Genomic DNA, 121,896 nt, shown 5'->3' with positions numbered 1-121,896 from the left:
TATCTACACAGAAAATTAGGTTGATTTAACTACATTGGTTCAATGTGTGGAAAAATCCACAGCCCTCAGCTGCATTGTTATGGTGACCTAAGCCCCTATGTAGACAGCACTAGGTCCACAGAATTCTTCCATCAACTTAGCTATCCCCTCGCACTGAAGTGCATTATCTACACAGGTGGTGCTCAAACTTTGAGTTGCTGCTACCCACTCTTACCAGTAACTGAATCTGTCTGCACCCCCCCTCTCATTACTACACAGCCAAGGCTTCCTCAGCAGCAGAGCTTGGGCTGAAGGCACAGGAGGGATAGAACTGCGGATGGGGGAGGAGTGAAGCTGATGTTAGAGGCAGAGATGGTGGAACTGGCCCTGGATGCTGAACAGGGTTGGACACACAGCTGGTCTGAGGGCAGTGTGTCTGGAAGCATGGTGTCCCTCCCTGCCCCGCATCATGGATGGCCCCGTCTCTGCACCTCCCCTATGTTCCTCTATGCTCCCTTATCAGGGGGCGTGCCCCAGGGTTTGATAAACATTGATCCACACCAAGAAAACCCCACCTACAGGCATAGGTAGTGTCTACATCAAAGCACTACAGAGGTGTAGCTGTGCTGCTGTAGCATTTTAAGTGTAGACATACCTTTGGTAAAACAGAACGGCTTCTGGCATAAAAGTAGTAGGGATTGTCCTGCTGCAGCCCTCTGGCTCTTGAGGTAGGGGGACCTTGTTGCTGCATTCGCTGTTGCCATCCCGTCTAGAAGGGGAAGGCATCCTCTATTGCTGCATGAGAACACAGCCACAGTATGAGGAGGAGACTGTGCCGTCAGTGTGCTTATGGCCTCAGACTGCTTTACTCTGGCCCTGCTACCCCATTTCTTGCATTCCTCAAATTGCCCTCTGCTCCTGCTGGGGGGAGGGAGAGAAGCAGTGTCAGCACACTTTTCTCTTCTCCACTGTCACACTAACCTGCTCTCTAGAATAGTTTATGAAATATAATCTAACTAAGGGGATGTAGTGGAAGGTTGGTTATGACTCCCTCCCATAACCAGGAAATGGTGTACTGAAGTATTTTAAAGGCAAAATAGCAGTTAATATCCATGGATGTGCTTTTATCTAATTTTTAAGGAAAAGGAACTGGCTGCTGTAAGTCAGACTGTACCCAGTTCTGTGTGACCACTATTACTGACAAGCCAAAGTGAAAGGGCTGCACTGAGCAATTAGGGAAGTCTCTACACCTAGAAGTTTCTCACACCTACCACATAGGCCTGTGTATTTAGAATGCCTCTATGTTTTCTACATCAAGTATACTGCCCTTCAAATCATTCTGAGAAGAGTTAGGGGGAAGAGGAGGCGAGAAGAGGAAGATTTTGCTTTATCTTGATTTCATACTTAAAAATTAGGAGCAACTATAGGAGTCAGTGAAGATACTGGTGAAAAGGAGATCAAATCCAAGCCCTCTTCTCCATATCAGTTTATCTAGGGAAACAGTATACGCTATCACTGCCTCTGTCTCTGTGGTGGGTCAACAAATCCACTGCGGAAGCAGCTCACAGCATATTTAAAAGTCTTGTCATGAATAAGATGCAATCAATCTTGGAAGCTTTTCATAACATGAATTTACTAGAGTGTTCCATCAGTCTTAACAGTTTGCTTTTTTTCAATCTTTTCCCAACACCTACACTAACTGACAACAACACAACAAAGGCTCTAATAAAGTGAAGGAGTATACTGATTGTAACCCACAGCAAAATACATGTTGTCTTGCCAAATGAAAAGTATTAATATGAAGTTGACTCAATGACACTGCTGCATAGTCCTAATAAAGTTCACTACATTTCAAAGACTTTTTTTTCCTCTTTATTTAAACACAGATACATTTACAGCATGCAGGTAAGTTAAAACTAGATGGCGTCTTCCCCAAACCAATTATGTTTTAATGCATCTTCATGTACTGAAATTAAGTCACTGTGTTCCACAGGTAGACTTGTCATCTCATGTCAAATTTAGAGTTACACACAGTAGTGAGTCAGTATTTAAGTTATGCAAATAATTTAGTTGATCACCATGAATAAATATTATTCCTTTATTTAACTCAGTTCCTACTCTAAACCATTTTTTAAAAATATGATCCAGAGGAACATAAAAATAAAAACCACTCAGACTGCAAATTGAAACAGCAATTCATTTAACATTCTATTACAGATTTAATTTACAAAACAGTAACTGTCCTGTCCAGATGACCTACCATAACTGAATCAAAAAACAAAATAGCAATTTCTTTGAAAATTGTAAGTTGCAATTCTTGGTAAACTTCATAAAAGCTTAAAATAAAAAAGCTTAGATATAAAAAAAGTGATGTACATTTTGAGCTACATGCTAGTTACAGTTTATTTTACTGCTTATTACACAGCAATGTTCAGCACCAATACCCGTGATACATTACTTACAGGAATGAAACTACCATCTACATGAGAAAAAAAATCCTGCTTCATCTGAGAATATTTCCAAGGAAGCCAGTTTTTAGCTAGTGTAAAGTAAAATATGCAGAGATTTGAAAATGTGCAGTTAATATTGAGAGAGAATGGACAAGACTGTTTCCAAAAGAGGACTCCATTTAAAACCATCTATCATAACTGCTACTTCACTGTCCTCTTTCCTTGATATGCTGCCTTTATCATGCTTCAGAAGAATTTGTGCGATTAGGACTCAGAGAAACACTCCAAAGAGCAAAAATAGGTCTCAAAGGTTGAAAACTCCAAAACAGTGAGGATTTCTGACTGATGCAAAAATAGGTTTAAAAATCTAACCTATTACAAAAGTCAAGCTGCAGTAGTTAGTAAGGAAACAGAAAAAAGTAACTTGAATTAAGGTTTAAGATTTGACTATGCTCCATCATAGCATGAATATTTTACTTTTTATACGAAGTTTTTAAAAGTGATTTACCATTGAGGTCCTTATGGAGCTTTTACGTTTCCACAACAACTGATGAATAGCCACAAAAAGGTCAGGCCACTAATAAAGATAACATTAGCTGATTTGGGAAAAAAAACAATTATTTGAACTTTTTCATATTACGAAGTTCTTTCCATCTCAACGATCTGGTAACAGTTCTATCTTTTGAGAAGGACTGTTAAAAAATGTAGTGGCTAAAACCCAGGAATAAATTACACAAATGATGGAATTACAACATTAAAAGCCTGATCCTAACCTCAGTGGGAGTTATGGGTGCTAAAAACTTTTGAGAATCAGCTCAAAACCCAAAGTTTATTTGTTGTTAGCCAATCCTACACAACTATATTGCAAAGAGAAAGAAAAAAAAACTACTGTGGAGTAGACATTTAAATATTTCTAGAAGTAAACAGATTACAATACAATTCAGTGTAGCATAGATTTTACACATATCTCTGGGATTTCTGGCTGCATCAGCTATGAAAAATGTTTCTTTGCCTCCATTATTAGTGGATTAATTCATTATCCAATGTTTCAACTGACTTTCTCAAATTGAAAGCTTAAATTTCATCTCAAGAATTCCAGTATGTATACATTATTGGAAACATAAGAATTGAATTCTAAATTACTCTAGCTCATTTCAGTGTACACTAAATTCGTGAAAAATATCCATTTGTCCAACTCTGGTGATAGTGAACAGACTCATCAGAATGAAGCAGAATGTTTTCATTCCATCAGGATATGCTATGCGTAGAATCAAGAACAGGACAGACGAAATATTCTATTGCCAAGCTTTTTCCCCATGTAAACTTAAGTTTACTCTTGTTACTTTTACAGTATTTAACTAAAAATAATATTTAATCAGATAACAGTTAAACAGCCTTGTTCAAACTGAAATCTTTAGTTCTGTGGTTTCAAGATTTAAGTGCCTGATGGCAGCTGTCATAAGCACACTTCAGTATTTCCACACTGTACAAATAATATTAGTCCTGGCTACATAGAACATCACTTCAGGAGAACTTCAACGTACAGTGCTGTTCTAACTCAGAGTGGGACTAGTAGTGTTATTTAAAGTGGTAAATATTGAAAAAAAATTCAACGTTGTTCCACATTCCCTAAGACAATAAAATGTACACAAATTAAACTAGGAAATTTAAACTAAGATTTTCTTAACATACATTCAACTTGGCACAGTGCAGACTAAATTTAAGACATGAAAGACAAACTAATGGACAGAGCTACACTTGAAGTAACATGTCATTTTTCAAGACGCCAAAATTGCACTCTAGTTTTGTTGGGAAATCAGCAGAATTTGTAGGAGGGGAGAGCGCTGTACAGGCCAGGTACAATTTATACATTTTCAAAAAATAATCCTATAATCCTCAGTGGGAGAGATTATTGTCATGGAATGACACTCTCTGCATGATATCCAATCATCTTCATATTTCATTTACTTTTCAGCAACTATAAAGAAAAAGACAGTTAAACTGATATGCAAACATATGCCAAAGACATGAAATATAATCAGTTGTTTACACTAATTAAGAACAAGGTGCTTAGTGCTCCTTTCAATATAATACCTATTTCAACCTTTATCAAATTGACGGTCTGAAGTTTGCTTTATACCTCACAATGTGAAAATGAACAACAGGCAAGGTTGTTTTAAATACCTTGATGTCTACAAATTTACAGGAAGGTAAGTAGCTTGCAGTAATTATGATCGTTTTATGCAGCCAATTCCCTGGAAGGCAGGAAAAAAAGACTTTTCTATAATGTCTTTTCTTTTCTATTGCCAGAAGCTGGGAATGGGCGACAGGGGATGGATCACTTGATTACCTGTTCTGTTCATTCCCTCTGGGATACCTGGCATTGGCCACTGTTGGAAGACAGGATACTGGGCTAGATGGACCTTTGGTCTGACTCAGTATGGCCGATCTTTTGTTAACACAAGCACATTATATGCCAATACTTTCCATGATCATTGCTCATGTATCCAGCATCAAGTTGACAGCTACTTAGAACTGATATTTTGGCAGTTTTCAGCACATAAGATTTTCACAGAGGTGGGTGGGTGCAGCACCTGATATAGATGCTCTTCAAACTGTATCTTTTCAGCTGTTTTAGAAAGAAGAGGGTGTTTGGAATGAGCCATCCTTGCCCACTAGTCATCCCCAAAAGGCTGGGTTGTACGGGTAGTAGACTAATTACTAAGTTTCAAGAGAGAAATATCCATATTAACCCTGGCAGAAAAGGTTAAATAATATACCTATATTTCTAATCTCCCACACTCTCTGCCATTCACCAGTTCAGAACAAAATACCATTGTTGGGTGGCTGGAAAGTGGGGAGGTAGAGAGGGAACAGGTGATAAGGTTTTTGACATGATCTGCGGACTAAGGAGCAAATTATGAGTTTCGGAGAACACAACTCCATTTGCCCATTACAGAGTAAAAAACATTACTAGTGTAAGTTAAATGTGCAAAGCATAAATACCAGGGGTCATTACCATGCCTTTGATGGACACATGGGCACTTACTACCAACATCAATGGGTAAAAATTCATTTCTGACTAGCCCAGATGACTATCCCTCTTTTCCTCCCCTCCCCCAGGGGAGTACTGCAATAACCTAATGCAGAAGTAATTTTCATAGCACAGACAACAAAAATTTAAGGCTTCAAAAGTTATGTCACTTATCTCCCTTAGCTGGCTAATCTGCTATACTTAAGAACTTAGTCTATCAGCTAACAGTATCCCTGCTTGAATTTCCCAATGCCAACTAGTATACAGCTACAAAGAGTGAAAGTTCTTTTTCAAGTGAGATGTGAGCTCAACAGGCAATGAGAGTAAGAGAAAGTCAATATACAAATTCTATCAATGGGAGAAAACTATGATCTGAGTATTTATAAAACACCCAGTCACCACTGTTTCTAAGTGCTAATCACCTGTCAGCATCAGTTAGCTGTCTGATACTTAGGAGACTTGGATTTAAAAATCTTGTGCTTCACACTCCTATTCCCTGGCTCCTCTCTAATCCCCCCCAAAAAAGCATGACCCCAGTAGCCTTCAACAACTTTTAAATCAGCGTAAAGGAAACGTTAGAAAATATGTTAATAGTAATTAGGAAAGAATGAACTGAGATAAAAGCTAAATTCTGAGTCCTTAAGGAGAGAATTATTACATATACAGGATCTGAGGACCTGCAGGGCTCTACGTGTGCACTGTGCTTCAGTCTAAGATGCAGACAGTTTCAATACAGACAACTAATTGTGCAGCAGATGCTCAGACAGATGGAATACTCAAAACAGGGCCGATGTTTTACAGTGAGCAGAGGGGAGCGACCAACTGCCATGAATCTATTAGTGTGAAAATATGCTTTAAAGCCCCAGATCAGCACTGGTACTTAAGTATGTGAAAGGTCCCATTGATCTCAATGAAGTATTCATTTGCTGTAATATATACTCATGCTTTTTTTTTTTCTTACATCACATACTAATCTAAGTTGCTGAAAATCTGATCACTGAAGCACTTTGTATAGTACTTTAAAAAAGTAACACTGAGAACAGCAAGAGTTTTTTAAAATCTACATTAGATGTTTTATGTAGTACGGTTGTGGCAAACTGGTCTTTGTGTTACAGCTTTTGCATTTTGTTCAATTAGACGTACGATTCCTAAACCCAGAACTGCCCCTTTACTACACAACTGGGTTTTGGTTGTATAAAAGGAGGCAACAGTAGGGGCTGCATATTTCAGCACAGCCCCTCTAATTGCAAGATATAGCCACAGAATATTCAAGTGGTTTGTTCACACAGTTGGATGGATTACAAACACAAACTATGAAATATAGTATCTTAAGAAGACACTAAAAAACAGCCCCTATAAAGAGAAACTTACACTTTATCCTGCCGTCCTCCACCTCCACGCAGTGTGACTGGCTGGCTGTTTTGAGTAAATGCACCTCCTCCACGAATTGCACTTGGATGAGTTGGAGAAGCTGCTGGATGCTGGCCAGGACGGATAGGCTTAGCTACACGAAATAAAATATGTGTATTAGAAATCATACATCAAGCAATTCTAATCATTTGACCTTTTATTCTTCAAATTTATTAATATTTTGTTTTATGACTCCTTGAGAAATGCATATTCTTACTATTTGCATCATGCTTTCTAAAATGAGAAAAACATTTTAAAAATAACTAGGGAAGTGATGTTTTGGGAATTATAATAATGAGATTGTTACTCAGGCAATGTATCATATAATTGGTTGTATGAAACAGATCAAGGTTAAATTTATAACCATGCACTCTGCATCTTAAGGCCCAACCAGGCTGATTCTGCCTTATCAAGAAAACAAGTTACTGAAATTTCTGCTGTTGATATGAGTCTTGAGTTACGCAGTTGCAGAAGCTGCACCCTATCCAAAGGTGGAGGTGCCAACTTTTTGCTAATGGCTAAGGTGTACCACATCAGGCATTCAGCATTTGCTGTCACATCCTCCCTTCAAACAGCTGAATCAAAAGATCTGTCAGTGTGATCACTATATAAAGCAACTGGGTTCATGGTGGTCATGCATTCTCTTACATCCTGACTAGGTATCTTCTTAGCTGACAGCATCAGCTCCAGAAGTTTTGGAGCCAAGATAAGTTTTGTCTTATCTTGACAAACAGCTGCTACTCCCTGACAAAACTGAAGCTACGGCCCACATCAAGATAAAGATTCTCTCTCTCTTTAGAAATCCCCCAGGGAGAATATGGAAGATCAGGGACAGGAGCACAGCCATCACTCTCCAGCAACTCAGAATGGGAAGGGGCCTTTCCTCCCTCATCCTTCCCCAACTTATAGCAAAAATCATAAAATAGGCCTGGGACATGTCTCACTTCCCTCTTAGGGATCGGAAGTTGGAGCAATTTCTCCTGCCTACCTGACCTCAGCAGTAGGAAGAGAGGGTACAGCTCTAAAACTGGGATTCTGGAAGCAAAAGAAGCTCTGTGCTTGTGTTATAGTTAAAGTTGGTATGCTCAGAGAAATCTGCATGCTCAATTTTGTAAATCTGGACCTCCTCCCTTCCTGGTCCAGCTAGCTTTTGGCCTTTCATAGAAAGTCAATCTCTCCTAACAGGTCAGCCCAGGGCCATTTCCTAGCATATCAGAGGCCTCTCCCTATGCTCTGTGATAAAGGTAGAAAGAGACCCTCAAGGCTTCAGTGAAGACTGGATTAAGGTTAGTGGATGAGATGATGCTCCACTATTGACCAGTGGGGAGCGTTAGCTCACTGCACTGGCCCCACCCCAGCAGCACAAGGAAAATTTTCCAGATTCCTCCTACTTTGAGCAACAAATCTTTAAATCCATTTTCAATATAGACTGATGGTTTACTGAAGTGCAGATTAGCAAGTTTCTACTGTGTTTTCAGGTTTAAATAAGCAAATACTCTTGATGTTATTTACTCTGCCAATGAAATCTGAGGTTGAAAGTTGTTACTGTATAACACAAGAAAAATGGATAATGCTTTTAGACCACTCTCAGGTTAGCTAGATCGGATATCAGAATTGTTTACAGTGACTTCCCACAGACAATAGAAGAATTTGTGTAAAGTGAACTCCTGTTTAATAACTGGTATTTTGGATTAATGCAAGTTACAAAAGTTGTCTAGTGACTCATCATTTTTTGAATACATAACTTGCTTTCTGAGCATATTATTTCCGCACATCCCAGCCAATTTCTGTGAATGCAAGACATTTCAGAGAGATTAACTCTTTTAATCACTTTCTGTTCCCAGCATTAGAATGGCCATACCAGGTCAGACCAATAGTTCATCTAGCCTAGTACCCTGGCTTTTGACAGTGGCAGATGCTGATGCTTCAGAGGGAATGAACAGAACGGTGATTATTGAGCGATCCATCTTCTGTCATACAGTCACAGCATCTTGCAGTCAGAGACTCAGGGTACATCTACATTACCCGCCAGATCGGCGGGTAGTGATCAATCTACCGGAGATCGATTTATCGCATCTAGTGTAGATGTGATAAAAATCAATCCCCGATCGCTCTAACATTGACTCTGGAACTCCACCACAGTGAGAGGAGGAAGCCGAGCCGACAGGGAAGCGGCAGCGGTCAATTCGCAGCCATCCTCACGGCCAGGTAAAATCGACCTAAGATATGCTGACTTCAGCTACACTATTCGCATAGCTGAAGTTGCGTATCTTAGGTTGACCCCCCGCTCCTTCCCTCAAGTGTAGACCTAGCCTTAACGACATCCCTGACCCTATCCTCCGCGAACTTACCTATTCTTTTTTGAATCCAGTTATAGTTTCACAAAAACATTACTTGGCAATGAATTCCACAGGTCGACATCCTCTTTTTAGGGATGACACCATCTTACTCTTTATGTTGTGTAACAGATCATGGTAGGTGATAGCTGCTCAGGTACTAAGGTAATGGCCACAGCATTAAATCCTTGAGTTAACAATAATATTTTGATTTGCAAGCACCTTCAATATTTGAGTGCGCAGAGGAGCGGCTTTACAGATAATTACTGTGCATAGGAACTTGTATCTATCCTACTGTTTATAAATTAATAAAATGTATGTTCTATTCCATGTTCTTATACTGGTCTCATCACCACAGTATCCAAGTGCCTTAGGGTACGGCTACCTTTGGAATTTCAAAGCACTGCCCCGGCAGTGCTGCGGGAGTGCTGTCGCAGCAGCGCTTTGAAGTGTGAGTGTAGTCAGAGCAGCAGCGCTGGGAGAGAGCTCTCCCAGCGCTGCATGTAAACCACATCCCTTACGGGTGTAGCGTGCAGCGCTGGGAGCCGTGCTCCCAGCGCTGCTGCCCTCATTACACTGACGCTTTACAGCGCTGTATCTTGCAGCGCTCGGGGGGTGTTTTTTCACACCCCAGTTGCAGCGCCGTAAAGTGTGAGTGTAGCCAAGGCCTTAGAGTCTTGCATTAAGAGATTTGAGAAACATTAGTCACATGTGGTTTTGTTCTCATCTCCTCGAGAGGGGAAATTTTGTGAGCGATTGAGTGTTTTGAAATTGGGCTTTTTTGTTTAAGTACATATTGCTTTGTACGGATATTAGAGAAGGCAAAGTTGAAGGAATGGACATTGCATTTGGAATGGAAGGTGATGAGGATTGTTGTGATCCTTACGTTTTAAGTTCAAAACATTGAATTACGGAAGTCTTAGACCTTGTGTTTTCTCTTTGGATTTTCCAGTTTTATAAAGAAATGATAGTCAAGTTTTGATGAGATCCTTCTATTCAAAATATTTAATTAATCAAATCAATTACCAAAAAAGAACTGAGAAAACTGATTACTGCTTTAGCAAAGGCATTACTAATTTGCTTATGAAATTGAGTACACTTACATTTCTTGTCCTTCCCTTGTTTTGATGGCAAGATAACAATTGGCTATCACAAGAGTACAGCAAAGATTTGAAGAGCAAATTATAGAATTTTTTGGTTTATGTTCAAACTTAGTTTTGTTTTCAAAGGTGACAGAACATTCTCCTTCAGGGTAGTTAGCGTTCCATGCAGGTGAGGTTTTATATGGTGTGAAAGCCCAACCACCAAAGAAAAATCAGGTCAAAGCAGCAATGACTTACAAAGATTTGCATGTATTGTACACTGAAATTAACTATAGCAGTTTTCGTACTAAGTGACAAATCCTGCCTTTTTTCACATGTGCAACTCTCACTGACATTACTAGGAGCTGCAGGCATGTATGCAGGACAGAATTTGACCTTAAGTTAGTTCTTTTAAATTTATTTTTTTATATAGATATAGATATATAGATAGATAGAGAGAGAGAGAGAGAATAGAATAGAAAGTTAAGCAAAACAAAACATGTTTGTAAACTGCAGCATCTTCTTTACTAACCAATCTGTGCAGAGTGCCCTCTTCGGGCCATGTTCTTGGATCTCACGGCTTCCTTAATACGGTCTACCTCTTGCTGATATCGTTTGCGATCACGAGATGCATTCTCTTTGGCTTCCCTAAGTGCAGACTCCAAAGCTTTAACTCTCTCAGCTGTAGCTCTAAGTCGTTTCTCAAGTTTAGGAAGCTCACAGCGAAGATCTGCATTATCACGTACCAGCTGAGAATAAGCAAAATATCTTAATTTTTCTCTGAAAAACTAATAATTAAACTGTAGCAAGATGAAAGAAACCATAATAGACGGGACAATACTTACTTTGTTGAACGTTTAAACTGAATAAACTACTGTATATACTTGATCATAAGCCGGTTCATTTATAAGCTGACCCCCCAAGATGGATAAGTAAAAATGGAAAAATTTTATGACGCATTCATAAGCCGACCCTATAATTCAGGGGTCAGCAAACTGACTCCCAGGCCATCAGGATAAACCAATGGGGGGGCCCAGATGGTTTGTTTACCTCGAGCGTCCGCAGGCATGGAGGTAAACCTAAGTAAACAAAAAGTGTCCTGGCGCACAAGCTGATTATCCTGACAGGCTGGGACAGCAACTGGTGGGGAAATTTTTTTTTTTGGGTGGTGGGGGGGAAGAAACTGGGGGTCAGGGGAGAACCCCTGTGACCACCCCCCACATAACTCCACCCCAGCCCGGGACCCCCACACTCTCCTCATCCCATCCCTTCCCACCTGGGAAGGGCCAGGCGAGGATGTCTCTGGCCTGGCTGGTGCTGCTTCCGCAGGCTGGGCAGCGCGGCCACAGCCTGCTCTGTGCAGTGTGGCCGGGCTGGGCCAGGCAGCATGGCTCTAGGGGGCGGGGCCAAGCGGCACGGCTGCAGCTGCTTCCCAAGCTAGGGGAGAGCACCACAGCCAGAAGCAGAGAAACTCTGGCCCTGCCTCTTCCCTTCTGGTTCTGCTGGCTGGAATGCCTCTCCTGGCTCCCTCTGTTGGGGGGAGGGTCTGTGTCCTACCTCTCCCTCACTATACCCGCTCATAAGCCGACCCCCTTCTCTGGTGCGTCCCTTTTTTACTAAAAAAATTCAGCTTATGAACAAGTATATGTGGTAATTAAAACAACAGATACGAGCAGTAAAATTTCCTTTTAAGTATTAAGAGTCAACAGAACTATACCACTTATATAAATATAGACAGACAATACACACCACCATTTAAGTCTAAATTACTGTAAAAACCTTCATAGAATACATTAGTCTATGTATTTAATATTAAAAATTGAAGTTAAAATTTCAGACAAGCAAGCTTCTCTTAAGAGTATGAACAACTATTCCAGGATACAAATATGTAAAATACATCTTGAACAAGGAACAGTTTTTGAAGTTCTGAAGTTAAATTCATTTAGTCTTAAGTTTTACTATACCTGTTTGTGGACTTTTGTGAGCTGTTCAAGATTATTCTCAAGAAAGGAAATTTTCTGTTTTTGCGCAGCACTGCCTCCCGTATCATCTGAGTCAATTTCTGCACTCTATGGTAACAGGAAATAGTGATATATGGGTGTTCAGCTTTCTAATAAAACCAGAACCAAAGGAACTACATTACATTAAATTAGTCAGGCTCACTTACTTACTTCCACATTTAAATAGAGACAAGTCTTGCTATCATGTCATGTTACCTTTTTAACTCTGGTAGCCAGATCTTGAACAAACAGCTTCCGCAGGTTGTGTAGTGTTTGAAGTTCTTTTGCCTAAAAAAACAAATAAGCATTTTACAGCTTAGAATTCTTAGCAGGAACAAAAAAGTTACAAACATTTATTTTAAGTACACATTGTAATTAACTTACCACAGTCTCTTCCAAACCCTTCAAATCTTGTCTTGCTTGTTCTCGTCTGTCTTGCATAACCCTAACAATCAAAGAGAATATATACACACTAGTACAGCTAAACAGTTATACTTGTGTAAAATACAAATCTTATAAATAATACTTTATGTTCCAAATAGAAAGGAGATTAAGTCCTTAATTATGTAAAGTGCAAAACCACCTTACAATCAGTCACAAATGGCAGAGCATTCAAGAGCCCATGACTAGAAGAGCAGGGATATTGTGAGAAAAATTGTATACAATTAGCGTTAAAGGGGATTTCAATAAGTCAGTTCAGACAGCTGAGTTATAGAACACCCTAAAACAGCCATATTAACATACCAGAGGTTGAAAACTTCTGATTATAGGTCCAGAGCCATTGCCTCGAAAGATCTACTGCTCCTACAAATATTTCTAGTGTTGACTGGTCAAGGAGATAATCGATAGCATATGGGGGTGCACAGGGGGAGTTATTCAATTTGAAAAAAACTTTTCATGTTGTTATACTGATTTCTTCCTTTATATATGAGCAGTTCAGATTTCCAATTTCCAAAAAATACAACAGCTTAATGACACCAATCACATTATAGACTCTCTCTCGACATCCTATTTCAGATTCCTTCCTGGGAAATAAGCATCGACTTCATTGTTAAGGCCTCTTGTTTCAGCTTCTTTCAAATTATGAGGCAATTAGAGAGATCAGGCAGGATACTTGGGAAAGGACCCAGGAACTTTATGATGATCAAAAACACAGTGAAGGGTGAAAAGTAGGGAACCAGCACTGGGTTTACGGAGAAAGGAAACAAAACTTTGCAAGTTTTTTTCTGTCTTTACAACAACAACTTCCTTCCACCCAGTATCACCAAAAGTCTGAAGTCTAAACTGATTAGGCTATTCTACCACTTCTAATGTTGCAATAGGACATGTTCATGAGCTCCAGCTGCATTTCAGATCTCATCTGGAGAGAGTCACAGCAAATTTATAAATATGTTTTTGAGTTTGAGACTAAAGATGTTTTACACTGTTAGTATTCAGCATTGTCTTTGGTTTGACAAGGCCATGCACATTTATGGTACTGTACTGTATAAAGTTAAAAATGAAATATGTTGGCCTACACTTTAAAATCATTTAATTGTGATAAACACTTCATGCCATCCAAAACTCCAATTATAATATGATTCAATTATGCATACTGTATGAGGAACCGCTAGATTAAAGAGATTAATGCTTGATATAATTTGGTTCCAAGTTGCTTTAGGGGTGTGGACATAAAGCAAAGAGTTAGAATGAAGTGACTTTATGGGCCAAAAAATTGTAACCTACCAGGATATAAAACAAAGCTGCATTTTCCAATGGTGTAAGGGTATCTGTTTAAAAATCTTTGACAACTGATAATATTAGATCTTAGACGTGCTTTGGCTGCCATCACTCAAAAAGGGATTTTGTTTTGGTACTGATCATTGACTGACCAGCAGCTCCCAGACCAATGTAACCAAGTTCATGACTAATCTTCAGGTTTTAGGTATGCAAAATTAAAATCTCCTACAAGTTTTCAGGCATGAATAAAAATTTCAGGATCTGTCTTTATGGAGAACTAGAATACAACATGGTAAAATATGACACCAGTAAATGTAAATGACACAGTTCAATAAGGCAGTCAATAAAACAATGCATTCCGCTCTCTGGTAATCCTTCCAAATACATGCTCGCCAATTTTCTGTAAACTAGAGTATGTTTTGTGTCCCAATCCTCACACAAATCAATAAATTTTTGGACAAAGTCCTTAAAAAGATATCCATGAGAGCTCCTCTGACTAGATGCATTTAGAGAAATTTCTTTTTACATTTATACATCCAATTTTGAGACATCATAACCAATTCCCTTAAACAGTTTATTTAAGTTCCTGAAGAAGTCTATAGGAGATTCAATCTTGCATGTACTGGGCAAACCACTACCCATTTTAAATTTGGCATGTGTGTAATCCAAAATGGTTCTCCCATAAAGAAATGGCATTACAGCCAACTAAACGGTAGCATGTTTAATTTTTTATTTTTTTGGGGGGCGGGGGAAGTGCCTCAGAATCAGGTCACACTTTCAGACTTTGATTTTTAAAAAGGGGAGGGAGAGAATGGTGAGATGAGAGGAAGAAAAACTATTAAAGATGAGTGAACAATCCTACAAGTAGTAGCCTGTTTCCACTTCAGAACAGTAATGGAATTCTTAAATCATAATAAAATTTCAAGTAACTGTGCTGCCATGGACTATTTTGAAGTGAAGTGGCACAAAACTAATATAACATTCTAATACTGGAGGAATTAACATGACTATGGATAGTGTGGCTGAGCAGTTCTGGAGGCTTTAAATAATATGTAAGGTTAAGATTCTGCCATAGATATTTTTCAGTAAAAGAATTCATGGAAGCCCGCAACCTTGGGAGGCAGAGAGGGAGAAAGAGAACTGCTGGGGCTTGCAGCTGCTTCAGCCCCACAGGGGCTGACCGCTGCTGCTGACCCAACCAAAGCCACTGCTCTGGTGTCTCCCCACCAGCCAGTTGTTCCACCGGCCCCGGGGCTGGATGGTGGCCAGCTGTTCCGTTGACCCCCGGGTGGCCACCAGTCAGCTGTTCCAGCAGCCATTGCTCCGGCAGCCCGGATTTGACAGCTGCTCCCACCCTGCCTCAGAAGTAGTCTCAGAGGTCCCCAGAAAGCCACAGAACTCGTGACCTCTGCTAAGGATATGATTCTGTCACAATGTGCTAAGTAATGAACATCTCTCCCAAACCACTTCAGCTTACCAGTATTTACAATTTTAAGATCCCTAGACACACATTTTCTTGCCTGAAGTATGATTATTACTTACGTAAGTTCATGCAGTTTTCTGCTTTTCTCCTGATCTGTAGCTCTTAGTTTCTCATGCTCAACTCTAAGACGTTCTTGCTCAAGCATCATCTTCTGGTTTTGGCTGGACACAGAAAGTTAGGATTAATATACAAATATAGAGAAACATGATGATACTCCGACGATGCTCCAGGTCTTCATCATTATATGCCATTCTTAACAAAACTAAGCTGAGATAGGATGTTCTCTGCTCCCTTTATTAAAGGATTAAATTTATAATGCAGTCTGAACATTAATTAGAAATCTTAGCAACTAACCCTTATGAAGGTCTGATTATCTGATAAATGATCAACAAATGAAATGATCATCTGTCAGATGAATGAAATCTTTATCAAAGAATCATGCTCACATTAAACATGTTTACAATGTTGGAAAGAAGGTTTTTTCACTATACCAACAGATGCCTAGTATATTATCTTTATTTTATCCACACTAAAGCTAGGATTTCCAAATGCTAAATTCATTGTTTTTTCATTACTCATCACTTGTAGAAACCCTGAAAATCAGCACTAACAAACTAGTGTTAAAAAAAAAAAGGGGGGGGATGACATTCTTTCCTTTGTTTTGAGCACAGTACCTCAGGTGACAACAAAAGAGTTATCCTACTCACTACTATGAAGAATGCTTAAAGACTTAACCGAAGAACTAATTAAATTAGAATAATCAAATATTACCCAGAAATTAATATCCTAAGGAATTGAGTAATCTGCCAGGTATATAGTTAAAATAATAATTACCTCAGTAGTCTAAAAACTTAGGTAAAAATCAATAAAATATTTTAACAGCACAACTCTTACTCTTGGAGTTCAGTAATAAGCTTCTCCTTTGCATCAACCTCATCTCTTAGGCTACTAAGTTGCTTCTGATGTGTCTCACGGTGGCTTTGAATCTGCTGCTCAACAGCTTGCTATAGGAAAAAAGAATATTTGTTTTACTATTTAATATATGAAGTTTTATATAAAACTATTAAGGAACAGCAAAATACATTAACTTGCCTTGACTTCATTTGCAGTTTCGACCTTATTTAAGTGCTCCTTCTCCATTTCATGGACTTTTTCTAATGAGAAAATAAAGTTTTCACTTACAGAGCCTAGTCAATCATAGGAACAACTGTCAGATTTATATTTACACTCTTTCATTTTAAACCTTGAATTAGTTTTTTATATTCAGACAGATTAAGGTGCAGTCTTATATCTGTATCTTAACCCTGTTCTGAATAGTTTTTAGACAAGTGTGTCCAAATATATTATCTCTAACTACTTTGTAATTTAGATATTTTAGAACACACTATATAGCACTAAACTGCTATCTTAATAGGATAAACACTAACCACATATCTTCTCTGATGCCAGTTATGCATAGCCACATTAATGGTTACATACTTAAATATAAAGAAAAATTCAGACCCTGTGCCCGAAGCTGGACTAGTTCTTCATTAAGGGAATCCACAGATTCTTCCAGTTGCCTCCTTTTCTGTTCCACATTCTGAAGATACTCTGTCAGTGACTTGATCTTGGCTTCATGCTTTCAGAATGAAAACAACATTAATCTAAATTTAAACTAGGCATATGAAAATGAAGTTCCATGCAAGACTTAAAATATTAAAAAATTAAAAGGCAAAAAAAAAACTAATTTGAAAACCAAATGCATACAAATATTCTTTTTCTAGAAAAAGGAATTCTTAACCCAATTCAGGATCAAGACCCGCATAGTATGCCTTGTACACACCATCATAATACTTCAAAAACCTCTTCTCACAGGTAAATACATTGATAGAATGAGAGAAAGGCAGGCTATAGATTTTTATCTTTGTACATCAGGGGGATAAAAAATTGATTTTTTTGGAAAACAAATTTTTTTTTAAATTTAAATATTTTATTTACATAATAAGTTTCATTTTTAAAATAAATCTGTTTATAATGAAATCTGAATCTAATGAAAGATTTGTTAAGATCTAAAATTATAATTTATTAAAATATTAAAACAAAAAAAATATGCTGAATCCATTAATATCAAAAACTTTGAGTTAAAGGCCGCTTTTCTCTATAAAGAAAGTCAGGGGGAAATATCTAGCTTTTGAGGTCAAACTTTATAAATATGGCATAATACATCGTATACTGTTTAAGGGTTTGATCCTTTGAGGGACCCAGGGGCTGTGCTACTTGGTGCAAGAGACTGGCAAAATCATCGTAGGCCCTGAAGTCTGGCCTCACTTCAGGAGACATCATCATGCATCTCATTAGGATCATCCACTCCTGTTTTATAGCTTCTCTCCAAGTGATCTCAAATTATAAATATTTAAGATTCCACTTTCCATTGAAACTTACTCTCCAGCTCATGGACAAACACTGATCTGCCTAATAACTACCAGCCCATGCTTCCTGATGGTTCTGGACACTTCAAGTAAACGACTTGTGGCATGTGTACACAGAGAGTTACAAACAGAAATCCATTACTCCTAATTGCCTCCCTCAGTCTCCAAACAAATACAATACTGCAATGCAAAAGGCATGTGGGTTACACAAGCAACAATCCTGGATTGTTATTAGTTCTTGTTTTTCTGGGGGCAGTGATGGCAGAGTTACATAATAAGGGAGAAGTAGTGTACACAACCCAAAGGGAGCAACACTGGTGTCAAAGCAATGAAAAATGCTCCTCAGAATGCAATGACTTTGAAGATGATGAGGTGGACATGTTTGAAACAATTTGGATCAACTGATTGGTCAACTTATTGCACCATTCTTAAGCACTGCCTAGCATGTTTTACTATGCTAGAGAATAATAAATTTGACAGTAATCTAAGTTGAGTTTTGGATGGCTTGATTACTTATGAATTTCAAAATGTGTGTTCAAACTATAGTTGATATGTTAGTTTGGTGTGGGAATAGTTATAAATCACATTTTACTGTAACTGCTGAACTTCTGAGACTATTTTTTATTGTGAACATGATCAAACATCCTAGGTGCAGATTTCCTGTTTAACAGTAAAGTTTTATTAGGCATTCATGAATTATAACATTTTAAATTTTTTTTCTCCAAGCTGTTTGGTATGTTGCTAGAAATAAAGATTTAAATAGATTTAGATAATACTTATGATTTATTATTTCCCTATAAAGTTGGGTTTACAATAAGTTATACTATTTAAACAGTGGTACAAACAGCTGCAGCAGGATGAATCAATTTACGAATCTCAGTGCACTGTTAAAGCAGTTCACTGAGTAATACTCAGCATGAGTGGCACTTTTATTTTTTTTTAAACCATTTTGTTTCAGGGTCCAGCTTAGACAAAGAGTTGTGAACATCCATCTGCAATGTCTACAGCTTCAGAGTCATCTGCTGGTATCACCAGCAGTGCTGCAACTAACAGACACCAGATAGTAAAGCACCTGCTTAAAAAAGAAAAAAAAAAGAAAAAGAAAAAGAAAAAGAAAAAAGGGGTGGGGAAGGGCTCTCTTTGTCATATAGTAATATCATGGAAGAATTTATAATCTGGATCAGCAAATTCGAACAAGACTCCATAGATGAAAAGGATGCATGGTTTATTTATGCATCAAGTTTGTTCTGAACAAGACAAAAGGAGCGAACATTTTATTGACATGGTACAATCAATATGACCAGGCTATACTCAACTCAGCAGAGCAGACATTGCTGGAAGGTTGCTGGATACAGTGAATGAGAAGGAAAATGAACAGTGAAAAAAAAACATTGACAGAAATTTTTTAATTGCAGTCTTCATGGTTTAGCCATGCACACACTGATCCAGTAATATGTGCTGTGTAACACAAGATGTGGTTGTCTATCTTACCAAAACAATTGGTGCAATCAGTAAATGCCCATATATCAGAATACTTAAAGAAAAAAAACACACACAATAAAAGCTGTAACAAACTGGACAAAAATTCCAGTGTCAAATGCATAACTTTGTCAGAGGCAATGCTGTAAATGAAGCAAAGATGAGAAGAAATCTAGAAGATAATGAAGTGAATCTGAAACTTATAACATGGGGGCCATGCTCATCTGTTGCATCTTTTAGCCAAATATGTAAATACAACTGCAGGAGTAAAGGAAAATGTTGACATAGCAAAATACTTCCGTAACAAACACTTTGCTTCAACTTCACTGAAGAGAATAAGACGATCCAAACTAATTCTCCTCCAAGATGTAGGATTGGAATTTAGTGGATGACTGTTCTGTGCTATTTATTAAGAACTAGCCTATTTTGATGACAATTTGTGAGGAAAATTGTGACAAAACAAATGAAACTATCTAAGCCAAAGTATGGATTTAATATATTTCCAGGTTTTGGACAAACTGCAGAAAGATTGCTGCTGTAATGCTGATGCTGTTGAAATTTGGAAGTGTACTTCAAGAGAAGCTGAAGAAAGAAATGCCCAATAACAAAGTTAAATTGCAGGCAGTAAGGAAATGGATGGATCAAGCACTTACTACATCTCATTTTCTTGTCAATATTCTCAATATTCTCAACCCAAAGTACCAGGGCAGATACCTACGTGCTGGAGAAGATGCTGCTGTAACACGAGCACCAACCAATCATGGCAAACCTATTAAATTTCAGGAGTGGAGGTGAACCACTCAAAACAGTACATGTTTGCTGATGATGTTTTAAAGAAAGTCATACCAATGAACTGATGGACATGTGTAGAAACAGACATTGTTGAAATGCTAACCCAGCTTTTGACAGCACTAGCTGCTTCTGCAGGCACAGAAGGAATATTTTCTTCATTTAGACTAATTCAAAGTTAATAAATTGATTGGGAGTTGAAAAAGCAGTCTATGACTAAAAATGAGGAGGGAGGGGATGATATTTACTGTTTTAAAAGTCTGTAGGACAGCCTATATAACTTAGGAGACTGGTGTCTCATTTTCAAGAGACTTAGGTGAGTAGGAACTTCAACTCCATTCACTTTTACTAAGGCATATTTGAAAAAACTTTCCCCAGCAGACCTGAAACAGTTTAATTCACTGACTCTTGTTAATACCTCTGTTTCTTTAATAAATCACTTAGTTGTAAATGTGAAACATGTTTTGATAAGTTTATGTATCCAAAACATTTAAGGTTATTTTGTTTAATAAAAATAAATGTTATATGTGGTTATGTGTGTTTGTTTAAATACCAGTTACCATCCTAATGCAGCTTTACACACATCAGCAAAGAGTTAATTATCCAGTAAATTAATATTTCAGTCACCATTTTCTAACATACTTCAAATGTATAATTAATAAGAATCTGAAAATATTAAGCTATATAGTTGCTTAAATAAATGTATATAGTTATAGTGCAGCTTCCCTAGGTGTCAAAAAGATGTACCAAATCTAGTGTGATGGCTCTATTTAGCTGTAAATCAACATGTTTTAATGGTTAGATCAACCAATGAGAATGCACCTTTCCACAGAAAATAACTGAAGTATAAATGCAAAAGTTGATTCAAAATGATGATTTAAAATTGCCCTGATTTAAATCAATCCACCCTGTTGCACTTGAGGATTTATCTATCCAGAAATGGAAAGCTGCTTGCACTATAAGATGGAGATAAAGTCATACCAGTCACACAGAGAAAAGAATTAGGGAAACAGCCAGATTATTACAAATGGACAGCTAATTTGAAAAGGGGAGCGAAAAAAAGAGCAGTTCTACTGTGATAACCTCCTCATACTGTGTCTACACTCTGATGCCTTGCCTTCCCTCCTTTCAATTGGTGTTTAAACTGGCTGTCTCCTCAGAGCACTTCAGAAAAAGTGACTGCTTTTGCAAGCTTTGAGAAATTATTTGTATGCAACACTTCTCCAACAGCAAAAAGAAAGTCAACAAGTCACAAAAAAGTTAAGATTAACCCAGTATAAGAATGTTGTTTCAGTGTTAAATATAAAATCATGGAAATGGACATTTAAGTCTAGGGACCTATATTGGGGTTTTAAGACATATGAAACCACTCAACTGTGCTCTTATGCTTGACAGGAAGCATTAAGTCCCCTTGGTGTCTATAGTTCTCAGTGCACTTTGTATCGGGAATGAAAAAATGTTTTAAGATCTTATACACTTTAATGTATTGCTTATATTAAAAACAGGTTGATGAATACAACATTAAAACAGTTTGAAGAAACAGATGTCTGACTTTTCTTGTTCTGCAAAAAGAAGTTCAGATCAAAACCTCTGAATTACTATTTTCAAAATCTGACCTGAAAAAGACTTCTGGTGTAAGCTTGAAAGCTTGTCTCTCACCAATAGAAGCTGGCTCAATAAAAAGATATTACTGCATCCACCTTGTCTATTTTCAAAATTGTATGCTATAAATTAAGTGAGAGTAACCTAGCTCCTGACCAGTAACTAGATAAACATAAGAATCATGTTTCAAAAGTGACTTGAATTACCAAAGCTAGAGTAATGCAACATTTACCTGTGAGATAAGAAGCTGACAAGCTGCCAGCTCCTTTTCATTTTCTTCTATTTTTTTATTGCTTTCAGTTTGAGTGCTTTCTAACTGCTTGCAGCGTTTTACCATTGTTTTCACTTCTGATTTCATTTTGCTAATGTATAGTCTTGCAACTGTGAATTCTTCATCTATCATGCCAGTTCCTTCAGGTTGCTGAAAGAAATACAGAATTTGAAAGGTTTAAGTGATCAAAAAAATAATTAACATTCATATTAAATATGGGATGCGGCAGCTCAAAGTGCAATCAGAAAAAAGAAGTACCCAGTCTCTAGTACACAGTCATGGCACTGCTATTCTATTTAGACTATGTTTATGGTAGCCACAGGTACTACTATTTTTCATTTTCACACACAACTTTACCCCAGCTGCTTCCCACTAGAAAGGCTAGTATAAGTCATACTTACTTTTTTCCCCCAATCAAGAAATTCTGATTTGTGTTTGCTAAGCTGTAGGTCACTGCAAGTGTTTACAGGTCAGTGACAAACTCTTCAAAATAATTTAGTTTTTTAGTCTATTTGGGATTTTTCTAAGTGAACATGTAAGCGTTTGAAAAGAAACTGTCTGAAGTGGAAAATGAAGTCGTCTTACACCCACAGGGAAAGTATAGGCAGCTGTAGTATCTTCTATATATGGCTTATTAGTTAACTCAATTACTCTGGAAGGAACAGCTATTCTAGAAGTAAAAGCAACCATTCCCGGTCAGTGCTCAGTCTCTCCTAGAGCAGGTACCATCAACTGTGCCAATTACATCTGGTGATTTAGCCATGTGGACTGAAGTGACTTAAGCTGAGGAATGTTTGCACTGTATTTGCATAGTTAGACTAAACCGCTCTCAGACTTTGTACGCTATGCCTTATTATAAATAAGTCAGCTATAAACACTGTATTAGCGGTAAAAGGCAAATACTAGCACTTGGGTACTCTTTATCCTCTCTCAGAATCTTACAGGAAGACATGTACATGGTTACAGGTGTCATAAATTACCCGATTTATTAAATCTTTATAACACTGAAAAGACCTAAACATGAATGAATGTATGTATCATTTTACATTTGTGACAGTTCCTCTTTACCTTTGCGTCATTATTTCCTACTGCAATTCCTATTTCTGCAAGATCTTTTAATAAGGAGGCCATCATCTCTGTTGCCCGTTTTTTCTGGTGGTTGGTCATTTCTTTAAGTTTCTGAAGCTCTGCATCTATACTGGCTAAAATTACCTAGAACAGGGATGAAAGTGTAAAATTAGATTTTATCAGTTTCAATCTTTACATGGGAATATTTTTCTTCTTGTTTTTCATCCAGCAACCTCAAAATTAATTTTCTATTTTTTATTTAGACATTAGAAAATCTTGTCCCTCCATTAAAGTGCCCCAATCTGGTAACTACATTATGTTTTAAAAGGGTTAAAAACCTGCAAGCACTGTAGAGTAGCATAATATGCAAAACAAAAAGTTTCAACAATGAATAGTATTTCGCCAAAACTCCTGGAGTTCTTTTCTGAAAGACACAAAGCCCTTCAGCACACAATACATAATCCTGCAACTCTGCCAATGATTCTGCCAACACCCTAGAAGAGCATTTATGGTTACATTTACCAATGTGTGACAGCACAGGGGTTTCTCGTAAAGACATTAAAAAGTGACCCATCCGTATCTGCTTTCTCTCATAGTAAGACATACATTCATCACTATGTATGTTTTGCTAGTAGGACAATTTAGATGTTTATCTGCTGTCCTCTGCACAGAAGCAGATTACATCAATTTCAGTTCATTCCTGCCTAGAGCTTTCTGAACAGATGTAGCTGTGAGAGACGTTTCAAAGTTGTCTTTTTTGCAGTGCCATTAATTCTAGAGCAGACATTCACAATAAAGGTCTGACAATTTACACAGACTGACGATAGGCCCATCCACGTGCAACCAACAGCTAACTCTAAATCCAGGGTTAGACTTAAATTGAAGAAGCCACTTTATGCCAATACCAGCTGCCAAACAGAACATACTTCGTTGTTCTCCAACGTTAATTTTGACAAAGTCATCCGAAGCACATTTAGGTTCAGCATCAGAAACCTGTACCAAAATACTGCTTTTTCTATAGATGGAGGTAGACAGATACTGGATAAATGACCCTAAGAGAACAGAAGGTTGTTCTAGTTTCCTTAGTCTGAGTGACTCCATTTTTTCCATTCTCACAAACGTTTGCTGCCAGGTTCTTTACCTTCTGCTGAGTATCAATACAAAGGCTTGATGAATGCAGCCATACATGCCTGCAAGGATCAATGATAAATACTTATCACTATCACCTCAATCACCACATATAACAGACAAAGATATCAATGCATTATCAAGGGAACCTTGCACCTGACGCGTGGTCATGTCCACACTGTAGCATGTTAGTTTGTGAATTCTTTAAACAAAGGTGGAACTTCTCCAGTTTGCTGATATTTTAGCAGGAAAGACAGTCTGAACGAATGTTGCCAACATTGCTCGCTCTTATCTTGCATCCAAAGGCATCTTGGTATTCTGAATCATGGCTAGGGAACACTGTACCATAGGCACAGTGGGAAGAACAGCCTATAATGTCCTAAATCCAAATGGTACTTTCTACAGTTGAGTGTTCTGCCATATTTTACCAACTGATACAGAGTTCAGTGTAAGGGCCCTTTCTGTTGGAAGTATCTCTGTTCTTGGTACTGTAATACCAAAGCTCTTGGGCTTTCCTGGACAGTCTCCATCTCAAATCGGATGGCTATAGCTACCATTACAACAAAAAACAGAAAGCTGGATCATCCCGAGGGAAACTGGCAGTTCTTGCCCTTCTGAACAGTAAAGAAATTTCCAACATTCCTGTTCCTTAGCAGCATTCACTTCATCCCATACAAACATCAGTTTGCTGTAATAACTAGCAGCATAGTGGCTGCACTGGCAGCAACATCTACTGTTTACAAAGAGGCCAACAATGTGATCAAGACAATGGCGTTTATGGTTCCAAGACTCAGTGCATGGGTACCAAAGCCAATGTACCCAGGTATTCCAGGATGTAGAGGACACTGACCATTACAGCTGCTAGGCCAGTGCTTCAGTGTAAAGATCAGGAACACCGTCAAAAGGTATCAGGCCTATCCTGAAGTGACCAGAAATTTTTGGTTTCTGAAGTTAAGAGCAGAGTATGGTACAAACCAAGCATGGTCTACTCTCAAAGATCAAGATGGACAGTGGTGACATCTTACTCAATAAAGCAGATTCAAGCACCTGAGGAATCAAAGCCTTGACAGAGCAGCAGAAGTAGTGCATGGGATCCAGCTAGGTGTTTTACAATGATGAGAATGACACGAGCACCTGCCTTATTGGATTTATGGCACCAATACAAAGTCTCAAATCACAAAGCCTCAAATCACTTTTAAATCTTAAGACTGGTTTTTGAAAAGGACTTGGCTAAAGAACTGTACGAAACCAGAGGAACTTTCAGGTGTGTTCACTGGATCATAGCTACTACTGTTTACATATCCCACAGTCAATCATGGGTGTTTCTGAAGAATGTCACCTGTGAATCATACCATTCTATGACAGACAAGTTAAAATTGCACTCTACACACACTTAAAAGGTTCTGGCAAAAACTATTTAAAAAAAAGGTGGAGGAGGAAGCTACACAGAGGAGACTATTTACTACTTCTAGTAAAAATGTGAGGCCTATCCTTGTTGCTAAAGAACGATTTACTAAGATTAGAACAAAGCTTGGAATGCAAATAGTACACTTGTATTAAGGCAAGTTTCAGAAGCCCAATAAAGTTCCAGTGAAGTTGAGATTAATAAACTCATCATCAACTGCACATGTTGAGACTCTCTGGACCTCAAAGTAGTACCATGAAACCCCCCATATTAACCACTGTCATATGATTATGATATGTTTTGTACAATGCATGCTGGTGAGGTCTCATTTTATATCCTGTTGGATTGTATGTACTTCATTGTATGTGAAGTTATGAATTATTGCCATATGTGTTACTGAAATATGTTGGGAGACATCCATAGCTGGCCTTTCAGTAGGAACAAAAGGAGCAACTATCACTGGCCAGACAGATGCTGCTGGCCAATCAAGAAAAATCCACTCTCTCTCAGAGGCTTCTCAGTGAGGACAGCCTAATTCTCACAGCAAGGATCATTCCAGCAGCTGAAAGAAAGTATAAAAGAGGGACAGTGATGTCATCACTTGGCCTCTCTTCCCTCATCTCAAAACCTGGAAGGTCATCTGAAAGACAAAGACTTTCCAGCCTGGGACCAATCTCCCCAGCTCAAAGGGCATCCAGCCTGTGTACTGAGAACTGTGAGCTGAATGCACGCTCTCTTAGGGTGACAGACTGATTCAAATCCTGCTTAGTCTGTTAAAGTTAAAAATAAATACACACTCTAAATTCTGTTTCTTATGTAATCAATTTTGATCTATATACCTGCTACTTATAATCAGTTAAAAATCTCTGTAATTAATAAATCTGTTTTTATATTTTACCTGAACAGTGTGTTTTTGATTGAAGTCCTTGGGGAATCTGAGCTCAGATTACAAAGGCTGGTGCATGTCCACTTTCCTTTGACAAAGTGGCGAACTAATTAATGAGCTTGCACTGTCCAAGTGAGTCTTGAGCAATGTAAGACTGTAAATTTCCAGGGTGCAAGGCTAGAGTGATTTGCTGGTGGCTCTCTCTTATGATTCATGAGTGGCTCGGGGAGCATTCATGTAATTTAGCTGGGTGTGAGACTCCACATGCTGATGGCTGAGTGATCACAGCATCTCTTTTGATCACAGGAGTTTTGCTGCTTGTCATGGGCATAGCTTTTTGAGAGAGAGTCCAGGCTGGAGAGTCAAGGGGCAACAGCAGTCCCACAGTTCCAGGTTGTACCCCACGTATTCCCCAAGGGAGGCCTGAAACCAATTATCCCAATTTTGGCACACACATGCCCAGAAGAGACAAGCCTGTCACTGACAAAGGGACACCAGTTGTCAAAACCCTGTTTAAACAAAATGTATACCCGAAAAAAAAATTTCACTGGGGTATATGCAGCAATGTCCTGACATCTCACACCGAGTTAAGAAAAACTAGTGATCAGAGGATCCCACGCCTAAGAAACTTTTTTGTTAACTATAATCAGAAACTAAGTCTCTAAATACAGACTGAAATTAGCAGATTCCCAGGCAAGAGGGATGCCACAGGCCTGCTGCTGAGCCCAAAAGTTTAGGATAACTACTGGAACTCCCAAGCTGGAGTCCTGGAGTTGGGTTCTTTGGAGAAGTGAGAATTTAAAAATATTTTTGTGCTGGTTCTAGATTGATCATTTATACAGTCTTCGTACTACTCAAGTTTGATAAAATCCATCTAAAAAAAGATGGAGAAGCACTTTCTTCTAAAATTGTTCCAGTGTCAAATCCTAATTTACCAGCATTCTCGTTCTTAAAGTATCTGCTATCCACTCAACCTAGAATGTTTGGAGGGACAAAAAGATGGGCACAATGGTAGATACTAACTGCTATTTCAAATAAGGCCCAAACAGCTTTAGGTTGCTGACAGTCAACAAATACTACCTCTTATGTACACCTAGTCACCATAGCAGAGCGTTTAGAACAAGTCCCTCAAGCTAGTATCAGGTTATTTACTCACTGGCATAGCAAGGAAGTGAAATGTAAATAAAGAAAGTCAGCACAGAGAAAGAAAATTCCCCAGGCTGGAGATCAGCTTACAGAACTAAAATGTTTCATGCAAATGAAGATCTAGTTTGGTATCACAAAATGCTTTTTTAATTAAGAAACTCTGCAACTGGTTGGTAAGGAAACAAATGGAAACATCTATATTGCCTGTATGAAACCACACCATTTTTATGTAAGCAATGAACACACACAGAAAATTGTGTGTTACCAGTGTGATGGAAGCAAAGGTAAAATTCATCCTAAAAACAGAGTAGTTCTGGAAACTTAATCAGTAAGAAAAATATTTTACCTGGGTAACAGTTTTGAAAAGTATTGAAAGAATCCAAAGGAAAGAGGATTAAGTAGATTTTTTTTTTTTTGGATGAATTCAAAACCTGACAAACATTAGAACTTCTGAAGCAGCTCAAACAGAAGAAAGTATAGAGCGGAATCTTTCTCCACCTTTTGGTTGGTAATATACCGCTAACACCTGGACTAGGACAGAACAGACCCACAGAATGAGACTTGGACACCAAGAGTGCAAGGCAGGCAGGCACTTCTCTCATCAGTAATACAGTAACTGCCTACTTTCCACCCTTAACTGCTGGTAGCACTTGAAGGATGATAAGTTTTAATTGCCTACTGCATTAACGTATTGAGAGTCAACACCTATCTCTGCTCACTTTAGGAAACAGAACTGACTGTACAACCTGCTGCTACAGTGACGTAACAGGATTTTGAAACCACTCCCCCAGGCAAATTGCAAAAATTAGCAGCTATGGAATAACTCCTCAAAAGGGCAACTCCAAGCCGAGGCTCCACAAGGGAAATCTGAGTGGCAGATATAAATTGCATTTTCTATCTTTCCCATTAACTAGGATTTGTTGTGCAAGGTACATATCACATTAATATTTGCCAATATCTGATTTAGATAATCAAATCAGAACTATTACAATTCCACATCAGAAATACATAAAGCTAAATTTCATGTTTTAACACTCAAAAAAGCCATTTAAAAGAGACAACATATGTAAGCAGTTGAAAAAACATGTTTCCTAATAACAAAAAAATTACATTACAGACATTTAGTAATTCCCTGCCCTGATTTCCTACCGATTTCTGATTGAGCTCATCACTAAGCAGCTCATACTCCTTTGCTTTGTCTTCTACTTCCTGAGATTTCTGATCATAGTTGACAGCAAGTTCCTCAAGGGCTTGTAGCACCTCTTTTACTTCTTCTTTAGAGGCATCATTTTCAGCCTGGAGGCGATTCAGCTCAGCTTGCATATTGTCTTGGTCCCGCCTGGTAGATGCTAGAAGCTACAAAAGTGATAAAAAAGAAATAACACACAAGTTGTCACTTCCATGACATTAAGAAATGCAAGTGGGAGCCCAAATGTACTGAACAGTTTCTCCTAGTGTATAAAGCCTTATTTATTTAGAATTTGTACATGGTCTACCATCACAAAATAGCAATCCCTGAACTTATCCTCAGTACAACTGTATTTTAAGAAACGGATGGTTAAACTATTTGTCAAGGATAGTAGACAAAGCTCATGTTGTATATTTCAATATCTGGTCTAACTGACAAGATCTGCATTTTTATTTACAGTTAACTATTAGTCAAAACCTGGGGGGTGGGGTAGGGAAGAGAGGGAAGGCTTGAAAACCATATAGCAGATCTTCCTGGTGAACTTTAAAGAAGTCGTTAATCATTAGTTTAATTAGAATGTTCTAAACTCCCAATTGACTTAAACGTGGCCAGTACTTCACCGTCTCTGTATTTTAATATTTCATTACTGAATAGGTACATGACCAAGCAGAATGGAGAGTTTTCAAAATATTGAAAAACCAGAGCTGAAACCATTTTCTGAAGTATGGTCAAAGTTGTATATGCTCAGGCCTTGTCTACACTACACAGTTTTGTCAACAAAAGTCAGCTTTCATCGACAAAATAGTGGAGGTGTACACACTACAATGTTCCTCCCGCTGGTTTAACATTCCTGCTATGCCGGCAAAATAAAATCACCTCAAAGAGAGGTGCAGAGCTTTTTGTGACAAAAGGCAGATCAACGCAGTGTTAGTGTAGACACTGTGCTTGCTTATGCTGCTCTAACTGGCTTCCGGGAGGTGTCCCACAATGCCCATCATGACTGCTCTAGTCAGCAGTTTGAACTCTGCCGCCCTGAAGAAACACAGGCATGCACCCCTCCCCTGTTTAAAGGATTGAGAATTTTTGTAATTCCTCTTCGCTCAGCATGGACAGTTAACACAGGAACTTTCCAGCTGACCTTGCTGGCTTTTCACAGTAGATGCACTCCTGCATGGAGTACACCAGAGCTGAAGCACTTAGAAGAGAGGAAAGTGATCAGGAACAGTCAGCATGGATTCACCAAGGGCAAGTCATGCTTGACATTCCTTGACTTTAGCAAAGCTTTTTGATACAGTCTCCCACAGTATTCTTGCCAGCAAGTTAAAGAAGTATGGGCTGGACGATTGGACTATAAGGTGGATAGAAAGCTGGCCAGATCGTCGGGCTCAACGGGTAGTGATCAATGGCTCCATGTCCAGTTGGCAGCCAGTTTCAAGAGGAGTGCCCCAGGGGTCGGTCTTGGGCCGGTTTTGTTCACTATCTTCATTAATGATCTGGAGGATGGCGTGGACTGCACTTTCAGCAAATTTGCAGATGACACTAAACTTGGAGGAGTGGTAGATACGCTGGAGAGTAGGGACAGGATACAGAGGGACCTAGACAAATTAGAGGACTGGGCCAAAAGAAACCTGATGAGGTTCAACAAGGACAAGTGCAGAGTCCTGCACTTAGGATGGAAGAATCCCATTCACTGTTACAGACTAGGGACTGAATGGCTAGGAAGCAGTTCTGTAGAAAAGGACCTGGGGTTACAGTGGATGAAAAGCTGGATATGAGTCAACAGTGTGCCCTTGTTGCCATGAAGGCTAATGGCATTCTGAGCTGTTTAAGTAGGGGCATTGCCAGCAGATCCAGGGATGTGATCATTCCCCTTTATTTGACATTGGTAAGGCCTCATCTGGAGTACTGTGTCCAGTTTTGGGCCCCACACTACAAGATGGATGTGGAAAAAATGGAAAAAGAGTCCAGCGGAGGGCAACAAAAATGATTAGGGGACTGGAGCACATGACTTATGAGGAGAGGCTGAGAACTGGGATTGTTTAGTCTGTAGAAGAGAAGAATGAGGCAGGAATTGATAGCTGCTTTCAACTGCCTGAAAAGGGGTTCCAAAGAGGATGGATCTAGACTGTTCTCAGTGGTAGCAGATGACAGAACAAGGAGTAATGGTCTCAAGTTGCAGTGGGGGAGGTTTAGGTTGGATATTAGGAAAAACTTTTACACTCAAGAGTGGTGAAACACTGGAATGAGTTACACCTAGGGAGGTAGTAGAATCTCCTTCCTTAGGAGTTTTTAAGGTCAGGCTTGACAAAGTCCTGGCTAGGATGATTTAGTTGGGAATTGGTCCTGCTTTGAGCAGGGGGTTGGACTAGATGACCTCCTGAGGTCCCTTCCAACCCTGATATTCTATGATTCCATGATTCTGTGATTCTATGTTGGATCTTCTGAGTCTGTGGGGAGAGGAGGCTGTGCAGTTGCAGCTTTGTTTCAGCCATAAGAACTTTGATACCTAGAGCCTGATTGCTAGTGGGATGCAGGAGAGGGGGCATGATATCAGCAGTGCCATGATAAAATTGATGTGCTGAAACAGACATACCAGAAGGCAAGGGAGGCCAACCGTCGCTCTGGTGCAGTGAAGACGACATGCAGCTTTTACAAGGAGCTGCACATCATCCTTGGCAGCAACCCCACTTCAACCACCAAAAACCCCCAAGGATACTTCGGGAGGACTTGAGGCAGCGGACAGCAGAGTCAAACCTAAAGATGAAGTGGTAAAGTGATAGACGAGGAAGTGGAGTTGGAGGAGGCTGTGGAACACATCACAGGATTATCCAGTGGCGTGGTAAGTCAGGGCCTCTTTTTGACTCCAGAGAGGTCCAGCCAGTCCCATTCACTCCAGCGCTGGAGTTCCTGAAGCAAGAGATGCGAGCTCCAGTAAGCGTCCATTTTGCTTTGATACAGCACAGTGAGAGGAATTGAGCTCATGTACTTTGTTATATGGTAGAGGAGGAATAAGGCACAGAAATTAACAGCGGAGAAGTTCTTTAATGTACACCAGCATGTCCCGAGAATCTGAGATAGCTATCTCTAGGAAATTTTTCTGTAGGTATTCTGCAATCCTCTGCTGAAAGCTCCTTGGCAGAGCTGCCTTGTTTCTCCCCTCACTGTAGGAAACTGCCACACCAACCGGAAATTATTTCCGCAGGGATCAGAGCAGCACACTAGCGAGCAGCATAAAGACTCTGTCTGAAGCCGCATGCATGCAGGAGATGCATCCTGCGTTACCCTTAGGAGTAAGATATTGGGTTTGATTATGCATGTAGTGACCCTCCTTGCAAACCACCCAGACCCTTTTTCCCTTCTTGCTCATTCCCCAACTCCCCCCCATCAAACTCACCACATTTGAGGCTCTCACCAAGCTGTGTGCTAGCAAAGGGACAGTGAGAAAGAGGTGTGTACAACTTTTGTGATTCATGGCTTTGAGTGAATTCACAATACTGTCTCTGTTAATTGTTTCTTTGGCTTCTGCAGATATGCCCTTGAGGATCCATTCCTCCACATCAGCAGAGCACCTCAATCAGATAAGGTTGCAAACCAGAAGGAGTAAGGAGGATATGTTTCACAAAGTGCTGCAATCAACAGATGCAGCATATAAACAAACAAGAGCATGGAGGGAGACAATTAAGATTCAGGCCGGGTAGCCTGGAAAGGACACAGGCGCAGGAGCGGATGATAAAGCTACTGGAGGGCCAGAGATGCTGAAGTCCCCTTTTAGCCTGCAATCAGAGCATATTCATGCATGACACCCCCTACAGCCAATACAGAACTTCATGCCATGTCCTCCCCAAACTCCCCCACCACATTCCTCACATGGTCCCAGTCCCTCGCAGTACCCCGTGCACTCCAAGGACTGGTTTCACAATGAAAGCTGCAGTTATATGCAGCTGAGTGAGCCGAAACCGAGAGACACTTCCTCATTACCATGTCCCATTTGACAAAATTTGTGTTTCATCCTATTATTAAACTTTAGTCTTTGAAATAAAATGAGTCTATTTGTTTCATACATGTTACTCGGTGCTAACATTTAAACACAGTGCTATTGGCAGGAGTATTTGCTCAGTACAATTAAAGCTCAGGAAGCAAGCACTAAAGGGATTGTTCAGGGTGGCAAGTAAATATTGTCTGGCAGAATGCATCACATAAAGACACGTTACAGCGAATCATTGTCAAAATGCTTCTTCAAAGCCCCCCTAATTCAAATAGCCCCCTCCCTGCTGTGCCCCTCTAATTGCCCGGATATGTAGCAGCTCCAAAACAGTAGCCAGCTGATCTACCTCAGCGCTCCATCCCAGGGAAACTTTTCTCCCTTCGCTTCGCAAATGTTATGCAGAAGATAGTCAACTGAAAATGATCAACCTGCCAAAAAGGCAGCACCAGCAATCTTTTAATTGGCAAAGTCACATTCAGTGGTCATTTGGCACCTGTTGAACCGCTCCTTGCTGCTGTCTAGGTTCCTGGTGTAAGGCTTCAAGAACCACGAGAGAGAGGGGTAGACGGGGTCTCTCAGGATCACTATGGACATTTCGATATCCCCCATTTGAATCTTCTGGTCAGGAAAGAAAGTCCCACGGTGTAGCTTTCTATATAGTCCAGTATTCCTAAAGACGTGTGCATCATGCACCTTTCCTGACCACTCCACATGGATGTCAGTGAAACAGCCTTGGTGATCCACAGTGGAGAAGTAGCCCTTCCACTTGATGTACTCCGCTGAAAGATGGTCTGGGGCCCAAATTGGGATATTTGTTCTATACATTGCCCTGCTGCAGTGAGGGAATCCCATTGCCTCACAGCCTCCACTATTTCCTGCACATTACCGAGAGTCATACTCCTTCATAGCAGGTGGTGATTAATGACCCTGCACACTTGCATCACTGCAGCTCTTACAGTGGACTTTCCAATGCCAAACTGACTCATGACTGACCAGTAGCAGTCTGGTGTTGCAAGCTTCCACACGGTGATCACCACTCGCTTTTCCACAGTGAGGACAGCTCTCATTCTGGTGTCCTTGTACTGCAGTACTAGGGTGAGCTCCGCACACAGTTCCAGGAAGGTGGATCTGTGCATCCGAAAGTTCTGCAGCCACGGCTTGTCATCCCATACTTGCATCATGATGCGATACCACCACTCAGTGCTTGTTTCCTGAGCTCAGTACTGACGGTCCACTGTGTGCAGCTGCTCCATGAATGACAGCAGCAATCTTGAATTATTTCTTTCCATGGCAGGCAGCAGGGCAGGCACCACTGGTTCACAGCTCATGAAATACTGCAGAATCAACCACATTGTGTTCATAATGTTCATCACCAAACTGGTCAGCAGTTCAGGATCCATGCTTTTAGGCAAAGATGGTGGGTGCACAATTAACAAGGGCTGTTGAAAAACAGCGCAAAATGAAGCACTCACTGTGGACACATTCCGCCAACCCAAGGAGTGTTGTGTGGACATGCACAACTGATGTAATTAAAGTTGCTTCTGATCATCGACATAACTTAAGTCCCTCCTTCCTCATCCCCAGATGAGGCAGTTGCAGTGAAGCCTATTTTGTCACCCTGGGACAATTATAAGACTCATCAGGAGTTGTTGAGGAGGATGGCTATGGCCTAGATATCCAATCTGAGGAGGTACAGGAAAAATCTCTCAAGCTGGTGGACATTTTGACATCTGTGGCTCCAGCCTGAATAGCTCTAATTTAAGTCACTATAACTCTGTAGTGCACACATGGCTTCAGACAAATACTGAAAATGAAATAAATCTATTTTCTTATATAAGAGAGCCAGGCAAGGTTGCCCACGCTTCCCTTTTGTTTTCTCTAGCAATGGAATCATTTGCATCTACAATTATAAATAATTCAGTAACTTTGTATGGAGATTAGATATTAATATTACCTAATCTAAAAATCTGTCAAAAATAACAGAAACAAAAGGATCTGGTAAAGCTTTGCTTTTTAAATAAATTATACAAAATTAAATACTTTTGGTTGGCATTACACAGCAAGAGCAGATTCATATACAGTTAATAAAAAGAAAACATTATGTCCAATACTTCCAGCAAACCTAGATAAGAGGATAACTGTATACAAATTATGATGTCACAACTCAATGACTTGGTAAAACCGAATAGTTTTGTGATCAAAATATGGTGGTGATTAAAATGAACACTACTTAAGAGGGTTTTTTCCTCCATTTCATATTCTTTCTACAGAGGAATGCAAGTATTTTGAAACTTCTTAAGAATGAGACTTCTTGATACCCATGGAAAAGGTGGGGAAGATCTACTGCGCCAAAACTCTTAATGGACACATTAAATTGGTAAAGGGGTTTGTGAATCTGTAGTTACTGACTGGCCAAAGTACATCAAACTGGGAGCTTTGGATAGACATTGAACAGTTGGATTCTGACTTTAAAACTAGAGAAGGATTATGATGTGGTAAATGAATAAACCAGTTTCTTTATATAATCATCCTACTTTCAGTTAACTGAAAAGTTAGTTATAACTTTAAGGTGTTTTTTTTTCTGCATTATCCTCTTTTTTTAATCAAATGAAAAACCCCAAATAAAATACACAATAGTGAAACTCACCTCTTCCTGATCCAACATTTGTGTCTTCAACTTTTCTACTAATTGGCTCTGCTGATTGATTTCTTCATCCTGCAATTAAAACCAGCAATCCATTGAACAGTTTGAACACACAAAAATCTCAAATACACATTAGAAAATCAGTTGTTCATCAACCTTTCCATTTTTGGAAACAAATCAAACTAAATACAATACCGATGATTCATGGATTCAAAAGTGATATGAAAAAAATACAGGCGGCTTCTAGCTTTAGATGCATTTGTAGTAATTTACCTTGAACCCAAGAGCAAAATCCTACCCCTTTGTTATGTCACAATGTCTTCTCCAAGTTCAAGAACTAGAACATGTGCCTGCTGTAACTTCCAAGTAACCTACTTAGGATGAAAATTCTCCTGACTTTAGATAAATTTATTACTTCAAGATATTTAGTACTGTAATATTATTTAAATGTTAGAGAAATGTAACCAAATGTCATATTTTGTAAAATATAATAATGGACAAAATAAGCAACATCTCTCAGCTTTTCCAAAACATATTACTCAAATGTCAGTTTAATTGCGTATTACCTCCCCGTCCCCCGATCTTTAGTATTGTATTATCACAGACATCCAACTATCAAGGAGCATTTCAACTAGTTGAATGCAGAACATTCTTCGAGACCACTCAACTCTACTCTGCCTACATCAGACTCCATTTTCATCTATTTCCTATGAGCTGCCCACTTTGCTTTGTTCTTTCTATCCTTTCAATCTCTGCCCCCACCTGTTGAAATTGACAAGGAGAATGCCAATTAGTCCCAAATGAGGTGATTGTTTCTGTTGTGTTTAATCCATGGGAACTGCAGTCAGACCATGTTATATGGATTGAGAACACCCACCATGCTCATTTGTACTAACAAATGAAGATTTGTCTGAATTAAAGATCAACTACTGTAGCTCCAAACATGCTTACTAAGAGATTTTATATTTAACAAGAACATACCTTGTCATCAAGTTGTTTGTATAATTTAGTGATTTCTTCATCACACTTTCTTCTTTCAGCATCAGTAAAATTACCAGTCACTCCGATTGTAGCAGCTGGTTTATCATTATTGATAGCAACATCCTTATCCACTGCAAAAGCTTCCAAGTTGGCTCTCTCTTTGTCAAACTGCTCATCAACTGGAACAACCTCCCCTTAATTAAAAGATTTTATAAATATGTTCTCTTATCACAGTTAGTTTAGAAATGTCTTTCAAAGCGAGGTATCCGTGAGAGGTTATATATGAGATAGTCCGTAGTTATGACAGGTACTAGTTAAATGGTAAATAAAATATACCAGAGAGTTTAAAGGCCTGTAATATACAGGAAATCAGACTTGATGAGCGAATGGTGTTTTTTGGCCTTAAATTTCACCTAGTTATTATTCCAGTTAATTACTGAGTCTAATAACTTGTATGCTTGAGTAACCACAATTTGTTTGACTAAAGCATAACTTCTAGGAAAGGATCTAGCTTTTATCTGAAAGACTGAGAATTCACGACTTCCCTTGATAGTTTAATCCAGTTGTTAAATCACCCTCATTTAAAAACTTAGGTCTTATTTCTGCTTCAGCTTCTACTTTGAATCGTGTTATGCCTTTCTCTGGTAAATTAAAGAGCTCTTTAGTATCTAGCATTTCTCCCTGTGAAGGCACTTACACCCTGTAATCAAATCACCTCTCAATCTTCTTTTTGACAAGATAAATATATTGAGCTTTAAGTCTCTTGCTGTAAGAGGAGTTCTGCGTAAGCTTGAAATCTTGACTTTCACGAACACAAATTGGTCCAATAAAATATATTATCAACCACCTTGTCCATCTCTGATAAGGCATTCTTCAAGCCCTTGAATTATTTCTACAGCTCTTTTCCACACCCACTCTAGTTTTTAGAATGTGGACACCAGAACTGTACACCGTATTCTAGAGTCAATCACACCACTACTATACACAGGTCAAATCACCTCCCAACTCCTTTCGTCCCTACTTCCTTGTTTATTCATCTAAGAATCACATTAGACTTTTCAGCCACAGCATCACACTGGGAACTCATGCTGAGTTGCTTGGCCACTATGATCCCTAGATATCATTCACAGTCCCTGCTTTTCAGGATACAGTATAGCCTGCATTCTTTGTTTCTAGATGTTTAACTTTGCATTTGGCTATATTAAAATGCATATTGTTTGAATGGTTTTACCAAGCAGTTCAATAGTGTCAATATTTAGTATATAAATATTAGTAAACAGTATCAAAGTGAGTATTCACCCACGAAAGCTCATGCTCCAATACATCTGTTAGTCTATAAGGTGCCACAGGACTCTTTGCTGCTTTTACAGTATCAAATAGTAATTACTGTTCAGTAAATACTATTTAACACTGCTATTGATACTATCAAGTCGAGTATTAATCCCTGCCCACTAGCCCTCCCATCATTCGATGATTTCCCACTGATGACTACTTTGAGATCTGTCAGTTCATCAGTTCTTAACCTATTTAATTTGTGCTTTAATATTGCATAGTGCTAATTTTTTAGACTGGTGTGAGTACTAAGTCAAACATATTATACAAGTCTAGTTCATGTATGTAATTACCTTTATCAGCCAAACTTGTAATCTCAAAGAATGTAATCGGTTTGTTTGATGAAACCATTTTGAGTAGCATTAATTATATCTTATCCTTTAATTAACAGAATCCTGTTAAAAATTAGCATTATGAAAACTATCTTGCCATCCACAGATAGTAAATTTTCCAAAACACAGCATTCCAAGTGTCCGCTTTCCATAATCCCACAAGTGCATCCCACAAAGAACATTTAACATATTAGTGCACATTTACTTTAAACAGCCACCATTCCCATACAATTTAATGTATTTAAAAAGTAAAACAGATTAATGCAGGGGTTCCCAAACTTGGTTCACAGCCTGTTCAGGGTAAGCCCCTGGTGGGCCGCGAGACAAGCCGTGAACCAAGTTTGGGAACCCCTGGTTTAATGTAATCAATATTTTCCTATAAGTTAAACACCTAACACAAATACAGTGTCTACTGAAGTAAAAATCCAGTAAATTGAAAGCTAATGCATGTCATCTCAACTGGAATGTGAAGAAATATTCTTAGCCACACGTTTCAGTTACAATTTATTTTAAAAGGAGTAAGGACTACTACAGTAGCCTCAAAGATTATATGCTATTTTAACAGCATGTTTCAAGATTATACAACCCTAGTTTTCACAGGCCATTAACGTCCCTGTAAAAGTTTGCTCCTGGTTAAAACTGTCAGCGAAGTCTTATAGTAACACAAACTGAACTGGAAAAATAGATTTGGTCAGTGTCTAAGTTATATAAGGGTAAAAAATAGTTTACAGATACTCCCCAACTTATGCACACATTCCGTTCCAGAACGCCTCGCATACGTCGAATTTTGTATAAGTATATCCGACAATTACACAACAAAAACCCACCCACCCACCACGCTTATGGAACTTTTTCTGTAAGTGTGGGTTTGAGTAAATCAGGGTTTGAGTAACCCGAGGAGCGTCTGTACCTCGTTTAGATACCTGCAACTATAGCAAACTAACTTTTTAAAATTAATTTAATAAACTCAATACATTAATTGAATCTTATTTGGAAAAGAAAAGCAATTAATAGGCCTTACCTCAGATTCACAAAATGCAATAAAAGTGTGTAAATTGAAGAGTTAACCTAGAACTTAGTATTGTTATGGTTATAACAAGCCATGAAATGAAAAGCTGAAAATGAGACTTCAGATTGACCCTACAGTTTACAATTTATCAGTTTTTGATATACCCATTTTTTAAAATGTACTTTTCAATGATTCATAGATTCCATGGGCCTATGATGATCACCTAGTCCAGGGCTGGCCAAACTTACTGACCTTCCAAGCTGCCTATGATCCTTTTCAGACGTTTGAGAGCCACAAGACACAATCTGCCCCGCAGGGCTTCTGCCCTGATGCCCTGCAACATTCTCTCTCTCTCTCCCCCTTTCCCCCTCAGCAGAAGCCTCTAGCCCCACCACCCCTCTGCAGAGCAGACGCCCCAAGCTTCCCCCACTCCCCTTTCTGGTAGGTGGAGAATAGAGGGTGAGGAGCTCCAAGAGCCACATTAACTATAAAAGAGCTTCATCTGTTTCACGAGCCACCATTTGGCCATGCCTGATCTAGTTTGACTAATTCAACCATCTTCACTAAGCTAAAATTCAAGCAACAAAAAAAGTAACCACTTCTTACCATTGCGCCATCTGTTGAGCTCATTTTCAAGCCACTGTATGGTGTTACGCAGTGTCTTGTTTTTCTCTTTTTCTTTTTCATACTTTTTTTTCCATTGTTCTGCAGTGAGTTCCACATTGACACAGACTGTGTTCTTAATAGTCTTAGCTCTAGATAGAAAGATCAAAAAATTAGCCAGGCTGTACAAGTCTGATACAGAGATTCCAGGCTGCTCACAGCTTGGTCAGACTGATTCATTAAGTAACCTATCCAACAGGCACAATATTGTGCCTGACTGTACCTTATTCTTCTTTCCACACACAAAACCTTCAATAACTGTGATAAGATAACTACATAGTACATCAAAAGCAGTGAAGTCATTAAGCAGTGAAGTCATTAAACATCCAGTCTACACTGCACTAATCAGTTCCCCTTCTAAACCACCATCTTCCTTCCAACCATCTCTAGATAAGACCCATAAGCTCGATAACCAGTGGGTGGCCTTAACTTCAATCATAAAATAATTCCAGTGCCAGACATATGCAGATTTTAATTCTGCAAATTCTACATAAATATCAACTTTAGAAGAATCACTAATGTGGACTCAACGATGTAGAATGAAGTAAGGTTTAAACTGAGAAGAGCCTGAGGTAAAGGATATGTGCCCTGACAAACTATCTGAAGGTCTCAGATTCTTTCATGTTCTCTAGTTCAGGCAAAAAGAGAAGTGACTGTAGTTCTTTGAGATGTGTCCCACTACAGTTGTCCATGTGCCCCACACACCTTCGAATGGAGATTTTCCATTGTCACTGTCTGTTGAGCCCCTGCATGTGCCACTGATATCTTCATGGCCAACACTGAAGCTGTATCAGGCTGCATGGGTGAATCTTCCTCAGTTCCTTCTCCACATCTGAGTCTCAGAAAGAAACTCCAAAGCAGAAAGGAAAGAGGGCAAGTAGTGGAGTACCCATAGGAATGCACATGTCAAAGAACTACAGTTATTGCATAGGGTAAGTAACTTTTTTTCTTTGAGTAGTATCCCTATCGGGGCTCCACTTCAGGTGACTCCAGAGCAGCGTCCCCATAAGGAGGAAGGCAATTCAGAGTTAAAAAAGTTAAAGGCAAGACCTGCAATGCCGACTGCCACATCAGATCTGGAGGCATTGACTAAGGCATAGTGTCTGGAGAAGGTACGTGCCAAAAACCATATAGCAACTCTGCAGATATCTGAAACTGGGGTGTTTTGAGTAAAGTCACAGATGCAGATTGTGACCTCACTGAATGAGATGACACGCCAGTATTCATGTTGATAGTCCCAAGGTAGAAAAGGCAGAACTTTTTTATCTGTCTGCAAAGAAAGTGAACAGTTTAAGAGAGTCACAACAAAAGTTTAGTTCTATTCAGGGAGAAGGATAACACCCTTCTAACAGCTAGAATATGGAGGACAGCCTCCCGGTTGGAACTGGGGGCAGGGGCGACTGGCAACTAAATTATCTGATTTAGATGAAACTTAGAAGACGCTATAGGAAGGAACTGGGATGCAGCTGTAATGGAAACCTTATCCTTGCAGAATATTGTGAAAGGAGGGTCAGTCATTAATGCCCCTAACTCTTGAACTCTGAGATTGAGGTAATAGCCATTAGGAAGTCTGTTTCCATAGAGAAATTAAATAAGGCTGAGGCCGGCAGCCAGGACCTCAGGCGTGGGCCGGCAGCACCCCCTGCAACGCTAGTTCTCATGCCTATGCCCACACTGAACCTATATCAGGTTGCATGGGTGAACAGCCCTTAATTCCTTCTCAGCCGCCTCGTCCTGAGATGGAACTTAGCATGTCTTCTTTGCATGTACCTCAGCTACTGCTGAGCTAGTTTCTTTCTTTGTTTAGTTTCCTTAGTAGTTTGTTTTCATTTTTTTAAAAAAAAGTTTATATTCTCTGGGAAAGTGCTTCTTGAGAGGGGCATGTCTGATTCACTGAAGTTTAAATGTTGCCTCTTGTGTAGAGAGGCCATCCTGGTCAGTGACCGACACACAAAATGAATTTGCTGCTGGGAGAGTTGCACATACTACAAAAGTGTAACTTCTATTTAGCTTTCAAATCCAGGGCTCAGAAGAACAGTCATTATGACTTGAATTCCTGGATGATGGTGCACTCCTTGTACATCAGTTTCCCCCATGGGTCTCCAGCACCTCTCTGACCTCAGTGCAACACTCTCCCAGAAGGGAGAAGTCCTCAGAGATCTCCTCTAAACATTGTAAGAGAAGCTTTAAAATTTCCCTCCCAGGGATCCAACCCCCAAAACCAACCTGACCGGGTTGACAATCTCAGAAACATCATCCTTGAGGCTCAGTACTGTGGAGGTAAGGAGCTCCACCAGTACTGGTGAAATAGGAAAGTGCTGCAGCCCTAAGGCTAAACATAGCTCTGGGAAGGCTTTGATACCATCTAGTGGAGATGGTCAGAACAAGCTCAGATGTTCCGTACCATCAGAGTTTGCTCTTGTTCTGTTATCTGTATCAAGTTCTTTGGTACCAAATAAGCCTCCAGACACATCAGCACCATTTGCAAAGCACTTCAAGCTATCCGTACTGTCTAGCAAGAACAAGCTTACAGGTCCGTCTCTCACACAGACATTTGTGGCTCCCCCACCTGAAACGACTTCACAACAGGCTTCATCATTGAAGGATCAGTTTTGACAGGATGATTGAGGGTTTGACTCCCTTTTGCTGCATTAGCCTGCCAGCTTCAACATTTTGTCCACCTCCCCACCATCTGGAGACCGACTGTTCCATTTCCAATAACCATGGGAATGGACCACCTTGGACAAATGGGTGATGGAACTAATATCATTGGGCTATGCCATCCATTTTACCTCCCTCCTTCTTCTCCTTCTCTGTCCTGCTTCAGGGACAAGTAACAAATTACTGTAAGTCAGGAAATAAAATCCCTTCTTCATTTAGGGGTGATAGAACTGGTCCCCACTCAGCACAGGGGAAAGGGGTTTCTATTCCCAGGTGTTTGCTTGTACTGAAGAAAAATCGAGGGTGGAGACCAGTCTTAGATTTAAGACTTCTGAACAAATTTGAGGCCTCAAAAGTTCCAGGTGGTGATTCTGGTAGCTACCATTCCTCCTCTAGATTCAGGGGTTGGTTTTGGCCCTTGACTTTCAAGATACGTACCTCTGTGAAGTGATACCACCTGCCTCACAAGAGATTCCTCCATTTTGTCATAGGCCGGGATCATTTTCAATACAGGGTGTTCCTGTTCGGGGTCTCTTTGGCTCCAAGAATGTTTTCAAATATTCTCTCTATGGTGACTACCTATTTGCATCGTCAGGCAAATATAGTATTCTGTACCTTGACGACTGGATACTCAAGCATCAGTCATACCAAGAGGTGTTGTCTGCCACAAGGACAGCACTTTCTCTATTCTTGGACTTGGGTCTTCAGTGTGGAAAAAATCCACACTGACTCACGTTCAGAACATATGATTTATAGGGGCATCCTTGGATTCCCTGGGCCTTCCTACCCATGGAAAGAGTTGTGACTTTATCACACCTTCTCAGAACTATTCAAGTGAGCCCCCAGACTTCAGTTAGAGACTGTCTTCATCTCGGTCACATGGCAACTTGCACCTTTGTCACAGAGTGTGCAAGGTTATGCCTTCACTGTTTTCGGGGGGAAGGAGGGTCTCAAATCCGTTTATTCGCCCAACAGGCACAGTCTAGACAAGTAGGTGTCAGTTCCCCAGCAGGTGAAGTATTTTCTAGACTAGTGGAAGGTACCATTGCAAGGTAGCAGCGGGGGTTCCCTTCCTCCAACCAACATCATCGGTAACCATGACCACAGATTCATATCTGTTATGGTGGGTGGAGGGACACACCTTGATTCTCTAACAGTGCAGGGCAGATGGTGATCCTAGGAAACCACCCTCCATCTCAACCTGTTGGAGCTCAAAGTGATCAGATATACCTGCCTTGAATTTCTGCCTCTTATCAGGCACAGATCTGTCAAGGTCATGATGGACTACATAATCTGCATATTCTATATCAACTGACAGAGAGGAATGAGATTGCCTTCTATCTGTGCCGAAACAGTGAAATTATGGAAATGGTGCATAAGATATTGCATAGGAATTTCAGTAGTGTAACTTCCGAGTAGACAAATTGTCATGGCCGATGTTCTCAGCAGAGTTTTTTTCCCCAAGTGTCTGTTTCCTTCTCTCCTTCTGCCTCCGTATATCTTTGTCTATTCCACCCCCGTCCCCGATTGCGTGTACATCCCACCTTACTTTCTGTCCTCAAGTTTTTTATCCCATTCATTGACCTCTTCCCCTCCAGCTCCCAATTCATATCCCACATGCTCACACCCTCATCCACAGCCACCAGGTTTTACTGGACATCCCATAGTCAAAGACGCATCTCATCCAGGCGTTTACTCTACACAGAAATGATGGAGTCCTCATTGCATAAGGGAAACACCCACATGAGAAGCCTATACCCCTACCTGCTGGAATTCCTACCAAGGTGTTGCTGCTGGATCTTGTTCCGGGACTAGCTGTATTTCCCATAAACAGCAGGAGTCAAATTTGAACCCGGCTTTCCTCAGCTGCCAGAAAGGAGATGCAGCATTCTGTGTGCATTTCCTCCATGAAGAGGGCTTTGGTGAGGTCTCTGCTACTCTACCACTCACTGTTCTCATTTCTGAGTTTTCCTCCATCACAAATAGCTCCAGTGACAGCCTTTGCTACTGCTCAGTGCTTTGCTAAGCAGCAAAAGAACAAGATCTACAATTCCCTGTTTCATTGAAGCACATAAGGTAATGAATAGTAACAGTCAAAAAAAAAAATCCTCACACACTCTGGTCAGTATTTACTCTGCAGCATAGTAAGAGCAGCTGCAGAAGCACTAGACCTCTGCTGTCTTTCTAAGACGGCATCAGATCAACCTTTTCTTCCATAAGGATGAGAGCTTTATTTTAAATTAAAGTAAACTCTGCTGAAGATGATGATATTGGTCGTTCACACTCAAAAGAAAGATTCTAACTTGCCATGATGAGTGGATTTTTCAAACCCTGCTTATGGATATTTTAGGCACACTACATATTTGGGCACTAAAATGCTTAGCAGTGTGTATACATGAGTTAAAGAAATATTAAGTGTTGATGTTATATTTGATATAGGAACCATAACCATCTGTGAATTTAAATTAAAAATTTATTATTCTGCATTAGTGGCTTTCCCTCATTGATCTTCTTGGGTTTTAAAAAGAAAGACAGACATATTAATGTGCATAGCTGACCATGCAGTCAGCAGTAGAATTTAAGAGCTCAACCTACTTGCTTGACAAGAGTAGACATCTTTGGCAGTTATCGTTTCACTGAATACATCAATCTTACCAGATAAGATGCATAGGAGCTTAATAAAAAGATGCTTGCTCTTCATGACTTACAAGACTTCAGTGAAACAAATGTCACTCCCTACTAGTATTTTTGAAGTGTTTACTCACCTTTGACCAAACAAGAGCGTAGATTTAGTTTCAGACTCATTGTATGATGATGGAGAGCAGCAAATTACAATAGTGGTTCTGCAGTTACCACCCAGTGAATCCTGGAGGATTCTGGTCATTTTACTATCACGATATGGAACATAAGTCTGGAATAAATAAATGTATAGATTAGCATATGTTTGAAGGAATAAGTTAGAGTTGGCAGACTTAACTATCTAGTTTGTTGGATAAGGATCTGCGCTCAACTCAGCTAAGACCAACAAATTAGCAAGAAGGATAGTAAAGATAATTTCTCTTCAGGTTCTTAATGCCCAACACAGTTGTACAAGCACAAACCTTTCAAATAAAAGAGTTATGTCCAAGCTTTTGTACTTTTAGGGTAGAGTAAACTTCCAATAAGATTTCTGCTTTACACAGCAAGCGTGACACTGTAAGAGACACTGTTGCACTTGCAATGTAGTGATACAATGGTTGAGATTTCTAAGGCAGTGCATGGGGAGATGTGGTTAAATCCCATGCACTGCCTTGAAAATTTCAGCCCATAGTTCCTGGGTACTATTACATCTGTATTGTCTCTTTCTGGACTTAAAAAAAATACACTTACGCTGCTTTCAGCCAAAGCAGAAATGACATTTCCAAGAGCTGAGAGAGACTTGTTGATGTTCTTAGCTTCATCCAGCAGAGCACCTTCTGCTCCAGTTTTACTAACCTAAAAAGGATTGAGTAAATAAAAGTAAACATTCTAGAAAGCTTTTTTCAGATTCAGTGCTTATAAAAAAGCCTGAACAGCTTGCTCTTTTTTAAAGACCAAGTGTCACTCCAGCACCTCTAACTTGTACAGCCAGTTAGAAAATTGGATTCTCTTCCCTCACTCCACACCACCTGAAGAAAAATTCAGATTTTCTATCAAAAAACAAAAGTTTTCAGCTCAAGACTACTCAGTTTTTCAATGAAAATCAAAAATTTCCCAAGGAAAGCAGACACTTAATGTGAAAAAAATTAATTTACTTGAAAGCCCAATTTTGGTGAAAAGTTTGACCAACTGTACTCACCAGTCATTTAAAAAAAAAACTGAATGCAAACAATTCATGCGAGAGGCTAAGACTGTGTTATGGTCACTTTTAGTAAAAGTTATGGACAGGTTACAGGCAATAACCAAAACTTCACAGAAACCCATGACCTGCTCCTGACTTTTATTAAAAATAACTGACAAAATGAGGAAAGAGGAGGGTCCAGCACCCATTGCTGCTGAGCCTCCAGGATTCCCCCTACCCTCAGTGAATGAGAGTGTGAGATCCCCCTGCTCCTGGCAGCAGCTTGGAGATGCAGCGGTTTGCCTGTGCCAGCAGGTTGCCACACTGGCCGAGAGCTCCAGATACCCCAGGGCCGAAGCCAAAATGTCACAGAGGTCTCTGGAAATCACTGATTCTGTGACTTCCATCACCTCTGTGACAAAATCTTAGCCTTATTCATGTGAAAAGCCTAAGAAATTCAACGTTATGGACACCAATGAATCCAGAAGTCAATCAAGTCAGCAGAAGAGTTACCATCTTAAACAACAGGGAAAGATGATATAGACCAGATTCAAAAACAGTCTCTGCCACAAAAAAATCTCAGATACAGGTTCCCAACAATGAAAGTCTACAAGAGCCGAGAAGACTGCAGTGGAAAATTACTGCAACCTGACTTCCCTCAGAAGATACCTGAGGGTCATGGATAAAGATGGGCGAGACTGAAGAACAAGAAGCGTCACCAGTTCCTGCTAACATCTGTCCCCAGATCTGCTGCCCAGCCTAGTTTCCTAGTCTAAATGCCCAGCCTTGCTCTACAGTTCTATGATCTGCATCTCCCCTCCCTCAATCTACACTGAAAGAATTTTGAAGTTATGTTTTTATTTTATTAATATAAACAAGCGTTAAGTGTAAACTACTAAAATGAGTACATATGCTATAAGGTGGGTGCACAATTTGTTGGAAAGCTGCTCATTGACCATTTTTAGGAACTAGTTAAACAATGAAGGGAATTTTGACAACATGGCCACTTTTTTAAACCTTTCCTTATAGATCAAGTTTTCTAAACCTTTTGTAATTTTTGCTGCACTCCTCTGGCCAGACACTCACAACAGGATCAGGCCTACAAATGCCTTCCCAACATGGCATGACTCTAGAGGGGCAAGGAAAAGCTCTGACAAAGAAACCTCTAAAACCTTGGTTTTTTAATAGACTGTACATTAAAAAACAAGTGATGTCACTGTTGGTTATTGAACCTAAACTAAAGCCAGATGAAGCAGTTCAGGGTTGAAACCTGATATACATATATTTCAAAACAAATATAACTAATTATTTCCTGCACCTGGTGGGTATCCAATTAGCCATGTTTTTCTTTATTTTGATTACCTCAACCCAAAACTTAAGTAAGATAACACTGGTATATCAAGGGTCACTACAAACTTAAAATAGACAATCCCTGTCTCTCATTACCTTATTCTTTTTGATCAAATGCTTTGCACTTATCGCTCATGCTATTATCCAAACTCAATTTAAAAACCATAGTTCACTCAGGCCTAATGTGGGCCTCCTGGTGGACTATAGGGGACAAGCAGGACTCCATAAATAGGGAGCTCGCAGTACTGGCAGAGCAGAGCACAAGGTGACTCCACTTCATTCAGTTAAAATAAGGAAGAAATTTTCACATAACAGCCTTGACTCAGAATTAAGGTTTCTCAAATGCATTTCCAGTCAACATGATCAGTTAGGACAGCATTAACACAAGCAACCACAACCTACACAATATCCACAATGACATCACCTTCACAACAAACTCCTTTTCAATTCCAACCTATAACCAATCAGAACCCACACCTCCAGTTTGTCATATCACACTTAAACAGGGTCAATGGAAAAAAAGTAGACTGAAGTTCCATGTACAGAAAAATCACTAAACCTTACACCAAATTCAAGCTTATCTATCAACCGGGAGCATATCAAAGTAGCCTATGCTGGAGTCTGGGTTTCACATATGAGCGCTGGAGTTAAGAGTCATGAAGCTGACCGGGGAGTCTGTATTATGATGTGTGTGTTCTTAGGAAGTGATACTTGAGCAACCTAAGCTCTACGTTAAACAAGGTTCTGTATGTTCCTTTAGTTTTCAAATATATAAAGAAAAAGTTACCTTTTCACTACCTGCCAAGTCCACAAGGTAAAGTTTTCCACTCAGTTTCTGTTCTGTTTGAGTGTTTTCTTGTTTTACATTAATAAGGAAGATACTATGACTTCGAGAGCTGTGTTCATTCATATCTGTAATGCAAATATTTAAGAATTTTCAAAACATTTGCTTATGCAACAAATCTGCCTGGATAACAATTACTTTAATTTGACCTTAACTGAACATTTAGTATACTAATATGAACCTCTCACAGTGAACAAATATATATCTATATCTACAGTAGTTTGTGATGAATATAGCATATTTAAACAAAAGTAGGCAAATGAAGGGTTAATCCCATATTATTCAATAGATTAAGCATCTTCTTCCTATACATTTCTGTGCATAAAATGTAAAATGTATTGACAGTATACTAATCTGACCTTTTACTCTGGCCTTAAGTATTTTTGGAGTTTACTAGAAACACTAGAACATTTGTAAAAAAAAAAATTTCAAAGCTGTTACATACTGACCCAACGTGTAGAATTTCCTTTAGAAACTATTTCATTTTTGTTATAAAGAATGATTTTTTTCTTTTTTCCTTTATGCTTCATAGCACAGGTAAGATATGTGAAGCACAAGTAAACTTTTAAAGAGACACAGTTCATATTGAATTAAAACAATTCTTCGAGTTCAGTAACAGAAGTCTAAGCTGATTTACTTTGGAGGGGAAGAGGAAGAAGATGAGCCCCCTATCAAGTCTTGTCTCTAGCTCTGCGTCAGACAGAAACAACTCTAAATCCCCCATAGCCCTCTAAAGACGTGCGTTTAGCTACAAGAGAAGCTGAGGAAGTGAAAAGAAGGAATAGTCCCTTGTTCCCAACCATTGTTACTTCTCTGTTCCTCAGCTTTTAAATGCTGACCAGTTCTGGTTTCTGTTCCTTGCTGCCACCAAGAAAAACAGTAACTGTGTTTGGCTTATCACTCCTCCAAAACACTCTCCTGATCAAAAGGAGGGCCAGAGAAGGCTTGGCCTTGATATTTGATTGCCTTCCCCAACCTTTTACTGATAAAGTAAGAAAAGGCAGCAGGAACAGGAAATTTCCACCAAAAATAGCAGCTCCCAACATTTTTCTGATGAAGTCCTCTGTAGATGAAAAGCTTGTCTATTCCCTTGGCCAAATGCTGCCATATATTTTGTTTATATTCTTTCCTTCTGCCTCAGTTTTACTTTTTCTGCCTCTGTTCTGTCCCCAATGTAGCATTTATGTTTTTCCTCTTTTTGCCATCTCATTTTGTAGCTTTCCCCTCCCTATGTCCCACTCAGCAGAAGGCTACATATTGCTTACAGTGAGAGCGTACACTGATGGTTCCAAAGACCCAAGGCACATACTTTTATAACTTAGTGGAGTGCCACAGGAACTAAGAGAGAAGCTTGGACCTATGGGATATTGCCTAAATCTGCAGACAGGTAAACATGGGCACCTTGTGATCAGCTTTGTTATAGGCCTCTGCAGTAGTAGAGACAAAAAGCAGGTGGCTTCATGAGAGACAAACTGCTTTACTTCCAGATACAGGAGTACATTCAAGGTGTGAGGGACATGGATCTGGGATCATGAACGTTCACTACCCCATGCTTGTGCCGTGCCCCTACTCCAAGAGGGGGCATGCAACCTCAAGTTGAGTAACACTGCCCTAGAAACAGGAAGTTAGATGAAGGGAAGACAAACTAATTAGACCAAGATTCTTTTAATTTGTCTAATCTACTCTTGCTTCTCCCAAGTGACACACTGAGGTGAGTCACACGTCAATATTTCAAAAAACTAGAACGATTCACTTCCATTCCCAGCTTATCTTCTCTCATTTATAAATTCAATGACAGGAAAAGAATGCCATCGGGGGGAAAAAAACACTTACTTGTAACTGCTACATGTCTGTTAGATTTTCCTTCATCTATAGTATCCATAACTTCATCCGGACTACACACAAAACGTTCAGTGCAGCCCTTTAAAAATTGACAAAACGTAAATAAAAGTGATGTACACAGAGAAAAGATAGGTTAGTTCAATAGTGTAACACTTATACTCACCTTTACATAAGGAACTCTGTTCTTGTCCTCATGAACCGAAAGATTGGTCTTTGAAACTGGAAGAAAAAAGCTCTACAGATAAGATATTTCATTTATTCAAAAGAATAATATGAGGAATGAGCATATATATCCCGAGGGAAACAGAAACATCATTTCCCATGATATTGCATGCAATTCTTATATTCTAACATCTGAACAAGGATATACACAAAATGGCCATTAGAGAAACTCAAATGCTTTTATACAGATAACACATTATACAAAGAAAAGGCAGAGCTATACTTAATTTTACAATTATAAGATTATGAAAACCAATGAAAGACTACATTTATAGTTGCCATTTACAATGTCTCATTAATATGCCACATAACTATCCTAATCTGGCAGTTTCTTTCCCCTTCTTTGCAGTCTAACTATCCCCTTCCTATATAAAGGGCACAGACTTACCATCTAAAAGGTCCCTTATTTTATCCAAGTATATTTCAAAATATGACACCTAATAAAAAAGATACAGCATTAAAAACACAGTAATTCATAGATTTTAGGCCAAAAGGGATCATTATAATAATTTAGTCTGACCTCCTGCCTAACACAGGAGACTTTCTTCCTTCCAGTGATACCTGCACCTAGCCCAAGAATTTGTGGTTGAACCAAAGCATCTCTATTAGAAAAACATCCAATCTTAATTAAGACTGCAAGTGATGGAGAATTTACCACAATCGTTATCCAAGTTACCAAGGGATAACTGCCCTCACCGTTAAAGATTAGCATCTTATTGTCAATGAATTCCCTCTGGGCCCAACTGTCTTTGGATTCATATCTTCCAAATTAAATGGTAGACTTGTACATACACCATGCCCCCCCCCCACAAGATTTAACCACCAATTACTTTACTTTAAAATCAGATGCAACTTTTTGTTTAAAAAGTACTTCTTAAATCAAACAATTTACCTTAATGTGGAACTCCAAATTTTCATCCATGGAGTAAATATAATTAAAAATATCTTGCACTATTCTTGGAATAATCCCCATCCCATCTGGATCATGAAGTGTTCCCTTTTGAGAAAAAAAAAAAAAAAAAGACAACTAAATGCAATATTCTTTATCAGTTATAATTCCATGAACACAACAGATTTCTAATATTCAAAGACGACAAACTGAACATAAAGGAGTTAATTTTAGAATAGTAACTAGAAAGAAAAATTTTAACAAGTCTTGCCAACCCATTTAGGACCAAGATTTGTTAGGGTAAAAAATTACCCTAGAACCTTTTAAATAATAAATTAAAGATAAAAAGCTGCTATTAATGGAATACTTAATATTTTATCTTTTTTTTCTATAGTTATATACCGTTCTTTTGAAATAAGTACTCAATCTCCTCTGTTCATCTGGCATCCCTTCTCCCACATTTTTTTGGTGGGCTTGATCGTAATATAGTATTTTGTGCATCATTACCACCATGATCTGGGAATAGCAGTAATTAATTTGTGGAGCCTTATTTGGCCCTCCAGCAGCAGAATAAGAAATATTATGAGAAAGTTCTTTTTAGATACCTTACCTCCATAGTGTGTGTTTTCCCAGATGATGTTTGTCCATAAGCAAATATCGTACCATTGTATCCCTCAAGTACATCTAACAAGAAAGAATTTATGCATTAGGGTTCTTTTCCAAGCAAGAAGATAATTCAGTGTCTGATGGACAAATAACCTAATTAAGGATTCTGACTCCAAATGAATTTTGACCATTACAAGGTGTCTCCACTGTGAACACAAGTCTAATAAAATAGAATTGCATGTTGCTAGAATAGGAGAAGTTACATTAATAGATTAAAATGTAAACTAATGCATTACATAAGAGTTTCAGACTCAACGTACAGACACTTTTAAAAGGTGAGCAGCAATGGAAAAAAATGGGCTTGTACCTTTTTGCTTCTTTTTAGTATATAAAGGCAGGGTGAAAGGCTTTTTTAAAAAGTTTACATTAGAAATTAGTGTCCTGTTTAGGCTAGGAAACTATGAGAACTGAAATACTAGGAACACAAAAACCTGTGCTTCTGAAGACAGAGGAAGAAATCCTGCAACATGCTGTTATTGGATAACCGGCCCACCCAGAGAAACTTTCTAACTTCCAGTAGTTAAGAGGTTAGCTTATGCCATAAACTCAAATGTTTGTATCCTTTCTAAAGCTAGTTTTTAAGCATTGTGACTGTAATATATGTACATTTCATATTTATTGTAATTATATTTTATTGAACTGATATTCTTGTTATCCATATAAATGTCTAAACTTTTTTGAAGTCTCCTAGGTAATTTGTCTCAATGATTAATTCACTACCACAAATTCACAATTTAATTGTGACTTGTGTGAAAAAGGAAATCCTTTTTATCAGTTTTGAATTTGCCATTTGCCAGTTTCATTAAATGGCCCCTTGTCCTTGTGTTATGAGAGAGGACAAACAGAAGTTCCTTATTTACCTTCTCAATACTATTAATTACTTGAGAGGAGGCTAGTAAGGAGGGACACAATAAAAGGGAGTAGTACCAATCTTTAAAACTCTTCATGACATTTTACCCATCCCCTTAAATCGCTCATCTTCTAAACTCCCTCAAATAATGCAATATCTTTTTTTGAGAGGCAATAACTAAAAAGAACACTGCAGTCCAGGTTAGAACACACTATTTCTACAATTGACATAATTCTTCTGTACTATTCATCCTGTCATTCCTTATGCCTCCTAACTTTATTTGCTTTTTAGACAACTGCTGCATATTGAGCTTAAATCTTAATTTTGCTGTCCACAATTATGATTTTCTTAAGTTTTTACAGATAATTTAGAACCTTGAAAGGTGTATGATTAGTTCAAATTATCTCTTCCAGTGCTCATCACTTTGCATTTATTAACAATTAATTTAATCTGTCACTATGTTATGCATTTACCTAGCTTGGTACAGATCCTCTGAAGTTTCTCAGTCTTCTGCAGTCTTGCTCAAGTAATCTGTATCTGGAAGTTTGAGCACCAAACTGCTCATCCCCTTTTAAAATCATTAATGCATCCACCAGTGCTACTATAGACCCTTATAGCAACTCACTGCTAAACTTCTGCTACGATGAAAATTTAACATTTATTTCTCTGTTATCTCTCTTAGCCAGCTTCTGATCCTTGCCAGTAAATTGCCTATTAAACCAAGACTATTTTTATTTTATTAGTAATTTGTGAAGGTCTGGTTAAAAGCCCTTTGAAAGTCCAAATAATTTACATCTACTGGGATGCCTTTCCTTTACCCAATATTTTACTGACCTGTTCAAGGGATTCTACCAGGGCCGGCTTTAGGCCGATTCAGTCGATTCCCCAGAATCGGGCCCCACGCCTAAGAGGGCCCCGCGCCTTAAGGGCCTTTTAAATTTTTTTTACTTACCCCGGCTGCGGTCTGCTCCGGGGTCTTCCATGGCCCCGCTCCCCTGACCAAAGCATCGGCGGGAGCGTGGCTGCCCCACAGCCCGGCTCTCCCGGCCCGAGCCCCGCAGCCACCGCCCCGGCCCAAGCAGGGCAAGCCCTACCCTGCAGCCCTGCTCTCCCGGCTGGAGCTCTGGGCCCTCAAAGCCATGGGATAGCGGGGGGCTCCGGGGGCTATTTAAAGGGCTGGGGCTCCAGCTGCCTCTGCCACCCCGTCCTTTAAATAGCCACTGGAGCCCTCCCAACCCCATGTATTCTCCAGGGCTCCCGCAGCTATTTAAAAGGTCTAAGGGGGGGTAGAAGCAGGGGAGCCCCAGGCCCTTTAAATAAACCCCAGAGCCCTGGGATAGCAGGAGGCTTGGGAGCTATTTAAAGACCTCTGCTGCACCCCCTGCCCTGCCCGCACCAGCCCTGCCTGCAGCCAGCTCTGCAGCCAGTGCCCACAGCCAGCCCCTGCCAAACCTCCTGCCCTGTCTCCAGCCAACCCCTGCCACACACCTCTGTGGCCTTGCTCAAAGCCAGCCAGCCCCACACACAGCCCTGCCCATACCCAGCCCCGCACCCCCTGCCCTGTCTCCAGTCAATCCCTGCTGCACTCCCCTGCCTGAAGCCAGCCCGCCCCACACACCCGTCTCCAGCCAGCCCTGCACCCCTTGCCCTGCCTGCAGCTAGATCCTACCTCCAGTCAGCCCCTGCCCTGCCTCCAACCAGCCTCATTTCCACTGCTGCCCTGCAGTTCCCAGGGCAATAACCCTGCACAAATGCTTCAATGAGGGGGTAGGGAGCAGCTGGGACCCACACATGTGCACACCCGGAGGGAGTGGCAGGGACCCACACATGTGAAACGGCCGTCATTAATAAACAAACAGCATATATGATACAATGTACATAATATATAATTGTATTATTTATATAGTTATGGAAAGTAAATAATACAAGGAAGAAAGACAAGGCTTTTTTTTTTTTTTTTAAACATACATCCCTGCCAGGGCCCCACTGAAAATGTTCGAATTGGGCCCCGCACTTCCTAAAGCCAGCCCTGGATTTTACTATAGTTGTAAGGCAAGATTTTTATTTCGCAGAAGATGAACTGGTTAGACTATCACATGACAAATTTTTAGGTGTTTTATAATTCTATTTTAAAAGTATTGCCTTGACCAATTTTTAATATATTCAAGGACAGAGATTCTGTACTCTTTAAGATGCATAAGCATTGAGGCAGGAGTTCCATCTGCAGAGGATCTTCACTATAGTCAACTAAAGTTCTCATTACACAACTAAGATGATCTCAAACTCTTACTTTGCTACGTATTATACTTAGCTTAGAAAAACAGTGCATATGCTTGATTTTTGAAGGTTCATACTAATCAAGGTTTTTTCCTGGAACAGATATTTCCATAGCATTATCTATTCCTATGCCATATTTCAACCCCATTGATTTTGGTTGAAAAAAATTTTTTTAAAGAGTCTCAAGCATCATTTTAAAATAGAAACGTTGTATTTTTCCATCTTTTTACTTAATAACAACTTTTCCCCTATAATTGTCCAAGAGAGAATTTTAATGGAAGAGACCTGGCCTGAAAGATTGCAATCTGACAAGATCAACATTTCAAACAGTTATGAACTGAATATATGGGTTCAGAATTGATATCATTCATCAACTCTAACTATAGTGACTGCTGCCGTTCCTGCTATAATTCACACTGTTTCGTTTAGATACAGTTTTGGGGGGAAAGATGGGTAGGAAGAGAAGAGATGGAACTATATCACAATTTTCAACAGTAAAAGCCACTTAATCTACTGATGGCCTCCTTATTGTCAAGTTCAATGTTTTTCCTTACCTTTTACAATTTTTTTAGCACAATCATTGTACACTTGTTCCTGCGACGTACTTGACTGGAATACATGGTCAAACACATACGGCTTGGACTGAAAAGACAAGAGTAAAAAATCCCAGTCACAGAAAGAAAAAAACTGAACATTTTTTAAATCTGAACTGTTCATATTAATAGCCAGCTTCTACAGTATCTTTTTGCTCGTTTGTATACTTGAAGCCTTCAATAAGAGGAACTGATTTATACACAAAGTTGCCTGAGTGAAAGATAATCGATATCTGACCACGTACGAATGAAGCCTTGAACTAAACATACTTGAATCCTGAAATCAGCTTAAACATGTTTTCGAAAGAACTTTCACCAGAAGCATGACCCAGTCTCACTTCATTACTGTTTGGCAACAAGTTAGTTCATTTTAAGTTTTCACATAAATCTTAAACCAAAATGCTCAGGTTAGTACTGTACACCCAAAAACATTTTTCCCTCTGGGAAAAGGACTAGAAGGTTATTACTTCAGGATTCTGATAGCTGAGATTCCTCTTGAAAGGGAAGTTCTAGAGGAAGTATGCCAAGAAACTACAGTGCTTAATAGGAAGAAGCCAAACCTGAGGTAGCTGAAGTCTAAGCTGGAAAAGCAGATGGCTGCTTATATTTGATTCTCTGGATGGAAGGAAATATTCAAACTGCTGCAGTACTGACTTCTACTTCTAAGTGTTTCAGTCACTGCAGACTTAGTTTTGGACTTGGCATGCTCTTGGAAGTGTCCACTACTAATACTTTGGATATTCTTGTGACTACATGCTGATCTGACTAAAGAGACAACGTAGTATTATGTCACTATCCCCTTTTTCCGGAGTATGTTGCTACCACTCCCATCATCTGAGTGACTACGCTGAGATACTCATAACCACTCCCATTGGGATGGTAGATAGGTTATGATGAAAGAAAAGTGTGTGTTTTGGGATGGGATTTCCCAAAGCTCTTAAGTGATTTAGGACACAAGATATACGGATCTTCATCAAATCATTTAGGTGCTTTTGGAAATCACACCCAGAATTTCAATAAGAACATATATAAAAATTAGCCACTGAATAAAGGATACAGCTACAGACAGCCATTTCCTCAACCCTCCAGTAGTGACGTTAATAAGAGGAATATTAACAGGCACATCTGCTATTTTGTGTGTTGCCGGTCAACGCCATTTTAACTCACAGGTAACATTTGTTTAATACGTACAAATCTGCATGCACTACTTCATGTGAAGTGAACATCGCTATTGCTGGATCATGTTGCCCCCATTATCACCTTTTGTACCATATCTACCCTATTCAGGTTGTGTCCAATAACATCCTAAACAAAATGTATGGTGTACTGTTGATGTGGCTGGTATGCCTTCAGGTTTAGATGCAATTTGAAACTTCCTCTAAATTATCTTTCCACTTAAAAAAAATTGATATTCGTGAATACACTATTCCAAGTCAGTACATTTTTGAGAAAGTCTTGACTATCAATTGATTTTGGAGACTCTCTACGGAGGAATTAAGTCAGGCAGGTCATTGATCTTAAAAACACTAGATCTTGCAGTAATCCAGATCTTTAACAGTTAAAAGTCTGTTATAATGCCTGCGTCTAATTTTCACTCATATATCTGAAGAAGCGAGGTTTTTTACCCACGAAAGCTTGTGCCCAAATAAATCTGTTAGTCTTTAAGGTACCACTGGACTCCTTGTTGTTTTTGTGGATACAGACTAATATGGCTACCTCCTGATAGTTAAAAGACTGTTTAAGTCATCAAGTTTTTTTCCTTCATTTAGACTGTCAATGTACCTGATCCCTGATGCTTCCGGTACAATGTATGGTTAATTTTTAGCTTTTCCATTTCCTCACATAGGAAAATGAAAATAGAGCTATGAAACAAAGCTGTAAACTGCATAAGAAACTTCCAGAATTCTTTGTTACAGTATTCTTTTAATTTGTCTTAACTTACTCTTGCCTCCTCCAAGTGACACACTGAGGTGAGTCACACAAGTCAATAATTTTAAAAAACTAGAACGATTCACTTACATTTACAGTTTGGGCTTCTCTCATTTATAAATTCAATGAAAGGAAAAGAATGTCATGTTATAGTAGTGGATAGATTGTTTTGGGACAACATCAATAACCCATCAGACTGCTATATTTTATTTTGATTTAATGCCAAGTCATATAGGAATTTCTTAAACATCACATTCATTGTGCCTGTATTTCAATCAAAAACATTTATTCAATCAAATTAAACTTCATGTTAGTCTAACTTTTTTGAGCTCTTTAGAGAGACAAGGTGGGTGAGGTAATATCTTCTACTGCACTAACTTCTGTCAGTGAGAGAGACAAGCGTCTTTGAAAATCAGTTTTTTAACATTCTTCCCCACATTCTAAGGTATAAAATGTATTCCCATTAACAAACAGTATGGAGGGAGGTTGTATTTACTAATTCTACTTAAAATAATTTAGCTGTATCATGCCTTTATAATTCCCCTTTAAGCTGCCACCGAGATAGTACTATGAAAGGGCAAAGGTAAATGGGGAAAAAAACCTAATTTTCTTCCAACTCCTATTGATTTATAGGGTTACTCACTATACATACTATGCCTTGTTGAATTTTACGGATTAGTTAGAGGAAGTAGTCTATATATAATAAGGACTTCTCTCTCAAACAATGAATCCCTTATTTGAATTGATCTTAAATATAAGCTCATACATCACAAGCTTCAGGAACCCTTGACAGACTGACTACCTCCAAAACACAGTTCCCTGTAACAAATTTACTAAGTGTACCAGAATCCCCACTAGATTCCCCATTCTCATTACTGACCAGGAACATAGCAGTCTTGGGGCATACCCTGAAAGTTGAGTGATTACAGACCAAACTAGGGAAGCAAATTCCAAAGGTTCAGTGCCCTAATAAAATAGTCCGCCTCCCTCCCACCATAGTTTATACCAATGAGGCTCTTGCTCAGGCATCTCCACTGATCCGTATTTGTCAAACATCAACAACTGTTAATTTAAAAAATATATATATTTAAATGCCAAAATAAGCAGAGGTGATAAAGAACAGCTTTGCCTACTACTGTGACTAAGTTTAAAAGAACTACATATACACCTATCACAAAAAACAGTCTGAAAGATTGTTGTGTAATTCCAAACAGGTTTCATTTATTTGGTATATGCAATATCAATTCTACCTGTTTTCCACTGGCATACTTTCTCACAGCAGAACCAAATTTCTAAAAAAAAATCTTCATAATATATATAAAGATATACTGACTGTGCTTCTTCAGAAAAAAAAACCTATCTTACTTTTCAGTGCCCAGACCACACCATTATTGCGGCACAGATTTCCCTCACTTTGCCACAAACACCTTATCTGCACCAAGAGGCTATGACTGAAAGCTTTCTAAGGAAGGGTACAGAATCAGGCCTTTTTCTGGATTGCAGTTTTTAGGTACTACCGTAAGTGAAAAAACAAGTTGGACCATCAGACATTCTATACGTTAGGTGTAATAAGCCTTGTGTTTTGGAATACAGATATCCTTTTGACTAGGCATCAGATTCTCAATAGTGCAGTAAAATATTTCACTTAACATTGCAAATTAAGCCTATAGATTGCCTATTCACATGTGTGCCAAGTCCCTATTTTCCAGTCTCCCCAAAGCCCACAGACCCTGAGGAAAACATCCAGACTCACCTCTTTCCCAGAGTTTGGCTATACTGGTAAACAAACATTACCACATAAGACATCAGCCTAAGCTTCCTCCTTGGCTCCTATGGTTTCACTCTATGAACCTTCTCTAAATGAACCTAAATCAGTCTGTCTCAAAGCAACATTCCAAGCCCCTGTTGAAGCTAACTTGCAGCCACCTGCCAGTATGACCCTGCAGTAGTTACTCAAATCTTAATGGAGGGTTTTTCTTGTTGTTGTTGTTTTTTTAAACAGACTTTGACACAGTATCTTTTTATCATAATTAATGGCCAGTTTAGCTTTACTGGGCAACAGTTTTCAGCATTAGCCTATATATAAATATATTCAAAACAACTGAAATGTACAAAACTTTGCTCTTCACAGATATCTGCTGGCAAGTCATCATCTCCTAGTGTTGTCTTCATAGAAGACGATTCCATTACTCTTAATAAGAAAGAATAACCCCTAATTTCAAGTTATCCGCAGAAGTACAGAAAATAAATTGTATAAGAATTAAGTATTTATTTCTATTGCATTCATACTCTATAGTTTTAAAGTTTACTGTAAGATTTTCAGAGTCCATCCATAGGAATGTGTGGTTTGGATCACCTTGTTTTCTGATCCTTAATACCTGGAATAGTCTTTTCATTATTGATACTATAAGATGAGCAACCAGTAACGTTCCATTTATCTGTCACAATGTACACAGAGCTTTTAACTCTAAGGCATATTCTTTTTGCTAATGTAATGCATCATTTTATAAACCCATCCTGTCGGGCACTGTAGCTGGCTTATTCTTGGCATGAAGAGCACAAGACAGTTTATAAAAGATTGAAGTATTAAAAAACAGCTTTCTCCCAATGCAAAACAGTATTGCCATCACCATTTTTAGCCATAAAATAAAGAAAAAATGTAAAGCTTTAGTCTAAGTAAATCCCAAACTGAGTGATTTTAGAAAAAAACTTATCTTTTTTCCATTAATTTGAGAGCACATTTTCCATTCCCAACCCTCTTTTCCCAGTTTGAAAAATAACTTATTATTGCTCTGTCAGTGACAGAGTTCAAAGTAGCAAAAAAGATAAGCAAGCAGAGTCCCAGTATAGTAGTATTCTGCTTCTAGTAAGAAAAATGTTTTTCAGTTCTTTTGGGGTGCATGAGAATAAGATGCATGTAGAACTGACTTTCTGTAACTGTAGAGGATGCAAGGTATGTCATTAGACCTTAGTTTTCCTGCCATCCATTCTTATTTTTCTGTGTTAAAATTGTAATTTGAGTGCTTTCTTACTTGCTTATATAACACATCAAATTTAAAGCTCTGTGTACTCTGCAATAAGTAGGAATAAAGTTCTGCTGCATTTCCTTTGCCAGAGGATAAATGGGAAAATACTATCAGTGAAACAGCCATGTTATATAATTTGATGGTCTCAATTTTATGATGGCCCCATATTCAGTTTCAACATGAGAAGTTTTTGTAACGAAAATGCGTAATTGCAGCAGGGAAGATGTTACAGAAAGCTGAAGGTTCTAGCAGATGGGTGAGGAACAGCTGGAATTTTGGCATTCAGGGAGACCTGGGAGGTAGGCTGGGACTATTGCTTTAGCTGGATGTTTGTTCTAAAGGGATCAACAGTGAAATAGTTAACAATGCTGACATTTAAAGTCTTTAGGTTTTAGAATGAACACCACACTTGTGACGACCAGAGATTACTACTAAGATGATCGCACAACAACAGTACAATATACACCTCTACCCTGATATAACACTGTCCTCAGGAGCCAAAAAAATCTTACCATGTTATAGGTGAAACCATGTTATATCAAACTTGCTTTGATTCGCCGGAGTGTGCAGCCCCGCCCTCCTGGAGTGCTGCTTTACCGCATTATCCGAATTCGTGTTATATCAGATCACATTATATCGGGGTAGAGGTGAACTTCCTTCAATATTGAAACAAGTCTTCTAGCCATACATATCTGCACTATTACAGTGTTTGTCAAAGCCATATTCTTTGAGAAACTGTTGTACTACTAAGTGATCAAGGCTCAGCAAAATATTAAACTAAACACCACCACTCAAAAAATCCAAATAGTTCAGTTATAGAAGCTGTACTCTGACCTAACATATGCAGTTATTTTCCATATAAGGTCAGATTATAATATTAAGGTGGAGTACTTTTACAAGTATGGAAGTGTTTTTTCCCTTCTAAAACACAAAAGTGTACCATCGTTCTACTTCTGCTGTGTTGTGTAAGTGTTCCATCCCTTGCATGCCCTATCCTCTTTCAATGTTCCATATGAATTAAATTTTCTTTCTGAATATTGGTTTTCTGCTGCCAAGATGATGAAGTCAGTAGAAGAAAGATCTTCACTAGTCTGGTTCTGCAAGAAAGTGACAGAGCCAAACCTTTCTTTAACTTAGTATACAAAACTAGTTTTAAAGAAGTATATTCTTTAAACTGAAAGCCAGATATATTTAGATATTCAGGGCAGGCACCAGGCCTTGCATGTTACGGATACTACCTAGTTAATCAGAAAATACACTGAGGCAGCCAGATGTCTTCTAAAAAACAGAAAAATATGGGAGTGCTCTCTACATTACCGAATATAGGCATTTGAAGGAAAAATGGGATGCTGCTTATTTGTATGTCAATACCCAGACTGCTCTTCCAGATCTCAATTCAGACTTTAGCAGTTGTGAACAGTCTAAACAGTCTAGGTGTGACTGAATACAATAGTTTGGGTTTCTCACAAGACAAGGAAGAGTACATATACAGGTACTAAAAGCAGCATACAAGCATTTCATTCAGAGTGATAACACTCTCTGCTTGCAAACAGTTTCAAGTGTAAAAAAATAATGGTCAAAACCACATAAATATGAACATGCTGGTTTCTCTCTTCATGTGACCTTTTCAGTAAGCACTCCCCATAACTTACATTTAACACTGAAGAAATATAAGTTTGTGGGTAACTCCAATATCGACTTATAAAAATATGTTTACAGCAGTTGTGTTAGGTTTCAGCTTGCCTTGCACACATTCTTAAACAAAAAGGCATTATAATGAATTCTTCATTAAAGAATCCAGTTTTGTCAGCATTCATGCTGTAAATATTTCAATAGAGTCACTAGCTGGAAAAGGCTTTACTATTTTAAAAGCACAATAACTTAAAAATATCAATTTGAAAATTATGCTGTTGCAATCATCAAGGAAATATCATCACTAAGATATTAGTCATGTTTAGACAAGATTAAGATGCCTCGAGTTAGGTGTCATGATGCTTATGGTAGCCTGGTCCACACTTGAAAGCTTTACCAACAACACACCTCTGTTGGCCCAGCCCAAACCCCATGATTTGTCCTTGCCTATGCACACCGTCATCATTTTATTTTTTAACAAGTTACAAGCACAATGTAAGCACAATTCACTTTCCTAGCAAAGACAGGAGAAGTTATGCTAGGACTAAATTGCATAACATCTAGGGAGCACAGCTACTTCCACAGCCCAGTTTCCAGACAGTCCCAGTGCTCCTCACAAAATGTCATGTTTAAACCTGAAGATATTCTGCCTACAATAATTACAACACTTAAGGTTACTATAAACTACAGGATTACAGAATTTTTTTTTTAAGTTAACTTGTGTTTTTGACCAGTGAATATACTGTCAGTTTCACTATTTCTCTCTACAGTCAGTTCATCCCACAATGAAAAAAATCCCTCTCTAAATATTTAAAAGAGATCATAAAAATCCTTATTTTTAAATAAATAAATTTGTGTTCTGAATCTTTAAAAATTAGACGGTGTTTTAACAAACTAGATTTTTTTTTAACTTAGTCAATTTAAAAAGAGGTTAGGTTGACAACCATTTCTAGTACCAAAGCAAAAATATCTTGAGCAAATTCCCAGTGTTAACAGTATTTGAAGGAATAGGACAATACCCACCCAAGCTCCAAAGAACTGGAGTCACAATGAAAACATATGTCTTTACACTGCTAACACAAAAATGTTACATGCATACAAGTCCACATACTGTCTTAATGGATGGGCATTTGTTTTGTTAATGCATGAATTCATCAGGAAGAACAGCTAGAAAAGATTCCCCTTAAAATTAACTATTTCTAAAATGAAAAGACTTTTTGAATTAGAATTCAAAGCCTTGTGCGAGAACTATTAATGAGCTGCATCTTTCTTATTTCTATTGTTCTTCAAAAACAAACTAATACTACATCTCAACCACAAATTGCTGTGAAATACATAATATCTACAATTACAGTAAATCGTTTCTCTAAAAGACAGAGATGGAAAAGACTCACTTGTCCAGAATAACAAGCATACCTGTAGATATATGGATGCCCAGGAAAAAGAAAACTATCGCTGCTTTCCCCAGAAAGGAAGGGGAAGTCAAGGAACACATGCGTATGGTTAGAGTAAGACAAACCTGCAGAAGAGTACTGGGAGCATCTCTGCTCTCACTCTGTCTCCTTATTTCCAGTCTTGCCCTTCTCCATGCCAATAGGCACAGCTCTCCCAAATGTTACTAGGTAGGTAAGAGGCAACTTCTCCATATTTCAGCATGGGCCTGCAGAGGCAGTGTTGTAAGTACCACGGGCCAATCAAGAGGGTGTAGCTCTCCTCGTGAGGAGAATCCTAGCTCAGCTTACTGGAAAGAAGAGCTTGGCAGGCAGCTACCACTATATATAGTGGTGAAGAGAAGCCCGATAAGATACGCATGAAAAGGAGAGGGAAACTGATATAGTTTGCATGGAAACAACAACTGAGGAATGGCTTTAGGAAGGCTATTTCAGACAAGATATTTCAAACAGGCTAGCTGGTTAAGGGTTCAGGCTACTAGAGATCAGTGAAGCTTTGCAAACCCTGACTAACTCATCCTTGGAGATAAACTGAACGGTCATGAAAGGTGCAAGTTTGACAGTCCTGGAGAATTAGGTGTTCAATTTTAGTTAGTAATCAGAGGAGTGATTTTGAGTTTGAGAATTTTGCCATATCAGGAGTAAAAATGCTTTATGTTACCGGAATGATGGGAATTCCAGCATATTCACTGTAAAGAGCATTTGTTTACAGTCCCAATAGTCGGAGTATCATGAGATAGGACTTAAAAGACGGTCAGCGGTACCTCAACATATCGGCACTTTCCTGGGCACTGGGCCAAGGTTGAAAATAGCAACTTCTGGGCCTAAGACTACTGGATGTTTTACATTCAGCCTTCGCTATTGCAGAGGAATATGGTTAATAAAAAAAAGTCATTACAATGCATGTTAATTCCCTCCTAATTCTGTCAATTTCAAGCTCCATGTGGTCTTTAAGGAGAATGACTAGTTTCCCGTCACACTGACTTAGTGAGTCTCCAGACCACTTCATCCTTCAGATGTAATTTTGCAATCTTATTAGAAAAGCAAAGCTCACACTATTGTGATAATTTCTTTATTACCTAGGGAAAATTCTAGCTTTTGCATTAGTGGTAAAAAGTTGTATAGAGAAAAACATTCAATCATTTTTTTTTAATTTGTAAAAACTGACCATCTTGGAGTTCTTTTGGAAGATCCTACACAGTCTATACCACAATGGTAATGTTTCTGAATGGCCACTCCAAATTACCTCATTTCTATCATTTGAAACCTAAACAATGGATCCTCCTAATGAACTTCAAGCCCCTGCCCCCTTAGCAATGATTGTACTTTGGCACAAAAGGTAATTGCTAAAAGGTTAGAGAGTGGGGAGGGAACAGAATTTATCACCTAGAAAGTCTGATACATCTCAGGAATGGAATTAACAACCTTTGATTTCAGATGGGACACATGGTACTCCTATGAATGGATACTCAGGACCAAGCATGGAACTGAGCATATTTACTTCTGATAGTGACATTAGTTCTGTCATATTCTGTATCTGCTAACAGTCTAGATAAAGGATGGTCAATGCTTCTGTGTAACTGTGAGAATGAATGCAGTCTGCTGCACCAATCTCTGAAATGAGATCTTGAATGGGCCAATACCAGCTCATTTCACAGCATTTTGTTGGCTTTTCAGTGGCCTACTTACTGCTGACCTGATTTGAATTTATACCAGAAACAGTAAAAGATTCCGTATTCCATCAGCAATCCATTTGTTTTCTAAAACTGAATTTAAGTAGAAGAGAAGAAATACTTTAAAACCTTGTACTATAAAGCCTAACAGAAGCTTTATTTACTATTACACATTTGTTCCACTTCCAAGTTAAGCTGCAGATGTTCATGAAGAACCTAAAATCTAAACAACTATTAGCAAGGTAAATTTTAAAGTTATATTCCTCATTTCCTCTCTAAATTTGCAATTGTGCCACTGTATGGCAAATCTGAATATGCAGATTAAGAATGAGAACACATGAGAAAGAAACAGAGGAGGAGGAAATCTTTATACAACCCATTTATCAACAAACACCAATGACACCAGAGAAGACAGTTACTGTAAATTATAGTCTAGCTCTCCATTCAATAACTCACTCTACCGCAGCTGCATTGCAAACTGGCACTGCTGGAATTATCTTTTCCAGGACACCACCAAGATCTCTTCATAGCAAGCCTCTATTCTGCAGAAAGTGATTTTTGTTAAATTGCAAACAAATGTGTGTGATGAACCACACAGATGTAAGTGGTCTCAATTTATTTTGCTGGACAGAGTATTAGCCGCTAGGCCACTGGTCGATGTAATAATGATGATCACAATAACCACTCAGCAGATTTTCTTTTGCCAGAACTATTCAGTGGACAAATTACTCTGGCAACTTCTTTCTTAGACATTACTAATGCAGACATTACATTAGTTGCCAAACTCATTAGGTTACACAAAAGAAGCCTAGCTCTTTTGCTGATTTTCTCTCTCCTGCCATGCACCTATTTCCCGGATGTCAGCTCTTTATTTTAAAATTTCACTACCGTATTCAAAAAAACCACTATCAATATCCTGAAAACAGAAGAATGGAAAGCCCAATATCTGGGGTGCTCTATTCTCCAGAATCACCCCGCTTATTTTGTACCTTAGTTCAGCACAAACTTCCTCAGACTGACCAATAAACAAAGATATGAATTGGTAAGTGACTAGTGATCAGTAACGAATAGACCAACTCCATTAATGGCACGCTACTGTATACACCGTTTTCCTCCACACATAAGAGACCTAGAGAAACAGCTCTTATGGGGGGTGGGGGAGGGCACTCATTGCAGCACTGACTGATCTGCGATACAGCACAACTTTCATATCCACAGTGTATGAAACGTGCACGATGCTCCCACCTCAATTTCAAAACTGCCTCTTAAAGTTATGCCCAAAGTTTCCAGTGCTGCTGCTGCAAGAGGCCTGCTAGGAAGGGAGTTTTTGATTAGGTGGCAGCTTTATGCCCGGCCAAGTCAACCCCTGCGCCTGCCCTGCCCTGCTCCCTCCTCTGCCCTATCATGTTCCCACGAAGCCCGGCTGCTCCCCTTGCCTCCACTCTCCCTCAGCTCCTATCCGCCTTGTCTCTCCCCTTCGTACCGCGCCCATCCCCGTGGTATCCGGCCCCCTCCCCAGCCCACCGCTCCCAGCCCGGCGCTCACCGCGATGACGACGGTGTCCTCTCCCTGGAACTTGGCGATGTACTTGTCGCCGCGCATCACCTCGGAGTCGTTGAGAGGCCTGAAGCGACACATCACTTTGATGTTACATTCCGCCGGGTCCGCCATTTTAGGCCAAAGCCGCCGCCTTCGGGGCGCTCAGCTCGGTAGCCGCCGCGGCCTCCGCGCCGCTCACTCCGGGGTCCTGCGAGCGGCGGCCGCCTGCAAAGCAGCGCCTCACTGAGCGGGGGAGAGAGGGGAAGGGCTCCTCCCTGGCCGCCGCTGCCGCCTCCTGCTCTCACTTCCTCCCCAATATGGCAGCCATGGCGGCGCCTGCAGCCGGCGAGTCCGGGCCCTCCCCTCCTCGAGCAGAGGCGGCGCCGACAGCAGGGCAGGAGTGACGTCACCCTCCGCAGAGAACACCCACCCCCTCCACCTCAGACTCACCGCGCAGGCGCGCGTCGAGGACCTCGCCGCGGCTGCCACCGAAGAGCTCCTTTGCGCAGTCGCACACTAGGTTTGCCGGGAGGAAGGGGAAACATGGCCACCCGCAGACTCAAGAATCTCCTGCGCAGGCGCACAAATGGGATATGGTCGTGCTGTTATTGGGTCAAAGGGGCACATTAGAGTTGAGGCGTGTGAAGAGCATGATGGGAAGGCGCGGTAGCAGAAGACATCCTGCTTTGAGGCAGGGGCCTAGCGACAGGGATGCTGCTCAGGAGCCATTTACAAGGGTCTGTGCCTGTCAGGGCCATTCCCCCTGTAGTTGGTTAGCCCCTGGGTTCTTCCCCCCCAGCAGTCACCCTCTTTTCAAAATACACAAACCAGGGCAGTGTTCTGACATTATGTTTTAGCATCACAAAATTGCCATTCACCATGGTGTGATATATCACAGCTCCACCCAACTGTACCACAGGCATCCATGTGAAACTGCTTGTAAAGGCCTGGGCAATGGTGTCATATGCATAGTCCATGTGGTTTCCTATCTGTTTGAAATCATGTCCACGTGAAATTGTAATAGGAAGTCATATGTGGCTTCTGGACAAATCCCTATGGCTCTGACAACCACAGATGAGAGGTGGGGAGGGAGCACCAGGACACTACATATCTTCACCAACTGCCCTGGAGGGGCCAGAACAGGAATTTTACACAGACTAGACCAGGTCATCACTTTTCAGTCTCATTGCAATGTTGTCAACTGACAAGTAATGACAGTCTTTGCCTTGAACGATGGCTGGTACAAAACACACTACACATTGAAAGAAAATGGGTGTACAAAGCATTTCATATAGGTATTTGGGGTACCATATGTTAGGTAACATAAGAATGGCCATACTGGGTCAGACCAAAGGTCCATCTAGCCCAGTATCCTGTCTTCCAACAGTGGCCAATGTCACATGCCCCAGAGGGACTGAACAGAACAGGTAATCATCAAGTGAGCCATCCTGTTGCCCATTCCCAGCTTGTGGCAAAAACAGGCTAACAAAACCAACCCTGCCTGACTAAAAGCCATTGATAGACTTATCCTCCATGAATTTATCTAGTTCTTTTTTGAATCCTGTTATAGTCTTGGCCTTCACAACATTCTCTGGCAAGGAGTTCCACAGGTTGACTGTGGATTGTATGAAAAAATACTTTTGTTTGTTTTAAACCTGCTGCCTCTTAATTTCATTTGGTGACCCCTTGTTCTTGTGGTATGAGAGGGAATAAATAACACTTCCTTGTTTACTTTCTCCACACCAGTCATGGTTTTATAGACCTTTATCATATCCCCCCTTAGTCATGTCTTTTTCAAGCTGAAAATTCCCAGGCCCTTTAAACTCTAGTCAATACAAACCTATTGGTTTTATCCAGTTTAGGTCAAGCTTACCTACATGGCCGTCCATAGGCATACATGGCTTTGTAGGGCACCCAAAAATTTGGGGCACTCCTGGGTCTTAGTGTCCACCCTTCCGCCTCTTCTTATCCCCGTTCTAATCTGACCCTTCCTGCAGGCTTCCACCACAGCTGACTGTTGTAGCCTAGTGAGTCTTCTTCTGGAGGGGATTTAGTACTTAGAAGTGAAAAAGCCTTCCAGCCTGCCAGACCTATTAGCACAACATTGAAACTGTTAAAGAGCCATTCAAGTGGTAATGAAGCCATTTAACACGCATTTGCCAACCCCCAGGTATGTACTGTCAGTTTCTGAATTTACTGACAAAAACAGTTGTGCGTCACTGTAATATTTACTCAGAACATGTTAGTCTACAGAATCTTAGTTTAAAATTTGTTTTAAAGCTATTTCATTAGTGTGTTGCTGAAGATTATAATATCACATATCTAAAAAATCCTTGCATAGATTTTTAGATGCATAATCTAAGTATTCATCTTTAGCCTTAAATGCTTGGATGTTCAGACATATAGTTTTTTAAATAAATCCTTCAAAAAACTACTCTTATCTAAAATAGACATGCGAGCCCGGGCTGCCGGGCATATGGGCACCAGTTTAATAATATAGAGCCCTATAAATCTTAAGGATGGCCCTGCTTACCTAATATCTTTAATTGTGTTTTGTCAAAGCAGTGGCAGGAAGGTTGGAGAGAACTATTGACTAGCCAAGCTCATCACCTTGTTGTTCTGCCTCTGTGCTCCTGGGCTGGAAGAGAAGACAGCACAAGGCCACTCTCCCCTCCAATCCCCACCCTCCACCTCCCCACATCAACTAACTCATCAATTGGTTTTAAGGCTGTAATAATTTTTGGAGAGAGAGTTAAAATTGAATTAAGTTTTAAATGTAATTGAAACACAACTAAATCCTTCAGTGTGGAAGCTCTCAAGGGGTAGTTCCAAGCAAGTTTTACCATCATGCTGGTTTAAATTCAGATATTATCTGAGCTTTTTCCACTACTGGAAATTGGATCCAAGTACAAATTTACATCTCTATTCAGTTTAGTCTACTCACTGTCAGAGATTACCAGCCTGCAAAATAGAAACTTTTAAAATGGCCATGAAATTATTTAAAAAAATGAGAGAGTCCCTTTCTTAAATTAGTACTATTTAGTAGGTTTTAATGGCCCCTAATGGTAGCTGCACTATTTATGGTTTTTATGAAAAAAAAATGGAGACCGTGCTTACAAATTAAATGTGAGGATTATGAGTTTTAATGGGGAATGATCTGCCACACAGCATTGTCCATCCCCAAGACCTTTCTCACAGCAAAGACTTGGTTGAATACTGTTAGGTAAATAAAGCAAGTCCTCACTCACCTCTCCAGCACCCGAGTTCGTGCGGAGTTGGTATGGGGCAAACAATTCTGTCAGAGACCAGACACCAATGCGTTGATTAACGGGCTCACACTATCCTTAGCTCTAAAAGCTTTAGATTAAGTGTGGCGCCTTTATTAGGGGTGAGCATCAGTATTTATACACAGAAGTAAACAAAGTGATTTAACAAAAGATAATGGTCATGCATAATCAATCAAGATTTTACAGGAAAAGCAAGTTAACAAGTAAATGCATAGAGATAAAGGCTAATGGCTACTTGAGAAAGGGGGTGTCATGAGTAGTTTGCAGGTCAGTGTTTTGTTCAAAAGGGTTCAGGAAGGATTATGCAGAGACAGCCAGTCTGGGTGTGTTTTGGCTCCCCAAAGTTCACCAAAAGTTTAGACCCAACAATACTATGTGTTTGTCGGGTGTAGGCTATTTAGATGGATCCTGTTCCAAAACTAGTGTGATGGATCTGCAACACAGGGGACTACAACTCTCACCAGCCCCCTCCCTCCTGCATATCCCCTTCTCTTAGCCAGGTACTGAACCAGGAAGGGGCCAGGCTCTGTTGAGAAGCAGCAGCCACATGGTGAGGGAGGAGCTGCAGAGAAGTTGAATTCACAGAAGATCCTCAGGAAATGTACACAGAGCCAAGCGTGAAATAGGCTGTGACAGCCAGACATGAGAGCAGAGTGCAGGTCTGGGTGGGACTCATGGGGGAGCAGCAGTGGCTGGGTAGGGAGCCTGTGCAGAGGGGCCCAATGAGAGGCATTAACCGAACCTCGCCTGGAAATCTGCAAGTTCCTATTTGCTTGAATATAAACTGAACTGGAGCATGCACCTCTAGGCCTGAAGAGCCTTGACTGCCTCAAATGGACTTCCCCAGTCAGGGCCGACTTTAGAAAGTGCGGGGCCCAATTCGAACATTTTCGGCGGGGCCCTGGCAGGGATGACTAAAAAAAAAAAAAGTTAAAAAAAAAGCCTTTCACTTCTTCCATGTATTATTTACTTTCCATGACTATATAAATAATACAATTATATATTATGTATATTGCATCATATATGCTGTTGATTGGTTATTAATGACGGCCGTTTCACATGTGTGGGGCCCCGCCACTCCCTGCAGGTGTGCACATGTGTGAGTCCCAGCTGCTCCCTGCCCCCCTCATTGAATCAGGTGTGCAGGGTTACTGCCCTGGGAACTGCAGGGCAGCAGTGGACATGGGGCTGGTTGGAGGCAGGGCAGGGGCTGACTGGAGGTAGGGTCTGGCTGCTGGCAGGGCAAGGGGTGCGGGGCTGGCTGGAGACGGGGGTTTCGGGCGGGCTGGCTTCAGGCATGGGGGTGCAGCAGGGGTTGGCTGGAGACAGGTCAGGGGGTGCAGGGCTGGGCGTGGGCAGGACGGGGCTGTAGGGCTGGTGCGGGCAGGGGTGTGTAGGGGGCTGGCTCGCTTTGGGCAGGGCAACAGGGTGTGTGGCAGGGGTTGGCTGGAGACAGGGCAGCGGGTTTGGCAGGGGTTGGCTGTGAGCACGGAGTGCAGAGCTGGCTGCAGGCAGGGGGGGCAGGGTTGGTGCGAGCAGGGCAAGAGGTACAGCAGAGGCAGCTGGGGCCCCGGCCCTTTAAATAGCCCCCAAGCCTCCCGCTATCCCAGGGCTCTGGGGGCTATTTAAAGGGCCCAGGGCTCCCCTGCTTCTACCCCACTCCGGACCTTTTAAATAGCCGCAAGAGCCTGGGGAATGCATGGGGGCAGCAGGGCTCCGGCGGCTATTTAAAGGACGAGATGGCAGAGGCAGCTGGAGCCCCGGCCCTTTAAATAGCCCCCAGAACCCCCCGCTATCCCAGGGCTCTGGGGGCTATTTAAAGGGCCCGGAGCTCCAGCCGGGAGAGCGGGGCTGCGGGGCTTGCAGCACTCCGGCCGGAGCTCTAGCCGGGGCCGTGGGGCTTGCCATGCTCCGGCCGGAACTCCAGCTGGGAGAGCGGGGCTGCAGGGCTTGCCGCGCTCCTGCGGGTGCTCCAGCCGGGGCCGTGGGACTTGCCGTGCTCCAGCTGGAGCTCCAGCTGGGAGAGCAGGGCTGTGGGGCAGCCGCGCTCCGGCCAGCGCTTTGGTCAGGGGAGCGGGGCCATGGAAGACCCCGGAGTAGACCTCAGCCGGGGTAAGTAAAAAAAATTAAAAAGGCATCTAAGGTGCGGAGCCCTCTTAGACGCAGGGCCCGATTCCCGGGAATTGGCTGAATCGGCCTAAAGCCAGCCCTGGCCCCAGTGACCCAACCAAGAACCACTATTGCTCACTTTGAGCTGTAATTATTCAAGCCTCTGTACCTAGGGTATTTGCAAACTTCGGCTTTCCTGCCAGCTCTAGTAAAACACCTTTTCACATAGCCATGTGTCTGAATGGTTATGAGGACTCAACAGGGCTAATGTCTACAAAGTCTAATTGCTGAAGAACCTACAGTGCTTGCCTCAGAATAGCAGTGTACATGGCATGCAACCGGCACCCTAAGGTTTGATGCACTCAGACTCCATGCAGCCCCAATAATTATACTAGCGCATCATGGCTCATGCAGCTGGGAATCATTCTAAATATTACCAATTTTCTAAATGTATCCAGAGCTGTTTTTCTCACTTTAATACGTGATATAATTTGTGAAAATCTAGTTCTGTGTTGTGAAGCAAGTTTTCAGTCTTCTCAATCAAGATCATGTTGTAACAAGTCCATCCTTCTGCTCTAGTTAAAACCTTCACAGGAGCATACTGTCTTAATCAGGACAGCAACAGCTACACCTTCCAGCCACATAAGTACTCTATGCAATAATTATTTGCTAGGCACAGGGTGTGAACACAGTCAGACAGGGCACTGATGCTTGATGCAATCTAACCTAAGAGGTATAGCATATGTATGTCACTCTAAACTTGTGTTTATCTTTAATTGTAGTAAAATATTTTAAATATAATGGCTGCCAGCTATGCCCTATATAGTTCTAAATAAAAGAACCTATTTCTGTTTATTGATAATTTCAGAATTGTGATTAGATACTTAAACACTTGCCTACCTTTAATCATTAATAGGGTTATTCACGTGCTTAGAATTAGGCATGTGCTTAAGTACCTTGCTTAAAGAACACAGAGGTAAAATATTTGTTACAACGTAAATTCCTTTTCTTTTTCTATCCATTTCCAAGCAAAACCAAATATCCTAACAGTAAAATCAACAAGCTTTCCCCTCCATGGTTATTACTCACATAAACAATTGTTTCAACTGCTGAGACATCCTTTATTTTGGTCCATTTAGGAAACTTGTAATTATCATTATCCATAACCAAAGGGGATATAAATCATTAGCTAAATATGATGAGATACTATGCATAATGTTAACACAACTTCAGTACAAGAGCAGGTTTGCAGTAGCTTGCTCCCAAGTACTCCAATATATTCTAGTGCTAAATTGAAGTAATTCTCAAGAAATTATATGAAGAGGCCAACTGTTAAACTTTTAAATGTTTTAAATTGTCTAAATTCCACAAATACACAGAAAGGACGCATGAAATAAATAATTACCAATATTTGAATTACTCTCAAACAAAAGATATCTCAAAGAGTTGGCTCAATGTATCATTAAAACGCTTTTCACTTCTATGTTACCAGTTTCATGCAAACTCATTGGAATATTGGTTGACAATACTTCTCATAATTGTTATTGTGTGAAATGAGTTCTGCTGAGCCTTAATCAGTTCCTAAGAAGTGGTGCTCCCATCACAAAAACACCTTTACAAAGTTTCAGAGAAGCACAGGATTAGTAGGCATAAAGAATGAATTTTTTAAAGTCCCCAATAATTTTTCAAACAGATTCCTGGGATTATGTTATTGGCAAGTATAGAACCTGTACTTTGATATCTCAATAAATTAAGTAGTAATTATCTCACAAAACTTTGAGTGCAAAATTGTGGTGAGAATTTTCTCAGTGGAGAAAAAGCATTCTGTAAAAATCAAGGTGATTCTCTTCAAGGAGTCATGACTTGTGTTGTTGACACTTCAGATTGAATTCTCTTTAACCATCTGCTATGCATACTACTAAAGCGTTCACTGCTTTTTCAGAAGTGACTTGATTTTTGCCTTGTATTAGTTATATATAATTTTAAAGTCATACTTTATCTTACTGATAACTTTAGTAAAGTAGGTTGGTAAAGACTGAATACTTTGGTAAAAAAGTAATTTATCTGACTGATATATGTCTGAGTTCACCAACAGTGTTTCTTCTCATTAATGATTTAGGCAACAAACTTTAGAAATTCTTCAAGGAGATTTGCAGCTACTTGAGATTTCCTATCTCTATCCAGCATTATAAGAGCAGCATCTTCAGCAAAGAGGATATGCCAATTCTGAGGCTTATAGTGGAAATATATCTGAATAATGATGGAATTGCTCCATCAAAATTGTTTTGGGAGCAATGACAGCAATCTTGAGTCGATCTAGAAAGACTGAACATATTTGATTAAATCTTTAACCCAGGTTTTCGTGGAGAAGCAAATCAAAGCTACTTACCCCCCTTTTTACAACAATTTACTGAGACGATAGATTCATCGATTGATAGCACAAGTCAAAACTGAATATCTATAATGCAAATATAAGTGTTTTTTTCATTTTAATTTTCAATGTGCTGGAAATATATAGCACTTGCCAGAATTCAAAGTGTATTGCATGTCAAAGCTATTTGGAATTTGCAAATCAGTATGCAGAAGCAGATGAGAGAATAGTCTGTCAGACATGGCATCCTCTGAACAGTCTGAAATACTTTGTTACCTCACACTGCTCTTCGTATATCTAGTGCTACCAAGAGAATTTCTGGGTGCTGGTGATGAAAGCAAGCCATGGACAACATGTCTTAGAGTGGCATCAAAGATATGTAAGGTCTGTTATTGCCTGACAATGGAAATTTAGAATACAAATATTTTAGGGCTCTGACAGCTTATTCAAATACATTTACAACATCTCTGCACCAGCAACCAAGTTACCTCCACATGCAACCTAGCCAATTTTAAGCCTTGCTGGATCCTTTGCCCTTTCCAAGTGTAGCTCTCTATCTCACACACAGTCACGGATGTCAGGAATTATCTTCCTTTCATCCCTCTTACCCTGTATTTTCGTGTAAGCAACATTAACATCAGTTTAATGTTTTTATTGGCCTGTAACCAGGAATAACATTATTGCGGTCCAATCCAATAACACTTGATTGCAAACGCACTCCACCCTTCAGGTTAAATCTCTTAATTCAAATTCACTGTCTAGTTTCCATTCACATGCCATGCCTGAAAAGGAGCCGTTTCCCCTGCTTAGCTCAAGGAGCTCTGCAACTTGCCCAAGTTGTTGGGCTCAAGATAGTGGTGTCTTGGTAAAATTTAATGGCCGGTAATACAGAGCATATGATCTAGTGATTCCTTCGGACATAAATTATATGAAATGTATGAATTTCTGTAGAATGTACCTCCTGTCTCAGTTATATCTAGAGCCCTTAATGAAGCAACAGGATGGAGCATCTTTGAAGATGTAAATGCTGATGCACATCAACTTATTCTAGTTGTACATTCTAAGTAATTACACAAATCAACTCTTTTTCTGCTGATTAAACCAGAGACACTTAAAAACAGGTTTGACTTTTCATCCAATTCACATGCTCCAAATTATTTTCATATTATTTTATACCATTTTTTAACCAGTTAAAACTCTCCTGGAGAATATTGTCCTTACATATAACATATTTATCTCAGTATTTTTTTTAATAAATACTTTTTTAAAGAAGTTTTTTTATTAACCTTCTTAGCTAGAAAACTGCCTCTGAAACCCATTCAGATAAATGAACATGGTTTTGCACCTTACATCTAAATTTTCAACTACTATACTGGCACTGTTCCCTCTCATAAAGGTTGCCTGACATTTCCCATTATAAGATCTTTTTTTCAGTTGCTTTTAACTTTGTCATACTTTAACCATTTAGACTGAAAATTTTCCACCCTGGGTGTCTGCTTCAGGCTGTTTTGTGTATTTATTTTTTAGCCAAAACGGTTCATCAGTTCCTAAGAACTAGATTAGGGAAACATCTGTTGTTTTGCCATCTTAAAAAAATTCTTACAACTGTGTCATTTAGAAGTTCTAACCTTCCCAAGCTTTGGAGCAGAGCTTTGAAATTTGTCAGAAGAATGGGGGGTGGCAGTTAAGCTTATGCCAGAAAAATGCCTTTGCTATGCCCTTGTAAAACTGCCCAAATTTGGCCATTTTATAAGCCTTTGAAAAATCTTAATTTGCTCATGTTCAGTAGAAAGTTGTTGGATCTTTGCAGCTAAAATCTCCGAAGAGTCTGTCGCCAGTGAGCATATTCCAGGTGATCACAGTTCCTACGTATCTTTGGATGGTGTATGCACTATTCCCACAGAGCAACTGAGCATGCTCCATACTAGGACTACAGGGGCTGACCAGGACTTTCCCTGCAATTGCTGTTGCAGCTTGGTATGGTCTGGGCACTAGAACTAAGAGTAGGGAGTGTGTCTTTCTTGTGCTATCAGTGACCCCTCCTGCTAGCTCCCAAACAGCATAGAAGAGGAAGCTGCCTGTTCCAATGATAATTACTCTCACTGTTAAAAATACTCTTATTTCCAGTCTAAATTTGTCCAGCTTCAATTTCCAGCCATTGGATCGTGTTATAATGTTCTCTGCTAAATTGAAGAGCCTACTGTTAAATATTTGTTCCCTATGTAGATACTTATAGACATAGGTGCCGACTCCATGGGTGCTCCGTGGCTGGAGCAACCACGGGGAAAAATTGGTGGGTGCTCTGCACCCACCAGCAGCTCCCCACCTCCCCGCCCCCAACTCACCTCTGCCTCTGCTCCACCTCCAGCTCCTCCCCTGAGCGTGCTGCTGGGTCCTGCTTCTCCCTCCTCCCTCCCAGCACTTGCACCATGAAACAGCTGTTTCACGTGGCAAGCCTGAGAGGGAGGGGGGAGGAGGAGGAACGCGGCATGCTTGAGGGAGGAGGGGGGGCCGGGATGGGGATTTGGGGAGAGGTCCAATAGAGGCAGGGAGGGGTGGAGTTGGGGTGGGGATTTTGGGGCAGGGGTGGAGTTGGGGCAGGGGCAGGGCTGGGGTGCGAGCACCCACTGGCATTGAAAAAAGTTGGCGCCTGTGCTTATAGCCTGTGATCAAGTCACCCCTTAATCTTTCTTTTCTTGGTTAAACTAAATATATTGAGCTATCTATTACTCTAAGGAAGGGGTAGGCAACCTATGGCATGCATGCCGAAGGCGGCACGCAAGCTGATTTTCAGCGGCACTCACACTGTCCAGGTCATGTCCACCGGTCCGGGCCGCTCTGCATTTTAATTTAATTTTAAATGAAGCTTCTTAAACATTTTAAAAACCTTATTTAATTTACATACAACAATAGTTTAGTTATATATTATAGGCTTATAGAAAGATACCTTCTAAAAATGTTAAAATGTGTTACTGGCACCTGAAACCTTAAATTAGAGTGAATAAACGAAGATTCGGCACACCACTTCTGAAAGGTTGCCGATCCCTGCTCTAAGGCATGTTTTCTAATCGTTTAATCATTCTTGTGGCTCTTCTCTGAACCCTTTCTAGTTTATCAACATCCTTCTTGAATTGTAGACACAAGAACTGGAAACTGTATCCTAGCAGCAGTCACACCAGTGCTAAATATAGAGATAAAAGAACTTCTCTACTCCTACTGAAGATTCCCCGGTTTATGCATGCCAGGACTGCATTAGCTCTTTTGGCCACAGCGTCACACTGGGAGCTTGTGTTCAGCTGATTATCTACCACAACCACCAAATATTTTTCAGTCACTGCTTCCTAGGATAAAGTCCCCCATTGTGTAATATGGAACCTTAGTCCCAGATTTGGACCTTAACGTCCAAAATATGGGGGTTAGCATGAAAACCTCCAAGCTTAGTTACCAGCTTGGACCTGGTACTTGCTGCCACCACCCAAAAAATTAGAGTGTTTTGGGGCACTCTGGTCCCCCTGAAAAACCTTCCCTGGGGACCCCAAGACCCAAATCCCTTGAGTCTCACAACAAAGGGAAATAATCCTTTTTCCCTTCCCCCCTCCAGGTGCTCCTGGAGAGATACACAGACACAAGCTCTGTGAATCCAAACAGAGTGACTCCCCCTCTCCGTTCCCAGTCCTGGAAACAAAAAGGACTTTCCTATTCCCCCAGAGGGAATGCAAAATCAGGCTAGCAAATTCAACACACACACAGATATCTCCCCTGATTTCTTCCTCCCACCAATTTCCTGGTGAGTACAGACTCAATTTTCCTGAAATTTCCCAGTAAAGAAAACTTCAACAGGTCTTAAAAGAAAGCTTTATATAAAAAGAAAGAAAAATACATACAAATGGTCTCTCTGTATTAAGGTGACACAATACAGGGTCGATTGCTTAAAAGAATATTGAATAAACAGCCTTATTCAAAAAGAATACAAATCAAAGCACTCCAGCACTTATATTCATGCAAATACCAAAGAAAAGAAACCATATAACTTACTATCTGATCTCTTTGTCCTTACACTTAGAAACAGAAGATTAGAAAACAGAACTACTTCTCCAAAGCTCAGAGAAAGCAGGCAGCCAGAAAACAAAGGCTCAGACACAAACTTCCCTCCACCCAAAGTTGAAAAAATCTGGTTTTCTGATTGGTCCTCTGGTCAGGTGCTTCAGGTGAAAGAGACATTAACCCTTAGCTATCTGTTTATGACACGCCCCCGAAATTGCAGACAGTGGGGAAGCTCACTGGCGGCGATTTCCTTCTAGAACTTGAAAATAAACAGATTAATACAACACATGCACCTTTACATATACTCCTAAGTATATAACTAACAGATTTGTACATTTTAAGAACACTTTTTAACTACTGAATTCTGGGAAACTCTCACGGGAGAGTGCATCAGCTACTTTGTTAGAAGCTCCTGTGATGTGCTGAATTTCAAAATTAAAATCTTGGAGAGCTAAACTTCAACGAAGAAGTTTCTTGTTGTTCCCCTTGGCAGTATGAAGCCACTTTAGTGCAGCATGGTCAGTTCGAAGTTGGAACCGCCGTTCCCAAACATATGGGCGCAGCTTTTCCAGGGCGTACACAATGGCATAGCATTCCTTTTCACTGACTGACCAGTGACTTTCCCTGTCAGACAGTTTCTTGCTGAGAAATACGACAGGATGGAAGTTGTGATCTGTTGCTTCCTGCATGAGCACTGCTCCTATACCACGCTCAGATGCATCCGTGGTTACTAGGAATGGCTTGTTAAATCCGGGGCCTTGAGCACAGGGTCAGACATGAGCGTTGCCTTAAGTTGGGTAAAGGCCTTTTGACACTCATCAGTTCACTTAACTGCATTTGGCTGGGTCTTTTTGGTTAGGTCGGTTAATGGGGCAGCGATTTGGCTGTAGTGTGGTACAAATCGCCTGTAGTATCCGGCCAAGCCTAAGAAGGATTGGACCTGTTTCTTTGACCTTGGGACAGGCCACTTTTGGATAGCATCCATCTTGGCCTGTAGGGGGTTTATGGTTCCTCGACCCACCTGGTGCCCCAGGTAAGTCACTCTGTTTTGGCCTATTTGACACTTTTTGGCCTTAACAGTTAGTCCTGCCTGCCTGATGCGCTCAAAGACCTTTTCCAGGTGTAGTAGGTGTTCGGGCCAGGAGTTTGAAAAAATGGCCACATCATCGAGGTAGGCAACTGCAAATTCTCCCAGTCCAGCTAGTAGACCATTTACCAGCCTCTGGAAGGTGGCGGGTGCATTTCGAAGGCTGAAAGGAAGGACATTGAATTCATACACCCCCGCATGGGTGACGAATGCTGACCTCTCCTTGGCAGGTTCATCTAGCGGTACTTGCCAGTACCCCTTGGTTAAGTCTATTGTAGAGATGAACTGGGCACGTCCCAACTTCTCCAATAGCTCATCAGTGCGTGGCATTGGATAGTTGTCCGGACGAGTTACCGCATTTAGCTTACGGTAGTCCACGCAAAAGCGTATTTCCCCATCTGGTTTGGGTACCAGAACCACTGGAGATGCCCATGCACTGGTAGATGAGCGGATTATACCCATCTGTAGCATGTTCTGGATCTCCCGTTCTATAGCAGCTTGGGCATGAGGAGACACCCGGTAGGGTGGGGTTCTGATTGGGTGAGCATTACCTGTATCAATGGAGTGGTATGCCCGTTCAGTCCGTCCTGGGGTGGCTGAGGACAATGGGGCAAAGCTAGTGCACAGCTTCTTGATTTGTTGCCACTGCACACGTTCCAGGGTAGTTGAGAGGTTCACCTCTTCCACGCCACCGTCTTTTTTCCCGTCGTAGTAGACACCGTCAGGCCACTCAGCCTCATCTCCCTGGACTGTAAACTGACAAACCTGTAAGTCTCTGGAATAGAAAGGCTTGAGAGAATTAACATGGTACACTTTAGGCTTTAGTGAGGAATTGGGAAATGCTATGAGGTAGTTTACAGTTCCCAGGCGCTCTTGGACCGTGAATGGCCCTTCCCATGATGCTTCCATCTTATGGGCCTGTTGCGCCTTCAAGACCATAACCTGGTCTCCTACCTTGAAGGAACGTTCTCTGGCATGTCTGTTATACCAGGCCTTTTGCTCTTCCTGAGCATTCTTTAGGTTTTCTCTAGCAAGGGCTAAAGAGTGTTGGAGGGTGCTTTGTAGGTTGCTTACAAAGTCCAGAATGTTAGTTCCTGGAGAAGGCGTAAACCCCTCCCATTGCTGCTTCACCAACTGTAATGGCCCCTTAACCTCGTGACCATACACAAGTTCAAATGGTGAAAACCCTAAACTGGGATGTGGTACAGCCCTGTAGGCAAACAGCAACTGCTGCAACACTAGGTCCCAATTATTGGAGAATTCGTTGATGAATTTTTGTATCATGGCCCCCAAAGTTTCATTGAACCTTTCCACCAGGCCATTGGTTTGATGGTGGTACGGGGTGGCAACCAAGTGATTCACCCCATGAGTTTCCCACAGTTTTTCCATGGTCCCTGCCAGGAAATTAGACCCTGAATCTGTAAGGATGTCGGAGGGCCAACCTACCCTGGCAAAGATGTCTGTTAGGGCCAGGCACACAGTGTTAGCCCTGGTGTTGCCTAGAGCTACTGCTTCTGGCCATCGGGTAGCAAAGTCCACTAAAGTCAGTATGTACTGCTTTCATTTGGGCGTCTTTTTTGGGAAAGGGCCCAGAATATCCACAGCTACTTGCTGAAATGGGACCTTAATTATGGGGAGTGGCTGGAGAGGGGCCTTGACCTGGTCTTGAGGCTTACCCACTCTTTGGCATACCTCACAAGACCGGACATACTTGGCAACATCCTTGCCCATCCCCTCCCAGTGGAAGGACTTCCCCAACCGGTCCTTGGTTCTGTTCACCCCAGCATGGCCACTGGGATGATCATGGGCTAAGCTTAAGAGCTTCCCCCGGTACTTAGTTGGAACCACCAACTGTTTTTGCGGCTGCCATTCTTCCCGGTGTCCACCAGAAAGAATTTCCTTGTATAAAAGTCCTTGGTCTATAACAAACCGGGATCGAGTAGAAGAGCTGAGAGGCGGTGGGGTGCTCCGTGCCGCCGCCCAAGCTTTCTGAAGGCTGTCATCCGCTTCCTGCTCAGCCTGGAACTGTTCCCTTGAGGCTGGGGTCACCAGTTCTTCCTCAGACTGTGGACTTGGTCCTTCTGGAAGCGATGTAGGTGATGGGGTTGTTTTCGTTGCTGGTGAACCGCTCTCCGCTGGTGCACCTGAGGGTATTTCAGGCTCTGGCTGAGCCTTTTGGGTATGGCTGTCTTGTGCTTCTGCCAGTTCTGGCTCGCTGGCGCCCTCTGGCGTTGAGTTTGAAGATGTGGTTGCACTTGCTGGTGCTGGTTGCTGTTCCAGTTCTGGGCCTGGGACTGGAGATGCTGTGGCTGTTTCAGTGGTAGGCATGGAATTCGGGTCCACTACCTCTGTCTGGGTCTTTGGTAACACAGACGGGGCCTCTGTGGACGGCTCAGGAACAGGAATGGGTCTGGAAGCTTGCCTGGTTTGGCTACGTGTAACCATTCCCACTCTCTTGGCCCGCCTCACCTGGTTGGCCAAGTCTTCCCCCAGTAGCATGGGGATAGGATAATTGTCATAGACTGCAAAAGTCCACATTCCTGACCAGCCTTTGTACTGGACAGGCAGTTGAGCTGTAGGCAAGTCTACAGCTTGTGACATGAAGGGGTAAATTGTAACTTTGGCCTTTGGGTTGATGAATTTGGGGTCTACGAAGGATTGGTGGATAGCTGACACTTGTGCCCCTGTGTCTCTCCACGCAGTAACCTTCTTTCCGCCCACTCTCAAATTTTCCCTTCGCTCCAAGGGTATTTGAGAGGCATCCGGGCCTGGGGATCTTTGGTGTGATGGTGGTGTAATGAATTGCACTCGCATGGTGTTCTTTGGACAGTTGGCCTTGATATGTCCCAGTTCATTACACTTAAAGCATCTTCCATCTGATGGGTCACTGGGCCGAGGTGAGTTACTGGAGACTGGTGAGGTGGAAGGGTAGGGTGTCTGTGGCTTTACTTGGGTGGTATGTGGGGTCTTTGGCTGTCCTCGGTTGTAGGGTTTATGGTCTGTGTGCCCCCTGGGGTAATCGTTCCCCTTGACAGTAGCTTTCTTGCTTTCTGCCAGTTCCATCCATTTGGCTCCAATCTCCCCCGCCTCAGCGAGATCTTTGGGTTTTCCATCTTGTATGTACCGTGTGATGTCTTCAGGAACACCATCCAAGAACTGCTCCATTTGTATGAGGAGGTGCAGTTCTTCCAAGGTTTGAACGTTGTTTCCTGTTATCCAGGCCTCATAGTTTTTTGCAATGTAGTAGGCGTGTTTGGGAAATGACACCTCTGGTTTCCACTTTTGGGTTCTGAAGCGCCGACGGGCATGATCTGGGGTTATCCCCATTCTGTATCTGGCCTTGGTTTGAAAAAGTTTATAGTCATTCATTTGCTGCTTAGGCATTTCAGCTGCCACCTCTGCTAAAGGTCCACTGAGTTGTGGCCTTAATTCTACCATGTACTGGTCTTCGGGGATGCTGTACCCAAGACAGGCTCTTTCAAAATTTTCCAAGAAGGCCTCGGTGTCATCACCTGCCTTGTAGGTGGGAAATTTCCTGTGCTGTGGAGCAATAATTGGCGCCGGGTTGTTAGCGTTGGCTGGCACATGCAGCCCAGCTTTTGCCAAGTCCAGTTCATGTTTTCTCTGTTTTTCCTTCTCTTCATTTTCTTTTTGTTGTTTTTCCATTTCTCAGTGGTGGGCCACCTCTTCTTCTTCTTGCTTCCTTCTGTGGGCCAACTCTTCTTCTGCTTGTTTCCTTCGGTAGGCCACCTCTTCTTCTTCTAGTTTTCTTTTGTGTGCTGCCTCTTTGGCTGCCTGTTCTCTTTGGTAGGCTGCCAGTTTGATGCTTTCTTCCTTTTCTTTCAGCTCCACCTCTTTTTGTCTTTTTTTCCAGTTGTCGCCTGTGTTCAGCTTCTTTGATTTGTTCTTCGGCCTCCATTTTTGTCTTGGTAGACATGGTTCCTGTTTTCTTGTGTTGGGGTGCCCTCCGGTGTTTCTCTTCTGAACTGCAGGCTCTGTTGCCTCCTGAAGTCTGCCTAGCAACAGTGCCTTTAGCTAATCTTCAATGTTAAGTAAGCCTGAAAAACCACTTTATTTGCATTTATATAGTGCTGGTAATGACTCTCAATGGGAGTGCTATTGTGTGACAAAAGACTCTTAATAGTACCTTAATGATTTCTTGCTTAAGATGCAAGCTACAAACTGCCAGAGAGAGCAGAAAAAAAAATTCTCTCTGGTTCCCTTTTAAAACCAAACTGTTTCTCTCTGCTAAAAAGCCCTTAGCAGAGAAAAGAAAAATATAATATTCCTACTGGCTTCTGGATTCTGTCTATATCCCAACCACTGCCACTCATGTCATAACCTTAGTCCCAGATTTTGACCTTAGCGTCCAAAATATGGGGGTTAGCATGAAAACCTCCAAGCTTAGTTACCAGCTTGGACCTGGTACTTGCTGCCACCACCCAAAAAATTAGAGTGTTTTGGGGCACTCTGGTCCCCCTGAAAAACCTTCCCTGGGGACCCCAAGACCCAAATCCCTTGAGTCTCACAACAAAGGGAAATAATCCTTTTTCCCTTCCCCCCTCCAGGTGCTCCTGGAGAGATACACAGACACAAGCTCTGTGAATCCAAACAGAATGACTCCCCCTCTCCGTTCCCAGTCCTGGAAACAAAAAGGACTTTCCTATTCCCCCAGAGGGAATGCAAAATCAGGCTAGCAAATTCAACACACACACAGATTGATTTCTTCCTCCCACCAATTCCCTGGTGAGTACAGACTCAATTTTCCTGAAATTTCCCAGTAAAGAAAACTTCAACAGGTCTTAAAAGAAAGCTTTATATAAAAAGAAAGAAAAATACATACAAATGGTCTCTCTGTATTAAGGTGACACAATACAGGGTCGATTGCTTAAAAGAATATTGAATAAACAGCCTTATTCAAAAAGAATACAAATCAAAGCACTCCAGCACTTATATTCATGCAAATACCAAAAAAAAGAAACCATATAACTTACTATCTGATCTCTTTGTCCTTACACTTAGAAACAGAAGATTAAAAAACAGAACTACTTCTCCAAAGCTCAGAGAAAGCAGGCAGCCAGAAAACAAAGACTCAGACACAAACTTCCCTCCACCCAAAGTTGAAAAAATCCGGTTTTCTGATTGGTCCTCTGGTCAGGTGCTTCAGGTGAAAGAGACATTAACCCTTAGCTATCTGTTTATGACACCCCGGTTTATGCATGCCAGGACTGCATTAGCTCTTTTGGCCACAGCGTCACACTGGGAGCTTGTGTTCAGCTGATTATCTACCACAACCACCAAATATTTTTCAGTCACTGCTTCCTAGGATAAAGTCCCCCATTGTGTAATATGGCCTGCATTCTTTGTTCTTAGGTATACATTTACAGTTAGCCATAATATAACACATGTTGTTTGCTTGTTCCTTGTTTACCGGGTGATCCAGATCACTCTGTGGCCTCTTCATTATTTACCACTCTCCCAATTTTTGTGTCATCTGCAAACTTAAATCAGTGATTGTTTTGTTTTCTTCCAGATTACTGATGAAAAAGTTAAATAGCGTAAGGCCAAGAACTAATCCCTCTTGGACCTAATCAGAAACACTCCTGTTCAATGATAATTTCTCATTTGCAGTTACATTTTAAGTCCTATCAGTCAACCAATTTTTAATCAATTTAATGTGGACCATGTTAATTTTATATAGTTCTAGTTTTTTAATCCAAGTCAAACGCCTTTTAGAAGTTTAAGCAAGCTATGCAAGTCACTGAAACTAAACTTTTCACAGGTGGTCACTAACTTGTTTTCTGACTGCCTGACTTGAGACTTTAGGGTCTAATTTGCAGAACTGCTGAGAACTGACAACTGCAGCCGAAGTCAATGGGAACTGTGCTTTGAATTTATAAAGTGCCATGTAATGCAAAGTACTTTAAAAAATTTGGCATCTCAAACTGGGCACCCAAAAGCAGTGGATAACTTTGATCTTAATCTCTCAGTGCCTCAGTTCCCATCTGTAAAAGGGGATAATACCATCCTCTCATTTCACAGGGGAGTGATGAAGATACATTTTCACTCCATGCATCTAAAGAAATGGGCTTTTTACCCATGAAAGTTTATGCCCACATAAATCTGTTAGTCTTTAAGGTGCCAGTGGACTTCTTAATGTTTTTATTAACTAGATAAACTAGTTAATGTTTGTGAAGCACTTGGATACAATAAGAATGAGCACCATCAAAAAAACAGGAGGAAAGTAATATTTCTGTATTCAGAGCATGGTATGAATAGTATGCTCACACTGAGCAATCAGGAGATAAAAATACTGAATAGCTACTCATTCAGTGAGCACTGGCCAGGCTGTGCACTGAATAAGGAGGGGTGTTTAAACAAATATAAACCAAATTTTTATTTGTGGAGAGGGGTTTATAACTTCACATACAATATTATAGAGCGAAGGGGCAGTTATTATTACTACTAATTTTGTATGTGCTTGTCAACTTGAACAGTTTAAAAAGAGACGAAAATATAAAAGCAGGAACATAGCAAGATGGTTAAAAGTTAAATGAAACACGTCTTGCACTGTGAGATGACAGATGAACTAAATTCACATACAATTTATTTTTTCATGAGTGGTTATTATTGGAAAAGTGGTTATATACACTTAATTATTTATTAATTATTATAATTATTTATGTATTTATTTATGTGTATTACCATCGGGCCTAAGAACACTCATTATGGATCAGCAGTCCATTGTGGTAGGTGTAGTACAAACACAGTACAAAAAGATGATCGTTACCCCAAGGAGCTACAATCTAACTATAAAACAAGAAATAACAGATGGATACAGACAGGTGGGAGAGAAAACAGTGAGATAGTATTGGTCAGTATGATAGGCAGTGGTCTCAGCACACCAGCTGCCTAAAGGGTAAGTTTTTTTATAGCTATCATAGCAAAGAGAATTTTAAGGAGGGATTTGAAGGTGGATATAATGAGGTTGCTCTGCAGATGTTTACAGAGAGCACCTCTCAATGAGCATGTGGGGCAGTATAGGAAAAAGCACAAAGGTGTTTAGTTGAAAATTTTACAAGTGGGCAATGGATGTTGGCATCATGAGGCAATCAGAGGTGAGTATTGACAGTTCCATTAGCCAATAAGAGGTTACAGGTAGGGTGGGGACTGACCATGAAGGCTTGAAAGTAAACACAAGCATCTTATATGTGGTGCCATAAAGAAGGGGGAGTCCCATGGAGAGATACAAAGAAAGAAAGAGTTGATATGTCAAAGCGGTGGGCAGGGGAAATGATCTGTGCAGCAGCATTCTGAATGGATATAAGTGGGGCAAGACTGAACTTGTCAAGGCCAGAGAAAGGATGTTGAAGCAATCAAGATGTGAGATGATGAGAGCTTGACAAGAGCTTGAGGAGAGCAGGATGATTGGTGTTGTCACAGTGATGGAGGACGGAGGTAGAGGGGAGGGCTTGGTGGGAAGATTAGGAGTTCTGTTTTAGCCATGTTCAGCCTGAGTTGACAGCCCTATATCCATAAGGAGATGTCAGAGAGAGAGGCTGAGATTTTAGTTTGGACAGAAGCATTACTTTACAGATCAGAACTGATGACTGGACAAATTTTTTTTTCTACTTTCTAATAAATTCTACTATTTTAAGCTCTGCAGAGCCAATAAACCTATGGAGAAGGATCTGAGTTGTATTTTAGCTCACTTATCAGGAAAACAATTAAGTAGGTTACAATATTTATTACGGGTTCTAATACATGAGTCATACAAGTGGAAAAGAATGTAGCTTGACTTTCAGAGCCCAGGCTGAGTTTGTCAGGCTGAAAGATTTTTTTTTTAAGTTGTAAAGTGAGCATAATTTCTCTGGCAATGGTAGACACACCTTGGAACCTTATGCTGCTTTTACAGATTCATTTTCAGAGTACTATCGTATATTAAAATTAACCTCTGCTATTGTTCCTGCTGACCTCATACAAAACAGTCTAACATAATTGACTTCTGATCTTCCCATAAATTGATGTGTTCTCTGCATACAGAGAAGTAGAAGAGTCCTCATTTGCTGGAAAGCTTGCAAAAGTTGGTGTGACGTTATTTGTGTGCGCATGCGTGTGCATGTCATAGTGTCATAGCTTCAGGCGTACAAGCTTTAAAAACAAAGGTCTCAATCACCTCAGAATCACTCCACCCCCACGCTCATTCATCATGCCACACACAGGATACAACAGAGGGATTGCAATAGCTTTTCAGGGTGTTTAATAAAGATCTCCTTTCTAACTTGAATGTTTGCCCAGTCCTTACAACACTGAATTGGCATCTCTGAAAGCAAAGGCTCTTGGTGGTTAGTCAGGAGCTTCTGCTTCTAGAAGGGCTGATTTAGCGCACATGGGAGTGACTGAGTCAGAAAGAAAATGAGGTAAGGTAGAAGGTAGTTGCTAATCACTCCATGGGTCGCATAGGTTCAGCTTTTATCATCATGAGTAAATTTCATTTACGTCTAGATTTCGTTCATGCTTAGTTGCAACCTTTCTAACATCCTACCTTTTCTTTCCATCCTTACTGCTAAAATTCTCATCATATCCTGCCTTGATTACTGTAACATCCTCCTCTCTTGCTTTCTCATTTCCTGCACTGCCTTATCTAATCCATACAAAACATAGCTGCTAAAATAATCTTTCTTGCCCACTGTTCTTATCATATCACCCCTTCTTTGAATACCTCCACTGTATTAAGTTCAAGATCCTTGCTCTTGTGTTCAAAGCCCTGCATAACCCTATCTCTCTTTACTTATTTGTCTTTGCCTCTTTTCATGGCATCTTCATCCTCTTTGCTCTGCCAATGATCCCAGCTTCAGTACACTATTTGTCTACGTCTCCTACAGCCGGCTATATGCTTTCTACCACATCACTTTTTACACATGAAATGCCCTTTTGAGCTGATCTCTAAGCTGCTACCAGTTTTTCATAAAAAACTACTACTATTCTGATGCCTACAAGAAATTAGCCAACTAGTAATGGCAAAGTAGAGGGACAACTGGGAATAGTTTATATACACTTTGTACTTTTAATGTACTATGAAGACATGGTCTGTCATCCCTTTGATAACTTCACTTGTGTGTTGTACCCTCGGTTCTCCCAAAACTCTGCTGTATTCCTAGGTGTTTGCACAGCATCGTAAGTACTACTGGAAACAAATAATAAATAGTCAAAATAATAGACAGAGAAGATTCCTGGATACCTGAGCTCCTTCCTGACTTCCAGTCCTCAAACAAAAATCAGTGAAATCAGTCAAATATTCACCATAAAATGTGGTTATATTGAAGGGGTTACCAATAGCCTTTGTAATTCGTAGCACAGCACCAGCATAGGAGAGGGGAAGAAGGAAAGCAGGGTAAGCAGACCACCACTAAGATATGAGAATAGTTATATACCATGCCTACCATATGCCAGATCCTGTAAATTGATCCATGTGGGCAATAGACAGAGGGGTCAGCCTCCACAGGTCCATATGCTGGATCTATCTATATTGTCTTTGGTAGTACAGTACTGAATTTATTCTTTGGCATTAATAGCCAGGAATTTTATTCCCCATCTTATTTATTGTATTTCTATATTTTATTCTGTGAATTTAATTTGATACACCTATTACATAACAGACAGTGACGTCTGAGCATCTACAAAGCAGGTACCTCCTTTGTTTAAAAGGGGATACTCCTAGCAAAGTGTGGGACTAGCATAGATAAGGCAACAGCAACAATAAGAGAATTGTAAAACCATTTTCAAAGCTTTCAGAATCTCCTTTCTTTGCCTTTGTTCTCTGCTATTCTGTAGCAGTTTAGCTCACTCTCAGAATTGTTCCACACCTATCTTCCTGCCTGGTGCTCCACCAATCCAAAACAAATGAGCTGCTCTTCCTTCCTTTTACTCAGGTAGCACAATCTGGGTATAATAGTTACAACGAGAAGCAAAACTTCTTGTTTTCTTTTCAATTATTTCCTTCCAAACTTAAAAAACAGATCAATTTTCTCAAAATATGCTATGGTTCATGAATTTTTCTCTCAAAAATGACCACTTTTGCCAGTGGAAAAGGGTCCTATTTCAAATGAAAAATTGCTTTAAAATTCAAAAAGAAATGTAAAACACCTGAATGTATTCAGGCTTCAGTGCAAAATGGGGCATTTTATCGATCTCATGAAAAAGTGAATTTTAGAAGCATAAAAATAATCCAAAAGGAAACAGCAGACAATTGAGTTTGAATTTTTATGCAAAAAATGTTTTCAGGTATACAGAGCTGAAGTGCTGAAAAGGATTTTGCATTGTTGCTTCCTCAGACCAAATCTTGAGGTCTTTAATGTTAGTGGATGGGACTCATCTAGGGGAAGCAATATATTAGTCTGGAGGTGTGGATATGCAAATTCCAGAAAAAAAATCACATATGCCAAGATAAAATGCAGCAAAGAGCCCTGTAGCACCTTACAGACTAACAGATGTTTTGGAGCATAAGCTTTTGTGGGTGAGTACCTACTTTGTTGGATGCATGTAGTGGAAATTTCCAGAGGCAGGTATATATATGGAAGCAAGAAGCAGTTCCCTAAATATCTCCCCTCAGGGATTGAACTCACAACCCTAGGTTTAGTAGGCCAATGCACAAATTGCTGAGCTATCCCTTCCCTCCACCATTTCATTTCATTTCATTTCATAATCCTTTGAAACTTCACATCATGCATCACACAAATATGTCACCGCTACCAAGAACCATTCGGAACAGGGAGACAATGTAAAGGGATGTTATAGTGGGCCCCTAAGGAAGGTAGTATAATTAAGGTAAAAAAAATGTCTTTTTGCTAGAAGTAGAATAAGATCTTCCCCCAACTTTGTAATCAATTGCCCTGTTGAATGAATGAGGTGTGACTGAGGAAGGCGTGGAAGGCAGGCACCTCCAGACAGTTGCAACCCTTGGAGAGGGGATGGGAGCCAGACTAGATCAGCAGAACAGGTCAGCCGCTGACTCTTCATTTGCCTCCTCAGACTCCCCGCCCCCCAACTCACCTCCTCAACCCCCGCCACTGCCCACCTGCTCACTCGCCTCCTCAGCCCTCCTTCCCCTGCCGCCGGCTCACCTGCCCCCTGGCACTGCCTGCCTGCTTGCCACTGCTCATCTGCCTCTTCAGCCCCCCTCCCTCAATCGCCACTTGCCTACGCATGCTGCCAAGGGCTGCAGAGTGAGCCCACCTACTCACCTCTCGCGGGCCGCACAGTGAGCCCATGCGGGCCGCATGTGGCCCCCGGGCCACATGTTGTGCAGGCCTGGGATAAACCATGAAAATAGATGTGCTGGTGAGAGCTCTCTGGGGCTCTCTAGAGCCTGTGGTTAACATTACACTACCAGAATGGAGGAAGGAGAGTAGAATCCACCTTGCCAGAAATGACTTGTCTCTAGGGCTTATAAAATAGAGCCATATTTTTGCTATTGGAATGGTCCAATAAAAGTCTTTTTCTAATTACACACAGTGAATACTGTGCTGCAGTGTCACTGCACTCTGCACATTTTTCAAGAACACAGTATAAACAGCCTTGGTGATAGACATGTAATACAAGTTCGTTTGCTCCGTGCGCTGCCTCCCTCCTTGGTTATAGTTGTGAGAGAGTGTTTGTGCAGGGCTAATTATATCGAAATCTTCTCTATGCCGATCAACTAGATGCCAGATGTGTGGAGCAAGGATTCTTGTGTAAGGATGCGGGGTTTGACTATGTAGACCAAAGATCATCATTCATTTTTGGAAGTTGGGGTCTGGCCAGCAGGGCACGGGACTGTTGGTTGTAGTAAACACCAGTTTCTGGTGCTGTTTATGTTAGAGTTATGTAGGCCCAGATCCACAAAAGGGACTGAGGCATTGCGACACTGAGCACCACAATGCCTAACTTTTAAGTGCCTAGAAAATCACAGGCACAACACTGCAATCCATAAAGCCTGAGTTTGGTGACTAAGCTTCCTGTACAATGAATGGGGAGAGATAGGCGCTGTGGTGCCAAGGCAGGCTCCCTGCAGTACTCCGGAAGTGGCCGGCAGGTCTGGCTCCTAGGTGGCTTGGGCCCAGCGGCCCCTACCGAGGCACTCACCCTCCAGCCAAACCACTACCTCTGGCTTCTACCCCCAGCTTGGCTGCTACTTCTGGCTCCGAAGAATGAAAGGCAGGTGCCGCAGCCAAGAGGAACTTGGAAGGAGGCAGTGAGTGCTGCACAGCACCCCCTGTGACCGATCCACCCCGGCAGCGAGGATCCCGCAGGGATCCAGTACCGCAGGCCACAGTGAAACTGCCCATGTACAGCACCAGGCACAGGGTGGTTCGCTGGGGGAGGGCAAAGCGGCTGTGTCCCCTTAGTTGGAGATTTACCAGCCTGAGCCTTCCTGTGCTGGAGGCTGGTGCCCGACTCCCCTCAGGCCAGATACATGGATCCCTGCTCTGACTGAGCCTCTCTTGCAGCCGGCAGTCATTGGTGGGCGGGATCAAACCTGGGGCTTCTGGAACGTAATGCATGAACTAAAAGCCTGTTTTAGCTAAGGCTGTAGAGCAGACTTATTTTATCTCTCTCTCTTTAAGTGGGCTCGGTGCCACTAGATGGGACAGAACACCACACCTAGAAGGCCATTGGGGGCCATAAGCAGAATACTTTTGGCCCCTCTCCCATAATACTAAAACAGGCAAATAAAAAGCCAATGGGAGTCGCATGGACTACCTAAACAGCTGATCTGGCTTAGGTGCCCCACACAAGAATGGGGTTTGCAGTTGGAGACTCTGAGCAGAAGAAGCCTCTCTGGCCCCATGTATGCCTAGGAGCCGGACATGACGCCCGCTTCTGGGATGCCGTGTGGAGCCAGCGCAGGTAGGGAGCCTGCCTTAGCCCCACAATGCCGCCAACCGGAGTCGCTTGAGGTAAGTGCCGCCCTGCCGGAGCCCACACCCTGTGTGCCAGCCGTGAGCCCTCTCCTGCACCCCAACCCCCTGCCTCAGTCCTGAGCCCTGCCCTCCAAACCCCTTGACTCCAGCCCAGAGCCCCCTCCTGCACCCCAAACCCCTCATCCCTAACCCCACTCCAGAGCCCGCACCGCCAGCCGGAGCAACCAATCTAGGTTTTGTGGATCACAGTTGTGCCTAAAAATGGGACTTAGGCACCTCAGTTCCTTTATGGATCCCATCCGTAAAATTTTAATAAAAATAATTTAAGGGTTAATTACAAGTCCTTGTTCCTTTAAAACAAAAAGCAACACACCCGGTGCCTGCTGTGTTCCCACAAGCTAGATTTGCCTGGGAACAGACAGTTTATTGTTTATTAATAGTTTATTGTTACAGCTAATGTTCTACATTGCACATAGGTATAAATCTAGAGGCAGAGGGAGAAGCAGTTTCTGTAAGCATGGAAGGCTGGATCTTTGATCCCTAAACGGCTTGGAGCACTTCCTTCTAGGTCTAATAAAAGTTAAGCATTTTCTTAAAAAATTCCAGGCCAGTATTTGGAGATTGTTGACAACCAGTTATTTCTTTGGGTCTGAAGTGCATTTTTGTTTCTTGTTTGCATGTGGGTGTGGCACAGCTTTTTACCTGGAGGGCAGACATATCCTTAGCTATTGCTTTTCACTGCTGAGCAGTATGACTTGGACTATAAAACAGACACAGAATGTTAAACTGCTGATTACATCACTTTTAAATTAACCAGCAACGCTAATGTGAGCATTAATCTTTAGAAAGACCCTGGAAGGCCTCATGAGATTTAGAAGATGTACAAACATAAGTAATAATGAGTGGGAAATTATCAAGAATACAAAGGAGTCCTTACTTCTAATATATAAGGAGGTGGGTTGGGGAGGGTTTTTTTGTTTTACTTTACTTTGAAGGATGGTTCTGTCCTGAAAAAGTGATTACCTGAGAATGAGATATGCTTTCTTTGTCTATACAAAGTTTTATTTGCTGGCTTTAATAACAAAAAAAAAAAGTATTGCTTGTTGAAAGGGAGTGAGCCAAATGCTGTTCTTTCTCATGCAGCAACAGGAGAGTTGTTAACTATATTCCATTCAAATACATCTCTGCAACTCCATAAGGAGCATACTTCAAAAATTGTGGTGGTTTTGATTTGAGTCAAACAAACATCCCAAGTTCAGATACTTTTCCAATTGTTACCAAAATTACTTAGTCAATATTATATATTTTTAAGAGAATCCATGCTTATGCAAAAGTAAACCATTTCCCCAGCGTCATCTATACTGAAATATATTATAAACTGGGTGTAAGCTTTTGTTCTTAGCTCACACAGAGATAAAACAGTATTTTGATGAGGTTTGTGACAATAAGAAGCAACTAATATAATTGTGCTAAAAATTAGGTAAAATTTTCCAACAATCTTGGATAGCAAGTGCAGACTGCATAGAAATGGAAATATTAGGGCAAGAATTATGCAAACTAATTTTGGTGCGTTTGTGCCCATGGTAACAACATAAGGTATATATTCTCCTTAGCAGCGAGTTATATTTCTGGAACAGTCCATGCTGCTGATTGCATCCCCAGATAATCAATTAAATAGTAAAGTATTTAACTCTTATCTTTCTGTATTTGTGCTAACTGATCTTTGACTAGTACTCATGGGTTAATAAATTTGGTTATTTGTGAGTATTTGATGTCTTATTAATAAATAATCAAACCTTTATGTAACAAAATTAATCTGAATCTTTCAGGGCTAGATGTTTTGAAATAACAGGTTTCTCTTGAGATTTCGGGTACTTCCTGACTCTGACTAAGTCAAAATAATAGCTTTCTAGTAGTACCACTTCCAACCCAGGAACAAGAACATTAAAATAAACAAAAAGAAATGGTAACCAAACTTAAAAGAGGTTTCAGATCAGTTATTATTTTTTCCAGATGCATTTGCCCCTTCTTAGGCCACCATCAAGCAATGCTTTTAAAGAGTAAGAAAAGAGTGATCTTTTATCTATTAAAAGGCTGTGTATATAATAGAATGGCTCTTTAGAATGCTCTATTAACATGAAATACTTTTTTGTTTTTTTCATAAACATATAAACAAAGTACAGATGTAAAGAGATAGCAGATTGGACAGAGTCCATACAAGGAAACTTAATTTGATATAAGAAAACCATGAGCAGGGAAACTTTAAAGGGAAATATTTAAAGGTTCAGTTTGGTCCAAGGGATTGCCATTACGTGAGTTAAGGAATTAAGTAAAAAATAACTTACAGTCAGATTTTTAAGCACGCAAAAATGCCAGAGCATTAAAAAGCAGACTCTTAAGAAAAGAGTGCAGGTTAACAATATACCATTAGCACCTTGTCATCCTGTATGAAATAAAAACAGAGGAGAAGGAATAAGAAAGAAAAGAAAAAGTTCATGAGGAACAAAAAAGAAAGGATGTGAGAAAGAACGGAAGAGACCAAAAGAGATGAGCATGGAGATACCAGGTAAGGACCCATTAGTTTGTGTGATGAAGGTTCTATAATAAAATGTGATCATACAAGTGGTTTTCATGGCATAAAAATGCCTTGTACCTGGCAGTATCTCCTAGGATTGGAAGAACAAATCCAGTTGCCCTCTTTGGACAATGTTTTTTCACTATGAGGATAGATGTTAAATCCAGTTTCTCCTCAAACTGGGGAGGAGGAGAATTTTAATATCTCAATAAAGCTCTTCTGTAAAGAGTAAAAACTCTAATGGCACATTAGATAAACTGGTATGGGCTCATCCTGTTTGAGAGTTTTGCAGAAAGGCTAATGTGATAGTTCAGTGCTTCTGAGACATTGGGTGCAGATACCTGGCCATGTGAGGGCAGTCATGTGACAGGATCAAAGGATTTGTGATAGCAAGGCATGCAAGTGGCTGCATCTCTAACAGTGGAGAGGTTCTGCAAGGTTCTTGGTCTGTAATCTGGCTGGTATCTGGTTGAATCTGATCAATATTTTGGTTTGGGTTCAACGTAGGTTGGGCAAAGCTGAAGGTTATTTTACTTTGCACCAGATTTGTTTTCAAGTTCTATAATCTAGAGAGATTCTAAATTTGTCATTCACTGTGTCCTAGATGAGGAGGCTCTTTAGAATGTTAAACAACTACGTGATTCAAAATCCAATATTCAAATAGCGAACTGTTGCTATCCAGACAGAAAATCAGGGCAATTTCATGCCGATTCTTAAGTTTATCATTGTTGCTGTCCACAATAAACTTGGATCAACTTTCTTAATGTGATTTCCAGAAAATTGCAGTTGATAGGGATACATAGTAACTAGGGTTGTGCAATAATTAAAAAAGTAATTGAAGATAAAAAAATAGTTGCAATTAATCACAGTTTTAATCACACTGTTAAACAATATTAGAATATCAATTTAAATTTATTATAAATATTTTGGATGTTTTTCTACATTTTCAAATATATTGATTTCAATTACAAGATAGAATATAGCAGCAAAGAGTCCTGTGGCACCTTGTAGACTAACAGACGAATTGGAGCATGAGCTTTCATGGGTAAATATCCACTTCGTTGGATGCATGCATGCCTACATGCATCCGACGAAGTGGGTATTCACCCCCAAAAGCTCATGCTCCAATACGTCTGTTAGTCTATAAGGTGCCACAGGACTCTGCTGCTTTTACAGATCCAGATTAATACGGCTATCCCTCTGATACGTAACATAGAATATGCAATTCTGGAAGATACAATTAGAATAATATGTCTTAGCTCTCTGTCGTTTACAATGTTGAGTGGTCTGCAGTCCATAGCTATGCACTTTGCAATAGCACTGGTTAAGCTGTTCTACTTTGTTTGATCCATGGGCTTGTAGCAATCCTGAAACTGTGTAAGTGTACTTTGTCATGGCTGGCAGGATTCATTTGCTGTCGGAGAGTTATCTGTAGCAAAAGAACTGGAGGCAAGGGCATGTTTAGCACATGTAGGTGCTACTGCAGACTTGAAGTACTTTGATGGTATTGGAACTCAGCCTTGGAATAGCTACAGATAACCATCTTTTTTCCAGAGAATCATCTGGAAGTTTTTAATAATAATTATTTAATAATAATAAACATTCTATTCAAAATACCAGAACCTTTGCCACTTTGCTCCATTAACTTTTTATGATATTTAATCACTCCAGATCATGAGAACACAGTGGAACTGTGCCAATTTCACCAAGCAATAAAGTACAGTAAGTGAAGAGGTTCAAAACAGAGATTTGTGATTAACGCTCATTTAAAAAAAAAGTAAGGCTGTTGATTAATCGCAGTTAACTCATGATTAAAAAAAATTAATCATGATTAAAAAAATTAACTGTGATTAATCGTACTATTAAACAATAGAACACCAATTGAAATTTATTAAATATTTGTGGATGTTTTTCTACATTTTCAAATATATCGATTTCAATGACAACACAGAATAACAAAGTCAGTGCTCACTTTATATTATTTTTATTACAAATATTTGCACTGTGTAAATTATAAACAAAGGAAATAGTATCTTTCAGTTCACCTCATAGAAGTACTGTAGTGCAAGCCCTTTATCATGAAAGTGCAATTTACGAATGTAGGTTTTTTTGGTTACATAACTGCACTCAAAAACGAAACAATGTAAAACTTTAGAGGTTATAAGTCCACTCAATCCTACCTCTTGTTCAGTCAATCGCTAAGAGAAACAAGTTTGTTTACATTTACAGGAGATAATGCTGCCCACTTCTTTATTACAATGTCACCTGAAAGTGAGAATAGGCATTCGCATGGCACTGTTGTATCTGACTTTGCAAGATATTTACATGCCAGATGCACTAAAGATTCATATGCCTCTTCATGCTTCAGCCATCGTTTCAGAGAACATGCTTCCATGCTGATGATGCTCATTAAAAAAAAATGCATTAATTAAATTTGTGACTGAACGCTTTGGGGGAGAATTCTATGTCTCCTGCTTCATTTTACCCACATTCTGCCATATATTTCATGTTATAGCAGTCTCAGATGATGACCCAACACATATTCATTTTAAGAACACTTTTACAGCAGATTTGGCAAAACGCAAAGAAGATACCAATGTGAAATTTCTAAAGATAGCTAGAGCACTTGACCCAAGGTTTAAGAATCTGAAGTGCCTTCCAAAATCTGAGACGGGAGGTGTGGAGCATGCTTTCAGAAGTCTTAAAAGAGCAACACTCTGATGTGGAAAATACAGAACCCAAATCACCAAAAAAGAAAATCAACCTTCTGCTGGTGGCATCTAACTCAGATGATGAAAATGAACATGCGTCAGTCCAGACTGCTTTGGATCGTTATCAAGCAGAACCTGTCATCATAATGGACACACATACTCTGGAATGATGGTTGAAGCATCAAGGGACATATGAATCTTTTGTGCATCTGGCATGTAAATATCTTGCAACGCCAGCTACAACAGTGCCATGCAAATGCCTGTTCTCACTTTCAGGTGACATTGTACACAAGAAGCAGGCAGCATTATCTCCTGTAAATGTAAACAAACTTGTTTGTCTGAGAAATTGGCTGAACAAGAAGTAGAACTGATTGGATTTCTAGACTCTAAAGTTTTACATTGTTTTATTTTTGAATGAAGGTTTGAATTGAGACGTTTCTGTTCAATTCTACATTTGTAAGTTCAACTTTCATGATAAAGAGATTGCACTACAGTACTTGTATTAGGTGAATTGAAAAATACTATTTATTTTGTTTTTTACAGTGCAAATATTTGTAATAAAAAATAAATGTAAGGTGAGCACTGTACACTTTGTATTTTGTGTTGTAACTGAAATCAATATATTTGAAAATGTAGAAAACATCCAAAAAGGTAAAGTAAGTAAATGGTATTCTATTATGTTTAACAGCATGATTAGTTATGCGATTAATTTTTGTAATTGCGTGACAGCCCTATAAAAAAGTGTTAATTTGTTTTACGTTAATCACTTGCATTAACTGTGATTAATTGACAACCCTAATAGTAGCCTCAGAACTGCAGCTCTAGTTATTATGAAAGAGGATGGCTCATGTTTGCACCGTGTATTTAGTATATAGTGCAGTGCCATTGACATTTCTGCCATTGGAGAAGTTGTATTTGGGACTCCAGCTGGCTCAATTAATAAATGACATAACATTGCATAGTTTTTTTTTCGCGTGTTGGCATGCTACTGGCACTAGCTATACAGATAAGAACCTTCTCCACAACAAACCATTGACTCAGGTCAAAATTTTGAGCATGATCAAGAATAATCCATGAAAGACTTTTATTTAAGTTTAAGACTCTGTACAGTACTTTATTATTATTTATGAAGTGGACACCCTTCCTTTAAGCTGTTAAAATGTCTGCTTATTGCTCACCAAAAAATGGGCTGTTAGTGTATAAAGGGATATAGCTTGCACACAGCATTAATACAGAGAATGCACACTTTAGAGTCTAACTCTGTATTCTTTGCACACCCAAATTTGCCAGTGATTTCTCTTTTCTGTCCTGTCATTATACTTCCTCTATTAAAAAGCCAATAGAGAGAAAAGCAAAGGTTTTACTTTAACATTAAAGAGACAAATTCTGCATATGCCTCTTGCATATTTGAAGGAAAAGTAATGAGCAATCAGATTTAAAGTGGAATCATTTACACAATTAACAGAACAGCCTACCAATAACGGATTATTATGCACTTTTTCCTACAAGCTTCCACAGACATTGTTATTGATAAAAGGATGTTAAACTAAAGCAGGGAGGGATAGCTCAGTGGTTTGAGCATTGGCCTGTTAAACCCAGGGTTATGAGCTCAATCCTTGAGGGGGCCCCTTAGAGATCTAGGGCAAAAATCAGTCTGGGGATTGGTGTTGCTTTGAGCAAAGGAGTTGGACTAGATGACCTCCTGAGGTCCCTTCCAACCCTCATATTCTATGATAATCCTAAAGTGCATAGCCATGCATTATAATTGTCTGTCTAGATGACACAGCAAGGTACCATACCTCATTAACTTTTACTTTGTGTTCCAAAACAGACATTCTGTTGGTAAAACACAGTATATGCTCTGTTCAACCTAATTTTCCCACCTATAAACAGCAGTGATTCCAAAATCATAAGTTTTTAAAGTTTTATTTAATTTGCACATATTGATATGTTTCTGTTCAAACCATCAGACATAATTTTGTTTTGTTTCCTCGTTTTTGCCTGTTCCTCTGGAGACCCCTTTTTCCTTAGCCTTTGGGGAAGGGACCAGCTGAATAATCTAAATGAACTGAGTCTTCAACCGGAAAGATTATAGATTATGTTTGTTTGTTTAATGATGTATTTATTTCCAAGGACCAGCTTTATATGCAGTGGTTAAAACAATTACTCTGCAATTATTATTATTTAAAATGATTCATTAATGGCAGGGTGGTGAAAAGGAACCAGGTCTCATTATTCAGAGGCAAGACAAAGCCTCCCTGTGCAATAACTCAAAAGAAAATAGCCAGAGGTTTCAGTAGTTTCCTTTCATGCTTTTACAGCACAGAAAATTTTGAAGGAGCTTTGGATGGCTCAGGTGCTTAGTAATGGGAAACAGAGCCTTATGCCTATTGGTTCAAATCCCACACTGGTAGTAATCAATAGTTTTTACCACATGTTGTTTATTTGGTGTTTTGTGTGAAATTATTTTGGTGGTCTCAGTCCAGTACTCAGTGGACAGGTGTCCTCTTCACCCACACTATCACATTTGACATTGTCACACTTGCGGGAAGTCTCAGTAGAGACCAAGGACTGAATGAACAAAGGGGAATGAATTACTTTCTCATCCTTCAAACCAGTGCTAAGGTCATTAGCAGAACCTTATGGGGAAACTTGTCCTGCGGCTGCTGCCTGCATTCACATTATTGTGGGTGAAATTCACCCCAGTGCAGGTGGCCCACACAAGGTCTTATGCATCATTAAAGTTCCACTTAAGACCTTGGTTTGGACATACCGAGGCTGAAAAGAATGTGTCTTAAAGTGCTCTCAGAGTTCAGCATATTCAGTTCTTCAGAACAGTACTTTAGCAATAATCTTCTGAATGTAATATTCTCTCTCTGATCACAATCCTTGCTGAAATACATTATGATACCTTTGAGATTTTTTTATACTGACAAGCCGCATGAAATGCAGTAATTCTTCTTCCTCCTAATTTCTGGCCTGCCCTCATCCCAGTCCCATTCAAGGATTTCAGTGCAGCAGCAGTGATGGAAGGATTATTATCCTTCTCTCCGAAAAAGACTCCATGTTGTTATTTAGAAATTAATGCAATTACTGTATAACTCGGGGAACCATTCAAAACTAGAACTTGTTTGTGACTGGTGCTTCTTAAGATGCCACAAGTATATCCCCTATTATATGCTGAAAGAAGCTCCAGTCAGAGACGATTATAGATGTAGGTATAGGAAGCACTGAAGATACTCTGTTCTGCTGACAATATAACCTGCCTTTTCACAGAAAATGGAAATGAGTGAAGGAATCCTGCGCAACTGAAAATCAGACAACCAAGTGATAATTTTTAGTAGCTGCCCCTCCCATTACTATCAGAGCCCTGCCTGCCAGCTATCCATCCAGTAACCACTATTGCCACGTAATTTCTAGTAACATTTAGAGTCCATGCTGCGAATGATAGCAATGAACTCTTTGTATGCTGATCAGTGCATAATATCTACTCATTCAGTCAGCTGCTTCTGATGCAGAAAGTTAACTAGAGGAGTCTTTCGGATATCTGAGTTCTTTTGTGCAGAAGCTTGAGGAAAAATTTATTCTGAAATCATTTATTTCTTAATCAATTTGTGCTTTTATGTAGCAATAGCCATTAAGTTTGCAACTGAGTTTCATTCCAAGACTGATTTTTGTCTCCCCTCTAAAATGCACAAAAAGGTTATATTGGCCTCAAAATTGGTAGGTTAGATGGGGGAAGAGGTCCTGAATTATCACCCATTTTAAAATATAGCACAGTTCCAAAATTCTTCTAGCATTGCTCACATGCTTTCCCCTCCTTCACTGTAACAAATAGGTCACTTACTCCATTTTTTCTTCACGTTAACTTAGCCTAAAATCATTTTTCTCTAATGAGTATTCAGATACTTTGGGATCCTGGAAGATGCTGGAGAAAAAATGCTGCTCTGTACTAGGCTAGGGCACAAGTGGAGGAAGGCAGGGAGGTGGGAATGGGGGGCTTTTCCACTGCATGAATAGCAGGACAAGATCTTTCCATAGTGCTCAAGAGAATATTAGTAATGAGGGCCAGGAAATGCACTGGTCCCACATACTACTTCCCTAAGTGGGGGGAGTGTTCTGCAATGTAAAAGTTTATATCCAGCCTCCCAGTTAGCTGGCATATATCCTGCTGCCATGCAATAAGTAGCCTGAGATAGCTGGGGACAGATGCTGTTCTTGCCCAGAGTACATGTCTCTTTTCCCCACCCATTCTGAGGAATGCTGCTCTAGCCAAAAGGATACCAGTAACAGAGGATTATAAGACAGCAGTCTCTGCTTCCTCTAGTCTGTCTCAGTACCAGCCATGGTACGATTTAGCCAGTGGTGCAAGTACGGTGGTACGGTCCAGTACACCATATCAGTAAGATATTTATAGCTGGTACAGTGTACCAGAAAGATACAGGAGGAGTCCGCCCCCAGCCCTTCCACGCAGCTGCATCTCCTGAGTCCTACCACAGGGGTGGGGGTCGGAGGTGGGTTGGGGCTGGGGGCAGTACAGCAGCCATGCTGGAGGAACTGTCAGGCAGCTCCATGTTCTGCTCCTTTCCCTGCTGAGGTTCCAGAGAGCCCTGATCTCCCAGGAACTGCAGTGGCAAAAGGGAGCAGAAGATGGGGCTGTAGGGCTGCCCCACACCAGCAGCTCCTCTGTCACAGCTGTACCGCCTCCAGCCCACTCCCCAGCCCTTCTATACAGCTGTGTCTCCTGAGTCCTCCTGCCTGGGGTCTGTACAGCAGACGTCTTCAGTGCAGTGGGAGGAAAACAGAGCCTCCCCTCCGCCCTGGTAACATGGGATGGATGTGGATCATGGGGAGGGGATGGGGAGACGTGGGGACCTGGGCTGGGAGCAGGGAAGAGTCATGTGGGGACGGCATGTACTCCCCATTTGCATCCCTCCCATGAGCGCAGTGTACGAGCAAGAAATTATTTTTACTTGCACCACTGGATTTGGCCCAAAATGTTTTGGAAACTTAGTAGTGATAAGACAACATCTTGTCTCCACACACAGCCCCTCCAGCATGCACTCCCTTGCTTCAGGGAGCTCTTTTTTGTTCTCTCTCTCTGTGTCTGGTTAACAGATTTTATCTTTTGTTCAGAATCTTAGGGATCTGAATTAAAGCTTTGAAGATCTTAGTTAATATGTTACCAAGACATCATTTTACCATCACAGGAATATCTTTTAGTTTAGAGACATGTGCTTTGCTAAAATAGATTTGGAATGACCTACAAATGCTTGTGTGTCCTCTTGAATCCATTGCTGCCATTCTTTCTGTACTGGCATTCCAGAGCTGATGATTCATAGACTGCATCTGGTTCAAAATTCTGCTGTGCATGGTTCTTTCCAACACTGAGTCTAATACATTACTTGAACTCTTAAATCTCTGTACTGGCTTGACCTCCAGCATTGTCTCTAGTGTATTGTAAACAAGTTTCTATAGGGTCAGGTCTTATTATATTTGTCTGGATTCGTTCAGTTATGACTAGGAATATAACATATATGTTCTTTTTACAGCCCAAGTCCTGCAACTGATTCTGTGCAAACAGACCCTTGTGCCCATGTGAAGCCCTATTGCATTCAGTAAGGCTCTATGTGGGTGAAAGGATCTGCTTATTTGAATTTAATCATGAGACTGGTATCCATAGTCTGTAAATTCCAAAGTATAAGAATTTGTAAAATGTAACTTTGCAAATTTCTTACTAACAGGCAGCTTTTCCTTTTATTAGAAAAGCCCTAAAATTAAGATCTGTTCAAGGCCTTTAAGATGTTTCATTGTTGTTATATTTGATATGGACAAGCAAGTTTTTAATTATTCATTAATTAGAGTCCTATATACAACACCACCTCAGTCACCACAGACAGTACATTTAACAAAGGAAGACATATGCAAGGTTATATTCTGGGATCCTTCTCAAAGAGTGCAGGAGGAATGCCAATTGAGTGCATAGGATCACGTCTTTCCCTAAAATTTTCACCTAAATAGCAGAATACAAAGAAGGAGAGAACAATAAAAACGGACTTGATATCCACTACATTAATGTGAGCACCCAGGCTGGAGAGGGCTCACAAGAACCCGTAGTAAAAATTGCACATTAAGTTGATGAGACGTTTAAAACAATTTCCCTTCTGGAATTCACCTCCTTTCTAAGACACAATGGGTGAAATCCTGGTCCTATTGGAATGAATGGGAATTTTGCCAATGACTTCAAAAGGGCTAGGGTTCCATCAAAAATCTAATTCGCACTAGGAATGATGTCTATCTAGCAAATTTTGAAAGATTTTCTTTGTAAAAATATTGTCCAGTGTATCACTGGCTTTGTAGAGTGAAATTTTATATATAGACTATGTGTGGCATGTGCAGCAGCACTGCAAAATTCTCCCTCCTGCCTCACCCATTTACTTCATGAATCAACCCTGCCTTGAAAGGATCATCGCTAGGGTTGAGACGGGAGTTCAGTCTCCAAGGCTCATTCAAGCCTGGGCCTTTCTGCTGAGACTTCCTGTAAAGTTGCCAGCTAATGCCAGTTGTGGTGGTGCATTCTGTGATACTGACATCTGTTGAAGGGGAACATGACTGGTGGGCGACTCTAAAGTCATTTCACCAGGAAAGGTTCTTAGTGCTGCTTGTTTTTGCTATGCTTCTTTCAATACTGCTTACTTTAAGTCAGAACAGTCACGGTTTTCTAAAACAAAAACAACGATGTCCTCTTGAGAAACCCTGGAGAAGGTATCCACAAACTGAAATAGGAAGAACCACTTGTCAGACTTACATAGTGAGATCAATTTACATTTTAAGAGGGCCATATCAGCAGCAATGAAGTGATGTTGACATTAAAAACAATGGAAACTGTGATTAGTGTTAAGGGAGTACAAAATTGGGGGCCAGTGTAGCCCAAAAGCTGGCTGTAAGCTCCTGGAAGTACAGTGTTTTCAACTCATGCAGTTTTACAGTGAGTCTCGCAATATTTGGGGGCTTTATTAAAAAAAATGTCCTTAGAGTCACATGATTGTATAGCCACTCGTCTTTCATTTTTTTTAAAAAACAAGTTCCTAGTCCTCGTGGTTGCAGATTAATTGAAAACATTAACCCTAAAGGCTCAGAAACCAGAAGGCAAATTGGGGGTCTTAGGTCCATGACTTGCAGGGGATTGTCATGGGTGAGCCTGGGCCCACCCTCTCCACTGGGGTCTGACTCAGGGCCTTTTGAGGGATATCAGTGATCTAACAGCCAGGGGATGCTTAAGGTTGCCCTCCCTGGGCCACTTCCTATCACCCACCCTACGATTGCCCCAAGGTCACCATCTGGGTTAAGGTGCTGTGAAAGATGTCCTCTGTTCACAAGGCACCTTCTGGTAGGTTCGTGTAATGTGATAGCTCTCTTCCTTTCTCTTGTGGCAACTGTCTCCTTCTGCGATATGGCCCGCCCTCCTGGGCCAGCTCAGTCCTAGGGCTCTCCCCTTCTGGGTAATCAAACAAAATAAAGAGGGGTGAGTTGATATTAGAGGGAGAGGGGAATGCTTTCCTCTCAGACTCTATCTGTAGCAGATCCTCCCTTCCCTCAAGCAGTTTTGGCAGCTGGCAGTGAGGAGAGATTCTGCCTTTACCTCAGCTTCTCTCTCCTAGAGCTCCAGATTGTAGGTGTGCTCTGTTCCTTGGCCTGCCGCCAAATGAGCTGCTCCTCCGCCTTTTAACTCTCCTTCCAGTTGGTGCATTTCCTACAGGTGTGACAGGGAAAGTCTGGCAGAGCCCAGAGCAGTTCCTTAACCCCTTGTTGCTCAGGGAGGGGTTTGTATACCCCATCACAGAACCAGACAATACCTATCTCTCACTGAAGGAATAAAGAGTATAACCCATTCATGGAAAGCCATTTCCACTACCTGTGGATGAAATTCACTCCTGTGCAGATGGTCAGTACAAGGCCTAGCCTCTACTTAAGTCCACTAACGAATTTCACTCTGTGTACAACCTCTTTGGTGGTTGATGAATCTGTGCCTTTTCACCTCAGTGTCATAATATCAGTCCCAACAGATGCATAAGACTGAGTAGACACCTCAATTCAGGAACAGAGGCTTGATGTCTCCCTCATCATGCAGTCCAGTCATTGTCCAACCTCAGGATCTCTTCCAGAGTCAATTATTTGTTGTAAAAATGCCTGTTGAACCAAGCATCACCAAAAGCTATGTGCGACTTATCAGCATCAGCAGGAGCCAATGACAATACAGAAGAGACTTGCACGAGTCCATATTTTGTGCAATATTTTAAACTGTCTAAGCAGACACAAGGCACCAACAGGATTCTCCCCATTGCTTATGAGCACAGGTTTAATGTATATTTGACACACAATTTTGTGAATGCAGACTATTTGCATAACTGGTCCAATAATGCTAGACTTATCAAAGGGAAGAGAGAATATGGGGTTTCTCACTAAAATGATCTGACTGTTCACAAGAGAAATATGTAAAGTCTCTGTAGAAAATGGTGAATCTGAAGATACTTAATTTGTTCCTGTTGCTGGGGTAAGGACATAAATACAACATTTGGATACAGACGCTTCAATACTTTGATGGCAGGCTCTCACCTCACCAGAACCATCCATCCACCAGTTTTAACCCTGGAGTTAATCCAAACTGGAGAATATGAAGTGTGTAATTCTGACTGGAAACTTATACTCCACATATTTTCATTATAATTCAAAACAGGGGTGTTGTCTGACTTTTACAATATGCTAAAGGTCCTAGTCCCAGCTGGATTATTTGGTTTTATATTGCCTGAATAATGGGTACCAGGTTTTCTTTTGCTTTAATTTTCTTGTTAGTTGCTCAGTCCTGTTGCTTGCTCTGTTTCTGTAGATCCTTACTGAAAATGGTGAAGTGAACAAGAATTCCAGCAAATATTATCTTGTAAATCTGACCTGAAAACACAAGGAAATAGAAAGAATTCAGATGTTTCTTGCTCTGAAGAATCACCTGGCTGAGGAGTAGTCAGTTTCTCTGGTGACTTGTAAGTAATGGCTTCTTGACCCATTCTGTAGAAACCTTCAGGACATCTCTGCAGTGAACAACTGACTGACATTGTTGGAGTCAGACTCTCTCTTTTATCTTTTGGATGGCAGTGGTTAGGAGTAAAATGCATTCATTTTTTGCTGCAGCTGTTTATCAGTAGTGGGACTGGCTTAGAAACCCTGGCAGATGGAGATGGGAACTTGGATTCTCACTAAAACAGGAGCTTTTAAAATAGAATTGTGATAAATACTGTAATGATTCCAGTAAAAACCAAAATTCTCAGCACACCACACCACCAACATGCTTCAGCTCTGATTTAGGGGACAGACTGTAGGTCAGTCTCTAGGCCATTAGGTCCTTTGCCTTACTCCTGAGTCTGCGCACTGGAGTGCTAGTTATGTTGGTGGTTTCATGACAGTGATCCATGTCCATCAGGAACAAGCCTTGAGACCACCAACCCATTTCAGCTAACAAAGGTTAATTTCTTTTGTTAACTACTAGCCTATGCTGGATGCAAACAAATGTCCTCAAGGTAAGGTTCTGTATCCCATTACAAGTCCTCTGAATGAGGAACTTCAATAATCCCAATTTGATCTGTGTCAAGGAACAATGGAAATAAAACAGGAAGGGCAATGGACAAGCGGGGACAGGTGGCAACACTAGAGAAGCTGCAGGAAAAGAAGTGAAGGATAGTAAGCTAATTGGGAACACCTGTCTGTGAACAAGGGCTAATCAAAGGAGATATACAAGGTCATTCTTTGATACCAAATTTAAATCTGCATGAATAAAGGTTTGGCTGATAAAGGCTGCTGCAATATCATCAGCTACGGTCAGGCACAGCTCCAAAGCTTTCACAAGAGAAGCCTGACAAAGTGCTTTTCACAAATGTTTGTCAACGCTTTGTCACTGACAGACATGGCAATAAATCAGAGGAGGCTGTATTAAGGAAATTCTGGATCTTTTCTTTTCCAGGGCTTGCCTGTATGCTTACCCGCAAAAATACATGCAGATTCACTGAGCCTGCAAAAGTGCACATTGTACCAATAAAACTCTCACAGACATTTTCAAATAAGGTAGCTGCATGTGAAAATGGGTAGCTATGCACACAATTACTTGATTTACTTGTGTTTGTTGGGGGCCCACTCTCCCTGAATCTTAGGATATAACACTACCTTCTAGAATAGAAATTATACTGATTATCAATACTTATGCTTCAGGGCATGAACTAATCATTAGGTTGGGAAGAAATTCTTCCGTGTGTCATGGTGTAGTATTGCACAATTGTGTGCATTATGGATGTTTTTTGTTATTCTGCAGAAACATTTAGGACTGACCATGTTGTCTACAGGATACCATACATTGCTGATTATAAGTTTATAAGGGACCAGTGCAGTCTGTTCTCATATAGCAATTCTTATTCCTATAGCAAAAATAATAAAAAGCTTAAATCACAGACATTAGTCAGTTGTGGAAAGCTGAAAGCTGCATCAGTAGTTCTAATAGGATGTGGGAAGCCACATAGTAATTATTCTGAAGTAGAAAACAAGCTTTGAACTTACTTACAAGGGTTGTTGAACCTCAGAATTAGCTAATTCTATAATTGTTTTATTTTGACTTTCTATGGATTGGGTTTTTTATGCATCTATATATCCTTTATAACATGGAATTATTCCAGTAAGTGACATGCAAATACAAATAGATTTCTATGGAATATGCGATTCACAACTTCAATAGGATTATAATTAAGATTTTTTGAGGTCTTTTTCTTATAAAAAGTTTATGGTATACAGGTATGAGTTTTTGATTGGATTATTATTTAACCTTGTCGGCTGATCCTCAGTTGTATTAATAACATCAATTATCTTTTTTTTTCTTGAACAATCAGCATTACCAACTCTTGCAGTTTTATCATGTCTTGTGATATTTGGTTTCTTACTTAAAGCTCCTGAGGATAAGTGATTAGGCGAGAATCTTAGCTCTCATTCTTGAAAACAAAGTAAAATTCTAGCCCTCTTAGTTACAGAGAAGAACTTGACAATGTACCAAGTGTACCCTGAAGGCTCAAAAACCAGAAGGAAAATAAAAGAACCCAATATTTATTTTTTTTAAATGTATGATTATTAAGCTAATCTTTTGATTTTTGGGGGCCTGATGATTTTGGAATGTTTGGTGTTGGCATATTGCATATTAAAGTCCTGAGGAGATACAACCCAGTATGGTGAGGTTTAATTTTTTTTACCTGACTCATGCTGTTGACAAGGGAAAAGATAGCCACAACCCAAGTTCATTTTCACACAAGGCAATGTCGGAATTATTTCTACTGCATAAAGTCATTAGTGTACCGTACCTGGACTAGTGAGTGAGGAGACCAATTAACTTCTCTTGAGCTTCTGTTTTTCATTCTTAATATGGAGACTAATTATTCAGCTGTGATTCATAGGTCAAGAGTAACAAGGAAAGAAAAAAGGGTTGAATTAAAAACAGCAATTAAACAGCAAGTGTAACAATATTTGGAATTATAGTGCAGCAGTAGCACTGTTATAGTTAAAGTTGAAGTAGCTTAACAGCTGAATTTTCTAAGTGCTGTAAAATCTACCATTATACTTTCACTCTTTATTTTCTGGTTTTCAGAGGCTTAAATACAGATGTACTGAACATTCTGGAAAAATATGAGGCACTGCTGGTCAACCTTAACTCTATATTAATGAAGTTTTGGGGCAGTGAATTTTAACAAGGGATACTAGAAGTTGATAAAACATGGATATCTTATACCTTTGAGCAAAGAAAAGCAATAATTAAAAAAAAATGTATGTAGTTGATTCTTTTGTACCAAGTGCCCTTGAATCCCTCGCTTGGACATCTTGAATACTCTGATTTATTGGATATTACAATTCTTTTGTATGTAGAGTTATTTATATAAAAGAATCCCAGAAAGCTTAATAAGTTATACCTGCAAATGCAAAAACTCTGTGAGCTACAACCCATGTTCCCACATGCGGTACTCCTGACATGAAACACCTATTGACATTGATTTTAAGGGCAGAGAGATCATTAGGATAATTTAATTTGACCTCAGAGGTGGTGCTAGCCCATTGGGGGCCCTAAGCGGGAATTTTTGGGAGGAGGCCCACAAGTGAATAGGGGGTCTCCTAGAGCTGCTTGGGGCCCAAAGCAATTGCTAAGTCTGTTTATGCCTAGCACCAGCAGTGTCTGACCTCCACTAGGTATCCATCACTTCTGGCCTTAAAATGTACAGGTGAGATTCTGTGAGCCCAGCACAGAAGTCACAGCCCAAGAGGAAGGGGATGCTAAGCTAGCTACAAGCCAGCTTTGCATCCTCTGCTGCTCCATGGACTGCAGAGACCCCTGGAGAAATCCTGGAGGCCTGGGTGCAGATTACAGCAGTGACAAGGACTACTTTATGATCCATAGTGCTTCCTGAAATCTCCAGTGCTGTGTCCTGTGCCCCCACCTCTCAACATGTCCCTTCTCCTCCCAGACCCGCTCCCAACAGGCCCTCTATACCCTGGCTTGTGAGAGGATTCTCGGAAGGCAGCCATATGGCTATCCATAGTGCTTGCACTGGGGGGAATCCTTTCCCAGCTGGACATGGGGCTTGTAGAACTCCTTTCCACCTTTCCAATGTTTGTATGTTTGTTAAGAGGCCAGAGAAAGGGCAAGGATCTCGCTTTATGAATGTGTAAATGTGTTAAGTCAGAGGAGCAGCTTATGGGAACAAGGAAAAACTATAGCCCTGTGACTTTTGGAAAACTCTGAAACTGAGTCTGTAAAAACAACAAGGCATCCTTGTGGCACCTTAGAGACTAACACATGTATTTGGGCATAAGCTTTCATGGGCTAAAACCCACTTCATCAGATGCATGGAGTGAAAAATATAGCAAGCAGTATATATACACTTTTTAGAACACATGAAGAGATGGGAGTTGCCTTACCAAGTGGGGGTCAGTGCTAATGAGGCCAATTCAATTAAGGTGGACTTCACCCATTCCCAACAGTTGACAAGAAAATGTGAGTATCATCAGAGGGAAAATTACTTCCTGCATTATGATTCTTCTTTAAGTGCTTTGTCAAGAACACTTACACTGTTCTGCTCAACCAATTTCTGTACCAAGCATCAGTTCTTGGGTGGCTGCCACTTCTGTGGCGGTAGATGGCTTCCTGCAGTTTGCCCTTTGAAGGCAACTGTGAAACTCAGCAGCTGAAAACAAAAGACATGTAGTGAATGATTGCAGGTATATTCTAATCTCAGTGCCACTGACATTAACAATAGTTCCATGTGCACAGCAGGGAGGGCGATATAGAATATGCCCCTTAGTTTGCTTAACTTTTCTCTTTGTTTATTTTTCCGATGTAGGGGGTCTGTGCACTGATGTTTGATTTTCCTGACCTTTTGAGTTTTAGCCTACGTTATTTTTAAGCTCTCCCACTCTCTCCATTTGTGTTTCTTATTTCAGTTTTGTTTGTGTTTCTTCACTGAAATTATTGATCCAACTTATGACAGTTTTGCCACGGCTGTGGGGCTGTGCCAGAATGGGCTGCTCTGCAGCCCCCCATAGACAGAGTGCAGATTGTTCTTCTGACCCCAACGGGCCAGCCACATTACCAGGTCAATATTAGTTTGGCTCTTACCCAAAATATCATGCTGCCAGCCAATCCTTTAGTGTCTAAAACTAAAGGTTTATAATAAGGAAAAAAAGAAAGAATAAGAAGGAAGTTGTTAAATGATAAGCAATCAGATACCTATATAAGACTACAAAGTCCACATCTCAGGTTTCTTAGCAGTATTGGTGAGTTGCTGGCTTGAAATTCCCTCTGGAACATATCCACAGCTTGGATGGGTCATGAAGTCCTTTGTTCAGAGCTTCAGTTTGTAGAAAAGTTACTCCAGAGGTAAGAAGCAAGAATGATGAAGACAAAATGGAGATGATGCAGCTGCCGTTTATATTCCTTTTGCCAAGTGGCTTGTACTTCCTGCGTCCCAAACAAAAGCTTCGCTGTACCTGGCATGGAAAAGCCTTAGAGTTCTGTCCATCAGCCTGCCCCTACATGCCTTGCTGACTCATCAGGTGTATCCCCTGCCTCCTTTCAATGGTTTGTTGTACAGCTGATGACCCTTCATGGGCCCCTGAACAGGCTAGGCAGTGCTGATGCCGTTATGTCCGGGGGTGTCACCCAGAAACACTGCACAAGTTTGGAAAGACAGATATACCTTATGTATCTGTAACTCATCGTACGCAGGTGGTACAAACATATAAACAAGATTATTATACTTTGCAAATTATAAAATTTCTGTAGATACCTTATATGGCCTGTCTGGGCAGATCATTTTCAATTTTATAATATTGGTATCAATAATATCACCAAGCGTTCCACATATTCCCTACAGCGTAACAGGGGAGTTTTCCTAAAGGTCATTGCACACCTTTTGTGGTCCCTAAATGTTTCTGTAGTGGTGAACAGGAGATGCACCAGGAGTCAAAATCTAACCATATATATAGTACACACAAAACTGTGTTAAAGAACATATTAAGGATGTAAATCAAGCACTTAAAAGATAGGAAATGCTAGAGTTAAGATTGCCTGAGCAACCTTAATTCATCTCCCTTGTGCATATGCGTTATGATACAGTCTTTAATTACATGATCACAAATGGTACAATCCACAAAGGTACTTAGGTACCTAATTTCTGTTTTTAGGCACCACTGTGAACCACCAATCTCTTGCTTGGATGTTTTCTAACCCTATAGGCACCTAAACTCACTCAGTGCCTTAGTGTTTGCCTCTGGGAATTCACAGTGCACAGCCTCAAGCTAGATGCTCAGGAAGGAGATGGATATGTGTGCTACTGCCTTGTGATGGACATCCAGGCACCTATTGCCTATATGCCCCAGAGCAAGTCACAGACTGTGAAAGACAGCCTGTGGCTACATAAGTTGCATGCAGAGCCAAAACAAAATGGCTAGAGGGGAGCCTCCTGTATGCAACTGTGAGGGAGTGGGGTTTAGCACCCCCCAACCTCCCCACGCTTGGTGTTTCTCATTGGCTAGCTTAGGCAGCTCACTGCTTAAGATGCTGGTTTTGTAGCTCACAGTCTAAGGTGCCTGTTTCTTCCTGTTCATTGTATGGGGAGCCTAGACACCTAACTCAGGTTTGTGGATCACAGTGTTGTTCCTGGCATTTTCTGGGTGCCTAAATGTTAGGTGTTGTGATGTTCTGCATCACAAGGCCTAAGTTCCTACATGGATATGGATCATACTGTTTTCCCACAGGATCCCTGCCTCATTCAGTCCACATGCTAGATGGTGCTCACTATTCAATATTTTGTTTAATTCTAATTGTTCAATATGTGGCCTTACACCTTTTTATTAAAATTCAAACCTTGCTCTCAATATATTAATTTCCTCATGGGATTTTCTATGGTGCTCACCACTACAGTATCTGAGTGCTTCACAAACAATAATTACTTTAACTTCACAATACCACTGTGAGGTGAGTGAATGGTATTTAAAGATAAGACTTGAGGCACAGTGATTAATTTTGAAAGTGTCCACTAACTTGGGGTGCCCAATTTCATTTTTCAGCTTACTTAGCATTAGATAGCATTTTATATATTCAAAGCATAGCTTCGATTGACTTCAGTTGCAGTTGTGAGCATCAGCACAAATCAGAGCCCAGGATATCAAGTTGGGCGCCAAGAAAACAAGGAACACACAATTTCATTTAACTGATTTGCCCAGCATCAGACAGGAACTCTGAGTCAGACAAAGATAGAATCCAGTTCTCCAGGGCAGCATTCAACTGCCTTAACCATAAGATTATTCTTCCTCTTCCTGCCGTCCCCTACCCTATTCACTACATACTTTCCAACTTCTGCAAGAAATCAGATGGAGTCCTACAGCCAAGAAGCCTCCTTCGTACATACAGATTTTTTCAATAAGGTAAGTTATTTTGTTCATCATGGCTCAGATGAACATGCTGCATTTAGCTCCACTTCATGACAACAGACAGTAGACAAAAACTGTATCAAAGATAAAATTTGAGTTGTAAGCCACAATATATTACTATTCCAATGGAGACCTTTGGACACTTGCCATAATATATTTACTGCAGTAACTCCTCACTTAATGTTGTAGTTATGTTCCTGAAAAATGCGACTTTAAGCACATCAGTGTTAAGCGAATCCAATTTCCCCATAAGAATTAATGTAAATGAGGGGGTTAGGTTCCAGGGAAATTTTTTTCACCAGACAAAAGACTTATACACACACACAGACACACACACACAGTGTTAAGTTTTAAACAATTTAATACTGGTACACAGTGATGATGATTGTGAAGCTTGGTTGAGGTGGAGGAGTCAGAGGCTGGGATATTCCCCTTACTGCTAAATGATGTACTAGCAATTGGCTGAGCCCTCAAGGATTAACTCTCTCACTCTACAAGGCAGCAGAATGGAGGGAGGCGAGACATTGCAGACAGAGACACACACCATATGTGTGTGAGAGAGATATGCACATTTCCCCTTTAAGTACACTGCCTTGTCAATTAGATCAGCTTGCTGAGACCGCACCTGCTGCAAGCTGCCTCTGTCCTGAGCCCTGGTGTGTCCCCCCTGCTCTATGGAAGATGGGGTAAGCCGGGTGCAGGAGCAGAGTGGAGAGGGACCACCCTGACATTAGCCCCCCTCTTCCTTCCCTCCACCCTGCATAGCAAGCAGAAGTCTTAGGGAGCAGCTCCAAGGCAGAGGGCAGGAGCAGCACGTGGCAGTAGGGGGAGGGACAGCTGAACTGCAGGCAGCTGCAGCACAGGGAACTTAGGGGAGCGGGGAGCTGATAGGTGGAGCTGATGGGGGGCTGCCGATCCACCCTCGTTCCAAGTCGCCACCAGCTAGCTGCAACGGGCTGCTCTTCCTGCAAGCAGTAGACAAAGCAGGCGGCTGCCAAACTACCTTAGAAGGGAGCATTGCACAACTTTAAACGAGCATGTTCCCTAACTGATCAGCAATGTAACAACGAAACAATGTTAACCCGGATGACTTTAAGTGAAGAGTTACTGTACTAAATATTAAATGTTATTTAGCTGCACTGTAATGGTACGTAAAAAGATTTTTGCTAGGTATTCATTCAAAGCCACATAATATTCACTTCATATGCCTGAATGTAACTCTATAACAGCATGTTTTGAAACCCCCACCTGCACACCTAAGTCTCTGATGGACTGGTCATCCTACTATGTGGAAATTTATTGCCTGATGTAAATGCAGGCTAATCACCACCACCATTAGGGACTGTGCTGCCTAGCTGCAGTAAACTTTGGTACCACAAGATGGCAGAAATTTTGCTTTCTCCACATATGATCCATAAAACATGTTAGGAGTATGTAAAGGGTTTATTTTTACCTTGCAAAGAGAGCTGATGTTAAAAAAAAAAGAATGGAAATCACTTATTACCATAAAACTAAGGGCTGATTAAAATACACACTCAGCAGAACTTAACATAGACAAAAATTACCAATTTTAAACTATCTTCTTGGATTGCTGTGGGTTTGTGGATTATAATGAATGTTTGTTATTTTTTGTAGAGGTGTAAAGCTCACTTTCCATATATCCATATATATGTGTGTGTGTGTGTGTGTGTGTGTGTGTGTGTGTGTGTGTGTATATATATATATAATGTTGGAAGTAAAACGGAAGCGATAGAAATCTGTAAAACAAGGCAATACAAAAATAACAATGTAGCAACAACAGGTACCAAACTGAGGCTGAGACAGTGCATAATAATGGACATTTTACCCACAGTACCATTCTCTCCTCAGATGGACAGAAGGGGCTCGATATTAAAGTGAGTGCCAGCTACATACACACAGCTGAAAGCCAATTTGGCCACGAGCTCCTCCAGTTTGTTATTCTGCCAACAGTTAAAGTACAAATTGTACTAAATGAACAACAGCCATCAATAAATGTTGCCTGTTCCATCATCTTAGCTTGGTTAGACTGAGTTGGCTTGTTGCAGGATGGGTATAGCTCATTTGGTGTATGGTGCATAGGCAACTTGGTATACAAGGTATGGGCCATTGGGTTTATAGGTAGAGAAGTTTATGCATGTCATGGTAGGAACATGCCACCACTAGTCTGGGTAAAACTCATGAAAGGATAGTATAGGAGAGAATCCTGCACTGACAGTGATGACGACCTTATAGTATTTTCTATAACTAGTGAATGTGATTCTATGAGACAATCATGGAGTTAATGATTTTTAATGAATGTCAAGTATATTTAAACTAAGGGTTTTTCTTATGATACTGCCAAAAACCTGAGAGATGAAAAGAAGGCTAGTTGGGATGCTAATACAAAGCTATATGAAACAGAGGACTAATATTACTAACATTATTTCCTAGAACTCTAATTTAGTCGTTTAACTATTTTCTATTCTATTTTAATTTGGACTCATTTTTAAATCTAGCAGCTCCTTAATTCTTGTTTTTTTTTCTGTCTATTTAAGGTATGTAATATGTTGTGTTACCATTTGGTGTTGGTCCTTTGTTATAAAAAATTACGTGCAGAGATTTTATACCATGGGAGGCTGAGGGCCTGATCCCAAGTACATAAGTCAATGAAAAGACTCTCATTGACTTCACTGGGCTTTGGGTCAGGTCCTAGAGGAGGCACTCTAAAACTCTTGATTAGCTAGTAGGTAAATATATACAATAGTGCTATAACAGATAATATCTCATACTTCCAGAAACACAGCATAACACTGGTACACTACAATAGCAATTATACACCTTGTAAACATCTATATTCTTTTTTTATTTTAACCAGATTAATCATTACTTTCCATTAAAAGGAAATCCCAACGTATCAAAACAAATAACTGGTTAGAGCTGTTGATCTCATCACCAAAGAGAGGATAGAGAATCTCAAAGGGACACTTTCTGATACCTCCACAATAGAATGTGAATGCTAAAAAGGTGTGAACATGCCCAAAGCTCATTCACTTAATTCTAGAGAATACCTGTAGGGTGGTGTGTGGTGGTGTTGTTTTGCATTAAGTGCACAACTCCAGGGTAAACTAGCCACATCATTAAAGTTGACATGCCATGGAAAGTTGGTTAGAACATTCCATTCTTTCTGATATATAAATGTATTATAAAAACTCTCATTGCTTTTGAAGGAGAGATGGGAGAGAAAGCTCTAAATGCATCATCAACAATAAATTTTGGCACAACATCTATGGACTCGCTAAAGTCATCTCCATTAATGCATTTTTCAAATTGATCTGGGAAGGAATTGTCCACTTCGTATATCTCAGATTAATTCTGTTGATTAATGCAGCCCTGAAAAACCTACAGAATGCTCTAGATGCCTCATATGCTGATGCTTCTTTCATCTCAGCTGGGATTGCCCTTCCTTGCAAATCTGTTGGTTTGATGTTGTTATTCCATATCTTTTTGCACAAAGTTAATAGTTTGTACAGTCACCTGCTGCAGTGTTATTTTTTTTGTTTTTCATTGATACATTTTGGGTTCACTGGAAGGTGCTCCTTGTCAGAGCCAGACCCCTCCCCTCTGGTACATCAGAGAAAGGAACTGCTTCTGAGAGAGGCAATAGGTAAGGATGTTGCGGACAGAGGAGGAGCATGCATTGTCTATGCCTGAGTCCCATTCAAATACTAGGTCATGAGATGGAGAGGGCTTAGGTTGGCATGTCACAGCTGGCTGTTTGCTTGTGTAAGGAGATCAGAGAGCTGGACTGGAGGACAAGCAGAGAGATGTAGGAGATCTGTGTACCAGTACTGGTGATGCTACGTGGGGGCATTAAGGAGAAGAGTTGAACTATCATGCCACATCTTGTGCAGGACTTGGGGGAGCAGGGGAATGGGCAGGAAGGCGTAGCGGAGGCTGGTGGTCCAGGACACGAGGAAGGAATTGCCCTGGGAACCTGGGCCGAGCCCTCCCCTGGAACAAAAGAGAGGAAGCTTGCGGTTCTCTGGTGTGGCAAAGAGATTGCAACACATTGTGCCCCAGAGACGGAAGAGTGGGGTCATGAAGTTCCCATTTGTGGTTAGCACGGAAGGAGCAGCTGAGCATGTCCGCTAGGGAGTTGTTGCTGCTTGAAAGGTGAATGGCTTGTAGCGTGATGTGTTGGGAGCTCCGCACATATAGATGACTGCCATCATGCTGTTGGACAGCAGATGAAGGCTGTGAGATTGGAGAAAGGACAAAGGTTTGGCAGGCAAGGCGAATAGCCTGCAGCTCCAGGATGTTGATGTGCATCTGCACTTCTCTGGGTGACCAGAGGCCTTGAGCTGTGCGGCTGTCCAGAGGAATGCCCCAGCCTACCAGGGAGGCATCCGTCATGAGGGTGGTGTGAGGCATGGGGGACATGAAAGGGATGCTGGCTAAGACATGGACGGATTGTGCCACCAGGTGCGAGAGGCCAGGACCGATGGGGGGAAGAGGACCTGCTTGCTCAGGCAGACAGACAGTGGGTCATAGATGGAGTGGAGCCACAGGTGGAGGCAGCATGGAGGTGGGCATATGGTATAACCAAAGTACATGCTGTCATAAGGCCCAGAAGGGAGAGCCACTGATAGATGCACTTGAGTAGGTGAGAGCTGAGGTGAGTGATGAGTCCGGCGAAGCGGTCTGAAGGAAGGAAGGTGCATGCTGCAACAGAGTCCAGACGAACCCCTATGAAGATGAGAGTGGGTAGGGACAAGAATGGATTTCTCCTTATTGATGAAGACTCCTAGGGCATCAAGGAGTGAATGTAGGGTCCAGATGGTGGCCAAGAGACTGGCTCGGGATGGTACCATGAGGACCCAATCATCCAGATAAGGGAACACTGAGTGACCAAAATGCCACATGTATGCCGCCACAATGGTGAAGACTTTCGTGAACATATGGGAGGTGGTAGTGATCCCAAAGAGGAGGACCTGGAACTGATAGTGGGAACAGCCCACCGTGAATTGGCAGAACTTTCAGAGGTGGATGTTGATATGGAAATAGGTATTCTTCATAGTGAGAACTGCAAACCAGGCTCCGGGGAAGGGAGAGGGGAAGGCTAGCCATCTGGAAACTGATTCAGTGGATAAATTTGAAGAGCAGGAGGTCCAGAATAGGGCAGAGGCTACCCCCTTTCGTCAACACAAGAAAACGGGAAGAAGCAGCCTCAGCCTTAATAGGGGTGCGAGACAAATTCTCTAGTTCCCTTCCACAGGAGGAGATCTGCTTCCCCTCTGAGAGGGTGGGACTGTGAGTAACTGCCTGGGCGCTGCTGGGGTTGGGGGCGGGGTGGAAGGGAGAGGAATTTGATAAGGTAGCACTGGTGGACAATGTCCAGCACCCAGCAGTTGGTGGTAATCTGGCCCCAGTTGTGAGGCAAGGGGGCCAGGCAATCCCTGAAAACCACCGGCAGGGGGTTGGAGGGGTGGAAGAAGGTTCGTAGGTCTCAAAGAAGGAGTCAAAATGATTGTTTGGGAGAACGTTGTGGAAACATAGACATGGAAGAAGTAGCTGTAGTGGAGGATCGTGGTCATTGTGAACATGGGTGATAGTGGGAAAAGTCGGGCAGGTGCTGGGGGGTAAGGCTGAAATGTTGTTGGTGGGGATAGGTCAGAAAATGACTGTTGTTGGCAGTGAGCTGGGGTTGGGATATAGAGGCCCAGCGACCAGAGAGTGGCACAAGAGTCTTTGAGAGAATGCAAAGACTCATCTGTTTTGTCACTGAACAATTTTGTTCTCAAAGAAAAGGTCCTCCGGAGTGGTCTGGACCTCCTTCAGGAAGCTGATGGACTGAAGTCCCAAGTCCTGGTGGAGGATGACCCTGGATGCCAGGGAGCGGGATGCAGCATCTGCAGCATCAGCCCAGGCCTGGAGAGCTGCTTAAGCCACCAGCCTGCGCTCATCCACAAGGTGTTCAAAGTCCTGCTGTTTTTCTGGGGGGGGAGAAGGCCTGAAAGTCTGTAGGCTTGGAGTATGAAAGGAAGTCGTACTTGGCCAGGATGGCCTGGAAGCTGGCAATACGAAGTTGGAGGCCACCAGAGGAGTAGACCTTGTGGCCCAACAGATCCAACTTCTTGGCAGCCCAGTCAGGCGACATGGAATGTACATGTTGTTGGTGGGGATGCTTGGTTGCAGCTCGCACCACCAGCGAGTTGAGGGGTGGGTGGATGAAGAGAAAGTCCATGCCGTTGGAGAGCACAAAGTAGCAGCACACCGTCCATTTCAGAGTAGAGGCACAAGAGGCTAGGGTATGCCAAACAGATTGGGCTGGCTGCATGAGGGCATCATGCGAGAGTCCAGGGGGTTGCAGGATGTTCAGGAATTGGTTTTGTGGATCCTGGATATCTTTGATAGGCAGACTGAGGGCTGCAGCCCTACATTGAAGCAAGTCCTGGTACTGCAGGTGATTGTTGGGGGGAGAGAGTGTGGGCGGGATAAAAGGAGACAAAGAGGCACCCATATGGACTGGAGAGGACCAGAGCACAAATTGTCAAAGGCTCCTCCTACACAAAGGGAGGAGCAGTATGCACCAGAAAAGGGTAGTGATGTGGGTGGGGTGGCATGCCTCAGTCACGGTAGGGATTCCAAGTAGCCTAGGAGGACCAAGCATAGGGGTTGACAGACATTGGCGGTGCCCATGAGTAGTGAACCACGGATCAGCCAGTGAAGCATACAGCGGATGGTATGGTTGGTGGAAGGGTTCTGGGCTGTACGACTGGGCAGGCGAGAAGGCGGTGTCTGGTTCAGAGGATCACTCAGAGTCTGAAGACAGGTCCAGTAAGGGTGGGGCAGTTGGAGCCGGCAGTATCGTCGGAGCAGGTTGGGTGAAGATCAGATGATCCAAGAGAAGTAAAGGTGTGCCTGAAGGGTGCCTGGAGAAAGGTGGAGCGGTGGTGAAGCCTGGAGCAGGAGTGGCTCGTCCAAGGAAGATGACAGACAGAGGATGCCTGAAGGAATGGGGGGTGGAGGTGGATCAGCATATGGCAGCATGAGTTCAGCTATGGGCGTAAGAGGGGACAGATGGCCCAGTGTGCACAGGGCGGGTGTGCAAGTCCTGATGGGCCTGGCGGAAAGGACAGAGCTAAAGGTGACGGTGCGGTGCTTGGACTTGTGCTTCATGTGAGACTTCTTTGGAGCAGGAGTGTCTGGATCAGCATGCAACTTCTTACCCGACCTGGCACGGCTCAGGGAGGCTACGCTGCTCTTAAGAGGCAGCCCTGTCAGGGAGCCACCTTTCTGGCCAAGGGCGAGCTTTTTGTGTACACAGTGGGCTTTGGCGAAATGGGCTGGTGCTGCCGATGCCAGGCAGGAAGTGGTGTGGGGAGGCACTGGCCACCAGCGGCAGCCATTGCTCTGATGGATCCATAGTTGCTGGATCCGATTGCGCACATGGGTGCATTGCCTATAAAAATTCCTTATGGAGGAGGCTGAGTTCTCTGGCTTCCCAGGTACGAGATGGGAACGAGCAACAGATGGAGAAGTGGACAGCGATATGAATCTCACCAAGACAGTAGAGAGAGTGTTGGTGCTTGTCGCTCATGGAGAAAGAGCGCAGGCAGGAAGGGCAGTATTTAAAACCAGCTTGCCAGGGCATAATCCGTGGGCGGGGCAGAAGCTCCTGAAGGGGAAAAAGTCCAACAAAAACTCCAACAGAAACCTAAGTAACTAAGAACTAACAACTAGCAAATG

The 121,896-nt window shown here is 40.9% G+C and overlaps 1 protein-coding gene across 1 annotated transcript; it reads right to left on the bottom strand.

The window, feature by feature from the left end:
• Positions 1-1,828: 1,828 nt before the first annotated feature.
• Positions 1,829-67,428, bottom strand: KIF5B (kinesin family member 5B). The gene is made up of 26 exons (XM_030550203.1): positions 67,063-67,428; positions 55,768-55,855; positions 52,031-52,104; positions 51,424-51,528; positions 50,920-50,968; positions 50,473-50,528; positions 50,301-50,388; positions 48,411-48,535; positions 45,844-45,948; positions 45,240-45,385; positions 39,757-39,905; positions 36,478-36,671; positions 35,500-35,568; positions 28,828-29,034; positions 23,114-23,257; positions 22,007-22,195; positions 16,997-17,114; positions 16,586-16,647; positions 16,388-16,497; positions 15,553-15,654; positions 12,676-12,736; positions 12,508-12,579; positions 12,256-12,360; positions 10,824-11,040; positions 6,835-6,967; positions 1,829-4,407 (listed from the first exon to the last, which is right to left on the bottom strand). The coding sequence occupies exons 1-26, from the start codon at positions 67,186-67,188 to the stop codon at positions 4,401-4,403; spliced, it is 2,901 nt and encodes a 966-aa protein (XP_030406063.1). The 5' UTR covers positions 67,189-67,428; the 3' UTR covers positions 1,829-4,400.
• Positions 67,429-121,896: the final 54,468 nt, after the last annotated feature.

Source organism: Gopherus evgoodei, chromosome 2, assembly GCF_007399415.2.
Source record: "Gopherus evgoodei ecotype Sinaloan lineage chromosome 2, rGopEvg1_v1.p, whole genome shotgun sequence".
Classification (NCBI taxonomy): Eukaryota; Metazoa; Chordata; order Testudines; family Testudinidae; genus Gopherus; species Gopherus evgoodei.
This window is presented reverse-complemented; position numbering and strand designations above follow the sequence as displayed.

What these genes read in the sequence shown, in the direction of transcription:
- KIF5B (XM_030550203.1), bottom strand. Translation starts at nt 67,188, where the DNA reads ATGGCGGACCCGGCGGAATGTAACATCAAAGTGATGTGTCGCTTCAGG. An exon ending in CTGCTTTGGCTGAAAGCAGC is followed by an intron (nt 45,386 to 45,843) that starts GTAAGTGTATTT and finishes TATTTATTCCAG; the next exon opens with ACTTATGTTCCATATCGTGA. An exon ending in AGAAAACTGCATGAACTTAC is followed by an intron (nt 12,737 to 15,552) that starts GTAAGTAATAAT and finishes TTTGATTGTTAG; the next exon opens with GGTTATGCAAGACAGACGAG.